The sequence below is a fragment of the Amblyomma americanum genome, chromosome 5 (assembly GCF_052857255.1).
Source record: "Amblyomma americanum isolate KBUSLIRL-KWMA chromosome 5, ASM5285725v1, whole genome shotgun sequence".
NCBI classification, from domain to species: Eukaryota; Metazoa; Arthropoda; class Arachnida; order Ixodida; family Ixodidae; genus Amblyomma; species Amblyomma americanum.
Window position 1 is genome coordinate 65,683,060 of NC_135501.1, and position 126,773 is coordinate 65,809,832.

At 44.9% G+C, this 126,773-nt stretch overlaps 2 protein-coding genes across 2 annotated transcripts; one reads left to right on the top strand and one right to left on the bottom strand.

Annotated features, from left to right (window-relative positions):
• Positions 1-9,473: 9,473 nt before the first annotated feature.
• Positions 9,474-57,320, top strand: LOC144132504 (uncharacterized). Its single transcript, XM_077664967.1, has 17 exons — positions 9,474-9,499; positions 10,634-10,663; positions 13,023-13,038; positions 15,014-15,117; positions 16,437-16,484; positions 20,136-20,183; positions 22,153-22,263; positions 25,187-25,237; positions 30,342-30,389; positions 31,006-31,053; positions 33,901-34,077; positions 37,198-37,433; positions 40,555-40,685; positions 42,901-43,009; positions 50,891-51,070; positions 54,426-54,536; positions 57,049-57,320. Exons 4-17 carry the CDS (start codon positions 15,033-15,035, stop codon positions 57,217-57,219), a joined length of 1,554 nt encoding a protein of 517 aa, XP_077521093.1. The 5' UTR covers positions 9,474-9,499; positions 10,634-10,663; positions 13,023-13,038; positions 15,014-15,032; the 3' UTR covers positions 57,220-57,320.
• Positions 57,321-65,250: 7,930 nt separating this feature from the next.
• Positions 65,251-101,628, bottom strand: LOC144133937 (putative phospholipase B-like 2). Its single transcript, XM_077666985.1, has 8 exons — positions 101,402-101,628; positions 93,159-93,405; positions 90,596-90,693; positions 74,362-74,454; positions 70,719-70,790; positions 68,913-69,065; positions 66,485-66,644; positions 65,251-65,538 (listed from the first exon to the last, which is right to left on the bottom strand). The coding sequence occupies exons 1-8, from the start codon at positions 101,626-101,628 to the stop codon at positions 65,335-65,337; spliced, it is 1,254 nt and encodes a 417-aa protein (XP_077523111.1). The 3' UTR covers positions 65,251-65,334.
• Positions 101,629-126,773: the final 25,145 nt, after the last annotated feature.

Sequence of the window (126,773 nt, forward strand, 5' to 3'; positions counted from 1 at the left end):
ACGATAAAAGTTGAAGTAGCATACAAAATCTTAGAATGACTAATACAGAAATTAAATACATTCATCGATCAAATAGCCGGACCATAATAGTACAGAACTAACCACAGCATCTATCGCTGAAATTTAGCCTGTTTGCTAATGCACTGTACTCTGCCCATTCCTGCTTTGCCCGCTAAAAGGGAGCTGGAAGTATTGTAAAATAATAAATAAAATTACCTACCGGCGTACTGGTGATAACTGCGTAAGGGACACCTATGTCCGCAGGCCATAAATTCTCCGAGGGTTCATCCAAGATTACAAGCTTCTCCTATGGCGTGCACATCAGTGGTGTCTGTTCACACATTAAATAATACCATCATCATTCTGGCTTTCCAGTCTCACAAAATTCTCAGAATCGTTTTTAACTAAAAATCTTCTTAATCGCTTTTTGCTTTTCTTTGTTTCTTTTCTGAGGTCGAGCAGCCGATCTCAACCTCAAAAGTTGAGGTTTAGGTGAAGCTGAGTGACGTCGCCTGTGTCCTCAGGAATTGTGAGGTGAGAGTGTCTCAGGAGACCTCAAGCCCAACTGATGAGGTTGAGGTTGACTGAGGTTGCAAATTTTTGTCTTAGGTTCAGGTGAGGTCGAGATTTTTGTGGTGAAATGCCTACCTCTGCGTTGGACCGCAGACCTGGGACGCAGTCTCTCCTACTTGATCTTGGCTTTGAACTCTTGCGTTGAGCAGATGGCTGGGTTTCCACATTACGGGTCATCAACTGCAGAGGAGCCACTAACACACAGCCGCATGCTGTCAAATGTCACCGATAATGGCAACCTACAAGTCCCAGTGTACCTGCCTATGACCACGCGATGCTAAATACTAGCTAGGCGACAGAGCATGGGTGCGGACACCAATCCGCCATCGGTGATTTAATGAAAAGTTATTACACATCCGTATTGGGCCATACAGGATACTTCGGCTACTGTTTGAGCCGTAATAATATGATTCCCGATGAAGCGAAGGTCTATCTGCGGAGCCACGCTCGTCCATAAGTTAAGCATGTGGTGCGTCTGAGCCCTATTACGTGAGCTAATCTTTGGATATCCAAGAGTTTATGTCGCTACTTTCCTTCTCGCTGCAAGCATAGGCTTTATGCTTGTTCAGGATAATACCGGTAACAAGTGCAATGTGTGTTATATTTCTCTGCTTGATGCCTCCGGCACGGAACCTTGTAAACTGGTGACGCGAGGCTTGTAGCCGGACGCACCTGCGTCTACAGTGTTTTGAGTTTGTCACTTGTACTTCCCACGCCTTTTTTAGAATGTTTTTGCTTAACCTTTAACTTGAGCCCTCCCGAAATCGGCGGCGATTCGGGTCTTGCATACCGCCTAGTGGTCGTGCTGCTATCGAGGTACCCAGTGGGATTCATTGTGACAGCGTCTAAACCCGATAATTAGTATTCATTTTTGAGGCCCCTTCCGTGTGGGCTACTGCGGTCCGCTCTATTTTACGACATAAAATATACAACGTGACTCACAAAACGCTAAAACGTTTGCCACATGAGGGCATAAGATCCACCAAATTCTCTCGTCTACCCGGTGTCAACTCCGCCATACCGTTGATTTGCTAACTCCTTTGTCTGCGTGGAGGAATGTGAACTGTCTTCACACAGCAGCACTAAAAGCACACGGAGTAGATTCCTCAGCTTAGAAAATGTGTTTCGTCTACCTCTGCCCTGCCAGCACGCGATCGAAGTCGCAGTTCAACCTGCAACTTTCGAAACTGGTTCTGTCGTGTGTAACGTCGCACTCCGGCTTATACCTCGACAGGGGACGCAGAACGCTGTGCGATGCACGTTGACGTCGGTGAGACGTCATCCGTGGACGAATTTTTTCACAACATCCGCATGAAGTTTCCACAGACTCTCAGTATTGTCGGGAACTCTGCCGGAATATCTTCCATATCATCTATCACTGACTGCACTGGCGAGCTGTTCGATGAACTCATCAGGATTAACTTGAAGGTAATATGACAATATGGCGGCATTCATTGTGTTCACTTTGACATTTCGTGTTTATGTTGCATTGATGAAAGTTTTCTTCATGAAGGACGAAAATCATTAACTATAGTGTACTAATTTTGCAGCACTCTTCTAAGCAGTAGTAGTGAAAGGTTATTAACTTGAAAAACGGAAGTAAAAAGCTGTTGGCAGCCGCGGCATCTGCCACGATTTTTGAAGCACATGAGCTGCGATCAGAGGAAATAAAAAGGATAAACATAGGGAGGACGGGTATAAGAAAGTACACGAAGGTAGTTGCAAGAACCAAAGAAGCTTAAATTTATTACAGACCACCTGCACTATGCCTCTTCTTTATCGAAGTGTGGATTTTGCTGGAAAAATGCGCTTAACCTTGGGACCGCCAAAATGGTCATGGGAGGGGTACTAGAGTAATATTCCGGACTGCTAAACTGACAGCGAGAAGTAAAGCAGTCGTGGATCAGAGTTTCTGAAATACCCGTCGCATGAAATGCCCGGCTCATTTCAACTTAGATGTATCTTCTTAGAAAACAAAACTGGCCTGTAGGTGACACAAATATCTAAATATCAGGGGTGGCTAATGGCTGCAGTATTCAGGCTTGTACATCTGGGTACGTGCGTTCATACTCCAGTGTAACCTTCTGAGTATAGTGAACAACTCAGCGCAATAATCTCCTTATTTTCACCGGATTCTGACGAATTCTAAGCCAGCCGTAACATACGAGCCCGCGTGCATACAGCGCGCCTGCCAGACAGAGCACTAGCTCTTCTGTAGACACAATTCCTTCGCCAGTCGAGGCTACAGCAGTACTACAGTAGTTCAGTGATTTATGTGACCATGTGATTAAATATGTTCCCCAGTAGAGGCGAAAGAAAGCAGGCAAACCATACCTCGGGAGCAGCCTGCGCCCCAGCGCAGGAATACACCAGAATACAGGCGACTGCACAGTCAAAAGGATCCGAAACTATTCAAGACAAACAAAACGCTTTGAATGCTTAGCTCGCCCTGTGTACCGATCAGGTGTTTATGTACGTTTTATTGGGAGCACTCTAAAAGACATCGTAACATTTTGTGCCCCCTGCTGACAGCACGTTTAAGAATGTATTTATTTTTGCTTTCCCTTCCTTTCCTTGCATGACATGTAAAAACGTGCGCCTACGATTTCTTCTTTGCTCCCTCTTTTCAGGGCGCCGTCGCAGGGAATCGTGCAGCCAGCCTAGAAATGCTACGTTCCGGCGAAAAGCTTCCCGAGGGGGGCGCTGCCATCGTCAACGTTCCAAGCACGTCCGTCCGGAGCTGCGGTGCTAGTACGGCGCATACGCTGCTTCGAAAGCCGGCGTTGACGCCCTGACAAAGAAAGCGGCTGAAGAACTGGCAGCTCACGGCATACAATGCAATTCTGTCCAACCTGCATGGGCAGATACTCCGATGACGGCCGCTTTCAGCGAAGTGCTCAGAGGTGCAATTTTGTTCAAGACACCAATTAATAGGGCGGCCGAACCGAAAGAAATCGCTGACGCCATCATGTTTTTGTGCTAGCCTAGATCTAGTTCCTACATCCCAGGCGCAACGCTCCTACTAAGCGAAGCATATGACATGTGACTCTTCCTTTGTGTGATTGGTGCACTGCATGTGCGGGCTGCCGTTATAAACCTTACCCCGTTTTATATATAACAATGGACACCTGTCATTGCATTGAGTATAGCCTCAGCATAAGGCCAAAGTACAGTGTTTTGTTCTGCGGCGATAATGCATCGCTCTGAAAGTTTGTCTTGTTATGACACAGCCTTCTAAAGATTTGCTGTTATCTTGAAAACTCGAATCCGAACTTGTAGGAGCGTATAAAGTAAATGTTAAATGCTTTGCTGTGACACACAACCACCTAACTCGCTACAAATACCTTACGTTTGTGGTTGCTGGTGACGATCTCGCGCTGCCAAAGATATATTTGCGTGCATTTTAACAAGCGATGAAATTCTTTCGAAGGTTCGAGCAAAACCGCGGTTTGACGATACCCGGCCATGGCGTTTTGTGTCGCCATACGGTATGGTCGACGCACATTGACAACCGTCGCGGTTTTTTAGTGATATTAGCGCTCGGCTGCTGACTCTATGATCGTTGGATCGAATCATCACCAAAGAGGCTGAATTTCTATGCAGGTACAGCTGAGAAATCACTCACGTCTTGTTAAACTTCAACGCACGTTTAAGAACGCCAGGTTGTCTGAATTAAATTCCGCCATATATCATTTGTCGCTTCACGGCGCAGACGGCCACATACCGCCAAAAACACAATGAATGTCACACAGTGGACAAAACGAGACTCCTGGCAAGCAATGACTCCAAGAGAAGTAGAAAACACTAAAACATCTAATGTACTAATATAAGGCACGAAGCGCTACAAGTACTAGTTTCTACCCGAGATTGGCGGAGTAGGGCGGCGGCTAGTAAGTTTATTGTATTTTAACGGTACGTATTCACTTTGTGTTCTGTGGTCGGTCTGAGATCCTCACCGCCAACATTTAAGACGGGAAATTTAGCCACCCTTGTAGCTCAGCGGTTATGGCGCTCGGCTATGGCACTCGGAGGCAAAATTCTACAGGCTCGTGTGCTCTGCGATGTCAGTGCACGTTAAAGAAACACTGGTTCTCTGCGTCCATCATATCCTGAGTTGCTTTGGGACGTTAAACTCCCACAAACCAGAGCAATGCAACACCGAAAACACTGATTATGTATCGTACGCTGGGAAAATGTTTCTAGTATCCTCAGGTGATCAGCATTGTTATCACCAGTAGTTTTACAATAAACATTTGTAAAAATAAAAATGTAAAAATAAAGGTACCTGCTCTTTTAGAACAACAGTGCACAGGCTCGGTGAAAACTTCCCAGACCACAATGTCTCCTTTCGAACAGTATAACTGGGCACTTAAGACGCCTCTGAGACTACCAATGCCTTCAGAAATGAGTATGAGCCTTCTCCTCACCATACAGAGACTTCAAGCTTCGTGGGGATTATAGTCACCTTCAGTACACAGCCGAAAACCAGTCAATTTGGCCTGGGAACTAATGAACAATCCTGTACTATGACAAAAGAGTGTATGAATGCGCGCATGGTGCGTATTATACCTTCAATCTGCCTCCAGCCTACACTGTTCAGTCCGTTAAACATGGTAAACAGCTAAGTTGTTCCTTCTTCTATTGATGCTCACCTCCTGGTAAGCTGGCCGTCCGAACATGAACATAAAAAGAGCTTTAAAATTAACTTATATAAAGGTCTTATTAAAAAAATATTCATGCTATTGTTTCTTTTGTTCAGCCTCAGGAAAATCTTAGACTTTAATCCGCCAAATGATCAGGCATGCTTTCTTAAAGGATATTCCACGATACATCATATTCGCACCATCAGTCAAGTGGTAGAGATATGGTCCAGAAGATATCCAACCCTTATATATAGCCTTCATTGGCTATGAGAAAGCATTCGACTCAGTGGAAACCTCAGCAATAATAGAGGCATTGCGGAATAAGGGTGTTGAAGTGCCTTATATCAAAATACTGGAAGATGTATATATGAACTTCCACAGCTATGACAGTCATCCATAAGATCAGCAATAAAATTCCAACAAGGAAGGGCGTCAGGCAAGGAGACACAATCTCGCCAATGCTGTTCATCGCCTGTTTACAGGACTGAAATGGGAACAGTAATAATCTGCGATTCGATAGTGGCATTGCCTCTCTGAGCCAGTCATGAGGTGAACTGAAAATAATGATCAATGAGTTAGACAAGCTGAGCAGAACGGTGGGTCCAAAAATTTACATGCAGAAAACCAAAGTAATGTTCAACAGTCTATCAAGTGAACAGCAATTTGCCATTGGCAGCGAGGTGGTGGAAGTGGTAAACGAATAAGTCGACTTAGGGCAGGTAGCGAAATCTCATCCAGATCTTGCGAAGGAAAAAACTAGAAGGATAATAATGGGGTGGAGCATATAAGGAAGGTTCTCTCGGATTGTGAAAGGCAGTGTACCAATATCCCTGATAACAAAGGTGTACAACAGCTGTATCTTACCGGTACTCACCTACGGGGCAGAAACGCGGAGGCTGACGAAAAGGGTTCAGCTTAAGTTAAGGACAACGCAGCGAGCCATAGAAAGAAAAATGATAGATGTAACGTTAAGACAGCGGAAGCGGCCAGAGTGGGTGAGGGAACAAACACGGGTTAATGATATCCTAGTCGAAATTAAAAGGAAGAAATGGGCTTGGGCAAAACATGTATTGCGAACGCAACATAAACACTGCTCCTTAAAGGTAGCGGAGTGGATTTCAACAAAAGGCAAGCAAGGCAGGGGGCGGCATAAAGTTAGGTAGGCAGATGAGATTAAGAAATTTGCAGGCATAAGGTGGGCGTAGCTGGCAAAAGAGAGGCCTAATTAGAGAGACATGGGAGAGGCATTTGCCCTGCAGTGGGTGTAGGCAGGCTGATGATGATGATATTTAAATGTATGCAGGAAGCGTTAGATGCATTTCGCGAAGCGGTCCAGAGTCTACTGACGCCCACGCCTAGGCACAGCGCCTAGGGTAACTGCGTTTTCGAAATTCTAGAAACTGTCATGGATATTACTTAAGGTGGGCTATGCGCCTCTGAATAGTTGAGGAGCCTGACAGTAATAGGTAAGATTTAACGATTCAATATTAGTTAACGAGCCTGCTAATTGGCACATCTCAGCAGCATTCTGGTACACATCTACACATCTGAGCTGATACACAACTCATCTGATACACAAAATCTACGTTTAAAACTTGCATAGTGTTAGGTAAAACACCCTGTATATGACCGTTACAACGGGCCTTTTTTCCTGTTGCAAGAGAACTACAGGCTGCCATACACAAGCCAGGCGAATAAGGTGGCACATATTATTCTTTACTATACCGCCTGGAAACATTTCTCACACCAATAAAAGCGAAGAACTTTCCAGCTTACGTCTTGATAACAGTGAGTAAGTGTAGCTTCAGCTCACGTGGACGGCTGCTCGTCTTTTACACGGAAGTCCAACGAGACACATGAGACACCGAGAGGTCCAAATCTGATCACAGCTGACCAAGCGCTAATTACTGCGCATCAAATTAAATTCACTATCAATTAGTTGTACCTGTATTATTCAAGGTGGCCAAATGAGCTGGCTGCGCTGCTTGATATCAACTCTAATAGTGACGAAAAAGTGATGCAGGAGAGTTTGCCCATCTATCCGTTCACTTTCCGTACAGCGACAACGCGCCTAAGGGATGGCTGAAAAAATGCTCAATGGTTAAACTACACTGAATGCCAAAACATATTCATCTTGCTCACCGCATGTCCCTCTATCTCACTGCAAAAATTTTCAGCTATAATGTATTTAAGTTCCAGAAACTGAGCACATTTTTCATGGTTTGTTGCCGCTTCCTTCGCAGAGGAAAAAAAGTAAAATCTTCAAAAACAACGACGCTTATAGTTTTTCAGACTATGATACTGCGACTCCAGCATTTCCCTTAGAAGTCTCAAATTCAACGATTTGTTCTTCGGCTATCCACGTCATGGCGCATACGTCATGGCGCACACCCGAATGTGGCTGGCAGTGAGACGAAGGCGAAGACGAAGCTGACGCGCAGCAGGGCCCGGCCATGGAGGACGAAGGTAGGCAGAGTCAGTCGGCCTTCTCTTGCACTTACTGCATTCGCTGGTGCACGACGCTGCCCATGCGAATGGGCCTAACCGCAGAATTTCGGCACAGCCAACTGTCACCGCATCAGTCCTGTTAGGTTAACGAATTCAGCGGTGCTTCGTAAGACCGTTATTTGAGTGGCGGCGAGCATGGCGATCACTCCATTTCATTCAAGTTCTTTTATGTTAGAGGAAATTGGTAGAAGCAGCGAGGTGAGAACTACATTTAACCTTCAGAAGCGGTTGTGTGCAGCACAGCGCCTTTGCTCAGCAGTGAAAGGGTCCCGTTGTTTACGTCTTCGTACTACATTCCAAGAGACGGCAAGCGCAGCAGGGGGCAGCAGAGTGTTAGGTGGGCGGATGAGATTAGGAAGTTTGCGGGGGTAAGTTGGCCGGAGCTGGCAACGGATAGGGTTAATTGGAGAGACATGGGAGAGGCCTTTGCCCTGCAGTGGGCCTAGTCGCGCTCATGGTGATGATAGCACATTCCCGCGAGGCTCAAAGTGCTGCAAGCTATATATGCCGCGATGTCCAACAATATTTTATTTTTTGTTTGTCTTTTGCTTGTTGCCGCCAACACATTGCTTCGTCATGTTCTGTTGACCACATGGCGTTGCCTATATTTCGCAGATGCGAGGAGATTGCTGACGCTTTAGTTTTCCCGCAGTAGCACGCTGTTTCTGCGATGTTTCGCGTGTCCGTGCTGTAAGATCGGTTTGTCTCTAGCATTCGAAGTCAAGTTTAAACTGCAAGCAAAGACAGCCACGGCCATTGCAATTCTAGCGAAAGCTCGAGGCGCAACCTACTATCGCTACCAAGCAGCTTCCCTGCTTCTTCTGTGGGCAGAGCTTCAGGCATAAGGCAGTTAAGCACCTCAAGGCAAGGCTATTCGTATGTATTTATAGCATAGTCCAGTGCTCCCCGAGCGAAAAGATGCTTCTCGACAGCCAGCTAAGTAGTAATAAATATGTTGCTTTAAGTAAAAAATCGGGGCCCATAGAGAGGTAGAGTGGATTGAAGCTTGCGGCCCTGTTACATGCATCCTCTTTTTAGGACCCACCCTCCATTGCAGCTGAACTGCTACAGCAGCTTTCCTGTGTGCACTCGCTCTTGCGTGAGATTCCTGGCCGCAGTGGCAGTATTTAGATGCCATGTGCAAAAAAAAAAAACGCATGTGCTGGCCTTTTAGAGGAAGTTACAGCAGTGCAATTCTCCCACCACGATTGCCTAATTAGAATGACGTACAGCTTTCGAGCCCAAGGTCGCGGGTTCAATCTCACGCGCAATCGCCGTGTTGCGATGGAAGCGAGATACGAGAGACGCCCGTGTGCAGTGCGATGTCAGGGCACGTTAAAATATCCCAGGTGGTCGATATCAATGCGGTGCCCCTGAACAATGTTTTGATGATGACGACGATAATTATTTTTTTCATCGCTAAATGGCATCTGTGGGCAAAACAGCACCATGATACGAGGTGTTTTCGTGTACTCAAGGCGGGGTGAGAAACCCACATCCTAAGCATTTCACAGCAAAGAAGCCGAGCACGAAGCCAGGGAAATGCTTATACCTATTGTATCACCGGTGGCTACCCGGCGGTACTGGCAATCAAACACCTCCTCTCCCGTATGCGATAGATTACCATAATTCTATCTAGCATGTACTGCGTCTGCATTAACTTTCACTTCGATTTAGTGGTTTAGATCATTCCGATTTGTTGTTTTAACATCGCAAATACGCCATATCCATGTTTTTTTTTTCAGAAAAAGACAACAGCTCAGACGAAAAGCAGAGTAAGTGCAGTCATTGTGACACTTTTGTAAGCTTAAAAGAACACGATTTTTGCTGCCATATTTACGCGTACATAACGCAACTATGCATATAATGCGAGGGCGGAATTGGAGACCGCAGGCAAACTGAAATGATATAGAACCATTATAACCCGATCTCTTCTTGTTCATGCCAGCTACATCCAAACGCACGGAAAAATATGCAGACTGGGCGCGAAAATAAAGAAGCAGCGGATGCGTCGATTTTATATGCGAGGCAACACTTCAAAAAATGCGCGACATACTGAGCACAGCCAAGCCTCTGACGCGTTAACGCACGCAGCAACCCATTCAGCAGTGGCCGCCGCCACCGCTGCTCCGTGTTTTTGTGCTGTCCCAGTCCTTTATGTGTTCGCCCGACTCCCCTGAAATCCTTGAGTGTCTTACCTTTCTGCACCGTTTTCCCCGTTCACAGCCAAACTCTCGTTTGAACCACGCTTTGCGGACCGAAGTCTGCCGAAAAGTTGGTTTCTCCAAGCAGCTGGCAAGCTTGTTGGAGAAGCTTGCTGCAGATGTATTGAGAGGCATTCAGGATTCGAACAACAAACTGCCTTGACCCGCCGCGGTGGCTCAGTGGTTAGGGCGCTCGGTTACTGAGGCAGAGTTCCCGGGTTGGAACCCTGCTGCGGCGGCCACATTTCGATGGAGGCGAAACGCCAGAAGCGCCCATGTTATATGCGATCTAATTTGAACTTAAAGATCCCCATTCAGGAGCCCTCCACTACGGCACCTCTTTCTCCCTTTCTTCATTCACTCCCTCCTTTACCCCTTCTCTTAAAGCGCGGTTCGGGTGCCCACCGAGACAGGTGAGACAGTTACTGAGACATTTCCTTTCTTCGAAAATCTATTTTCAATTTTTCCTTAAATTCATACCTTGGTTCCGAACATAACGTGAGGTGCGTACTGAAATAGATCAACTCCGGTGAAAATCGCGTTACATTCGTGTGAATACGGTAAGTTCGCTAAACCTACTCAGTGTTTTGGCACTGGTAGCATGCATCCACCTTTTCTGGACGAGGCAGCTCTTCTTTCGGATCTAGGTGCGTAATGAATAAAGCTGCTCAATGCGTATTGCTCTCGTTGCCTTTCCTAATGCAGAAGTTACCAGCGGGTCAAACGAGAAGCAGTGTAAGTATTCAGCTCTGCACTTTATATTCCTCTTCTCGAAGGCAGCCCAGCCAAAAGAAATGTCATGCCCCTTCTTAGAAATGTTTTATAAAAACAGCGCCTTTAACTTTTAAACATAAGTACTGCACGAAGGGAGAAGGAAAAATGTTCTCAAATTGAAACCGAATGAAGGGCAACTACCTCCAACTGAGGAGACGCTGATTCCGAAACCTCGAAAAGAGCAACAAATGCCATGAGGCGTGGCTAGTTTTTTTTTTAAAGCGACATTTATTGCCCGAGGGCATCAATGATGGGTGAAGGTGTGATGAATGATGTAGTAGAGATTAGAAAGGTTAGCTGATTTGATGAAGTCCTGTAGAGAACGATGGTACGGTCCCTGTGTCCGGTCAATGTATGAAACACCATGGAATCGCAGCGCTAGCAGACAAGGACACAGGAAGGACACCATTAGGTGCCGGATCTTCGTAGGCTTGAGAGCTGGGCAGTCCCACAGTAAGTGATGTATGTCGGCTTCAATGTCCGTGTTTACACATCGGACACCCTGGCCGAGGAAGCAAATCTCAGTACTGAGGCCACTTCCGAGTGACGGCTGGTGTGAGGGAAACCTCGTCCCGGACACTCCTATGCGCAACCTCCTCTGCACGGGTAAGACCGCGGGGGAGGGTTACCGCACACGGAGGGATGAGATCAAGTGTGCGGCGCCGGAGGAGTTCCTTTCTTGATGGCTAGTTCAAGATTCTCTGTATATGAATTTTAAGGACGTCTTATTGCCATTATGTCGGCAACAACAATCATTTCTATTCTGCCTCTATATATTAATTATTCCTCCGCAAGCGTTCTCTGCATCACTGGTTGGTTATTGTATCACTGGCTAGTGGCGGCTAGAAACGGGGCCTGCCAGGTGGTTCTGCGGTAGCTAGAGAATCACTCTCTCATCGCACAACCATCACCGCTGCTTGAATTAGAGCTTTTTTTGAGTATGAGATGGATTTGCGCAATCTTGGTTGCACGTTGGTTGTTCTGCCGCTGTGCGCTGGAAGTCTTTCATTCCGAAAAAGCGCGGTGTATGAGGTTTGACTTTAAACAGATAAGGCTCCGCAACTGTCTTTCTCTGAAAGGAAACAAAGCAAGAAACCTCATCAATACTTCAGTCATAATTTTCAAAAGCACCACGAAGGCGTGCACGTGAGGTCTCTGTTTCGCAAAAGGTGTTTTTCTACATAGCCAGCAAGAAATAGCACCTTTTTGTTGATGCAAGACACAAGACGCCACGTCAGGCCACGATCTTAGCAGAATGAAAGCTTCTATGCAAACCACGATATTATATAAATTTTAACCTCTTTCGCGCAACAGGAGACACTGATCTCCGAGCCGGCCCAGGGTCGTTTTAGTTGATTACGCGCCATACTCTTACCATTTACTTATACGTCTTAACAAAAAAAAACTACAGGCCGGGTGCGGCCTGACCTCGGTGACCATCACCGGTAGCTCACTCCCTCACCAGAACATGATTTGGCCACCCTGTTGCAGTACTTGGTCACAACCTTCTATGAACAAACCAAATGCAAGCGCAGCAGAGGGCGGCAGAAAGCTAGGCGGGCGGATGAGATTAAGGTATTTGCGGGCATAGGGTAGCTGCAGCTGGCAAAGAACAGGGTTAATTGGAGGGACATGGGAGATTCCTTAGCCCAGCAGAGGGCGTAGTCAGGCTGATGATGATGATGCATATCCAAAGCCTCATGTACTCGCTCTCACTAAATATCACAATGTCAGAAGCGTTCAATTGAGAATGTTGCCATATCTTCAACTCGTCAGAATTTTTAGAAATAATAAAAATCGGTGAAATTTTATAATAGCCGCAGCATTGTTTCGGAGGCGCAAATACATAAATGGGAAAAATGTCTCCCGATATATTGACATGAAGGACACGCGAAAAAGACGAATGCACAAAGAACAAGTACATTGAATTTACAATGTAAATACTCAATGAAATATGCCCTTATAGGTGGCTTTTCTAGGGTGAAGTTCTTTGTGTACTGGAAATACAACTTACTCCACTGTTTTTCTTTTTTGCTGGCCGGGTGTTTCTCGCATACGGACATTTGCAATTCGCGCCTCGTGTGTGTGTGTGTGTGTGTGTGTGTGTGTGCGTGTGCGTGTGTGTGTGTGTGTGTGTGTGTGTGTGTGAGAGAGAGAGAGAGAGAGAGAGAACAGCGAGAGGCTAACAGTTGCAATATAGACCTTTTGCCTTTTTCCTCTCGATGAAAGCACACTCGCCATTCCGAACTAATTTAACGAAAAATGTTAAGAAGTTAATAACAATGCATATACAATTTTGCCTTGGTTTTCTTTTTCATAGCATCATGGCTACAAGCGTAAGTGTACCTTTCAAGACTGTTCGGTACATTAAGTATGTAGATTTTTGTTTTTGTCTTACGTCAACAAACCGCCGCGATGGCTCAGTGGCTATGGAGCTCGGCCGCTGACTTGAAATACGCGGGTTCAATCCGGGCCGCGGCCGTCCCATTTCATGGAGGTGAAATGCTCGAGCCCCGCGTACCCTGCGATGTCAGTGCAAGCTAAAAAGCCCGGGCGGTCTAAATCATCCTGAGCCCTCCACAACGGCGCCCCTCGTAGCCCGAGTCAAATTGGGACGTTAAACCCCATCGAACCAAACTAATGTACATCAATAAAGCTAAGTTTTGGTTTAATTTTTGAACTTAGCAAGCGGTCAGCACTTTCATCACTCCGGAGAATTTTTATTTGCATATTAGAATTAATATTTTTACTAGCTGAGCTGAGTTGAGGTGTTGAATGCTGCAGGTGGGGTTGGTCTTGCTTATTCTACCGGCAATTTCTCCACCGTAGCGACCCTTCTATATTAACAATGTCCTAAAGCCTGTCGCATCTACCCCGCTAAGCGCACAGTCTCTTATAATAGCACACATTCCTCTCCCGCAGTCACCATCTATGCACATAATCACTCAACACAGTCCACATCACAGTCCACCCTAGAGGTCACCATCTATGTACATATTCAGTCAGAGTAGAACATAGGCCATTGCAGTGTCACAATCCATACAGACATTCACTCACAGTACAACATAGTCCACTCCAGAAGACACCATGTACGCACACAGTCAACCACTGTTGGCCATAGTCCGTTCCTGCTGTCAGCATTTTGAAACAATATCCGTGTCCTGCAGAAATGTTAAAAGTACGCGTGCAGCCTCCCTTCTGCATGTCTGGTTTCCGCTCGGGTAGACAATGTCCTGAACTGTACAGTGACGGGTTCATGTCTTCTTGAAAGAAGCGGACATCACATACCTTTCCGCGTTGTACTCTTGGCAGTACATAATATAATGTTCCATATCCCCGTACACACCACTAGTTACTCCAGACATTGAACATCTGCCTTGACGTAATGCGACCTCCGTAATAATCTATTCTTGTGCGAGCATTCTTGTGTTTCCACTTTTAAAGGAAAGAACGCGCAGTTACAGGATAAAACAAAGTGAAGAAATTTCGGTTGCGTGTTCTGCCTGCTAGCTGATGTTGTGACTGGAGTATGCGTGTTCGTCTTGATTGACGGCTGACAGAGATTAAATAGGGCCTTCACTACCATCACCATGCACCGCGGTTGCCGATGACAGCTTTCGTTGCCCCCCCCCCCCCCCCCTTCCATGCCCGTAGAAACGACTTTTTCAAGTTGACGTATGCCATTTCACCAACGCCCCTTCTTCCGCAAACTTGGTCCTACTGAACTGCTTGATTTTTTAACGCTTAATTTTCTGGTCAACAAAACCTCCTCTTTACGATGCCATCTCTCCCAGCCCTCGAGCTGGGACAAGTTTTTTTTTTCAAGTTCACGTTACCCATGCCACTACCCTTACTACTTCACACTCTCATGCGCTTCACCGGCGCCTGCTACTCCGAGCGAAGGCTCTAACTCCTGCCAATGACTAACGCATTTGCCACCGTAGTATATGCAATAACACAATGCCTTTTAACACAAAAATGTCCTACAATTACCATACAATTGCCATACGGATATCCTTCGTTGTTGCAAATTAATTATGTTTTTAATACAAATGTCATACAATCCCGCAAAAATTGTATGACATTGCTGCGAAGAAGCCTGAATGAGGTTGTTGCATCATGCATTTTTTTTTCTGTAGCGCAAACAAAGATAAGTCCTGTTGTCGAAACGTCAGCAAGCGAAATGTCAGCTAGTAACTACATGGATCTGCTGAGCTTTGTTTTTGTGGTCTTCATCCATTTGCGAGTGAAAAATGTGAATGCATCGACCGCACTGCGGGCTGAACACAGTGCACTGTCCGCGCAATGCAGCCTTCTGGAGGACCAGAAGATGCACGGGATGATCGTGGCCCTCGGCATCGGTCTGGCTGTCCTGATCGCCTTCGTCACCTTCAGCCTCTTCGCGACGCCGCCACGTGAGTGCAAGCCAGGCACAAGTAAAAAACATAAGCCAAGCAGAGATCGCCACCGGAAACAAGTCCGATTCAGCACCCATAGTTTTTGATGCAGGCGAGAAAGCGACGAAGCTAAAGGGCCCGTTCCACAGAAAATCCGGCATTGGCGTTGTGAGCAAAAAACCACGAGCATGGTTCGGACAGGTGGTATCTGGCAGCTAACATGGCCGAGCACACATTGGTCGCTGGGTTGTGTGACGTCACGTGACATGGCCGGTTTAGGTGGAGCTGCAAACTGTGGCTTCTGAAATAAGATGGGAGACTGAGGGGAATTGAACCCTTCACCACCCTTTTATTCCGAGTCATGCATGTACCCACCCTGGCACGGTCGTATCGCTAGGTTAAGTGGGGTTTTATATGGGCGTTAACCAACTAAAGCTATCACGCCATATCTTTTGCGCGGAGCTTAAGTGCCTCCTCCAATTTTTTTAACAGCCGGTTTCGTGAAAAAACAACTCATTAGGGAAAATACCTGCTTTAGGGTTATCAAAAGGGCCTTAGCATCCCCACACCACTCTTAATTCTCCCTGGTTCTAGCGCAAATTTATTCCTGGTGTTGTATTTATGGCGTTAAAAAGTGACCTAGCACGATTCAGTATGAAAGCTAATTTATCGAAAGTGCTTTTAGTACTTGTACACCGTACGACAGCATGGACAGAAAAATGCAGGAAACACTACTGGCCAATTTTTGGAATCGTAGAATGCAAATAAAACTGCGCAGAATGCATTTTATGTTCTAGCACTTTCTAAGAAATATCCTCGTAAGGTTGCGGCGCTTCCGTCCTTGTAACTGGATCTCAGTGTATAGAGATATTCCAATTCCTGTTGGGTACTAAAAAAAATACAAATAATTACGACCCGCTAGACTAAGGTATTAGCCTACAGGAACGTTACAAGCAATTTCGTTTTTTGATTGTAAAAGTGACTGAGTTGGACACCCCGTCGTATGTTTAGTCACCCCAATATTCTCCATTTTACTGCACTTACTAAACCACGGTGCCTTTACCTCATATTTACGAACCCATTCCTCCGATGAAACAGAAGAAAAGTATTTGCACTGTTCGCCCTCAATTTGTGGTGAGCTTTTTTATTCCTTTCCTCTGCAAATGTGGGCATTGCTGTGCGTCTTAACCACTACACTGCGACTAGACTAAACGCTGAACTGCTTATTGCCAGTTGCAGGCAACGCGCCAAGAAAGCTTCAATTTGTAAAATACTCTCGTGTAAATGGTTTCTATTTTGAGTGGCTCAATAACTGCCTGAATTTATTTCACTTCCAGACACGAAGCACATGCGCCACAGACCGCCGGCTTTGACAGCTTCAAGAGGTGCGTATCTCAAAACTTCGCAGCGTCACATCGAGTGCGGTATCAATGGCCAGCTAGTTCGAGGGCAATTAATAGATTTTACAACGATTGGTTCCGGTGCACAAACCATAATAATTATTTTAGGCGAAAAGTCCTCCACTCAAAATGCAATGACCTTCCAGGCAGCTTAGAGTGCCAGAATTTGTTTCTTTTCAGCGTTATAGTCATTTGGGATACAGGAAAGTCGTTGAAAGAAATCATAGTTACCGCTTTTCGTATTCATATTATCGGAAAAGTTTTGCTTCTTCGACTTAGTCTAAGACAATTTTTGTAACTATAAATACGAGTGTATTCTCGGTCGCTGGCGCATGAAGCTTGAAACCTCTAGACTGTTGAACCGTGGAGTTTACGAGGCGCCGAACACGGATATTCGCTACCTTAAAAAATTTGATGCCTGCTATTGCTAATTCAGCTAACAGGCTGAGTGTAACATTGTGCACGGCAAGTAGCACTATAAAAATCACACGCATAAGAGCATCAGTTAACCTCACTATTTTTTTCACCTTCATAGCGATACTAAAACATTTTACGCTTTTGTTAATGTTCATTTACAGGAAGATGTTTCTACAACTTGCGCTTTTTGCAGTTTTCTTGTAAGAAGCTTTATTTTTGATATGAATCAAGTTGTGAGTCAGATACGCCGGGTGCAAAAATTTAAATGTAAAAATCTATTTTTAATAAGCGGTCCCGTGGCTGGGTCTACCTTAGCACCTGCAATCTGCGCGCACGTGATTTCTTGAAACCGCGAGGTGCATGCCCTGCGAGTGCCATATCAGATCAATATGGTTAAGGAGTTTGCCCGGAATGCTATTGCAATCCGCGGGGCCTCAGTACACAAATATGTGGTTTCTACACTTAGTGTACCCACTCAGTTCGTATTTCATGCTTGGCAGGGAATATACAAATTAGTTTCTGTTCGCCGAATAAGCGATATCGACTTCTATACTACACGCTTTCTTGCTAGTTATGCCGTCATTCTTGGTTTTCCAGGGGGTAGGGGGTGATAGTCTAGTGCTCTCGCGCAGTGTCCAACGAAGCTGATCTGTTAGCACCGCCGCAAGTTCGAATCCCAGTCGCGGATACGTATTTCATTTATTTCTATTTATTTATTTCAGTCTGCACAAACCCACAAACAGCGCAACATCTGGCCCGGGGTTTACACATCGGAACAGTGCTTTCGCAATGATATGCCACTTCCGACCTCTACTCCGATGAGCAAAGAGCACGATGACGTCTTGAGTCACTTCGCTTTCTTCTTGAAAGAAGACTCATTTGTAGTTTGCATTGGTTAAACGCATTAGGCAGACCATTTGAGGCGGTCAGGCGCGTATGCAGCTCCGTAATTTGGTGGCGGCCTGAACTACCGCCCCACAGCATGCCCACCGCCCTTAAGTACGCTCTTTCCTAGGCCCCGATTAAATCACGTGACCGGGGACGGCTGTTCCACTTGAGCGCCCACTCCATGGTGCATGCGGCTTCTAAGTCATAAACCCAGCTTCTAGTTACCGTTGATCCGCAAGGGGAAGTACGATCTGCTCCTGCGCCGCATGCATGGCTGACCTCGCAGAGTTTCTTACAGAGGTTTCGCGCTCTAGCAGTGCTGAATATAATTGTGCTGCTTTTCACGGATGCTGTCTGCTATCAGGCACCATGTCCGCAGACTCTCGACTCGCGTGCCATCTCTTACAAAAAACAAGCTCCGTGCCCCACTGCGCACCATAGGAAAAATTGTAATAGGCAATGATAGATCTGTTGGGCAATGACAGTCTATTGCAATCAAAACTTCTGAGGGGTGTATGAATTTCGGAGCAGTCAAACGAGGCAACCGGCGCTACGTACTTGATGTGAATGCGGAAAAGGCGAGAATATTTTCCAAGTCTGACACTATTACTTTTCTCAACAACTCTGAAGAACGCAGCTCGGAGCAGATACTTTTCATACCGCTGCAGTCGGCCCCTAAGATTAACAACTCCGCTGTGTACCTCTTTCAGTTCAGAGCAATGAGATTTGCGTGTTCACAAACATGTTTGTTTTAAGTGTCCATCGACGAAGAAATATTGGCGCCAGCTCTGCCGCTACTATTACTGTTGCGCCCAAAGAGGTTGGTCCTACTGCGGAGTTAATCTAAAATGGCTTTAATTTTTCAAACACCACAGCACTCAATCTCTTCCTGAGAATGGTGTTTTATTTTATTTTATTTATTTTTTTATTTTACAATACTGCCGCTCTCAGCCGAGAGCCTAGCAGCAGGGCATAAAAAATGATTTTTTGTACGCGTACAAGTATACGTGTGAGTGACACAAATCACGAAGAAACAACCTAATTCATCAAAATACAAGCGACAAGGTAATAGAAGCATACAATTAAAAACAACGTAGTATATAATGACAACTGTGCACGTCATAGTCATCAGCAAAAACTAGAAAGCTTAAAGAAGCAACTGCATTTCAATTCCACTTATTGAGAGTGCTACCTAAAATAGAATCGCGAACAAACATTAGAAGGCCTTAATAATCTTTTGTGATTACCTCTAACTGTGAATCAAACCCCGATAATGAATTTGTTGTTGTTAATGATGAGCTAAGTTCAGTCCATTCTCTGATCACGCGAGGAAAAAATGAGTACCTGAATGTGTCGTTAGAGAATGAATACTCAGCGTATGCTCGTGTTGATACCGTGTTTTTCTAGCTTGCGAATATGAAATGTACTGGGTGGTATCCATTTTATACTGACGATGCAGAATTTGAAAAAGGAACTTAAGTCGAGCTTGTTTTGCTCTCGTGGATAGTGTGTTAAGGCCTGAACAGGCTAAGAGACGCGAGGGTGAGTCAGTAGGACGGTATTTGCTGTGAAAGAACCTTACGGCTTTTCTTTGTACGCCTTCAAGTTTAGCTATGTTAGTTGCTGTGTAAGGAAACCACACTGTGTTAACGTATTTTAAAATAGGTCTCACAAATGTTTTATACGCCAGAAGCTTAATATTCATTGGAGCGAGGTTTAGGCGTCCTTTTAGATAAAATAGCTTTCGTAGTGCAGTAGATGTAATATTAGTTATGTGTGTTTCCCATTTGAGGTTAGATGTAAATGTTATGCCTAAGTATTTATGTTGATCGACTTTCGAAAGAGGTATGTTATTAACGGTATAGGTGAAGTGAGATGGCTGTTTTTTTTTTCTTTTTATCGTCACTGACACTGATTTATTTACATTAATAGACATTTGCCACTTGTAGCACCACTCGGCTAGCGTGTTAAGAGAACCAGAAAGAGCAAGATGGTCGTCATGGCTGTTAATTTCTTTATATATCACACAGTAATCAGCAAAGAGTTTAATTTTGCACCATATATTATTGATTATATCATTAATAAATATAATAAATAGCAGTGGCCCAAGAACCGAGCCTTGTGGTACTCCAGATATGACAGGTACAATAGCAGATGGCGTATGATCGAACAAAACAAGCTGAGCGCGGTTTGTTAAAAAATATGTAATCCAAGCGGAAACTTATCCCTTCCCAATAACCGCTGTTGTTACCTTGTAAGACTGGCAGCCTTGCCGAATACTTTAAACGCCATTCCTATCTACAGGTACTTTATATATGTTTTTCCTTTCAGAATACACCATCAGGCCACGTCAAGCGTATGATGACAACGGGCCAGCAGGTATTGCTAATTATGATGCGTTGTGTTGTCGTTGAATGTGATATTTCCAGAACGGAAGCGCTTGAATAATCTCATGAATTATTGGGTAGAAAGCTTGACTGCCAAGTTCGACTGCGATAACAATTAGTCAACGTAGGCGGCCAACGATACAGGAAGCAGCACGCTTATGTCCTGTCTAGTCTGAGCGCACTGCAGCTATCTGCCCCGTTCAAAGCGCACTATCATGCTTAAGCCATTTAATTGTAAGCGTACAAATCTTCTGCTGACCGTAATGTGCAATCATTCAGCATTTCCACGCTCAAACACATCTTACAGAAGAGCAAAAAATGTTAAACGACCATATTAGCACAAAAAAGTTGTTAAAAGATACCTTCTTGCTGCAGGAAATGTCATCTCGGTCAGCGCTCTGCTGTTATCGCTGTTGCCTTTTGTTCTGATTGTCTCGTTTTTGACACCCTAGCGATCAGTTGTGCATTCATACCTGCAGTGACAGCGCAATGTTAAACCATCCTTCTTGTGTGCAAGAGGCACATATTCCGACTCACTGTGCCAGCACTGTTATCCACCAGGAAGAAGGGGACTTGGACATATGTTCTAAGATTAGCAAGGGGAGCTTATTAGTACAGTTCGCCGAGTGAAGTAGTTTAGGGATCATTGATATATTTCTCCGCAAATGGGAGGACCGGAAATGCACACGAAAGAGTCTGAAAAGCGAGGCGAAAGAAGAAATTGGCTTCGTATTTTGCATCCATAGCGCCAGCGTGCAGGATGTGGGATGCTACGGAAGTGTGACATGCAGTTAACATAGGATGGTGAGGTATCTAATTAGCTTAAATTTGATTAAGGAACGGAGGAAACTGGCAAAGGCACATGAAGAACTTAGGGGCAAGAGGGAAAGTAGCGACAGTAAAGATCTTGCTCGAGAGCCGTGTCCTGTGCTAATCAGCAACAATTAGCTTAATCTAGAAGCGGTGTGAAATCTTGCCAATGTAATGACGCAGTGGGCAATAGAAGCAGGATGTGTGGTAGCAAGCCATGCTGTCCAAATTTACAAATTATATGATTATAAAACGGCAAGCATGTACCGCTTGAACCCCTCAGATAAAATAGTGATGATGATGACGTTGACGATGATTATGACCATCATGCAAGGCCTATTCTTACGAAGGAGAAAACTTCAAGTTATTTTCTCAGTCTAAGCCAGATCAGGCAAGGGCACACACAGTGAATTGAAGCCGCTTGCTTTTTCTACTCAAATAGAGGGGTGATGGGGTGAGACCTTAGAAGTCTCGCTCTTCGGCACATTGACGTCGACCGTTGTTTGCCGAAAACGTATTCCAACGCCATGCCGTCAGGAATAAAGCTGTCGTAGCTAACACTGTGTCCCACACCACTGGCATATTTACATATTTTATGCCGTTGGTTGAGGCTCTCAAGTAGCATAGGTCACTACTGGGCCAAACGTTTAATAGGATGATTCCTCTAGCGTTTTAGATCATTTTTTACACTACACCTGCTGTAATTGCTCAAAACGCCGCATATATCCATTTTCGGGAGAGCGACGGTACGCAGACGCTGGAGTAACATGTGTAAAGGCGCCATGAGAAAGACGCATATGATCGATGATGTAACAGCTCGATATCAAAAGTCCTTCCATAGCAATTAAACCGGGCCTGGACGTGTGATTTCACTCCTAGCTGCAATTCGCTGTGATTGTTCGTCGTCGGATGTATTTTCTGATTGGTACGAGGGATCAAAAGATTTCTGACTGAGAATCGAGGAGAATAATCGTTTACCAAGTGGTTTCTTGCAATGAGTATTCGGTAACAATACAGAAATTTTGTTACTAAACAGCCAGTTATCAGGATAAAATAAAAGGTTCATGCTCAGATAACCACTTGCTTCGCGCAGTGTTGATGAATATTGGTGCTCAGGTATTCTAAGCCATACCTACAACCGCTGGACGTAGGCAACCCTGCAGAGGCCAGTCCTGGCAAGGCTACTGCGGCAGACGAAGATTACGATGACAAACGACAGAAGCAGGTCCAGGTCGCCGCGCAGGTGCTGAACACGAGGAAAGGTAGGCGGAAACATGGTATTTCATATGCTTGGACCCTTACACATTTGGTTGTGCATTTTTCTAAGCTATGACTGCCTATTTCTCACCAATTAAACATTTTTTAAATTATTACACGCAGTTCAACACCGCCAACCATAAGAGGTTTTATTCTCCAGTGTCTTTTTATATTCTTAATTATAATGATAGTGACCCAGGCAAAAAAGGCATTCCAGAACTCACGACGAAGTCGGTAGTGTTGATTCTGTGTTCTGGCCCGTACGGCTTCAGCACTCCTTCGTGGCCTTCGCTCCATAAATTGTATTTCTCGAGCACAATTGCACTGTTCATTTAGATTTCATATAAAGGGCAGCCCTTGATCAAACCTAAACGTAATATATACGACCAGGCGGGCTTAACCTGCCATAAACGCAGCTATCATCTTGAAAAAGAAATGTCATTCAGGTCCTAATTCATGCAATTTATGACTGAAGTTGCAACTGTTGCTTACATATTTCGCGTCTCTCTTTCTGACTGCTTCGAGGAGAGTTCATGTTTGGGTATGCAAGCATGTTTGGGAATAGACACTTTGCATGCATGGACTCGCATGTCTTGTTAAATAACCAATTCTTTTCCACCGGCACAGTATAAAGCTACGACGCGTACTTAAGATGATTAGACGCCAAGGATTCTGCTCGCTTCAGGCATAACATATTAAACCTGCAATGTACAACGTATCGTACGAAAATATGCCTACTGATATTTGCACCCACGATCCTGCACTCGTGGCACATTATCTAGAGAGTAGTCTGACGGCGACGCTGCGCTCTGGAAGGAAGCGAAAGCACAAAGACATTCGCCAGGATTAATTATCTCATTCGATCTATGATGCCAGTCGGGAATCGCTTGTTGAAATAACAGTCTCATAAAATTTTAAAATTGCACTCTATGCCAATATCATGCCCAGTCGGTTTTCACGAGATAGACACACCGCAATCATGTTTATAATTAGCGTAATTAGGCCCTCTTGCGATGGATGGTATTGCATGTGTGTGGGTTTCATGCAAACAAGTGTATTACAAAACTAAACATTTTCTTAAACCGCTAGTAGAAGCTAATTGTTCTAAAAATTATGCGAAGCACACGCGCTTTATCTAGTGGTAATTATTCGGAAAATTAAAGTATGTCTCCCAACATTTATATAAAAAGCAAGGATTAAAGGACACGCGGCCGAAAATCGGACAACACCTCAATACATCTAGATTTGTGGCTATTCGTCGAAAATCTTTGCACAAGCCTTTGTAGACAGTCACGAATCCATTTACTGACATTCTAATGTAGGTTTAGGAAAGATCCTCTCGCGTTGGAAGAGCACCTGTAAAACTGCCGCCGAGAGCGAGTGTCCGTTGAGCGCGCTTTTAACTCTGCCATTTCCTTTTCGTGAGATATAACGGATGTGTGCTAACTTTGGGACATACTACCTAGGCGCAAACCTTACGACCGCTGAAAAACCACAAGTCGCGGGTTCTTTTATTTTTCAAGTTCGTTTTGGATTCGAGTGAGAGCTTCCTCGCACGTTCGAGACATCGTCAGGGTGCGTCATCTTGGCGTAAATACGTAGTGTCGTCTCAGCTTTGCTGGAAAGCGTTGGCTATCGGAACTGCGCGTGATGTCGTTGTCGCCAGAACACATTTTGCTATTATACTTTTTGCCTGTCTCAATCCTGAAACTATTGCTTACCTATATGTTGTTGGTTGATGACTGTCATTATTCGCAAATAAGTAACTCCGCCGTCAGAATGGCATTTTCTAATTTCACTGCGTAGGCTCGACTGAACTGCTCGCACTGCCACTGCATGGATGTAACCGGATGAGGCAAAGCGCCGGCTTGATGGCAATTGTTATCGGAGACAATGAAGCACAAGTACTTCCCTGCCTCACGTAGACTTCAATCTGCAGCGGCCACTTTTCTAGGCATGGTAGTAGCGCGCCGAAAAGAAGCCACGGAAGCTCGTTTGTTTAAGACGTAATGAGGCCGGTCTCAACGTAGGTAAACTATGTATACCAGGGGCCAGGAGCTCTCCGCACGCCTGCATTTGTTGTGAGACTCGCTGGGTTACCTCTGTGTGAAGATGTAGCTGCTGCGGAACGCCTGACTTTGAGAATGGCGACGCGAGCTCAGGAATCCCCTCCGCATGCGCAGAACGGCTCAGAAAAAGAGATAAACTCAGACAGCACGGACGACACACAGTCTATGTCATGGTAGTGAGAGGGCAGGCAGACGGTTTCTTGTCACACACAAAATGAACATGGAAGGGGAAAGCCGGAGGGTGCTTGCCAACGTTTCGGCAAGAGTGCAAGGTAAGCCTCCTCCCCCCATTCCCAGAAGAAGAAAAGTCCTCTTGTCGAAACTTTGGCAAGCACCCTCGGGCTTTCCTCTCCCATTTTCGGTTTGTGTAAGGCCATGTGTCAGTCATTTCTGAGCTTGAACGTCAAATATCTTCTCCAATATTAAAGACTGAGTGGAAAAATATGTTTGCCTCGTAGACCGGCTGCGCAGAGACCTGGCAAAAAGCATTCTCTACATGAGGACAACAATATGTGCACTCAAGAAAGAAAAGGGTTTGAATATAAACTAAGTCTAAAAAGAGTAATGTAGAGAGAAGCCTGTGTATAGGAAATAGCATGTTTACTCGGTTGGCTTTTTTATTCATCAGTAATATGTGAAATGCGCTGCAGATTACTGCGAAATAGTCATTGCTTTGGGCCAGAAGTACTCAAACACCTGGTGTATCAAGTTAGGAGAGTAACGAGGGGACACAAGTGAGGGGGTTTTAGGGAGACCAGGATAAGATGTTGAGTTATTTTGAGGCTGCAAGAGATTTTGTAGCACAAAAAGGTCGACCTTTTTTTGGTATTGTAAGAATGACGGCCTTGTATTTTGGCAGCACCTAAACGGTCCAGAAAAATCACTACGCCTCCTGCTGAAGAGGAAGACGGTAAGTAACTTTGGGCCTCAGGACGAATGTAAAACACAGGCTTTCCTGCTTCGGGAATTTGGCGTTGCGGGTTTCTTTTTCTCAGACGGAGACAAAAACGTTTAAAAAATAAAGTGCCAGTTTCTAATATTGCGCCTTTTGTGCTTCGTTTGAGGTTCTACTGCTTTCTCCACCGTTCTTTTAAAATAAGCAGTCTGGACCGAGTAAAAGATAACGTACTTTTCTTTAGGCTACCGCTGAAAATTAGGCCTCTTTTTCGTACTCGCAACATATGCAATCTTGCGAAACAGCACATGTACTGGAAACTTGAAAACGGGCTCTACTTCACGGTAAATTTATCTCGCAAATAACGGAGTTCGAAGCTTCACAGTTAGCACTAGATCAACAAGAATGCATTCATTATGCTTCATTGTATATTTGCCTTCTCCATTACTACATAAAGAGGTCGCCAAACAGTAATGTGATTTGTGAGACAACAGTACGCGACAGCTACACCAGAATGTGGTGCTGTCTACGAAAGGAAAGATGAAAGGCTCAGCCCAAACTGATTTTATAAATGCGGAGCAAATGTTCTAAAAATTCAGGCAGAGCAACTAATTGACTTGTCTATTTGTGATAAAAAAAAATGTGCCCGAAGGCATAGCAGTTGATTTCATAAATGTCGTAGAAAGTACCAATGCCCATCTCGAGACCTAGAATTCAATCTGACAGTTTGTTGTTTCGAAACAAATTTATCTCACGCGGAATTCTCAGTATGAAGAAAAGAGGCTTTTGGTCATCTATCGTTCAATATCCGTAGCGCTATATACTTGATACCTTACTTATTTCTAGCACCCGCTATAAGGAGCGGCTTTTCGGTTGTCATCATCTTATCTTCCTTATATACGCCTCTCCCAGGTTGCAAATGGTTTCATAAAATCGCCTTAGATAAGACAACAGACATATTAAAACCATCGACGATAACGAAAACTAGTACATAGGACCGCGCTGGACTAACAACTTCTTTAGTGAAAGGTGGCGTGCCAAGGTAACCAAAAGTGCATGGGTGCCAGACGTCCCAAACAGCCACGTGAGCGTAACATAAAGAACACTCAACCTTCAGCCAATGTGTAGACAAAACATTATGTTCATTTCATCCCTACGTGCGCGCACCATTTTCCAGCACCTTAAATTCATTATTGTTATGCAACAGTTACCGTGCAGTGACGCAGCATGTGTCACTTATTTGGAGCCTAATATAAAAGGCTACCAGTCTTTTTTTTTCATCTAGGTTTTTTCCTTTTTCGCAGCATGAAAATCTTGCCGGAAGCCGAGACGCCCTTGTCCACAGTGATGCCGAAAGTTAATCGGACCCTTACACATTTTTAAGAGAATCATTATTTTCGCTCGCCGGTCATTCACGCATCCGGTGCTCTGACCAGTATAGACGTCGTATACGTATCATAGATTATTTTCCACCCGGGTGTTATGGGCGCCTGAAGCGAATGCGTTGCTTGGTTGCCTGGGTAAGCCCCCTTTCAAGAAAAGAGATTTAGTCCAATGGTGTCCTGTGTACTTCTCTCTTTCCGTTTTTGTTGCGGGCCACACTATGTTTGGTCTACAGCAACTAGCCTGCGCGGTTACCCTGTTATGCGACGAAAATAGCGGAGAATGTGTGACATATATACAATATAGGCAGATTGCGCAACATCATCATGCATTCCCCCGTCCGAAAAGGTATTGAATACGAAGTCATATGCTGGGCGAGACTATCCGTAGTATCGCCATAGGTCTTTACGTGCTGTGCTTAACCCAACTCCGCTTGGAGTGGCCGATATTTTACCTCTTCGGTCCCGGTGTTTTACATGAGTCAAAGCAACAATATTATTATCGAAGACTTAGTGATGAAACTTGCAAAGATCAATCTGAAATCACTACAAAAAGGACCCCTTATCAATTTGATATGGACTCCAATTTTCACACTTCTGTACAATTTGTCATGCCTGAAAACGGCAAAGGTACTTCAAGACATAAATAAAGGACGCCATGCCAAGTGCGCGTTGCGAAGTTTCCTTTATTCCCAAACCACTGGCTCGAGAGAACTAAGAAATTTATGCATTATATTATCTTTATTCTGGTTAGTTCTCTGCGCCGTGACATAATAACATTATCATAGCGCGGAATATGTAACCTCTCCCCATTTAAGGACGTCATGGCTCAGTTTTTAGCGGGTTGCGCAAGTGAAATCCGAAAGGGCGGCTTCAGGCTACCTTTGATATTTTCTAGGGCGGGGAAATATTGCCTTAGATATTTCTCTCGGGGTGACAAACCCACAGTGTAGATATGCAGTATTTCAAGAACTTGCAGAATTAGTTGTAGATGCTGGCTTAAAAAACAGAGGTCACCGCAATTAATGAAGATTCAAAGATGAAATAGTAGGAGAGGAAAAAAGTAGAAAACTTGGCTCGCTCTCATTCACTTCAAGTGTCGCGGATGAAACAGCAACATTTAGCTCTATCTCTCAACAAAAGCCGATGGTGTTTTATGCTGAACCCGCGGAAGATACGAAACTTTTTGGGGTGTCGCCAGTCCAATTTTGTCGGTATGACGGAATTAACCACTGGCTGTTCGCTGGCAAGAACTAGGGACGGTGAAGAACTGAAGGTTGAAACGGGAAACCAGGAAAACTTTAAACAAAAAATAAAATTAAGTTCTGTGCTTTTGAGACGGAAACAACTGCTTCGAGAATTTCAATGGGCGCTAATTCCTCCTCTCAAGCTACGTTAAGGTCAGGTCAAGCAAGGCGTCCCTTTTCTAGCATAAAAATATTTGTGCGCCAAGACGCGGTTTGTTAAAAAGCGTATTGCGCAGAGTTCATAACCTTGCAAGGACTAGGTGCCTGTGTTCTCATGTGAATAGACAGTCCCAGCGTTCAGTAAAAGCAGAATATCAATTGAGTTTTTGGTTATTTGTCAAGTAAATAAGCTATATAGATGTATAAAAATGTCCCAAGTCTGTACCAACGATACAAGGCTAAAAGGTTCAAGGTTCAGTACAAATCTAGTACTAGATTAAAAGTTGTAAGCACCTTTGTGTGCCGACGGATACGGCGTTGCGTGCTAAAAGAGTGGTTAATAGAAAACGCTACCCACATTGCTCGTTGAACGCTTATTGTGGCGCTGTTCAACTTCTCAAAGCGTATTGCTTGGCGCTTCAGTTTGGTCGCGGAAACTATATGAATGCAAGAAAAATGTAAACTAACTACCGCTTAGCACAGATTTCCCGCTTTCTTTGATGATTAAAATTATTTAGGTGCTCTCAGCTTTCGCATACCTAAGTGTAGTCTAAATTTTTAAATAGTAGTTATTGACATAATAAAAAATATGACACATAGCTAATATACTTTATGCTAATATAATATATGGATCTTGTCGTCATAGATGGGACTAAAATATGCAGAGTAATACATGGCTTTACACTCTCCCTCACCAAGGCGAAGATGTGATAAGACCAAAGTTTATGATAAACACTAAAGCATATTCTTCGATATTTTTATCCAAACTTTTTCCCCGTCCTTACAATATGGAGAAATTCCGGATTGCTTGAAAGTGGTGAAGGTGGTTGCCGTTGCCAAATCGGGTGACGTTCAGCCCCCTACCAGTTATAGAGCAATCTCATTAACAGGCATTCCTTGCAAACTGCTAGAACATGTTATTTTTACACATATCGGGACTTTCCTTGAAGCTTTCCTTGAAGTTCGAAACCCCTATTCATGTGAAACTCAACTGTTAACCTTCACAAACTTCTTGTTTTCAGTCCATGCTTCCTGATTTATTTTTTTCGGCTGCATGTTCATTGATTTCGAAAAGACGTTTCACTCTGTCACAGACTACTACTTCGGAAACTAAGTTTAATCTCGACCCGAATGCTTTGAAGTGGATTGAATGCTGCTTGTGTAACGGCACACAATTTGTGACCAATATCTACCATAGCTCTTATCCTTGCGATGTAGCCTGCAGTGTTCTAAAGGGATCGGTGCTAGGCCCGTTGCTCTTTCTTATCTATATTAACGATTTATCAAATAGCATATCTTCTGCTATAAAACTTTTTTCTGACACCTGTGTTATTTACCGTAAATTACAAACCCCTCAGACCACCTTTCCCATCAGTTCGATCTTAATCAAAGTTCTTCTTGGGTTGATACTCGGCTAATGAAGCTTAACACCACTAAATGCAAATTCATGAAAATTTCCCGTCATGCTTCTAGTGAGGTGTTTTGCGATTCTTTTTTTAATAATACTCCATTAGCCCAGGTTTCCTGTTACAAATACCTTGGTGTGCATATCCACAGTAACCTTTCCTTGCAAACTCATGTGGCCTACACAACAAGCAACGCTAATCCCAAGCTCGGTTACTTACAACGTAATTTTTATATGGCCCCCACTAACATGAAGCTTCTACTCTACAAACGCTAGTCAGGTTAAAAACTCGAATGTGCATTATGAGTATAGGACACCCACCTTAACACGGTAATTGTAGAAATCAAATCCATCCAAAATCGGGCTGTTCGTTCCATTCCCTTTAATGATTGAAGAGGAAGTGTAACTGAAATGACGTCAGATCTAAGTCTGCACCATCTGTCAATTCGTCACGCATTTGCGCGTATATGTCTTTTTCACGAAATTTGCCATTCTAATCCTCGTCTCCTAGATTCGCTAGTTGCCCCGCCACCATTTATCTCGCCACGCAGCGACCATCAGTTCAAGGTTGACGTGCCCACCAGTCACGCAAACCTCCATTTCATATCCTTCACCCCAACACATCTGAGTAAGGGAACCACCTTCCCACTTTATTCGCATATAATTGAGACTCCGACCTGTTTAAGAATGTGGTGATACTGCACTAATTATGTGCGTGTTATTTTTATTATTTTTATTCGCTCCTCTCTGTAATGCTTCGGTTGTGAGAGAGAACAAATTAATAATAAATATAGCCCCTTAGAGCTTCTGTTTTCCGTTTATGTCCAGCAAGAGACTCATGATATGCAGAGAGCTTGAGTAATTTTTCGCAATATTTAACTCCTCTTTCTTCAGTTCACTCAACCCTGAACCTCTGTCTGATGCAGGTGAAGGTAAACCGGAACGTCAACAGGAAAATGATGCTGGGCACGCAGGTACGCTTATACTGCATCGCTACTCCGCTTAGTTCGATACGACTCTTTAGCAGCTTACAATTGCGAAGGCACTTCCTCCGCCCTTTTGGGTGAGTGTCAGGATATTTCCTCTCCACTTTCTCGCGACTGGCCACCTTCTGCCTACCTTCGTATACCTAGTATAGTTTTATAATATAATTGGTTTTGGGGGAAAGGAAATGGCGCAGTATCTGTCTCATATATCGTTGGACACCTGAACCGCGCCGTAAGGGAAGGATAATGGAGGGAGTGAAAGAAGAAAGGAAGAAAGAGGTGCCGTGGTGAAGGGCTCCGGAATAATTTTGACCACATGGGGATCTTTAACGTGCACTGACATCACAGCACACGGGCGCCTTAGCTTTTTTTCTCCATAAAAACGCAGCCGTGGTCGGGTTCGAACCCGGGCCTTGTATAGTTTCAGTCTTTAAATTTCAGTTAGAAACGAAACTAATATCACACAGAACTAATAAAGAGCCCCTACGGATTTTTGTTCGCAGCTTTTGTACTGGTATGCTCAGAGTTTGAGGTTATGGCGATGTTCAGCTCCTCACTATCCAGTTCACTCGACCCTGAAACTATTTTTTTCTTCTTCATGCAGAGGAAAGTGAACCGAAACGACAAAAGAAATTTGATGCTGGGCACGCAGGTATATTTCTGCACATTGCTACTCGTTTAGATCGGTGAGACTCCGAAGCGACTTATAATTGCGAGGGCACTGCCTCTGCCCTTTTGGATGAGATGACGGGATATTGCCGTTAAGCTGATCAACGAAATAATAAGCTCAAAATGTTGCTATAGCTGTCGTTACAGACTGGTGAGGAGACGTGAATGAATGGCGACACTTAAAGGGTGTCGAACCAAAATAAGTAAAGATGCATACAAAAAAGAACTCCCCTATAGACAATGCGATTAAGTACATTTTGTGTGGTGTATGCGCAGAGCAGTGCCATGTGCGTTTTTCTTTAGATATGAGCAAAGGTCAAGCCAAATTATCTTGAATTTTTGACAATCAATCCGTTATTATTCGCAGCTTGTTTTGATGTGGTATTGGACATTCTATGAGGATTAACCTGGCGTGAGACATGTCAGACAACACACTAGTGGCCACGAATTATTTTATGGCATTGCCGCGGAAATTAAGTGAGTGGAAGAATTCCAATCAGGAGTGAGCATCAAAACATGTAACATTTTTTTGGGGGGTGGGAGGTGGGGGGTTAGGTCAAGATTAGCATGTAAACATTGGATTTCGTTCTTTTCAATGCGTCACTCGTGACTTAATCCAGGTTGTTCTAGAAATCTTATTTTTACAGTGTTAAGTCAAGTTCTCATTATGTAAATAATGCATAAAAACTTTTGTAAGCCCAAAAAAAATTGAACATTTAATGTATGCAGTCAGGGGGCTACAGTACTTCGCCAACTCAACCACATAAATATAAATAGCACGCTTCTTTCACAAGCGCTGATGTAAGAGCCTTGTGCTCTCGTATTCTCACTTTTGCAGTGGAAAATTAATCTGGGTAGAATGTATGGGATCTCGAAACAGTTCAACTTCTTTGTAGCATCCTAAATCCATGATCAGAAGAGAAATGGTGGACGCGGACAGGACAAAGAACGAAAGGAAAACTGCGTCTTGCCATTTCTGTCTGCTTCTGCCATTTATCTGGTAATAACAAACTTATGACTTCAGTACCAACTAGTTCAACCAAACACTTCAAAGTTAAATGTTGCGGAGGCGCATTCCTACTTCATCGGCGACGGGGCTAATCATTCCTTTGTAATCGTCGCCTTCTGGGTTGAGTTCTTCCGCCGATCTCTTGATACCCTATGTAGTCGATCGTAAAGTAGCCCTGGAGAAAGGAATAAATGAAAACATGCTCGAAACAGAGCCCATGAGTGTACTAATGCGGCTGTTTGGGCTTGTTGGTCAGTGATCATGGTTAAAGAAGGCAGCGCGAAAAGACAAGGACAAGACAAGACAGGGCCAGTCCTGTGCACTTTTTCGTTTGTCCTTGTCTTTTCGCTCTGCATTCTTTACCAATGAGTGTATTTGGCTTCTTTTGAAGCCGAGTTCTTAGGCGTCTGTTTCCGGCTTGTGCATCGTCGTCGTTATCGGCGACGTAACCGGCACAAATATAGCAAAGCGAAGAGCACGACGAAGCATGAGAATAGGGCGGTAACGAATGGAGGACGAGAAGGAAAAGGCGGATGAGGAGGCACTGATGGAAGAGGGAAAAGCGGAAACGCAAGGTGGAAAGTGCAGGAGGAGTGTACAGTGGAGCAGGTGAGATGGGTCGCGTTCAGCTTGCGCCGTCTGTTGTATAGCGACGTCCTAAACGCTTTAACATAGCCCTCATACTCAGAACATCCACCGAAACCACCTGCGCAAAAGTGTCTGTTGTTCATCAAAGAAAAATTATTGAAAATTCAAAAACCATAAACACACATTTCACAAGGGTTCAGATGCAGGTTGCGGAAAATAACGGCCGTAGTGGCTGGTAATCTAAACAGATATAAAAGTGAATGGTTTGTTGCGCGTTTGCAGTGATGGCATTGTGGACAGTAAGATATGGCACCAAGCTGATAATCGTGCACCTCCTAGCAAACAATTCGAAACAGTGTTCCGCGGGAGCTTCCGATAGTTGTCTGATTTCAATGGTATGTAAATTGTTCAGCTAGTGACAGAGGCACTGCCACGGTGGTTCTTGTTTGAGGGATGCATTTGACCAAACTTTCACTGCTTCTGTCCCGGTATAATCTTAACTTAGCTATACGCGTGCTCATCATTGAACCGATGCTGACTTGACTTAAGGGTCACCCCATCGAAAGTGCAGCGTGCTATCCTGTGGCGCCATGTCCTCGCGAGAGTCGAGGCGCAGAGTGAAATCGTGGGGTTGAGGCTAGAAATGGGGCCGCACTGCATGCTGCTTTACCGTATAGTAGTGGTACAATCACCGAAAGAACTGCAGCTGAAAATGGTGTGAAACGCCACTGAGCACCGGACGCAAGGAAATTGATAGTGGAAGGTCAAAAAACACTTTTTTTTGGTTGGAAAAGGAGGGGTGCAGAAAACACGGGTAACAAAACGGTGAGAAAGCACGCCAACCGAGAGTCAGAATTATCAACCAATGGCATCTCGGATTCCTTTTCGAGGGCGTGTTTTTTCCTCGTACCGCTAGCCACGCCCCTTTCATCACTGCCGGCTGAAGACGTGGAGGACACCATCGGGTGTGCAGACAGCACAAGCTGGATTTGTTTCCCTTGTGTTTCGCGACGGGCCGGGATCCGATATTTTGCAAAGAAACGCTTAACCGAGCACCCTACGCACTGCGCTTCTTTATGTTAAATATATTAGCTTTGTCAGGGACGTGTTTTACGGGTGAACGTTCGCGCTAATACACCTATTCATTGCAGAGTTTTTAGGAATGAACCAATTCCTTGGCAGTGACTACTGACTGTTACAAGTGCTGTGATCCCTGTCTCTGTCTGCGTACAGGGGAAGCGAAAGGTTCCGTCCTGGAACCGACGGACACGCTTCCCGAACACCCAGTCGTGTGCATCGTGAACAGCCAGGCCGTCATCGAGATCACCTACCCTCAGGACGGGCTCTGCGACGCCGTCATATTCAACAAGATCTTCTACCACAGCGGCCAGCTGTCCGTAGGAAAAACAGGTGACCCTGAAAGCACCGTGCTTTGCCCGTGACTCATGGCTAGAGAGAGTTTGGTAATCACGGCGTTATATTGCAAAGTGATTACACCGCTTCCTAACACACATATTCGGCACTCTTGGCTGACACGCGGTGCACGGCCTTTCGCTGTGGTCCTGGTCGCATCATGGCGGGCCATTATGATGCTGATGCAAGCCATCTATATGTATTACTTCCGTTACCCCTAACATGCGCTATGTCTTCCTCGTGAAGAGTTAATTTCTGGCGCGATGACGATGGAATAATAGCGTGGCAATGGTAACCTAAAACGATCCGTTCACTACGTATGAGTGTAAATCTACGAAGATAGTTTATAAGGTTTAATGTAGCGCCAGCATTAAAGGTGGGCGGGAAAACCTAACTAGAATGTTTTGTTATAATAGAAAATGCGACAAAAATGTACATTAAGACGCAATAGCATTTCTGGCCGCATTCTAGGGCTCAATACATCCTTGTGGTGCTTGCCACTAATAAAGTGTGCAGAAACACTCTGAAACGCCGCAGCGGCGGGACAACTGACACCAGAATCGCAAGCAGCAATGATACCATAAGAGAACAAATCAGGAGCGCTTTTTGGATGCCGATGTGTATCAAGGTTCCACATTGTAACGTCGCAGTACCTCGGATCTAATCACCAGAAAGCGACGGCGAAAGGTTGTAAAGGTAGCGCCTTTGCCCAAGGAGTTCTTCGGGCACTGAGTTGTCAAGCAGAAGCTCAAGGGTTGCATGGCGCACCACTGTAGGAGTGCACGTCGAACACTGAAAAGCAGTGGGTTTTTTTTTAGTGCTCCCAGTCTACTAACCCTCCATTCTTCACGCTCATACCCTGGACTGCAACCTGCCTTGCTTTCCGAGCTAATGAGCTGCCTTACGTTCGTTTCACGCGCTGTCTTCATGTTTACGAATGGATGCCACGTGGTCCCATTTTCTCAGTGGCAGGCCACTGTCGTTTCGGTCAAGGCTTGTTTACGCTTAACTTTCATACTAACCAGCATTTTATTCTGACACCAACTGACAAAATTTTCTGCGCAGATGACATCTATTCGTATCCCTATTCCCAGTTGTGCGCCAGTGCATGCCGACTTCAGAGCGACACATTCTGGTATCTAGAAGTGTTGGACACAACTTGAATCTAGCTATGATATACGGGTGTCACCTAAGCTGCTCCCTTTTTATTTTTACTCCAGCCTGCACGTTCCGCTGTGACCCACTCCATACATTATTTCTCTTTCAGTACGTGCATATTCACCACACGTTTCAAATGTGTTCCCGTTTCCGGAAACTCGGAAATACTTTAGTGGTAAAAACGAAAAATTCTCATAGCGAGCCGCAATTACTATCTTAGAGCGACAATGAGTGAAAATGTTTTGGTAATTTTTTTAATTATTAGCAAAAATATGCACTCCGCTCACGCGCAATGCATTTTTTTCTTTAGTTAGACACAGAAAAACAACACCATATCGTGTCAGTGTCTGAAGTCATGCTTTTTTTCGTCTCTTTTTGTGTGGATTTACTCTGTAACACATGATTGCGCGTTTTACTTGGCCGTGCCGAACAATATCCGCCATGCGTTATGTAGGTTAAAGAACATTTTACGATGAAGTTGACTCCTCTTCCTTTCGTTAATTCTTGTAGCAAATGTGCCGCATGTATCACAGTCCCTTCATTGCTCCAAAGAAGAGAAGAATGTTTTGACAGTCTTCAGGCCACAGAGCTGCGGCGAGAGCTCTTCCAGTGGTTCCTTATGTCATGCTGACCACGGCGGAAAAAAATGCCCTGGAACATTCGCCTTCCCGATCTGGAAGTAATGGCATTTATACGTTCACCACATCTCCTGCCGGAACACTTGCTCCCATCTCTTCAGTTACGTGAGCAGCGATGGCGCATTTTCCACACTGCCCACTCCCCAGCCACACATGACCTTTTTTTCTGCAGTAATTGAGCCAGGCAGTTAGCTCTGGGTATAACGCGACGATGCACATCCTAGAAAAAAATTCTGGATACACATAATGTTGTGGGCAGTTGGCTGTAATAGTTATCTGGACGCATCAGGAAGCGCGCGTATGATGGTGGGAAGGTTATGTGCCAAGACAAGCCAAATATAAAAGAGCAAAAAGATTCAGAACGTACATGTTTCCAGAAAACAGCTATTAAATCCGCAGGATTTCATGGCGTTAATAGCTTTAGCGTCATCTCTGTAGGTGTAATTTCGGCGACGTACACTGCGTGCCCGTCAAAGTCAAATCTCATCAGCGAGAGCACCCACGTGCACCTGCTGGCCAAAATGAACGTGGGCAGTACTACCTGCGTCCCAATATTTATGCCAGCCATATACACTGCGGAGTGCAAGCTTTAGAGCATGTTTTATTTACGGTCAAGCAATCATAATAAACAGCACGCGTACAGTGCATACCTGAGCGTACCTTAACTGCTCCATGTATAGATACATTAAAACTCCGTTAATTTGAATTTCACGGGACTGGAGAAAACACCCGAATGAACGGATTGCCTAATTTTTGGCGGGACGAAAAAAAGTCGGTAGCGCAGATCAGTATCCCTGTTGTTTCTTAAAGAAAAACCCGCAGAAATGCAGTCTGGCGAACTTTTGCTCAAGATTGTTCGTCGCGTTGCAAAGCGGCGGGTTTTGCAAGTACGTTGCGCGAGTTCACACTACTTTCGGTCATTGCGCCTGACGCCTTGAGACGTTGCGCACTGTTTGCGTACTAAATGCAAAGTTGACATATACGTTTGGCGGCACCGAACAGGGTGTCCGAATTATGCAGGTTTCTAAAAAACTGGGGTCTATTTAACACGATTGTACTGTACTCCATACCATCGTACCAGGGTATGGCGAAACATCTGGAGCTGCTCCAGGACTGAAATTATTTTTCAAAGCTGCCGGGAATTTTCCTGCAGCTATTGCCAGTGACGCATAACGTAGCTCTTTTCTATGCTGAGCAGTCATCACTCCTTATTCGCTGCCTGCAGAAAATGAACAATGCCCATTTCCAAACTTGCCTTCAAGACTCGGATAAAGAACGCCTTCAAGTAATTCTACAACGCACAGTATATGCGCCGATGCAGAGAACCACACGTACAAGGAGTTCCTGACAGCCGCTGGACGCTCCCGCCTGACTGCGTACATGGTGGCCACTGACCGGCACTTCAACCTGTACGAGTACGTGCCTGCAGCGCCCAGCCTGGACGCACTGCGTAAACAGCACCACGTGCGCGGCTTCGGCTACCTGGGGATCCGCGTGCAGAGCAGCCAGGGCGAGATGCTGCGCCAGCACACAAGGCTGCTGCGCAACCAGGTCGAGGTGAGGGCCTCTCACATCGCTATTGGACACGTTAACGAAGATGCAAGGTCGGAAGGGATTGGAGGTTTACTCCGATTCATTACACCGGAGACTTTGGACAGTTCGTACTCAGCCCCGTTAACCGACGAGCCAGTAGACATGCCGACGAAGAACAGATCGAGATAAGGATACTAATGGCTCTAAACCATTTTTACACGAAAAACTTCAGCTGGTGTTTGTTAATCAAAAGCAGCGCAAAAACACCTCCCGTGTTACCGAAAAAAAAAAAGAAACTTTCTGGCTTTGCAACAGAAACTCCTAGGCTGTTTATACATTGTTTGCCATCGCTGTTACTGCAATAACGCGCCCTGCCTTCTCACGAACTAGTCGCGATGTTTCAACAACAAAGCGGTCCTCTGAAATAGTGATTTATACAACTGGAAATGTCACTTAAGCATTTCGTTGGGGTTGTTTGCAAGTCTGGAATTTGCTTTTGGATAACGCGCGGCCTTTATTCTGTGGGATCCTTCTAGTGATTTTAACATGTGAATTTATTTAGCACTACTCTGTTGAGTGTGTGGAAATACGGGGGAAACAAAGCCTTTCGCCCCGCCCGCACTCCCACTCCGCGGATGCAGCGTTCCCGCTCGCTAACCGCGGAGGGGTTCGTGCTCGAGGGACAAAGGGAAGGGACGACACAGCGTTAACACTCATATGCTATTTATTACACTTGCAATTAATACACAGAGTGGGCCAGCTAGCTACAAAACATCAACGAGGCATTCCTCGGAAATAGAAGGCTACGTAAGAAGGACTTCCGACTTACCGGCTGGGGCAGGGGCGCGACTTCGGAGGTATCGGCGGCGAACGTTTGTATGCGCCGATAATGGCGGCCGGGTTCTCCCGTGCGCGCCGCATTCTTGAGGCAAAGCCATTCCCTAGCATTTGCCGGGGAAGGCGACCAGAGCGCGCGTTTGCTGCGCCCGCTTCGCTGCCTGGAACCAGAAGTCCAGCGGCAAGGCACAACGGATCCCCGTGCGCCTGCCGCGGAAGGTGACGAGAGCCTGCGGCTCCAACCGCTCACGACGCTGGCCGGATCCCGAAGGGGTTCTCTCCGGTTCCGCAGAATTCCGCGTAACCTACGAGGTGGCGCTCCCGTCGCCGTTCCCTTTCCCCCATGAGGGAGACTTCCCTTCTCGCCCAGCCGGGGGCTGTCCATCCCGACGGCCGACGATCAAGATGGGTGGCCGCATCGAAACGGACGGGGGAAACAGGTTCTCCACAAGTGACCACATATATATCATCTTTCTCGTACATGTATTTATGTCTACGAAGCATACATATCTGTCTTGTACAAGTGTTGCATCAGAGAAGTATTCATTTTCCCTTCAAGAGTAGATTCCGGTACTAAAATATTTAGTTCGGCCACCGAGAGCAGCTGCAACACAGGTTAATATACACGAAATCTGAATTTTTAGTGCGCAACAGAATTTCACCACCACAGCATTGCACAGCGAGAGCTGTGCTGGCGTCGTTCTGCTAGACCGTGTCGTAGTCGTTGGCGCACGTTACATCCTTCCTACCTCCCTCTCAAGCGCAATGGTAAAGCTTGTCAGGCCGGATGAGCGACCCTGCGCGACGGTACGGAACGTACGATCACGCGGTTGTTATACCTGTGGCATGCGCCGGGACACTTTTATTTTTATTCTTGAGTGATTCTTTATCCGTCCCAACATTGCATTAGCCTTTACAGCATGACTCGGCGGGCGTCTTGTACTTCACGCGTAATGCTCCTCAGACCACAAGTAATTGCAGTCGAAAGCGGCAGTAAGCCGGTAGTACGCCTTGCTCAAAATGAATATGTGGAGTGTAAGTTAAGCTCTTCCCTCCAGTCTCTAACTCTTGTATGCGTTTTTTTTTTCCTTGGCTTCTATTTAGCTCTTTTTGCAGCGTGTATACATGACTACCTGATGTTCCGGGCGTTCCAACTAAGTAGCTATGCTACTGTACGGACCGTATATTAACGCCCAGTCTGCATGATAAACAAGATATTTTTAAAAACTTGCGGTTTAGGTCATTTTCTGTAGTTTTCTTTGTCATTTGGATATGGTCTTCAAATGATTTCCATACGATATGTACGAAGCCATATGGAGTCCGAATGTATTTTTACTTGGCTGTGTGTATCGTTCATACAGTCCTTCAGACACCGTATGTTGCTTTTGGTTTCTATATGCGCTGCACGCAAATCACACGAAATTCCAAGGATCGTCATATGCAGCGTCTGACCAAGACATGGCAAAAGTGAGAAGAAATTTGCTTGGTTTACGCGGTTAAACGTCCCAGAGAGACTCAGGCTATGAGGGACGCCGTAGAAGAGCACTGCGGATAATTTCGATCGCCGGGGATTCTTTAACGTGCACTGACTTCGCGCTGTACGCGATACTCTAGAATTTCGCCTCCATCGAAATGCGACCGCCGCTGTCGGGAGGCAAATTTAGGCTCACGTGGTTTTTCCTCACTGCTGTTTCTGCGTTCCGCATTATCAACAACGATTTGAAAGTGGTCTGCTTTCAGATGATCTATATTATATCGTTTAAAAATGTGAGTTCTGTACCAAGGAAGACGGAAAGTAAATGATACTATATTAGAACCCTGACGTTACCGCAGTACGATCACAGTCCTTCTCACCAATTTAGATTCTGCTCGCAAGTTCTTCTGTAGCCATAAAGAACAGCGCTCATAGAAAGCGTAAAATGTTGCCTTAATTTCATGAAACAAGGAACTGTGTGTTTCGTTTTCGAGGCCTCCACAATGGAGACGATGGAAACAGATCACTAAATATTACCGACAATAAAATGCAAGTACGGCTACCGCACCTAGACACGAAGATTGACTCTGCTGTTCTTGGTTTGCGAGCGCTACTCGCAAGGCAAAATATGGTCACTTTGATGAGGTTTTGGCGGTGGCGTACAATTTCAACTGCATGTGGTTACTGTCCACCACTGCTAGTTGGTTGCTCAGTGAAACTGTTAACACATATACAGTGTCACTAAGCACTAGTGTATGTTGTGAGTCGCTTAGGTGATACTCTTGCTTGAAATATACATGCCATCGCTATAGGCCGTCACACGTGTTGACGCAGGACTTAAACAGCATGCTGAAGGAAATGGAAGTGCCGGACAGCGCTCTTTTCCTCGGCCTTACCTCGGAAGAGCACCTGTTCGACGATGACATTGCCACGGCGGCCTTCAAGGCTGTCATCAACACCGTTCAGTAAGGCTCTGGGAACTTGTTTTTTCTATCGCATCTGTTTCTCAACATCTTTTCGAAGAACCAAGTTCGAGCGTAATATCTACATTGCGGCGAGCTGCTTTCTGTGAAATCTGCACGACAGTGTTTCACACTATGGCCGACAATTTCTTGGTAAGTTCGTGTACAACAGAAGACAGGTCATAAGTCTTCGTAGTTAGCGTCAGAGCCATCCATTACAAAACTAGGGCAGTATGCATGTCAAAGCCGTTTTGGATGAAAACAGCAATGTCATCATAAATAGCCCAGCGGAGGCAGAAGAATTTTAGGAGTATGACGGCATATAAAAACTTCAGCCCTCCAGCATCCCTTCTATAAACAGTGCAAAATATGTACCTTTAATATCAACCTCAATAAGACCTCGTGAAATAAGCTAGCGACGTGAGGAATGATAACGCCACGCGAACATTTGAAAAACTATGGAGACGCTTTTTTCTTTCGCTGCTTCTCAAGAAAGCCCTACGCGTTCGGCAGGCCGAACAACGACAACTTGCCTCCCACCAAATCGCACTAAGTAATACAAAATCATTCCAAACTGCATGAGCGCATTATTATAAGCAACAAAAGAAACGCAATAAAAGCACCGCGAGACTTCTCCACGCCCTGTTGTGAACACAACGCGCCAACTGCACTCCACATAGGCGAAAACCACTGACGCAAACTTCATGCACATAGCTGCGGCGCCTCCGGTCACAAACAAGCACCACCAGACAGAAGGAAAATGGTCGCCCCAAAATCTAAATCAGTCAAGGCCAAACATCACCCCACCTTTTCCACCCTCTGCTGTTGCACCTTCGCCGCATCAATGGTCGCTTGTGATCTTTTCTGTATTTCTAATTGTTTGTTTCCGCTGTGTGATGCAGCGATGTATTTAAGCCGTCGATTGCGTTTCGTGCGCGTTCTTATCCCCCATAGTAGTTCTTGTATCTTGCATTTCGCTTTTTTTTGTTTGCGGTCGTCCTGTCTTCCGGGCAGAATATGAGTGGTTTTAGTATCATTTTTTTGTGAATACGATAAAGTCCTTTCTTTTTATGCGTCCCGGTTTTTTTTTTCTGGGGAGGGGGGGGGGGCTCATGATTTGCATATTTACATCAAACTTCTAGCAAAATGTGTCGTCTCAAGCACTTCATTGGTATTTTTGGCGAAATATGTTCCAGCTTCCAGGACAGTCACCAAGAAGTTTTGTGCTTAGGTTGAACCGGAAAAAGATTTTATACAAAAATGGTGAAAAAAAGAATTGCGACTTGATTTGATGAAAACTAGCTCGTGACGACGGCGGTCATAGTCATTTCCGTCATTTGTGGTTAATGCCGTTGTGCAGTTTTTTTTTTTAAGAATGAAGTAATAACTCGCAGACGTCTTAGCTCAAGGCGCATTGGAGGACGCGCAGACCTGAATGACGTCTTAGCTCAAGGAGCATTGGAAAAAAAAATACATTAATGCCTGCGCAACGGATTACTGCGTCTGTGGAATCAGTCGCCACTTCATCTGCCGCAGTAATATCCGTCCAGTGCTGTGCCAGAACTACGATGTCTTGGTTAGCGATCTCCGCTCGCAAAACGCTTTAGCTCTGTCGGCACCTTCACACTTTTCAGAGATCGCACTATTGTACACTGTTGCACGCTTTTATATGCTTCGCCACTTGCCATTCTCAAAATGTAGCGCTTCTCGAGGACGCGTCCCCTTCAACACATGACGCCTGGCGCATTGTACAATACCGTTCAATACGACTTGCAGCACGTTTAATATGTGGCTCATATTGCCATAAAAAGAAAATAGTGGCCAGTGGCGGCAAAAAGTTACACATCTCGATACCAGTGTGAGATGTAGGCACCCTGCAACATGTATGGGGACGCAGATGTTGGCCAAAAAGCTTAAATCCTACTAAGGACGCCACCCGCAAGTGGACGTCATGCTTCGGGCTTTTTGAAACGTTTTGAAACTTTACCACTTTGAGATTTTAACCATGTCGGAAATTAGGATAAACTGAGGTACGTTTTTCAATATCTTTTTTTTATATTATTGCCATCCAGATATCGTCAGTTTCTGGAACTAGCAAGACAAATTGGTTAAGATATACGCTTCGTTAACGTGAATTCTCTCTCGTTGCCGCTACATAAAGCAATAGAAATTCAACAAACGCATAGGCCCTCTGAGGAGTCCCGCAATCGTACTGCAGGGTTCACCTGCTCATCATCGAGAACCACCAGCTGAAAGCCGACGACTGCCTGAGTAGCCCCATAACCACCTGGGGTAACGCCAAGGGCATCGCGTTCGACGAAGCACAGGTGAGCACCGAACACCACAAGTGTTCCCATATCTGTACTCGTTGAAATCAACAAATATCTAGACTTGATCCCAAGAATGGCGTCGTACGATGAAAATTAGCCCTTTACTTACCAGTGTCGTAAATTCGGTACTTACTGTTTTCGCGCCGTGTCCGCATTATTACACAGAACATGGGAAAAAAACGTTTATGTCATCATGTTCTGAGTATCAAGTGTTTTCCGGTCAGAATGTTTGACGTCACCGCGACAAAGATATACGAAGGAAAAAGGGGCGGGAATGTGTGACTGCCACCCAGCCTCTAAAATTAAATTCCTGGTCTCTATTTTTTTGTCAATCTTTGCGAGAGAATAAGGAAGACATTCGTTTGGCATAAATTTGTCCGGAGTTCCTGGCGGTTCGAATTTGTTGAAGGCTTTCGATTTAGTCTTTCACACAAATTGAACTCTTTTCTAAAAAAATTAGCCGAGTACCGATAGCCACACACCCCCGGCTGCACTTAAGCTTCGCTCTTCACTTCATTTCTACGGCGATCCGTGGCCTCCTTCAGGCTAGCCGACTTCACGCCATCCATACTGCGGCCTCAACTATGGCTGCGGTGACGCGAGCTCTCCTCTTCTATACTCCCGGTTATCACAGATGTGGAGTGAGTGAGTGAGTAAGAACTTTAATTTCCACCGATGTAGGAGACCCCCTACTCCCCATCCCCGGCACGCAGGCCTGGATGTGGAGCGCGGGGTGTGACGTCATACAGAGGGCGCAGCGAGCGCCCAACGGTAGGGGCTTTAGTAACGGCTGGAGCGGTGGCCGCGCCGCGACGAGGCGAGTTGCCGGAGACTCGAGGCCCGTGGTATGACTTCACACAGAGGGCGCAGCGAGCGCGCCAGCTTTGGCGGTTGAGACGCGCGCCTGTAGGAACGGTGGCCGCGCGGCGACCGCAACAAGCCGAGCCGAGTCGCCGGAGAATCGAGGCCCGTGGTGTGATGTGACACATGGTAGAGCATCTGAACGCCAAAAGTTCGAGGTCATGCCGTACGTGCATAAAGTGAGCCACGGCATCAAAAAAGTGGCGGCCAGGCAGGGAGTGAGTGTGGTGTTTTCTGCCCCTTGCAAGCTTTCGGGTCTGTGCTCGCGCATTTCTCGAGGCAGAGAAAGGAACTACGTTTGTACAACGCAGCACGAGAACCGCTTCACGGCGTGTGTCGCTCAGGTCGTGTACAAGTTCCCCCTCACATGCGAAAGAGTATACATAGGCCAAACAGGTCGATGTATTAATGACCGGCTGCGTGAGCACCACTCCTCCCTGGGGTCCGATGACGGTGCCAACTTGCCTCGCCATTACAATGAATGTGGGTGTTATCCACTGTTCAGCAACATAATGATTCTTGGTAGAGTCAGGGGTAAGCAAGAGCGAGAAATCTTGGAGGCTTACCATATCAGTTTGTCAGGCCAAGATTGCATTAGCACAACTTCGGTGCGCTTACTCGAAAAGGAATTTGCTTTTTTAGGCCGGTCACGGTAGAGGTGTATCTTGCGTGCCCTATGCGCTGTGAGTTGTGATACGGCTGTTGCGCATGCTCTGCTGGCCTTGCTGGGACTATGTTTTTGTCTAATAAATCTCAGTTGACAGTCCAGTCGTTGTGGCGTGTACACTCCTTCTCTTGTCCCTTGTCTTTTGTGACTGTTTTTTTTCAAGTTACTATGAACCAACTGGCCCGCATTTCAACCCTTCTGTGACACAGAGGGCGCGGCGAGCGCCCAACGCCTAATGTCCCTTGATAATTTGAAAGTAGCGACACTCTCCGCGCCGCGCTTGATTCTCCTCGCGCGGCGGCTGCAAGCTCTGCGCACGACACGCTTTTTCTCCTGAGCGCCCGCCCGCCGGCCGTAGCAGGGAGTGAAGCGCGTGTTTTTGGGCCAGGCCTGCGCTCCAGGAGTGCACAAAATATTTGAAAAATTGCGAGAAACGCATTGAGAATGCCCAAAAGTAATGTTCATGAGATATTGGTTGCTTCTTACAGCTTTCTGAATGGGGAATACTGATGTAAACAAAGCTCTCAGGCGAGTTCTGTACTGCATACACTTTTTAAGTCACATGATAAGGTGTTTTACTTTGTGCACCTAATCTAGTACTGCCTCTGACTTTGTCTGTGTTTGCTTTTTAGAGCGTGAACTTTGTCACCGCGGTAAAACGTCAGAAAACGACCCAGTCTGGAGCTTTAAACTTCAAGATATCTGTCTAAGCATACTATATGTCACGTGATCAACCGTGAGTTTGGATCATTGGCTAAATATAATTACTTTGACCACTTAATGGGCCAAATTAATAAAATTTAGTAAATTGCAATTAAAGCCCAAATTTGCGCTGCAGCATCGAATCATAACCGTTGGAAAGCTTAGGGAAAATGTAATGGCACTGTGCTAATTAGCGATCTGCATTAATCTGCGTTAATTTGTTAGTTTTGTATAAAACGAAACTTAGAGGTAGGCGATCAAGTCATATACCGTTCAAAAGCTTATGATGAATGCAAATGCTCTGAATTAGTTAGCGATCCCTATTAATTAGCGCTAATAAGCTAAATGCAATCAAATCCACCCTTTAAATTACAGCATCGAGTCATATACCTTTCGAAATCTTAGGTTGAATGCAAATGAGCTGTGCTAGTTATCGACCCCAATTAATTAGTGTTACTTATTTAACTGCAGTTAAATCCAAACCTTACACTATAGATGGAAAACTTAGGGCTAGTGTAAAAGCATTATGCTAGCTAAACAAACATAAAGATAAACCTCACAACAAAAGAGCTAACACTCTAACTAGGCTTAAGACGAACTGCTTCGAAATGTTTTCCTTTGCTTGAGCACACTTGCGTGCAGTTGGTCTTATTTAGCGTGCACACGCTTACAATAAATTGGTCATGAGTGCATCTTCCGTCCGTAGGTTTGTTTCGTCAGTGTGAAAGGGGGTTTTGCAATCTAGTTTACTCACTTAAAAAAACAGTTGAGCACTTTCAATGCGATCAAGGAGCGCGGACAACCATTCATCAGCCGCGATTCATTGAACATTAATAGGCACTGGTGTCAAGGAAGTTTAAGAATATACTCGGTATACCTATAAGAGAAAGCATTCTATATCCCCATACAAAAAAGTCCTATGGGCGTCTATGGAAAAAGCTATCTCCGTCTATGGCCTTTTATGAACGTCTATAAGCACCTATAGAGGTGTTTATTGCCAGCTATTGAAAAATCTATGCCACTAAATCTAAAGCTATAGCTTTGGAGCCATACAATTGTCTTAAGCTCTCTATAGAAAAATATATTAGCCTGTATAGACAGCTATAGACAGAAATAGGAGAGGTCTATAGCTATTTGGGCCAGAATTCTATAGCCGGCCATAGGACATTTTTGTATGGGTCTCTAGGCAAGATAAACGCCTCTCGATAATGTAATATTATTCTTGACACTGAAATTTCGTTCTGGTAGGAAGTAGGGGATATAAAGCTGGTATTTTTATAGGCATCACAAAAAAATGTATCATTAAAGAAAATTAGAGCATATTCAGCAGGATGATATATTTTCGCACACGCACAAGAACGTTAATTGACAAGAAACACGTAACAGACGGGAGAATCACATAATATTCAGCATCTACGCTAGTGCAGAGATGTGCTATGCAGTATTGATGACAGCTGAGAAAAATATGCTCAAGGAAACACAACAGTGGTATATGTCATAGCTCAAATCAACATCACTTTGTACATCTATAAAGCGCTCAGTTTCATGCAACCGAAAGTTGACGGACAATGGGATCCTACGCTAAAAGGTTGTCTGTTAAAAATTGCGGATTTGCTGTTATAAAGACGACGCTGCAGGTGCAAGAACTAGCACGTTTTGAGCCCAGTCGCTATTTGCAGAGAAGATGCAATGCGCGGATGCTTTGGAGATTTGTTTCGTTCTGGCCTAGCATGCAAAATAACCTAAAAACGAAGCAGCAATCAACCCTCGAAGGAGGAAGCCTTCCAACCAACGGCGTCAGCCATTTGTTATGACGTCGAGGTTAATCCCCTAACGTGAGTATATATGGTATCAGGAATACCGCATAACCACCTTCAGGCCACTTGCTGCTGTTGTACGTGCAACAGTACGGCATAGCACTTGCACGTTGCAATAAAAGCACAGTGCTGTAACATTCGCTCGCCGAGCCTAGGAGAAAATGGCGCCAACGTAAAAGAAAAACACAACCAAAACGCCGGACCCACGCGTTTCCAAGGGCAACGGCAGGGAGACCAATCGTCGCGCAGAAAATCTGGCGGAGAGCCAGCCCTCGGGAGAGGAGCGCAAAGGGCGAGGAGGTCACGCGGCGGCGGCAAAGTTCAATGGTTGGCGGACCTCTGAAATTATCAAGGGGCTTTGCCAACGGCAGGAGCGGTGGCCACGCGGTGGCCACGAGCCTAGTTACTGGAGAATCGAGGGCCGTGGTGTGACGTCGCAGTGCGGCCACGGCTCAAAGTGCGGCGACGGCGAAGAGGCGAAAACCTGGCGTAATGTAGCTATCGCTACAAAAATTGGCTAAAGTCTACGCTTCTCGGTAATGCTACTTTTGACCGCAGCTGCTGCGGTATTTGAACCATATGCGACCGCGTAGCGAACACGCAGCGGCGAACGGAGGCAGCTGTGTGTTTCGGCATGGGCAGGGCACAGCTGTCCACCGACGCTTCACCGTGACCGACGCAGAGCCTCTCCTACGATGAACAGATGACGGCGCGCGCTACTCTAGCGCCATCTCTTGGCAGGTCGCCACCGCGGAGCCCGTCTTCTGGCTGCCGCCGTACTCTCCTCCTCCGCTTTCTTCCTCGCGCGGCCTTCTCCATCGCCGTCATTTTATTCTCCGCTCCGGTGCGCTCCACCGGTTACGCCAAGTTCCACGGAGAGGGACGCCGCTCAACCCACGAACGGGCGCTTCGCTCTAAAATAGAACAAATGCTAGGTGTCCATTATTGGCAAGGTGCCAATCCATGAAAGTTTTGCGCCCTTAACAATGTTTTATATTGGTTTTTGAATGGGGGTCCACTACCCAGCATAATGCGGAAGTATTATAATTTTCTTTGTCTTCTTCATAGTAAGGATACGACCGGGACGTCAGTTCTAACTGGTTTCTACACCACCGAAAAGCCTACTTAGGCGCCGTCGGTTTACAATAGTGTAGGCAAGTAGAGCAATAGCTGAAGTGTGTGTAGCTGGAACACGACAGGTGCATGGACAAAACATACAATTCGATCCTTCAAACATGCAAGACCCTCGGTGACACACGCACAGAGTTCACCTCCAGAATTATTATCAACTTTTGGAGAACAGACCCCGCTGAAATTAAACCGACAGCAAGCACGCGATGCGCCCTGCTCGCGGATCGAAAGGCGACGACGCTCCGAAACTGCCGCTCCGAATTTAAAACTCTCCGCAAATTGAGTCTACCAGCTTGATAGAGTAAATCAAATATGTTGGGGGCGCAAAAGAAGTTGACTTATCTGCGGCTCTCTTGTATCGTTTTTTGTTCGTGTGAAGTCTTGTTCAATACATATTTTTGTTTCTGGAAATTTTTGCCTGATCACGTAACCTGTTTCTCAATTACTAGTAATTAAAGTACGCTATTTCTCAATCTCCTAGACGCAAAGTCGCGTGAACATTTCGCAGTCTATACGTACGGCCCACAAGTAAAACTCGCTTGATCTACGTTTGCTAGTAGCTCAGGGAACACACGTTGCTGCGTACAAGAGAAGAATGTATTTTTTATATTGGAAGGTTCGGAGGGGAACACAGGGTCGTTACTTCTAATGTCTATAGCAGTAAAGACATATGTGACAAATTGGAAACACTTCTAGGGGGAAATCCCCATGCTTCTCTGAGTGCCTCAAATTCTTTCAGGCTGTCTTCGCTTTCTAACAATTTGAGGTTGGTCTAGTTGGCTGTCCGTGAGGAATTCTGAGAAATGCATCGCAATGAAGAAGAAAAAAACACACATTAGAACACCTTACCAATACCTTACAAATCTGTCCACTAACGGTACATTTCGAAAATTTCTTGTGGCCGCGGACGCTAGCGCATGCGGCCAGTAGCTCGCTGGATCGTCCTGCTGTTACCACACATTGGAAGCACCTCGCAACTGCGGGGCCGGACGAAGCGACAAGCGTACATATCGCTCCGATTCTAGCGAGATATACTGAGCAGGAATAACAAACGTCTCCTTAAACAAATGTAAACTGTAAGTCAGGAAAGAGTGAAATACATCATCCCCTTTTTGGCTCCATATAATAAGCTGTGCTCCAATTTGTGAAGATATACATCCAACGTATAGCTTACGCCATGTGTAGCTGTCAAAGAAATGAGTCCCCGGTCACTGTTTTCATTTGAAGCAGATAACAACTGCGTTAGGCCCTCGTTCATCATTCAAATAAGCACCGATTAAAATAATGGTTGCAGCGAGGACGATCACGCTGCGCCGTCTGAAATTTGGCCCGGTAGTTTTACGCTGCTTTCAAAGTTTTCGCAGCCCTCGCTTTATGCGTTCAAAATTTACCAGTTCGGAAGTAATTTATGCTGCAAGCATTCTTCTTAGCTAAAAGCATGCCTGACACTAGAATTATGGGTTCTACAGCAAAGGGAAACTTTTTGCGCGGTTCTAAAAAAGCGTGAAGTGCTTAAAGTTTTACCGTAGAAATGCATTGAGCCGGACGCTAGTAACCAACGTTGTGTATCTGTAGGAAACTTTTGCAGCGTTTACGCCGACATTCGCCTGCAGATATTCGCAGACGCGCCAGTGTTTGCTCGCGAAGAATCCGCCACAAGGTTCAAATTGGAACACCGAGCCTATTGATACTGACTGGAGGGTCACAATGCATGAGCACGTGTGTGTTTTGCCTGCGAGCTGGCTGGCATGCAAAAAGGCATTGCCCACCGAGGTTTTTGTTCCCGAGGATAATCCCCTTTTGGAAATTCTAAATACTGATATGGCTGTTACTAACGATCGGCTGCAAATCTCTAATTGCTGCAAGTCGCCTAACTATGATAGCGAAAAAGTTAAGTATTCGAAATTACTTAACATCTCACTATTAAAGACAATTCACCTGGTTTCTGGTGTAATACTATGCCGGCAATACTATGGTGGTAATATTATGCCGCTAAAGATATATTTTTACCCCAAAAAGGTTATTTTCAAAAATTACTTACAATCTTCTAGGAAACACCTGGTAGTTAATATGTGCTGAGCAATGCTCTAAAAAGCTTTATTAAGAAGGTGAACGTCACCGAGAAAGCCTTTTTTTTTAATTACGCATCCTTGTATTTCATCCCTCCTGAGCAGTGGAGGGTCCATAAAAGAAGTTCAGTACAACACTCTCCTTAACCCGCAGCGGTGGCCTAATAGTTTGAGCATCAGCCTCACATGCGGAAGGTGCGGGGTTCGATCCCCAGTGCCGCCTAGTACCCACCGGCGATACAATAAGCACAAGTTTTCCCCTGCCTGATGCTCGGCTTCTTTAGGGTGAAATGCTTGGGAAATGGGTCTTTGACCTTACCTGGTGGAATGAAAACTACCTTGTGCCATGGCGCTCTTTGGCCAAAGCTGCCCTTAAACACCATAAGAATTCATCATCGTCATAACTCTCTTAGAGAAAGCTGGGCCTGTGAAATTTTTCGCAGCCAAAAACAAAAATGAAGTTACTTTCTACCTGTGCTTAAATGTTAAGGAATCCAGCTCTCATTTCATTAAACAGCTTTCCAGGGATCCTAGAATAGAACTCGGACATCAGTTCATCGGCGCCCAGAATATAATTTCGTACTGAGAGCACCAAGGCATTTCTTCCTACGCCTTCCCCGCTGACTCGCAGGCCACAGCGTCGTGGATGACGGAGACCGGGATGCGGCCCCCTTCGACGCACACAGCGGTCGCGTTTTCCTCGTGGATACCGGCAATGCAGTTCCTTCGCACCTCCGACACCACAGTGAAGTTCAAGAACGGCACTACGAGACGTTGCTTCGTCTTCAGCCTCAGCCCGTACGACAAACTGGTGAGTGCCGCTCTGCAGGTCGCCAACGAAGCTCAAGTGAGGTCTCAATGCGCTACAGAAGTTCTGTAGACTCCCTAATTAACTACGCCACAGCGAAAAAATTCTGGGGCCGCTTAAGTAGCCTTAAAGGTGTAACGTGACAGTGTGGCTATGTTCTCCGGTGTGCTCGTATAAAGTTCTTAAATTATCGACCTGAAAAAATGCCCTTCAGTGCCCCAGGGGTAGCCCACTCGGCTCAGGATTGAAAGGGCAGCGGCTCTAGTCCCGGCTAGATCAATGTTCTTTACAACGCAATTCCTTTTCTTCCTTCAGAGTCATTACGTAGTGGTGGTGTAATGACATCACGACTCTGTAGCAGACAGATGAGGAATTGCGTAGTGAAGTCTTCACTGTTGTACTTTGAGGTTCTTGTGGAGTGTTCGAATCACGCACGCTACGCCTTGTAGACCAATGAGAAATTTCGTTGTGGTGCCGGTGTCTTCGCCGAAAGTCCACTCTAACACTATCACGTCTAAGATAGATGCGGTATCAATAATACCAAACCCGAGTGCGGAGCAGTGGGAAGGAGTGCTGTCCAGCGACCGTTAGGACGTCCAGCTTGGGCTGATCCGACGGGCTCAGCTGGCAGCAGCATCCAGCGGAGCCCTGGGCTAGGGGCAGACGGCCACTGCTAAGATGGAAGACACCATCCGATTCCGCGAATCTCACCAATCTTACAGCTCAATGAACGTTTTTCCTCATCCTCCTCATTTCTCCACATTCCCGCCAGGTGTCTCCAACTAGTAATAACATTGATGAACGGTAAAGAAAGTTGGGCGAGTTGGTATGTATTCATTATTCGCAACAGCGCAGCAAACACGGACTAACGAGCGACTAGTTAAAACAAGCGCTGACTTCAACCGAAATTTATTAGGGGAAGGGAAGAATATATGCATCTCCGAATCTTCTGCTGCGCTGTTGTCAATCATGACTAAAACTAAGCCCGTAACGCAGAAGTTTAAACCAGTACAATATAAGACCGTCTTTGCGAACAGGTGGCCTGGTAAAAGCGCTGCACATGCAAAAAAAAAAATAACTATCGACGACAACGGCGATAGACTGGATGGCGTCACTGTGTCTATCAGTAGAATGCAATTGTGAAAACGTCCTCTCTTGTGACTGTGGCTCAGACGGCATGGCGGAATGCCACAATCTCAAAGCGATCGTACGAGCCGTCATTGGCTCGTAGTATGCTAGTAAGCGGTGCCCTACACTGAAAATGCGAAGACGCTGCATTTCGTGTTAACGAGGCAGAATCAAGGCAAGCGAGAGTACGAGCACGACTCCGTTGCTCACGTCGCCGAAGCAAATTCTGAACACGAGTCCGTATAAATAGAGTGCATAAAGCATATAAAATATGTTAGCGTGCACTTCAGGGATCAAACGGTCTTTGTCGTCAGCCTGAATGAACGACTCCTCCCGAACTGAACCACATTTTCTGAAATTCTGTCTCCCGCTTCAGGAAACGCTGAAAAATACTGGCGTGAAACAATTCTAAGCGCCTCGTTTCTTTTTGTGCACACCCTCCCCCTTTTTTTTAGGATGAGTTTGGATTTGTTATCGTTACAGGCAACTTGTAGTGTCCAAGTACCGCGACAATTGTTCCACTGCGCGCCTAAGAACTGCCGTCAGCCGTTTGGTTAGCGATAGATGCACGACGAAGTTTTTTAGTATTACTTGCGCGTACGGTCGATGACATTCCTTTGCCTACGTGCTCGCTACGTTCCGCACATAGCTGTCAAACACGACGTTGTGTCACGTCTCTTTTTTTTTGTCTGGCGTCCCTCGTTTGCTGCTGTTTCATTTGCATTATGAGCCAACTAGCTCAGATCCAGATCATCCTGCAGCGCCACGTGTAGCTTGACAGAGCGGGGAAGCTCATGCTCACGGAGTAAGATAGACAGCAGCGCCGACTCTGGCGGGTGGCAGTGCATTCGGCATGCACGAGTTTGCTACATAGCCGCCCGCTTAAAGATTAATGGCTCATTCTTTAGCAAAGTTCTGGTATGTTTTGGTTTATGGTTTATGGAGGTTTAACGTCCCAAAGCGACTCGGGCTATGAGGGCCGCCGTAGTGAAGGGCTCCGGAAATTTCGACCACCTTGGGATCCTTAACGTGCGCTGACATCGCACAGTACCCGGGCCTCTAGAATTTCGCCTCCATCGAAATTCGACCGCCACGGCCGGAATCGAACCCGCGTCTTTCGGGTCAGCAGCTGAGCGCCATAACCACTGAGCCACCCCGGTGACAAAGTTTCGGTATGTGAAAATAAAAATATGATTGGGAATAAACACATTTGACGTTTATTGACAATCAAATTTCTCATTCGATTCGTTTTCAAAAACTTCGATATTCGCAAAATCCGAATAAAAAGTTACAACCCAGGAGGCGGAAAGTTTTTCATACTCCTCTCAAATCAACGTCCGTTAGCCATGTGATCACTGAATTTTAAGGGTGTGTTCTCTTTAGGCTCAGGTCAACGACTACACCACTGAATTATCTCAGTAATGAAAATGTGATGGCTTATGACACGATAGTCATGCGGTAATTTATGTCCTCCAGATTGTAGGCGTAGATCAAATGCAATATTTTTCTTTATAGAAACGACTCTCGAGTATTCCACCGCATTTAACGCTAAGCCTCACTGAACGTGTTCACCTTTAAAGACTTGATGTAGCCTGACGCATTTTGCATAATCTTATTGCTTTTCAGTGGCATCATTTGCTCAAATAACACTTCCTTGTATTACAGTATTTATGCATGCTTACCTATTAATGTCGAATAATTTCAATCTCGCTGATGGAAGCTTCTATAACAACAAGAACTCCCATTTTAATGCGTGAGAATTTTGCTTATAGGAGCTTGTTGAATGAAACTTAATCCCCACTTACGGTTTAGCCACTGCTGTATTTATAAGTTCATCGAATGTCAATAAAGCCTCGTAGAAAAGAATAACAGAGAAATGCTGCGAGTGAAAGTAAAAATGTGTGCTTGATACGATGAAATCGGAGTGCAAAGTCCAGGAGTACTTGCAGCGTCATCGTCATCAGCCCATCAGCGTCCACTGCAGGGCAATGGCTGCTCCATTAGATCTGGAATTAACTTTGCCTGCACCACCTGCGACTGCCCTGGCAGGCTGCCCAATATCTCTCCCGATTTTCTCCCGCCCCATGCCACGCGATGTGAAGAGGGTTTGTTAAGTTTAGGGCTTTGTAAAGGTCAAGCGGTTTGTGAAACTGAAGTTCCCCACATTTCGTTTTTTTTTTTGCAGAAAGCTGCTGGCGCATCACTTTTTCTTGTTCTCCTTTACGTGCAGATGTGTGGACAGCCGAGGAGGTACCACAACGTCAGTGATATGTACTTTGCCAAAGAGGAATCCATGGCTGGGGTTTACGTCTATGAGGACGTCGAAATCTTACAAAACAAGGTCAGTAGCCCTCCCGTCGCTGGTGCTAGTTGTAACGACGCTTATTGATCGCCCAGCTGGCCATTGGAATAGAGGCTGCGATCTAAAGCACAGCGCTCTAGTCAGAGTTCCGTACGCTCGCGGCAGTCTGGAGCACTTGTATACAACGCTGTTAAGCCTAGCGATATCGTTCAGAGACTAACCTTTATGAAGAGTTTTTATGTGGGATTTTCATGACGCCACGCTGCAGCAGTGCTACGTGCTGGTCCAATAAGTATCGGCGCGGGGAGAAAAGCGTTGTTTGGTCCGTTTTCTCAGTGGTTCGCCGTAATATTCATAAGTTATTGTGAGAGTTTCGCTGTAAAATTATATATATTCGGGAGTTATAACATGAATAGTTGGACGCTAACACGACAGAAGAGCCGCTAAGCGTCACTGCATATGTTTCATGGTGCCAGGAATGCAGAGAGAGAGCACGCAAACAGGTCTTTGCCGCACTGTAGTAGAACGCTTGCAGGACTATGACAGCACAGTTCTTACTTATGAGGCAGCCAACCGAAAGTCCTAAACAGGTAATCTCCCTGAACTAGATTGGCCTATCAAATACGCGCGCTCTTTCTTCAGTAGCGTCGCTAACCACGCATGACTAGCGCGTCTGCCTGTGGATCTGTATCTAATTACTATCTCTATAACTAGCCCGTATTGCCATCTGGCGCTGCAAGCTCGGCTCTTTAATTTATTTCTTTTTATTACCCAATTTAAGGTATTTACCTAACTGCGGCCTGATTACTGCTGGCGTGTATAGTTATACGGCGATCTTTATACACATAGAATGGAGTGACGGTGATACAACCATTTCTTTCGAACACTTCATTACTACTCATCTTGGACTATAACTGTCCCATGCTCTGGTATTCACTATAATCTGTCTAACGGACCGCTGATTGGCAAGAATTGAATAGAATCGGAAAAAATACTTTTTTGTTGCGGCCTTACGTAAATCCCATGTCTGACATCCACTGCTTAGCAACAAATCAGAGCACAATGCGCAGCAATTTAATGCTTCACCTGATCTTGAAACTTAAAGTGATTCTAATGCAATAAAATAAACAACGTAATTAAGTCTAGCATTCTGACTGAAAATTCTGAATCAAATTTTTCTTTGGGTTTGTGACTGCTGAAATATTCCTGGCTGAGGGTAATTTTCAGGAGCTGCGTAAATATCAGTTTGCCCGAAATATATTCCCTGAAATGTCTCGCATCCGTGGCAGCCAGCGGAAGCAAAACGCTGAAGCATATTTGGGGCGTTGACGTCTAGGCGAGCATCCCATGGACATCGCGCTACCGGTTATTAGCCTTTCTGTTTCATTGAACAGGCAGTTTCTCCATGACCAAAAACACTCACAGGACGGTAATGACTGTGTAACGTTACGAGGTTTTTAGCCGTTTATTTTTGGGAATGTATTCCCGACGCGCTGGTGTAGTGGTCCCGTGATGCACCCCTGCAATGGCTGGCGGCTGTTCGAAACAGCCACTCGTAGGCTTATGCGACCAAAGTTGACAGGTGCAACTGGTGGGTGCGCCAGCACCCGCCTTTGCGCCGACGACGCGAAACCCAGTGATGGGCGGCTAACAGCTTTCGCTGTAAAACTGCTTCATTCTGTGTACAGGCATTCTAGCTTCGTGAAGAGAGAAAAAAATTGCAGGGGAACCTAACTTCCGCTTTAAGGGTATGATGCAATAGCGTAGTGGGTTAATTTTCATAACTGCCGAATGTCATTTTCTCCTTTGATTTAATACATCTCTGAGGGTCCTCATACTCCTCCTAGCGCAGTGGTGCAGCGGTTAAGCGATGCGCCACTGCTTTGCGATGAGAGGTGCTCTCAGCAGTGGGCCTTTGCGGCCCAGGTTGACCTTCCAAAGCGACCAATCATTAACCGCCATCTGCCACGGTGGGCAGTTTGCTCACTATGCGCAGGGCATGTTGCGATGATGCCGCAAGGCTTAGTTCATACTGCTACAAGTAGCACGGGTCTCTGCTATGCAGAGCTCTTGTAAGGATTTTCAGACAATGGCAGATTGGTATCCGGAGAGTAGGCAGAGTGTACGATGGGGACAATGTAAAACGATCATTGAGTTCCATAAGAGTTTTGCCCCGTTCAGGAGCGGCCGCCGTCAGCCTGCCCCAGTCTACCAGCTTGCGCTGGTCAGCCAGGTCAGAGCTGGACAGCATGGCTTCTCACTGGACGGCAGTGGGGTTGGAGATATGGTAGACTCCCGGGTCAAGTTTGTACGCCCAGGTAATTCGGTTTACGGAAGAGCATTGTTTGGAAATGTGAGCATATGTTAAGGAGTGCTTGTGGAATAAATCCTTATAATACGAAAACACAAAACTTCTGTATGGACACGTAAGCGTAGAGAATTGAAGATACCGAGCTTGCCCCCAAAAGTATAACAGAACATTTTACAAAATTTCTAGAAGTCCAGAAACTCATTGATACGCGCCATTTTTATCGTTTTGGTTCACCTCCAGGTCTACAAGGTGAGGCGTGCCATGAACACGACCACGAAAAACATCGGCTGGGCTTTCTTCGGCCTTGAGTACGAAGGAGAAGACGCCGGTCAGTGTGGTCATCGATACGACCGCATAACGGCAGTCAAGAAAGCTCTGCGTGCTGTGCGGGCTCTTCGCACTGTCCGGTGACGTCACAGACAGGGCACCCTCATCGTAGAAGGAAGGCTTCTGTAGTGCTGGATGCAGCAGGAACAAAATGGCTGAATAAACGTCTAGCTCTGCTGCGCCCACTATTTGTAACTTGGTGCATCTGCATATGCTGACTGAGGCTGAATACATTGCCGCTGGAGCAGCTGTGCTTTTTGAGAAGCATCAACTCTGGTCCTAGTTCAACAGGCAATGCGCAACAGGATAGAACGAAAAAATTTTATTAGCTCGAAGAATTACTATGACAAACCCAACCTACAGGGTATTTGCCCCGTTTTCTTTAGTCTTACTGTAGTTGCAAAGTGTGTAATTTGAGTAAGGTAGTCCTCGCTAGATCCAGCTACGCAGGTCCGAAGACTGGGATTTTTTTTATTTCTTGTTTAATAACTATTAATCAAGCGACTTAACGGGGGACATAGATAGGACATATACACACAGCGCCGTGTTAGTGTCGTGTTTATCCAAGGCTTAGTTGCGCTAGATATTCCTTCAAGGTTTATTATGCGCTCAAATTCAGATTTGGAAAGGAACCATTTTGGTTAGATGGAGCAAAGCGGGAAATTACTCGCGAAATTGTCAAGAAAGGTTGTTTGTCCGCTGTTTATATTTGCGTAATAACCTGTATCGTATACGGTAATTCTCTCTATTTTTTGTTATTGAGCACGTGCAAAAGAATGTTAAGTGAAGCTCCATGGGATCGCTGACGCCATCCGTACAAGTTATCGAAGAGACATTTTGAGGATGAGTAGTTAGTGCAAGGTCCACGACGTTGGCGGAGTGATTCGTGACGCGTGTGGGAGTGATAACTACCTGTGTTAATACGAAGGTCAGGCACGTATTTACAAATTCTCTTACTGGCATGCAGTTGGTGGGCATTGATGGAGGATCCGACGAGCTTATTGAATAAAGATTGAAATCACCAAGAATGATAGCCGTGTTTTCGTTATTACATAGGGTGCTCACTGAGTCATGAAAGAAGAGTGCAAAAGAATTCTCGGCATTAGGCGGACGGTCGCAAATGCGAACAAGAATCGTTGGAAAACGTGTGGTGCAAAGAACGCAAATTCATTTCGAACGGGGATTGAACGAAATCGTGAGAAAACGTAATCGTGAGAAGTTCGTAATTTGTAGCCATATGCACACCACCACTGCCTAAGTCATCAGCTCTGTTTTTAAGGAAGATATCAAAGCTAAATATTGAAGGTAAGATTGCAGAGTAACTAATGGTTGAATTAAGCCACCTTTTAAGTAAACGATGTAAAAGGACCAAGAGATTAGACTGCATAGCTGATCGCGCTTAGGTTACACAAAGAATATTGTAAAATAAAGATGACAAATGGTAAGGGCTACTACAACATATTTTGCACTGGAACATGGGTGGTCGCTATTTCTTCTTTTCGACAACTAACATAGCCTCGGGGACTGATAGACACAGCAAAGCAAACTTTTTCAAGTTAGTGGTGAAAGAATGATTACTTTTCATCCGTGCAGTTACGCAGTGGGTTACGTTTATAGGGAAATCTATTTAATCCTGGTATACGACTTAAGACGAAATAAAAACAACAGAGCCAGCATGGCTACCAAATGAACAGTGACATTATTCTTACAGATAAGATGATAACAAAAGTTAGAATTGGAAAGCCGGGCCTCACTGCTGCCCTCCTTAAATCCACCATCCGCCAAGTGGTTTCAGTGCCGACCATGTTCTAAGAGCAGAAGCGCGAAAAGTTTGGGCTTGGCTGGTTCTTGACCAAACTTCGCGTTTTCTAAGAACAGCGACACACAGCACCATGCTCGCATTTCTTTAGAAGCACTTCAGGCACAGAGCACAAGGAGTATTTTTCTGTCGCCAACAGAGAATTTAGCACTCTCGTTTGATAAATACGCTAGCTGCAGTAATTACTCCCACGTGGAAAATGCGGGAAAGCACGGTGCAACGGCTACCATCTTCACACGTTACAATTTTGGCCTTACCACCCGCGCGGCTCTGGTAAAACACACTAAAATCAGCCAGAATTGTAAGCCCATAATATGGAAACGTTCATTATGAGGAAGCATGACGGCGTGTCGATCGTCGGGGGCATGTAGTTAACTGTGACTTCCGAGGCGCCTAACTCCAACATCTTCACATCATGTACGTCTCCTGCTTCAAGAAAGCGCGGCCATTTTAAACATCCTCAGCGGATAAAAAAAGAGGTACTCGGAATTCAACTCTCTAGGCCATGCGCTGCGGTGGAAACAATTATCCGCATGATTTTCCTTGCGATGCTTTGGTTTCGCACTATGCTACCCAATCTGCTATGCTGTCTGCGCCGGAGTGATCCTGCAATCACCAGACCGCTGCTCGCTGAGTGGCACTGATTACTCAGTCATTGCGGCGGCTCCTAGCCAATGCCCTCTGCTTATTGCTTTCAAGCTTCCGCCTTGAAAACTTGGTTCATAGTCCGCGAGGCAAAGAGGCCCTATGTTGGTCCTGCGTGATTTGTTCGTGTTCATATATAATGTTTTCTTGCGGCCATCAAAACATCAGACTTCAAGGCAAGCCTTCCCAGCTTCCGACATTTCAAGTGTTCTCTTCAGTATCGAGGGCTTTCTGCGGGCTTCCTCTATCACACCTTGCAGGCGTTTCTTTGTGCAAAGCGTTGCGTCATCTGACTTGAGAGTGTATTTATTCTTTTTTAAGAAGTTTCGCGTTGTGACAGTACCGAATGCACTCACAACGTTTCGGCAGCTGTGCTGCTCAAAAAGGGAGTCGTCGGGGATTTAACATGACAGCCTGCACCGAGCTTTAACTACCCAGTAAGAAAGGGTCAGGTGAATGGATATGGGAGAGGCTTTTTTCCTGTATTGGGCGTAGTTACGCTGATGATATTGATAAAGAAAGGGGGTGGCCTCTTGGTGCCCAGTTTTCGATGGTCGCAAAATATAAAACCAATCAAAGGGTCACAAAACAACAATCGTTCATATAGCATATAACATGGAGTTATACAGTGATTACAGCTGAATTATCACTGCAGGCGCAGAATGCTACACTTGAGCGAGATCACAAAATCATGCGCAGAAATTTGCCGCAGTACACGAAGCAGTCAGTTTTCACTGGAAACTGCGACAACCCGTCGACCTGAGGAAGCTGCAGGAGCAAGCCCTAAATTCTCTCTATAGGCCAACTTCGCTTCCAGAGCAGCGCGCGTAACTCCTGTGGCTCGACGCACTGTGCAGCAGAGGTGCTGACTCTCACAAACGCAGCTTGGGCGGCACAAACGACTTCTCAGCCTCCAGCCAGCTGTCCTGTAGTGATCGGCCACAAAAAAGAGAAAATTTCAGCAGGGTTGTGGATAAGCAATCACCGCAGTACTCACAATTCTACGTGCTTCCCCTGGTAACTCTAGGAATCTTCGCCGTCAGCCGAGAGCCTTTGAAAGCCTGCTCTGCGTGCTTCCTTTCGCGGCGTGACGGTTTGTTTATAATGCACCATTTTTCTGACACTGCCCCTCGTTTGTAAATCACCCCCTCCTCCCAAAAAATCGTACAAAAGAGTCCGCACATTTATTCACGCAACAACAATCCACCAATGTCAAAATACAAGCGTAGTTGCCGTCAAGCTCCAAACGTTTAAAATAACGAGGATCAGGATGCTAATTTCAGCAACATTGTTACAAAAGACTGAGTGGGACACTAAAGCTCCGCTTTAAGGGTGTGACGCAATCCCAGGGAGTCCCCATACCGTTCCTAGTGCAGTGGTGCAGCGGTTAGGCAATGGGCCATGCACTGCCAGGCGAAGGACGGTGCTGCCACCGCTGGTACTTGTGCGACTAAGTGTTGCTCTTCCCGAGAAATCTGGTCGTGAGTGTCATTAACTTAGCTGGCACCGGCCACTGTGGTTAGCATGGCAACAATTCGGTGGACAGGTCGTCAAAACGCCACAATGTCGCGTAACCTTGAGGCTCACATAGGTTGTTTCTCCGGGAACTTGTCGCTCACAAATCAGACTGCGCCGATGCCGACGGCCACACCCTAGTTTCCGAAGAACGATGCTTTAATGCGATCGCATTAAAATATTCCAACCTGCAACCTGCAAATATTCCAACGTACAATCGTTCCTTTATCTTCTCCATGGACCTGTTGTCTTTTTGGCTACCTCGGCTTTTACCTGCTGCTTTTCTCACATTCCTGGTGCCTCTCTGGAAAACAGGACGAACACTTCTGGACGGCTCACCTAGGCTCCTATCTTTACAATTTGTTTCGTATCAGCCAGCATTGGCGTTGCGCAGGGCTTTCTCTTATTGATGACGTTCTCTTCGCTGTCCGCCTGTAAGCTTACAAGGCATTAAAATCTTAATGCCATTGTGCAGCCTTCCCCAAGAGCTGCATTACAGTCAAAATGATACCTGAGTTTTGAAAGCGCACTCCAAGCTTGGTCTCCTGGTTCTCCTGCCTCTTCCATTGATTTCTCTTCCTCCTCAAGTACTGTCCACGAAGCCACTGATTCAGCCCTTTTTAGTTTTAGTGTGAAAGATCTACTCCAGGCGAACCAACTAAGAAAAAATGAAAATTCGTATTCGGGGAAAGGAAATGCCGCAGTATATGCCTCACATATCGACGTACACCTGAACCGCGCCGTATAAGGGAAGGGATAAAGGAGGGAATGAGAGAAGAAAGGAAGAAAGAGGTGCCATAGTGGAGGGCTTAATAATTTCGACCACATGGAGAACCAACTCTGAGCAAGTATCTTCTTTTGTGTGATCGGAGTAACTCGGGTAAGCTCGGGTTAGTTCGGAGCAGCGCCGCGCCAGTTGCGACCAAATGTAGGCCGATTAAGAGCGAGAAAAGCTGTTGCGTGCATATGCCAGAAGGAAGAGGCGAAGAATGAACACATGCTTCCGAACGTCTACTCGCCTTAAATACGTTAAAACCCTACCACTGTTTTAGACCGAAGCTCTACTTTACGATCAAAGCTGCAAGAGCTGAATAATTGGGGAAGTGTATACCTTCAATAAATAAATAAAATGAACATTTCGTTTATTTATGGCGGTGCGATCTGATTAGCTTCGCTGGCCAGTGCACGCGAGCACTATGCTATCGCCGTAGCCAATCACCCCTCGCGTTATACTGCACCATGCTTTCCCACTATCGACTGCACACCATCGTCCCCATCAACTTCCACCTGCGGCATGAACAGATTAGTTCAGCTAACTTTGATGTAAGCTTAACCTGAGCCCCCGCGGTGGCTCAGTGGGTATGGCGCTCGGCTGCTGACCCGAAAGACTTGGGTTCCATCCCGGTCAAGGCGGTCGAATTTCAATGGAGGTGAAATTCTGGAGGCCCGTGTGCTGTGCGATGTGAGTGCACGTTAAAAACCACAGGTGGTCGAAATTTCCGGAGTCCTTCACTACGGCGTCCCTCATAGCCTGAACAAGTTTAAAACCTGAGTCTAATATCGTTGCCAGAGATGCCGATGATTGAGCAAAGGAAACATATGAGCCAATCAGGCTACATACAGTTGATTTCGCACGTCTTCTCGGATTATATACGTTAAAACCCTGCCATTTTTAACGCGGACAGCGTTAAAGGCCCGTTCTCCAAAAAATTCTGAGTCGGTGTTCTGAGCTAAAAGTCACGGGCATGGCTGTCGCAGGCGGTGCCCAGAGAGCAATCTAGTATGCAGGTGGGACTCCAAGGTCATGTGATTTCAAGGCTTCATTACAACCTGCCCACCGGATAGTGAGAGCACTGCCCACCGTGCCAGTTATATTAACGAATGGTAGCTCGGAAGAGTAGCCTGGGCCGCTATGCCCACCGCTGGGAGCACCTGCAGTGGAGTATCGTTTAACTGCTGCACCACTGCGCCATGAAGAATACGACTGCTAGGGATCTATGAATGTAGAGAATAGCCTTCGGCATATATGGAAGTTGATCCATTATGCTATCGCGTCATACCCTTAAGGCAGAGCGGAAGTGCTCTCTCCAATTTTTTTGTCAGCTGTGTTTTTCTTTGCACCACTGTTGCCTTACTTTCCCACCTTTTTGACTTCCTGCATGCGCAGTTCACCGACGATGGATCAGTAGGAAATCTAGACGCTTTATCCTGATTTGCACTCATTTCCGTTTTAAGTCATGCGTCACACTTTTACTATGTCAACGAATTCCTTATTGCTCCCAGCTGACGCACAATTTTTATCATGAGGCCACCAGTCTTCTGTCCTAATTAGATGTTTAACCATCTTCAGTCTTAAATAGTAGTTGTGTTTCACTGAGGCGACAAACACTTTAAGTCATTAAGCGCACCAATTCCCTGCTCTATGCTCTATTCCAACAGTGCCTGCATTAAGAAACAAGTGACTTATTTTCTGTTATTTCTTTATGTCAATATTAGCTGCAGTTACGAGTGCCTCTAATTAACGCAGTTTGTCCTTCAAAATCTTTTACCTCAGAGCAGGCATTATAAGAGCATGTCTCGATTGCATAATTTACTAGCCTTGCACAACAGGCAAAATGAAAGGCAGTTTTGGAAGGCTTATGTATCAAGCGCTAAGTACACAGTTTAAATCGAAATTCAAGTTCGTTGTACTGCCGAAGGACAAAATATTGTGCATTAAAGGCGTTTCAGTATACTCCTAGCAGTGGTGTCCCTTGCGCCTGTTTCCTGGCACTTTGTTTGCAGTGCCGTGTGTAAACAGACAAAAGGCCTCTCAGTTCTGAGCAGCAGTGTCGGTGCCAGGACACTGCAAGAGAGGCAACGCAGAGGTTTGCTCTGCACTCCTGGAGTTCAAAATTGTGTCATCTCTGGTGCACTCTGTGCTGCTCAGCAGCTTTGCAGTACTACAGCTAAATTATTTCTGCGACAAGGCTGCACAACTAAAGGGGATATCGCAGAGAGGTCAACTGAAGTCCTTTACAGAACTGCCATTAGGCGCTGCTTCCCGGGTAGCTGAGAATGTAAGAAGACAATAGCGGAGAGCGTGAAGAGGAGAACGGAGGAAGAGGGCACGGCGGCATAGGCGCGCTGCCCTCGAGACTGGCCGTGTGTGAATGCTGGTTGCGCTGCGGCGACACTCGCTAAGTGAGTAGTGCGTGCCGTCGTCTGCACTCCGATGACGTCATCGGTAAGGTATGCCCCAATCGCTATAGATGGCGCCAAAGTAGCGCTTGCTGTAAACGCGCTCGCCGTTCGCCCTGTTCGAGGCTCATCGGCGACGGAACGCTGTGCGCGCAGGCGAAGTCGAAAACCAGAGCCGCCTCCTCTCGTCATTGCGTGTTCCGCCTGCGGTTTGGATACCAAAGCGGCAGTACTCAAAAATCGCATTACCGAGAAGCGTATTCATCGGCAAATTTTTTAGAAGCCAGGCATTGTTGCGTTGGCCGAAGCTGCAGAAAGTTTTCAAGGCTTCGTCAGTTACACCTTCTATTAAACATGAGATCGGTTTCGCGTAGAGCAGTTTTGGGATTTTCAATAGCTACTCTTGCGCCTCGTGGGTAGTGTTGAACATTAGGCGCCTTACATAGGTGGCCGCAGCTTTTTGCAACGATTTATTTGAACACACTGATGTGACGGTATGCCGAAAAACACCACGACATGACAGACGGGGGTTACGAGACTTCGTAGCCGGCAGGCTTGCGTAGCGCTACGCACCGCACCACTGCCTACTTCGCCGTCTTCGTCTTTAACAACATCGCGAAAATTTGTAGGAGAAGCGCTTATATTGCCGCAAACAGCCTTCCATATAATTAGCCACTTCGACCATTCACGGGCGACATACTCGCTTCCAGAGATCACAGGGACGGTAGCTTTCCTCCTACGGCCAAACTAAATCTGATAAAGCAATGGGTTGGTGGTGGTAAACAAATAACACTTCTTACAAAAAATTACAACAATGTTTGGCCATAATTTCAGCGTTAAGACAGACGAAAACGTTTAATTCCTCTGTGAAGACTTCACTGGCAAAGAGCAGATGCTTCGCTCTTCAGCGAACAGAGATGAAATAAGTGCGATCTGCCTGAAACACCTTTCTTTATTAACCGAAAAAGCGGAGCAGTAATCCAAGTCAGTTTAAAAAAGGCCGACCGGAGGAAGACGAGCATCGTATTCTCCAGATCCGTTCATGCGGCAGGAGCAGGCTCTTGCTGATCACGTCGTGCGGGCTCCCACTTGTGATGCACCGGGCCAAAGTCCCACTTGTCCGGATGACCCACGTGGCTGTCCAGCAAACCACTGGTACTCCACTGGAATGGCGGCTGAGTTATCGAAGTGGGTCCATTCACGCCGATGAACTCCAGTGATTTAAAAAGTTCGTGGTTCGTCGCCTGAGTACACAGAGAAATATAGTATCTGTATTAGCAAACCACAGAATCGGAAAACAAACGTGTTCACACAGGGGAGTGTTGCCGTCGAAGATGCTGACCATAAGAAATTACTGAACCAAGTTTGCGTAAGTGCCACGTCCTGCTGTTATTAAGCTAGTCGCCCGCTTTATCTCTGTTCCGAGAGCGTTTAGAACAAACAGGCAGGGTGCTTTTCGATCGAAGAGCAAGTGTCACAGCCAAGCTAAGGCTATTTTATCTTGGAGCGGCGGAACCCTTCGCTCTGCACAAAAGCGCAACGAATTGAAAATAGTCGTCGATGAGTAACCAATTTGTCATTCTCTTTGAAAGCACATCTTACATTTTTGCTTCTTTTTGTTCAGCCTAAATAAGAATAAGCGTCATTATTATGGGACTCTGCCTTCCTCCCGTCCAGTGATACATCGTTCCTCGATCGAATTCAGAATAACTCCGCGCACTTCCTCTTATCCAACAATAACCATAAAAGCAGGATTACAGCTATGAAAAAAAAAACTCGATCACTGGCACTTTTGCATGCTTTAAAATGCTCTTGATACCTTTTTATTTGGAACATCTACCATCATCCCCAGCTACATCATCGCACACCCACCTTATCTTTCAGCGCCCATCGATCACTTTCAAAATGTTCAATTGTCCAAAAATGAGCCAGTAACTGTGTTTTATTCTTTCATTCCACGCACATGACCTGTCTGAAACAGCCTTCCTAAAGAGGTCCTATCAATTACTCATTTTGTTCTTTTCCGTGATTCGTAGTGTGACTTATTTTTTATCAACCTGCTCTTAAACTATCTTCACATTTATGCCTGTATTTGTGCTTCGTGGTTTTTATGAATTTTATTTTTAGTTGCCACCACTCGCTTCTGTGCTGTTTTTCAAACTGAGGGTAAATAAAATGAAATGAAATTACCTTGACGTCAATGCCGCCCACGCCACGGGGATACATTTCTGGCAGTCCGTACTCCCCCGTCGGGGACAGCAGGTCGTAGCGTGCAGAGATGGCGAACAGAGGGTTGTACGGCGGTGTGCAGTTGCAGCGCGAGAGCGGGTCGTTCTTGTAGTCGTTGTAGCTGCGGGGAAGACGCACGTTAGCTTAGCCGGCTGCATGGAGAAGCTCACCGCTCCGTTTTCTACAATTCAACTAGGCCCCTGACTGATTTCGGAGGATGTGCAGCACACAAAGCATCTTGACGAGCTTTTGTAGCTATAGCTACACTACGCCACCTGTTCGACCCTTCAGCGTGGCACCACTTGAGCTCCGTGACGGCGCCGTTGGTCCCATGGTTGGCCACATGGGTTCATCACGTGGCGCGGCCGTTGGTCACGTGGTGCGGAGCAGCTGCTGCTGCTGGTGGCGCGGCGCGCAACGGTTGTTCGCATGCGTTGTGTCAAGTGGGACGAAGATGAAGAAAAAATGCCCAGCGAAACGGAGCGGTGAAAGACTGACTTTGCAATTTGACTGAGCCAGCCAGATGTAGCTATCGCTTCACTCCAGGTTTAACCAGAGCTAAACCACCGCCATTTCTGCGACAAATAGCTGCTGCCCTGGAAAGATTTTGAGACTATCTACAGCACACGAGGCATTTTAAGGTGCTTTTACTTTCCGTGTTATATGTTGCGCGATGCTGCTTAGACTAATCAAGTTTTGCGGTGGCTTGTAGAAGCGTTCATGGCAGTTACACGTTCGCCGCACCCATTAACGCTTATGTTCGCCATATGCAGATTTCAAAATGTCAGAACAGCGTTTAATGCGCTGGTATAAATAAAGATACGGGTACATAAATTTTAGGTATTCTGGAATATTAGGCCTTCGCACATGTTCGGGAAGCCCATATTAGTGCTATTTTAGAAGACAGGATGGCGGACAAAGAAGTAAACAATCGTATTTGAGTGCAGAAAAATATATGCATGGTCCACTGACGCAATCTTGCACACTACAATGACATAATAAATTGCAATTAAAATCCTTCATACCTAAGGCAGTAGTTAAGGACGGCCCAGTGGGCATTTCAAACGATAATATCCCAGAAATTAAGCAAGGATTTGTTGATCTACCGTACATAAAATCTTAAGAATATATAGTGCTCCTGCCGGGTACAGTGTAGCACCATTGATGCAAAACATTGAGCTTACCAACGGTGAAAAAAGCGTGATATAGGAGAAAAAATCGTTTTGATAGCTGCTAGATGGATCCGCAGAGTTTTTCGGTTCTCACTGACACGGATTCTTAGAACTTTGCTATCTGGAAGCTGGTGCCATATTAGCTGCTGACTTTTATCGCCAATCTTTTGCTACCGCTCTCCTTTACCAAGGTTCCCATCATAGAGATGCATAAAAACGATCATGTTCACTAGTCGGAAAGTTCTCTGTGCAAACCTTCGTTGGGTCCAACGACACCATTGTGGAATCGATTATCTAGGGCGCTGAGCTCATGAAGTGTAAAAAGCAATTTCTCTTCTTAAAGTTAATTTGTGGGTTCTTTGCCCACACGCGGTTTACATTGTTTTGTTAAATATACTGAATGCCGATATATTTTAAAAACTTACCGATGTGTTACGTGTCACTCACCCATATCGCTTCCCAAGGAAAAAAACCTTTATTATGAGCGATATGAAGAGAGATTAATTGATAAGTTCTGGTGTAGTCAGAAATAGAATAATGGACATTTTATTATTGGGAGAGTGGCTTATTTTCTGCACCAGCGCTTTAGGAAACTGAACGGCGCTATGCACTGGTGAATTGTGGTATCAACTTTTGGCGCTGCAATCCCGCCCAAGTAATGCAGCAACTGTACTCACTCTTTTTAATACTGAGATGCCGATAACTATTGAGGAGATCTAGATCTGGGGCGCTAAACCAGATTTTTGAGCCTAAGAAATTTTCCAGCAGACGAAAATGTTTTTGATGAGGTTACGCGCCCTTTGCAGTGCTTCTGTGGAAAGGCTGCTACGTGTACCTTTTGCACCTTAAATGTAGCATGGAGAGTTGCGCATAGCTTCTTTCTCAGCAGATATCCAAGAAACAGCCAGTCTCTTATTTCTTTTCTTTCACTGCCACCACAGAATAATCGTGCTGCGCTCTCGTGCTAAAAGGAAGGTTAATAAACACTGCCACAAATATCGGCTCCTTTTGTAGCCTTCTCAGCCCTTGCTCGAGCTTAACAGCAAAAGATTGTGCTTTTAATGTGATACCAATGCAGCTTCGGTGCACGGGAAGAATACGGAACGCATGTCTCTGGAGCGACGAAATGGGACCTGCGGCTCATACCGCTGATGTGCGGACTGCATGCACGGAAACCTGTCCCCACGTAGACTGCTGCGCGCCGGCATGATACGTACTTCATGTACTTCACTATGGAGTCCATGTCCGTGAGCTTGGCTTGGTCTCGCCTGAACATCCTGGCCCGTGGGCAGTTTTCGTAGCTGTAGAAGTCTCCGTACTTCTCCAGTTTCGGCGGCTGTCCAGTTGCGCGGTATATGTCGTCGAAATATCTGAAAGAAGGAAGCACCGGCACCGCCTCTTATTTGATAACTTTGAAATAAATTACTATGGCACGAAGACGTTACCGGGACTGTTTCGGGTGGTCTCTCTTGAATTATGTAAGCGTCGTCACATTACCTTTTCATCAATATGACATATGAAGGTAACATATTAGCTTTCATGCGTCCGTGGGATGCCCGGTGCAGTTGTCAGGGCAAAAAGGCAGGGCGAAAAGGCAGAATATGGCAGCTATAACGCCGTTCAACCGAGTATGACGAGCGTTCAAAAGCACTTGATTTATAATTAACTTGACTATTGCCTAAACATTGCCATATGTTGACCTCCAAGACTTATTTTGAGCCTTAGTACAATCTGACCTACCCCTAGCCACGTCGCATCCAATTCATTTGATCTCCAATGTCAAGGGTCATAGGTGGAAGCTTCAGAGACCCATCGGTTTTTTCTGGACTGGAAGTGAAGAAGTGCTTGCGCGCTAAAAACGCAGACAGCACCGCGTCCGACTCAGGGAGTGAAGAAATTGGCATTGCGAAAAGGCGGCTCTCTTTCCGATCACGGGGGTATGTTGAAAAATAATGTTTCTTGATTTTTCGCACTACAACATTAATCAATAACCGTTAACCGGCTTCATTCTCCTTAAGCCACTATGTTTGAGTTTAGTACGGGGAGCCACTCACAACGCTCTCTCGGCTAAGGTCAGTGAACCAAATCGACGCCGTGGCATACAGGTAAGCCGAACGAGTCGAGAAGCGTCGTCTTCATCAAATATATCAATATGTGGGGAATATTAATTACACAAATAAGTGCATTATTGATAACCTGATTCAAATGTCCGCCAGCGACTGCTCCAAAATTCGGAGCATTTGGTTACCACCGCTCAGATGTTTGTTTGTTTTTTTACCTGCGTTTGAGCAATGACTCCCGCAATGTCCAAGCGCATGCTGTTCTCAATTTTTCATACAAGTCAGCATTTGCCCTTCATTAAAGTAACCAATATTATTGGAGGTAGTGCGATATTGCACGTGCATTCCTCCCGGAGACAGCCAAGACCAACTCTCCTTCACTTAAAGCCATGTCTTTTAAAAAAATATATTCAGGGCTGATGACAGCGGCAGGCTGCCGTAGTGAAGAGTCGCAAGATGAGAGAGGGCCCGCACCATTCCCTCACACCGTCGCGTTTTTATTGAAAGCGGAATACATCTTGCCGCATCGCCACGCGGCCAGAAACAATGAATTAGTTCTTTGAATAATTTCTCCTAACAACACCACTACTTCAAACAAAATACTAAAGAAAGAAAATAGGGCTCGCTACTTTTAATGACGCTACTCTAAAAGCTACTCCACATTTGTTCCTGGCGACGGCCGCAGTGTAATGCCTTCAATTTTAAAGACGTGCGGAGAGCGAACTTGTCGATTAAAACATATCTGCAGCGGGAGCCTAAATCTTTAGGGATGACACAGAGTCCATAGCTCTCTCGAGTCGGCGGAAACCTAGGCAGGATTAAATTTAGCTACTTATTGCCTGCGGACTGATTTCTCTTTCTCTGCGCATAACAAAACTCGTATTACTGTTTCGTAAAAACTAAACTAGGTTCTACGTTCTTTTACTTTCTTACAAATGGTCCGCTGAAATAAAATATACTTACGCGACGTTGTAACTTGGCCAGTACGTGGCGTTGGCAAGTTCACGACTTTTATCGGCGTGCCTGGTCATGCCCCTGAAAATGTGCGCAAAACCAGAAGCAAAGTCCCGTTCATTTGTCAAGGCATTTAGAACACCACGAGCTGCCGTGTATGTTTACAGTGTAACAAACTTCGCAGGTACCTTATGTGCAGGTACCTTATCCGGTATCATTACAAGCTGTTGGCGCTTTTATGCAAATTGTCTTCCGATCCGGTGACGTCACTTCCTTCCAGGGAATGGCAATTATCGGCTCTGATGACGTCACATCCCTCCAGTCAATGGGCGAACTTTATCACCAATGATACATTTGTTCCCGATTAGGATTTTAATGAAATCGCATTAAAAAACATCATGTTGCAAGTTGTTCAGCTGGCGAGACAAGTAAAAAGATAACACTTCGGTTCCAGCCGCCGACTGAGAAGCGCCACTTCTAGTGAATGAATAGATTTGAAGCCCTCGTTAACCACAACTGTTGTAACCCTTTCCTGCCTGTTAACAAACTAACTGGGAAGCTATAATTTCTTTGTGCAGTTAACGGGCATTTTTGCGGCTGAAGAAAAGACACGCACGTACCAGCGTATGTAGCCGTAAGGGTTATTTTGATCAAAAAGCCACCACAAACAATGCGAGTTACAATTAGCTGCGGGAAACAGATTTGGTGTGAAAAATCTGACGCTCTTTTTTTTTTCACTGGTCAGAAAGAAGTAAACGTCCATTCCATGCAGGGCCTTGTCATTCAATGGTTTCGCGAACAAGAAATTGCGAAAAAATAAACTGCGCAGTTAGAACGAGAAAACGCGCACATGTTTGTCTCCCGTTCACGTCGTGAAGCTAAGCTCCAACCGGACTACGTAGCCACACTCCTTGAATGGCGCCCGGCAAGTCTGGTTAAGCTAACCCTGACTGCCGGGCTAGCTGCTGACAGAAAGAAGAGTAAGAGTGCATACTGATCTCGCGCAACAAAGGAGGGTGCAGGCAAGAAGAAACAGAAAGCACGAGGAGGGGTGATCACTTCTATTTGAAGTCAACGTCCTTAAACAAAGCCATGCCAGGCCTTTTTTTGGGAGGAGGGGGGTCTCGAACTTGCTCGACTCGTTTATTTTCTGCCACCTCAGAACCATGCGGGCTGAGTCGGAACACGAATATTTGCGCCTCAAAGTTCGAAATAAACGTGTCGTGCATATAAAAATTGTACGTCTAGGAAGGAAAGGCATAGTGTGCCTCAAGCATTCGCGAGTGTATTATATGGAATTTATTATACTTCTATGAGCATGATCCTGCGGGTTGAACGAGTTAAAAAGTTAAACGACTGACAAAGAACGCAACGACTCACTCGCGCCGTATACAACGAAATATCAAGGGGGCTAAGAATAACAAAACACGGCTGTGATTAAAGCAGCCTCAGTTGTAGAAGCCGAAGAGGCTGCCGTGGCGCTAGCCATCACGGTTGCATCCACGCGCACCATCACAAATGGTTTTAAGCGGGCCATTACGAATTTGTGTATAGGCGCGGTTGGCAAGACGGCAGCTCGCATCTTGCGGGGTTTCATCCCACAACACTTAATAAAACTGGTATGAGCCCCAGCGTTTTCATGGCATCCGCAGATCGTATAGCCCGAGGAGGTCTGACAAACCGGAAGATCACCCCCTCAGACTCGGACCCCAGGGGTTAAGCACTGACCACGTACCATAACATAACTATCTACTACAAGGATAGAATACGCATTTATCCGCCTCCGGACCTTACCCAAGCACAAGCCACGATGATAAGAAAGATCCACAGTCGATTCATTCTCAGACCCCATAGGTCATCATTTATTATGAATGGGGGTATAACCGCTGATGCCTAAAATGCCAGCAATTGGCAACCCAACACCACATATTACAGGGATGTGAGGTCAAGCCTTCACCTCGTATGCTCCTGCCAGCTCCCTCCGAAGAGAGCTGGAATCAACTGTCGCTGAAGCAGGAGAAGACAATACTGGAAGCGCTTGTAAACTTTGCATTGGAGATCACCCCTGTATGGAGGTCGCACTGAGGTACAGTCGCCCACAATCTACAAATCCTTGGCAATGAAGTTGTTTCTGTCTCACGCTCACGTGGCTTTCCTGTACGAGCATACCAGAATAATGTGACCTAAGATGGCAAACATTAGACTCCGTTGACATTTCGCCGGCTCCCGGGTGCTCCCAGTTGTGCAACTTGTGACCGGTAAGCAGTTAAGGCAAGTCGGAGCGTACCTTAACGTGTTGCTTCCAACGCAATCTTATATTTTTTATAGCTATTCAGTTAACATACCGAAGCCTCACTTCAGGCTATAGCAATAGTGCAGAAGGAGAACCGAAGCCTGCGAAAGCCTCAATGACAATGAGCAGTATTGTTTTGGATTAGGACTTCAGCGTTCATACAACGACGCTCCGTGAAAGGGAAGCACAAAACGGTGCACTGTTCTGACAGCCAGAAGCGAAAGCTCCAAAGGCCATGAGTGGTATGACAACCCGCCTGCGGAACGATGCGAGTGAATCTATCGCACACCTCGTCTTAGCGGCTGATATCACGGAGAAGCATCGCATTTCAAAGAACACCGAGGTCAATAGCGCTGGTGCCTTCTACAGGAATAAATGTGGTGCTAAACTATGAAGGCTAGTCGCCTGTTAGTTTCTTTCTTATGTCTTGCTCAACAGTTTCTCAAAGTTTTTTCTAAATCGATTTGTGAAATCTGGTATTTTTTTCGTGACTGTTTCGATTTTTTGGCCTCTTTTGTGTTGTTGGTGTCCTACCGCCATACCGCAGGGCAAAATATTCTTGGTTTTACATTTTACTCTCAGTCTAGAGAAGTGATCGCCACCTACACCACGAAAGAATGGAAACTATAAAAATCGCGTTTTCTATAAAACAAAATTTAAGCAGTTATGCCCTGTAAGATGCGTATTAATGCAATGAACGTACATTCAACTTTCTAACATTTTGTTCAGCCTGCAGGCTTTGCATGCGGGCTGCAGGCTTTGCATATAAAAAAGCCAAGCAAACATTTTTGGAAAAAATGTTCGTGACATACAGAATTAAAAGTTTTGTGCACATGGTCAAAAAATTATAACAAACATGCATTCAAATTTTTTGCTGCCTTTATAAAAGTAAAAAAAAGTTTCATAAATATTTAGGAACCTGCTCTGAGATCCAAAGCGAAATGATTATAGATGGAGGTGAAAAGGGCGCGTCATGTTTGGCAAAAAGGAAGCGTGAAACCTTTTTATGCAGTAATGCTAGTTTGTCAGCATAAGATAGCTTTTGTAGATTTGGCATGGCAGAGCTGTGCTCTGCAAACGGTCCAATCAGAATCCATGCGTTGGTAATCCGTGCAAGAGGTAAAATCTTCCACGGAAGGAGAAACGCTTGATTTGTTGGAGCCAATGTTACACCACATTCGTACCGAGGCTGCGTTTTTTTTTTGCTACAAGCGACGCTGTTAACATAATCTTTTTTGACACAAATGCAATTTTTTGTATGAATAATACTTATTAATATATCACTGCACCGAGAATCACGCTCGTTTGTTGTGCAAGAGAGGGCCTTTGCTTCAAAGAGTTTAGGGAACGGGCACTCACGTCATTTGCTCGTATAACCAAAATGTGCCGTCTGGCAGTGGTGACCCAGGAGTAAACAACTTGTAGTCCACGACCATCATTTGAGTATTTGCGCTGAAAAAAAGGAGATATCAGGGCACAATAAACTATTAATATTACTAAAAGATCGCGTACACACACTGATAAATATGTATTTGTTGAAGAAAAACTTGCAAGAATGCACTGGCTCAGGTGTCAAAAGTCTTCTCAGTATGACACATGCGAGTGTACTGAAGCTGTGAAGTTAGGGAATTCTGGAAACTTAGTAGGGCAACGTGCAGTTCCCCAGTCACAAATATGTTGCCCATGGTAATAATTAGAGAATATGCGAAGGCGGTGGAAAGTTCAGCTTTTCATTGATGTTCATGACGCTAAATTTCTTTGCCAGCGCTATAAGTAGCACAGTTGGCACGGCTGAGAACAAAAAATATGTTTCCAGGGCAATTCGTTTTCGCATTATCAAGAACCCCCTTCAAGGTACTGTATAACGCTTTCGTAAAACTATTAGCTTGCGCTCTTTCAAATAAATGCCGCTCATATTGTACGCTGTCTGAATCCGATATCTACATTCAAATAGTGCGAGGAAGAATAAGTAAATTCGCATCACACGTAACAATGGTGGCGCTGGTGAGCACTCTAAAAGTTAGGTTATTGGCAAGATAAATACCCCGGAAAGCAGACTGAACAGCCGTCGTTATATCTCAATTGGTAGAACACCGTACGTGAAATTCGGAGTTCGTCGGTTGGTATCCCACCGGCTGCACCTGGTTGTTTTTTTATTACGGCTTTTGATAAATTTCTTTTTAGCCATAAAATGATTAAATTATGAAGTTCTCATTTATCAGTACCACAAAAAAGAAAGGAAACCTTCTCCTGCGTTTTCTTTCGTTTGGGTGATCATTGACTTTTATCATTTGTTTGTCATAAAGAGCCTCTTATTTCACTTCCCCTGTCCACCCTTTATATTAAGCAGTTTTTGTCCGATATGCGGCCAAAAAAATAGGTGTTAGTACCTGCGAACAACACTTCTGTCGAATATTCTTAATTCTGTGCGATGGCTTTTGTCCTTCGAAACGGTGAACCGAGCAGCGTATATTAGACGCCTTTTCAAGCTGTCCCCGTGGCAGCTAATATCTGTAGGCCTGTTTTCTTTTTTGAAGAAATAATAAATTTAGATGTAAAATAACTAAATAGAAATTGACACTGCTTACGCCATGCTGCGCAATGCGGGAAAACGCAGCAAAACCAGTACTCCTGTGACCGCCGACATTTCACTCTTCATTCATAGCACGCCTCGAAGCGTGAGCACTGTCGTTGTGTCGAGGTTACAAAATTCGCGTCTGGGTACAGGTCATAAGTGATCATAAAAAAATCAAAGGCGCGACAGCAGCCTTGTAGTTGCTGGACTGCTGGGCCGTACCGTGAATGAAGGGATTGAGGAATGTGGAATGTGGCAGAAATTTAGCTTTATTCACAATCCCCGTACTAGTTATCTATGAACTCTGCGATTTACGGAAGAAGCGCAAAAGTCAGATGTATGACACTACATGTGAAGAGTAAAAGAAACAGCAGCCGTTATTATCACCCTCCTACGAACAAGAAGTCTTCAGACACCCTTCAAACGAATAAGGCAACTCATTGCAGGAGAAAGAAAACTGAACTATTGCTATCATTTTTAATTTGGTACAGAGCCCGATATGAAATCGCAAACGACTAGTGATATGCCGCATCAGGACATTCAACATCAAGCCATTTCAGTGTTCTGAAGAGTAGACCGCTACACCGTTCAGCCTCATTCCACTGCGAATAGTAACAACTTCCTATTTTAGGCTAATGAGCACCACGGAGGCCTTCCTGAAATACTGGTAGGGTTACCATAGTAAACACGTGCCTTTGTTTCCCGCTCAGCACTCGGCCATTTATGTGACAAGAAGAAGAGGCCACTGCTCAGGCACCTCATTCAGCTTCGACATTTTGTAAAATCGCTTTTTACTTTAACAGTGCAACAAACGTCTTACTCTTCAACATCAGCCTAACTAAATCCAATCAGGACAGAACCCTCTACCATATCCCTTCAATTCACCCTGCACTTGGAAAGCAGCGGCTATTTTATCCCTGCTAACTTGTCGATATAATCTGACCACCAAATATTCTACCCGGCACCTGCGAGGCTTGCCTTGTTTTTTGACCATCGATAACCCTGGCTTCGTATTACATGCCCTGCCAAAGCCTATATTTTCGTGATGCCCAGTAGGACACCCTTAACTCGCGTTTGTTCCCTGAACAACTTTGCTCTTTTCCTGTCTCTTACCTCTATACTTTCGACACATCCCTGCGTTGTTCCCAGTATACGTCGAACCCTTTGCTTTGGCCCCTCCGTTTCTGCCCCATAAGTGAGAATAGGTAAGATACAGCTGTTATATACTTTTCTCTTGAGGGATATTGGTAGACTGCAATTCATGGTCTGAGAGTGTCAGCAAAATGTCCTACACCGCATTCCAATTCTACTAGTTCCTTCACTCTCGTGGTTAAGTTCTGCGGTCACTATCTGCCCTAAGCAGATCTAAGCCCACACAATTTGCAGTGCTTCCCTGCATATCGTAAACTGCTGTTCCCCTCCGAGACTGTTGAGCACCGCTTGATTGTCTGCATATTGATTTTTAGACCCATCTTTCTGCTTTGCCCGTCTAAGTTATTGGTCACGCTTTGCAGTTTGTCCCCTGTGTTGCTTAGCAAGGCAATGTCAGTGAACCTTAGATCACTAACGAATCCTAAATTTCTTTCAGCCCAATTCTCCTCAATGCATATCTCTTAATATCTCCTGTAAACACGCATTATAATACTAATTATTACACGCGTTATAGTATAATACACAGAGATTTTATCACTCCTCTTATGAAGAAGACGGAGAAATATGTATTTTCCGACTCCGGCCCGATTAGCCGTTTCAAGTCGGAGAGTCAGAACCCATATCTCGCAACATGTGGACGACATGAGTAACGAGCAGTGGCCACAGTACAGTAAGCACGTCCGTGGTTACTGTGCACCTGCTATAGATATTACCCAGTGTTTTTACATACGCCTCTTCTATGCCTTGGCACCATAATACATGCATGACTGCTGAGGATTCTAGTGAGTCAAATGATTTCTCGTGATCTATGAAGGCTATACACTATAGAGGTTAGTTATAATCTGCACATTTGTCTCTCACGTGAATGGCAGAGGAAATATTGTATATTGTTAAATAGCGGTTACCAAATCTAGCAAAGTTCATTGGTTGAATGAGTCTCCCGTTTTTATGATTCTATTACCGATTACCTTATTATACACCTTGCAGGCAAATGAGATTAATGATGCTCTTGGATTTTTATGGCTCAAGGGCATCTATGGCCAATGAGCGCCAAGCACAAGGTATGTTTAACTTCTCAAGGTGGGGTCAAAGACCCATTTCTCAAGCATTTCACCCTAAACAAGCCGAACAGTAGATCAGGGGCAAGCTTGTACCCATAGTATCACCGGTGAGTACCCGGCGGCACTGGGGATCGAACCCCGCAAGTCCCGCATGCGAGGCGAATGCTCAACCAGTTGCCCACCACTGCGGTCGGCAAAGGAAATTAATTCCAATGGCGTGCAATTTTTCAAGTGCCTGACCTCATCTTTTAATGTATGAGAGCCTAAGCGTTCTTTCAATGTTCCGATGCACTCCAGGTAACGAAGCATTGCGTATAGAGTGTGGCTAGCTTTCCTTATTGTTACTTTGCCTTACTGTTATACTGCTACAATCACCGCAACACTCACCTGCCAGTGGATTCTCTGGACATGAAACCCACCCACTCGTCGCCCGTCGCGGCGAGGCGGCTGGCGATCCCTGCTCTCTCCCATCCTTGCTTGCCAACGTCGGGTTGAATCAGCGTCCACAGATTTTCATTGTCGTTCACGAGCTCAGTCTCCGTAATGGCCTGGACAACGTTAGCGCGGTATACTCAGAGAGAGAAGACAAGACATACAAGTATGTGTCGTGCATGTGAAAAATGGTGTCACTCCTGGGGAAGATCCTGCTGAATGCTTGGCCTCAACTGTTGTGAAGACAAAGTACTTTTTATTTATTTATTTTCTTTTACTAATACCTATCGTTGGCCCAAGTTCAATGCCCTATCTGGACCGCGTTCACATAAGGTTCAACCGGAGAGAAGAAAATAAATACTACAAAGGGAGCTTTTTCACTAGTTTACAAAGAAACACAGGAATCGCGCATTACAATATTGTGAATAACGATTTTGAAACTATCTTGCCAAGAGTGACAGAAATATTTCCAGAGACGTTTGATCTCTAATGTCAGAAAGTAGCGCATTCATATTTTGCATTACATGAGGAGAAAAAAATAATAATTTGTATGTGCGAACATGAATTTGCATGCGGTTAAACCTGCCGCATGTTTCGTCCTTATGACACGAGTATTCGGCTCAATCCGATTGCTAGTCTTATCAAGTCTTTTGGACAAATAGTGCCAGGTAATCCGCTGTAGTGGCTCAGTGATTATGACACTTGGCCCACCATCATCATCATCATCATCATCATCATCATCAGCGAGACTAAACCCACTGCAGGCAAAGGCCTCTCCCATGTCTCTCCAATTAACCCTGTCCTTTGCCAGCTGCGCCCACCATATGCATGTAAACTTCCTAATCTCATCCGCCCACCTAACCTTCTGCCGCCCCCCGCTACGCTTGCCTTCTCTTGGAATCCATTCCGTTACCCTTAAGGACCAGTGGTTATCTTGCCTTCGCAGTACATGTCCTGCCCAAGCCCATTTCTTCCTCTTGATTTCGAGTAGGATGTCATTGACACTTGTTTGTTCCCTCACCCATTCTGCCCGCTTCCGGTCTCTCAACGTTACGCTTGTCATTTTCCTTTCCTTGGCTCACTGTGCTGTCCTTAACTTGAGCTGAACCCTTTTCGTTAGCCTCCACGTTTCTGCCCCGTAGGTGAGTACAGGTAAGATACAGCTGTCGTGCACTTTTCTCTTAAGAGATAATGGTAGCCTACTATTCATCATCTGAGAGAAGCTGCAATATGCGCTCCACCCCATTCTTATCCTTCTAGTTCTTTTCCTCTCATGATCCGGATCAGCTGCCACTACCTGCCCTAAGTAGACCTTAACCACTTCCAGCACCTCGTCGCCAATTGTGAACTGCTGTTCCCTTGCTAGACTGTTGAACATCACTTTGGTGTCCTGCCTGTTAATTTTTAGACCCACCGTACTGCTTTGTCTTTCTAACTCATTGATCATGATTTGCAGTTCATCTCCTGAGGGATTCTGCAAGGCAATGTCATCAGCGAATCGCAGATTATTTACGCATTCTCCATTAGATCGTATCCCAACTGTTCCCAATTCGGGCTTCGGAATACCTCCTGAAACAGGCGGCGAATAGCATTGGCGAGATCGTGTCTCCTCTCCTGACGCCCTTCCTTGTTGGAATTTTATTGCTGACTTTATGGAGGAGTGTGGTAGCTGTACAGCTCCTATATATAACTTCCAGTATTCCGACATATGGCTTTTCTACAGCCTGATTTCGCAATGTCTGTATGACTGCTAAGCTTTCCACTGAGTCAGATGCTTTCTCATAATCAATGAAGGCTATATATAGGGGTTGGTTATATTCTGCCCATTTCTCTATCATCTGATTGATAGTGTGAATATAATGTATTGTAGAATATTCTTTACGAAAGCCTGCTTGATCATTTGGTTGATTAAAGTGTAAGGTTGCCCTGACTCTATTAGCGATTACCTTAGTAAATACCTTGTAGGGAACGGACAGTAAGCTGATCGGTCAGTAATTTTTCAAGTCCTTGGCGTCTCCTTTCTTATGAACTAGGATAATATTAGCGCTCTTCCAAGCTTCTGCTACTGTCGAGGTCATTATGCATTGCATATACAGGATGGCTAGTTTTTCTAGCAGAATCTCCCCTCCTACTTTCAACAGATCTGCTCTTACCTGATCCTCCCCAGCTGCTTTTCGCCTTTTCATTGCTCCTAAGGCTTTCTTTATCTCCTCTTTAGATACTGGAGGGATGACGCATTGCTGTGCGCTACTGTCGCTATCATTCACGTTCTGATTACATTGTATATTGTATAGATTTGTGTAGAACTCTGCGGCTACTTTAACTGTCTTATCCATATTGCTAATGTCATTGCCCTCCTTGTATCTTAACGCATACATCTGGTTTTTACCTATGCCTAGTTTCCTCTTTACCACTTTTAGGCTATCACCGTTCTGTAGAGCATGCTCGATTCTCTCCATATTAAACTTCCTCATGTCGGCTACCTTGCGCTTATTTATTAACTTCGATAGCTCTGCTAGTTATATTCTGTGTGTAGGGTTAGACGTCCTCATGCTTTGACGTTTCTTAATCAGAATTTTCGCCTCCTGAGCTGGCTTTCCGGCATCCTGTAGAACCGTCCTACGGCCTACTTCTACTGCGCACTCCGTAATGCTTGCTGTCAGATTATCGTTCATTGTATCAACATCAAGATCGCCTCCTCAGTTAAAGCTGAATATCTGTTCTGCAGCGATATCCTGAATTCCTTTATTTTCCCTCTTACGGTTAGCTCGTTAATGGACTTCCTCTTCACTAGCTTGTTCCTTTCTCTCTTCAAGTCTAAGCTAATGCGAGACCTTACCATTCTGTGGTCGCTACAACGCACCTTTCCGAGGGCCTCCACATCATGCACGATACCAGGGTGAGCGCAGAGTATGAAGTCAATTTCATTTTTAGTCTCACCATTGGGCTCATCCAGGTCCACTTCCTGTTCTCTGATTTGCTGAAGAAGATATTCATGATCTGTAAATTATTTCTATCTGCGAACTCTACTAGTATCTCTCCCCTGCTATTCCTAGAACCTATCCCATAGTCGCCTACCGCCTGGCCGCGCATTGAAGTCGCCCATAAATACAGTGTACTGTGTTTTTACTTTGCTCATTGCCGATTCCACGTCTTCATAGAAGCTTTAAACGGTTTGTTCATCATGACTAGATGTAGACGCGTAAGCCTGCACCACCTTCAGCTTGTACCTCGTACTAAGCCTAATTACGATAGCTGCCACCCTTTCGTTAATACTATCGAGTTCCTCAACGTTGCCAGCTATATCCTGATTAATCCGCGATAGCACAGTATGTGCCCGTCCTTTGTTACTGTATACGCCTCGCCTGTCCTCTCAACTTCACTTAGCTCCCGACATCCCATTTAATTCCCGCTAATTCCTCGAACAGCATTGCTAGGCTGGCCTCAATAGATAAGGCTCTAGCGTTAAACGTTGCCAAGTTCAGATGGCTGCTGAACCGTAAAACGCGGGTTCGATCCTGGCGCGTTGGCCGCATTTCGATGGAGGCAAAATCCTTGAGCTCAGTGTACACTGCGCGTTGTCAGTGCACGACAAAGAACCCCAGTTGGCCGAAATCATCCGACCTCTCAACTACGGCGCCCCTCCACAGCCTGAGTCGCTTTTAGACGTTAAAGACCATAAACTCACATATAGTGCGAGATGAAGCTCTTACATTCTTCTATGAGAGGCTCTCAGACAGACTTCTATGCACTTAAAATTTAAATTCTAGAGAAAAGAAACGTATTTTATACGGTAAAAATAACTGCCCTCCCCACTGTTGCAGCAGCGCGGCCAAATTCCACCTTCACAGCATGGCTTTCTATACTGAAAAGCGCAGCAACCTGGGTTTGCCGCAGTCTCGTATTGATTTCTAACGAACCTTTTTTGAATAGGTGGTTTGCTTATGCAAAACTGCTTTCTCCAGCACCGGACCCAGTTTTTTCATTGTCGCCTTTAAACATTTTTGTACCTCATACTTCCTCAAAGCTGTTTATGGATAACGCGGTAGTGCCTTAATATACATCCAAGGTATAGCTCACGAGGCCAGCAGACGTGAGGTAGTAGCTGTCCCACGATGTAATCATTCCTGGGTATGAAGACATGGTAATTGTGTGACCTGGAATGACGTCCTCTGGAATAAGGTTGTCGGCAACAGAGAGAATAGATTATTAAATCAGCATGTGCACCAAACATTTCAAATCTTTACAAATCACAGCGCATCACTGCCTAAGGGGCCTAGCCAACTAGCACGATTTAATACGCCAGGTCCGCTACCGTGCCAACAGTCAGATACGCATAAAAAAAATTCGCGTCGTAAGCATTCACAGTTTCCTTCCTACTGCTCGCGAGCCTAGCGACAAAGGTTCTATCGGCAAGGCACACCATACCTTCGCCTGCAGGCTGACAAATCAGGAATTTTCAGTAATAAAAATCAAGCACAGCAGCAAACTTCTAAACAGCCTTAATTGAGAAATTGCACTTGTTCTTGCTCACGTGTTGAGAAGTGGCATTTAGCCAAAACTAGTAATACCTCCTGACTTCAACAGAAATTAGTGATAGGGCTAAACCTCTGCCTTTCCTTGATTAACAAAAAATGCACTGTGATTTTGAACTGACCAAGAACAAAACAGTCACTGTCGGCAGCCCACCCACACACACAGCCTGCGCCAGGTGCGACCACCCTATTGCCGCAAATTTCCTGACCGCACCTGCACACCTGCTTTCCGCCCGTCCTATGTTCCGTGTTTCTTCCCGTGGAACCAAATCTGCCAAGCTGACTGAGAATGATGATCTACATCAGTGTTACATGCCCTATCCATGACCAATTTCAATTGTAGATTTCATCCAGGATATCATTCACAAGATTTATGACACACAAAGGCCTCTCGTAAGGAAGTTACTGGGAGATGACATTGTCCTCCCTTAGACTTAAACCCGCCAGTCACTGCGATGATGATAAATACTTGTGATGATCATCAAGAGTAAGTAATGATTCATTGCTAGCTCCGAATTGGCTAAAAAAACAATTTATGATTCAAAAAGAAATATTCTAAGTGTGTGTTTCCTAACATGATAAAAACCGACTCTCCGGTTCCTGTTCTCTTGTGTGAAAACGGCAGCGCCCTCGACATCGAACAATATGAACAGTTTAGCAGGCATTTTACAGAGGTTTTCACTGACGAGTTGCCCCTTAATTATCTGCTGCTGCCTTCCGGGATATGCATTCAGTTTCCACGAGGCGTGGCTCGCGCAACTGACCGCCTCTGCCCCAACACTGGCCTAGAACTGGATAGAATCAACGCCAAGCTTTCGGAATTAACCTCCCACCACTCTGCTTCTTCGCCTCTCATTCTCCAGCAGTCACTCGATTTTGGATGCGTTCCGGAAGGTCAGAAAGCTACTTATGTGATCCAGGTGTTTAAGTCTGGAAAGAAGTTTCTCTCTAACAATTGCAGGCCAATCTCGCTGGCCTCAGTATGCTGCACGGCGCATGAACGCATTATCTACATAGATATTATGAGCCATATTGACCTGAATAATTTGCTCGATGACAACCAGAATGGCTTGAAACAACGCTAACTACTAAAGCTCGAAGGTAGGAGACCTCTGACCCCACATAGGCAAACCAGCCCATTAACCTGCCAAAGGAATTAGTTCAAGAGTTTGAAACTATATTCAAACCAGGGCTTGGCCTCCCGAAAGGTTTTGTTCACCGTTTCAAAACGCGATCCACAGCGCAGCCAGTTGCATCACAATTTAGGCGCCTTCCGCTCTCACTGCGACCATTGGCCTCGGAAGAACTCCGCCGGCTGCAAAATATGGGCGTGATAGAGCGCGTGGAGGCATCGAAATGGGTGTCTCCCATTGTGGTGGCTAGAAATAAAGAGGGAGGTATTCGTCTGTGTGTAGACCTCAGACAGGCAAACAAAGCCATCGTTGCAGACAGCTTTCCCATTCCTCTTACAGAAGAGCTGTTGCATAGCCTAGTGGGGGCCACACATTTTTCTAGGCTAGACCTCGCATCTGCTTATCACCAGGTTTTGCTTCACCCTGAGAGCCGGGACATGACTTTCTTCGCAAAATATGGGTAATAAGTGATGTGCAGTTCGGATTTCAAAAAAAGGCAAATCTACCGAAGACGCGCTTCTCAGTATCAAACATGATATTATATATAACTTTGAACACAGGCTTTACACGCTGGGATTGTTTGTCGATCTACGGAAAGCTTTTGGCTCAGTGGGTCACGATGTGCTACTAATTAAACTAAAAAGATACGGTGTCCGTGGTGTCATTAAACTGATAGAAAGTTACTAAAGCAATGGGCCTCAGTATGTAAGCGTCCACCAAGAAACGACTGCAAAAGTAGTAATTAAACAAGGTGTTCCTCAAGGTTCTATTCTTGGACCGTTATTATTCCTAGTCTGAATTAACGATCTTTGTAGCATCCATAATTCTCCTAAATTAATAATGTATGCAGATGACACGAATATTTTCTTCACTGCACGCCCCCATACGGAGCTTCAGGAGATTGTTAACAAATATATGGTGTCACTTTCTGGCTGGTTACATGCCAGCAGATTGCAGTTGAATACCAATAAACCTAAATATATCATATTCGCTCCAATTAATAATCCAATGAACAATGATATTCAAATTACCTTTTGGGACACTCAGTTAAAACAAGAGGCGAAGCAAAAAATTCTGGGAGTATGGTTTAAAGAAAACTTATCTTGGAACACCCACATTGATAACCTTGCTCTGGAGCTGAGTAGATCGCTGGGCTGCCTGTATAGAATAAGTTCACTTATACCTTTGGGGCTTAAAATTTCTCTTTACTATACTCTCTGTTATTCCACACTTTCCTACTATATTTTGGTTTGGGGTACAACCTCTAGTAAAAATTACCTTCGAATACTAAAATTCCAGAAGCGCGTACTTCGGTTACTTGAAAGGTGTGCAGGGCACCCATAATATTTGTCAACAGATCCACTCTTTGTAAAGTATTCTCTGCTAAGAACTGATGAAGTTTATTGTTTCAAGTTATTGCAGTATGTACAAAAACATAAACTTCACATAAGTAGCAGTCCCACTGAAACACACACGTTCGCCCTTCGGAGGCAAGAGCGGAGAAAGCCTCGAACGCGCACGAATTATGGCAAGCACCATTTAAATTACGAAATTCCGATGCTTCTAAACAAACTGCCAGATGATGCCGACCTAAACAAATTAATAAATAGAAAACGGTAAAAACAATGATAATCGAGAAAGAAATTCGTTACCGGTGACTTCTCCCTTTAAATCATGTGTAGCGTCTGTAAAAGAGTGCTTTTTCAATATGTATTTTGAATATCGCCTTTCTTTTTTCTCCTTTTTATATGCTCATGTGTTCGACACGATGACTGAGCTTTGCGTTTGTGTTCATATTTGTTTTCCTCTTTTCCTCTTGTGACATCTAGGGAAAACAATCTTGTATATATTTGCGTGTAGTGATGTGTACTGCATCCCGCATGGCACAGAACTGTGTGGAGTGCAACAACAAATGTGTGTGTGCAAATGCTGTCTGTTTTTTCTGTAATGCTATCGAAACTGTATGCGGAGGGAGGGCCTCGTCATGCTAGCAGCCTTTAGCTTTCCCTTCGCTTTTTCCTCGTATTGGAAAGAATTCAATAAAGAATCACAATCACAATCACAAATTCTAGCTTCTTTACCAGACTATACTGGCACCCAGGCGTAGGAGCAAACAAAGGTTTTGCTCAAAGGCATTACTGGTTATTCGGGACAGGAGCTTCTAGTTTCCTTGTCGGCCACCATGTGGAGCACGGCTTTGAAAATAAAACAATGGCGCGATAACATCATCGGTGACGTACAAAAACTACCCAGTGGGTGCAGAACAGATCATGTCTGGAATTCGTAGTAATGTTTCTAGGCACGTTTTCCTGAGTTTTTCTGTACCTGATCGTTGTCTTTCAAGCTAGTGAGCGAAGAATTTTCCTTACCTGGGTTTTTCTGCTCAGACGTGCGATGCCAGGGGAATATGTACCTCTTCTGAATGCGCAGCATTGCCCGGTACAGGAACCAAGTGTTGTGAGTAAAGAACAGGTCTTGGAAGTCGCCGACAATCTTAACGAGTGCAGAGCAAGCCACGATTTGGTTGAACGAATAAAGGTCTTTCTTCCTCCCCAGGACTCCCTCCAAGACCTCAATGTCTCCGAGCATGTTAAGGTAACTGGAGAAAAGTGACGAGGAAAAGAAATTTGCGCGAAAGCTTGGTGGGCGGTAATTACGCAGAGACTTTGTTTTCCCACAGCCATTGTTTTCCTAATAAACAGCACTCTGTTACAACTACTTCGAAGAAGCACAAGAAGCAGGAAAAATTTTCTTTTCATGTGGGTGCAGGCATTCACGTGTCTGACGATACGTAATAAGGGCGTAGCTACCGCAGTCCTTCCCTTTACCCTTCCAGAAAAGAAGTATTAAATGTGCGCATTTCACACAGCTCCGACCAACGGAGTCGCGAATCTCTTCTCGAACCTGATTATCACAGCCATCCAGAGTTCTAGTTCGCCCTTGAACCTACGGTCGTGTGGTATGCAGCCCACTGCCGACGCTACTGGTAGTTTTACCGCATCCTTAATGTCGGACGACAGTAAATGGCGAAATTTTTCATTTTATGTCAACACCTGGAACAGACGGCATGTTGCATCGGAGCAATGTTGGGTCACAGGAGCGAAGGTTCGGGCTGGTTGGTGCTGCATAGCTAACGGGAAAGCGTGAGGAACAAGGGACAAACACAAATCAAGAGACACACATGAGCGCTGGCTACCAAGCTGAAATTATTTTCGACGTAAAACATACAATATTGGCCACAGGAAGAGTGGAAAACGAGGTCCTGCTGCGCGGTCGCCGGAAAACAGTGCAGTCAGGTCAGAGATTATATATATGTTACAAAAAATGATGCACAAATCCAGGTAAGGGCGATAAAAACTGAGTGTGTAAAGTAAAGGAACAGTAGAATAACACGTAAAACGGTAAAAATGCGGCCAAAAGACGCGGGTGAAGGCGATAGCACCGTAGAAGATACAGGAGAGAATAAGAAGAGGTGGTTGGAAGCTTTTAGAAGCAAGAGACCAGTCATTTAATCAACCATGAACCCGAAAGTGCAAAAAACACTGAATTGGTAGTGGCACCTATAAATACCAGCTCGTTTCTAGACAGAGTTAAAGTGTGCCCATGCACTGATCACTGGCATGGTGAATTTCTGTTTCATCTATGATATCCCGAGATAACTTACCTTGTCCTCTGCCATTAATGACGCAACAATTAGAATCAGGGGTAAAATTTTTGTTTTTGCGTTTCGTTCAATGCTTGGCGAGATTTCCGGAATTTGCTACGTCGCTAACGTCATTTTCATAATCTTTAAGACTGGTGTTAATGCGCACGCCTGTGTCACAGATGTACAGTACAATCGCGACTTGGCATCCGTCATCTCGGCAATTAATGAAAGAAGTGAAAAACTAAGAATTTAACTTCTGATTTTATTCGTTGCATCATTATTGCCAAAGTAAAAGAGAAGTTATCCGGGGAGATCATAGAAGCACTAAGATCCCACCATGCCGATGATCAAGGCATAAGCACACCGTCTCTCTGTTTGTTATAATCCCCGGACAAATTTCTGTGGCTCCGCAACCAAGGCTAGGCAGGAAGGGAAGCGAGAAAGCATTTGGTCCCCGTGAATTGAGAAGTGGGCTACATCATCCCTAGCGAACCCGCACCGTCCCTTCAATTTTTCCCTTTCACCACTCCGTATCTCCAGCACGAACGATTAACCGCGCGGCACAGGGCCTAAGCTTCGTCTCCTTTTGTTTCCTGCCTAGCTTTGACTGCAGAGCCACATAAAGTTGTCCGGAAGTTAAGGAAGCAGCCGCAAAATTGCACGTGCCACGGCACATGCACAGGGGTTTTCACGTGCCGATTAATGGTTGACTTTACAACTGACATATTGCTTTCAGAGGCTGTCAACGTCCCTCCTTTGTAATTCTCGCCTATGTCTTCCATAGTTTTGTCGCTTTTCCAGGCCTCTTTTGGCCACGTGTTTAACGTTTTACTTGTTATTCTTCTCTTCCGGTCACTAGGCCGTCCGTTTCCCTAGCCCTTTGGAGCACTTGCGGGGCCTTTTCTGTCACCGTTATATAGCAGTCGTTAAAGCTCCGATTTCCGGCGATCGTTCTGTAGCACCTTGTTTTCCGCCTCTTCCTGTTGGCGACTTTCACGTTTTGCAAAGAAATAAATTTTCAGTTGGTAGTCAGCACTAATGCGCGTCGCTTTATTTTGTTTCTTTATTGTTCCCCGCGCTGTTGTCCTAGACACTTGGAAGGGTTTTGTGCGCTTGGCTTTCAACATCAGCACTCCATTCTCCTTCTCTACCGCCCCCGTCAGTTTTTATTAACCTAACGATTCAGACTTTTTCGTCAGACATCGCGAAAAAGAGAGGACTCCTCAATCCTCCCTCCCCCCTTGGAGGGTTCGGCTGGAGTTGGCTAAAACGGCGGACTATCACTGTGTCCGTATCTTCCTTTGTCTCTTCACATCAGTCCCTGAGCATGGCTTATTATTTTATGAAATGCATATTGCGTGAAAAAAACTGTGACAGAGCAGCGGCATTTTTTCGTCAGTATCGCTCCTCATGTCCCGCTCCTGTCAAGGTGCCGACCTCTCTGAAATGGTTACGAACTTGCCCAACTACCTGCTTGGGCCACTAATGTCTGAGCCCAGCTGGTTTTTAAGGCTACGAAATCTTGGATGCCCGATGACAGTTCAGGTAGCAAGGAGGTCGAAGTGCAAAAAATTGGTAGAAATTGGCGCTGTGGAAGCAACATTATTTCTGTGGATTTGCTTTAAGGCACCAGCCTTCAAGCATAATTTCATGAAAAGAGCAAATCTCGCAGAACTTCCGCCTCTGAGATAAGCGAAACATGCGCAGCTCTCCGCAGCTTCTACGCTTGGGATAAAACCAGCTTCTACTTGGGATAAAACCACGGATGGTGCTGTCTAACAGGGATACTCGACTGAAAAGATTGGTTTATGGTTTACGGGGTTTAACGTCCCAGAGCGAATCAGGCTATGAGAGACACGGTATTAGAGGGCTTCGGGTGATTTTGACCACTGGGTTCTTTTTTTACCGTGCACTGACATCGCACAGTAAAGGGCATCTAGCATTTTGCCTTTATCGGAATGCGACTGCCGTGACCAGGTAGAACCCTCACCTTTCGATTCAGAAGCCTTCAAAAGAAAAGAGGGATATAGAAATTCATTGCGAGGATGTCTCCAATTCAGTTTCATTTCGAGTTCGGGCTTATCTTTTATTCTTCATATGGCAGTGGTACGCATTGAACCGTACTAATTTCGTTTTGGCGGCAAGACTTTCGCGCTCATCAAAGCTGCACAAACAAAATACGACATGCAAGAAAACCAAACATGCTTAACAGTCAAAGTACAAGTGCGACAAAAGTGCTACCAAGAACTGAAGCTTATTTAGACAAAATAAAGCGCGAAGCAAACCTTATCAGGCATACGTTATTACTAGCGCCAACAAGATTCCTACACGGCAGTATAAAAGCAATAACAATATCGCAGTCATAGAACGCACACGCAGGCATATATTCTAGCAAATACATAAGAGAAACGTCTTGGATTTTGCGCGCCTAAACTTCTGGAAATTTACGAGCGAAATTCACGAGCTTTTTATAAATACGAAACACGGAGATTAGCTCTTAAGTACGAAGCGGTTTGTGCTTATTATTCTGCGTGTAGTTTTATTTTCCTCCGTGGGCTCCCCACTCACCGAACCACCCGTTACGCTAATGAACCCCTCAGTACTGATTGGATCTTTGGCGAGCAGGTACTCAGCTGTTCCCTTATATATTGCCCTGCACAGTGTACACGCGCGGCCAGAAACATGCTAAGCTCGAGTAACCAAGCCTATCAGGAATAGTACGCTGTAAGCAGCGGCGACCAACTCTAAATGCCGACTATAGGCACGGCGACACAGCCCCCTTGAATATTTTTTTTGGGGTGGGGGGAGGGGGGGGGGAACCGGCTACAACGGTCGCATTTCGATGGAAGAGAAATTCTAGGGGCCCGTGTGCTGTGGGATGTCAGTGAACGTTAATGAACCTCAGGTGGTCGAAATTTCCAGAACACTTCACTGCGGCGTCCCTAAAAGCCTAAGTTGCTTTGGGACGTAAAAACTCCACAAAAGAAATGTCCACATGCGCACTCTGATCTTTACTGCAACTGAGTAATTTAAGTGGAAATAAAGTGCACTGAACTCACACTGCTCGTGTGGAGCCGTTTAACTCCCGTGAAAAGTCCAGGGTGTGGTTCTCGAAGGCATCACTCACACCCACCAGCTGCTTGTGTTGAAGATGGGCCTGCGATAAGCAACGGGTCACAAGTACATTCCCTTTGTTTAAAAGCTTTGGTTATAAAGCAATAAGTCCTTTATTCTCGCCCCTAACGTATAAATCTACTATCAATTCTAACCGTTATTTAGTTAGTCAAACAGATTTTCTCAAACGCGTGCTTATAGTAACATCTAGAATCATCTGGCTCTCTTGTGGAGATCATACTTATAGCTTACTTCCAGTATGTCCAACATTCTTGGATAAAAATTTTGAAAATTTGAAAACTGTAATGTACTGCTATGGAAATATTTAAGATAACGTTCCATTCTTTTAATATTTAGCAAAATTTTTCTTTTGTAGTGTTTACATCGCTCGCATTCAGCAGTTAAGGCTTCCATAAGAATGTATTGGGGACCGCTTTTCACGATACCAAAAGCGTTAGTAGCAAAAAATGCAAGCCTGCCGGCGGGAGATTGCTGCTATATTGATTGTTACAGTGAAATCTTAAAATATATAAAAAAAATTCCTTCATGAAATATTTCTCTTTTTCAAAAATGCTTTTGTTCAGAGCTGTTGAATAAGCTTATGATAACTCCAATGGAAGACCAGAAGCGGTCTGCCGGCTCCGCGACGAAGCGCTTGAATCTGCGTTTGGAAGACTTGTGCTCCGGCTGGAAGCAGCCGGGGATGCTCAAAGCACTCTCTGGTGCGCGTCGTCTGCTGTGAAACGGCATACTTCCGCTTCAATACGCCGATTTCGGCGGAGCAGTCAGGACGACTCCACGGAGCTATCTTGGCTCAGCAACTGCTCCAAATCTTCCATTGCACGAAATGAAACCCGATCCGGATCAGCCACTGGAACATGTCTGCTCCAAAAAGAGCACGAAAAGTTGATCGGGAAGTGCTACGAATCTGCGATTGGGATTGAGCAGAAGAGTAAGAATACGCACGGGGTCCACAACACCGAGCCAAATGAAATAAATAACGAATAAGATATTGAAGTTTTCCTAACACGGTATGCACCTTGCTATTTTTTTTTATACAGCGAAGCTCCAGGTGTCGTGGCGTTTTGTGAGTTCGTTAATTTAGCTTCAGAAGTGTGGCATCATGGCGAGTTGGTGCATTACGTTTGAAACAAGCACGGAATCAGCGCTCGTTTACTCTGATTTTGTCCATCAAAATCAGCTTCTAGTTCTGCATCTGTAGCCACAAGCAAAAGTGAGCAGGTTCGTTAAAATAAAATATCAATTTCTTTAAATGCTTGACTGGAGCCTGAGTGCCTGGAACGCCGGCGTGTATTCATTTACAGTATTTGCATTGCTTGCTGTAGGTTGAAGCTGATGTGCTGAAGCCGTGTTTTGGCTATGAAGACACTACACTGGGGGGCTTCGAAGTTTCTGCCATAAGTGGTTCGTTAGCTTGTACTGACATCGCACAGGGCGCTTGTGTGCTTCAATTGCCCGCAAGTATATCCAGTCGGGGCGTCTGCAAATAGGGCCCGCCGCCCAGATCTCCACGATACCTGTTGGTGCCGCAGGTAATTACAACAGCCATTAAGTGCAGTACCACGCCCACAAGAAAAATTTTCATTTTCTCGACTGCAATATGTACCGAGCCGACCTGCCGCATTCTATTATAGATGTGTGGATATCGGGAGCTATACAGTCGCGAATAAAAAAAGTAAGCACTAGTGACATGACACAGGAGCGCCAGATAGCAAAGCTTGGAGCTGTGGTTACGAACACGCTGATAACAAAAGCGCCAGGCGTGTTACCGCCAGCCGCGGGGTGCGATTTTCGCTGCTGCGGTGACGTCATTGTGGTTAGCTTTCATACTCTCGACTGTACATAGCACCCACTTTCTTCACGTACCTTCGTTCAACTAGAGCCGGCATGTTGAACTCAGCATTTCTGAGTTCGATGTAACTTGCAAAAAAAAAGTGCGCAAGCAACTGACGTCAAGCAAGAAAACCCTTTGCGGAAGGAATGCAATGAGGTTGCCGAGCGTCTGCGATCATCCAGGTGTCGACAATATTGTGTGGCTGCTGACACCGTCCGAAGGCCGTGAAGCCTGCGAACTGACGCTGGTAATTGTTCAGCTGTATTTTGTAAAACACTTTAAGGTACCGTCTTTGCCGCTTTTGTATTTAGGGTTTGCAAAATAACCACTTCTGTGGTTTCCTCTGCAGCGCGCTTCAATTACTGCGCATTTAACACCAAAAGCTCAGTTATCGAATTCAACTCGAAGGCAGCGCTTACTTGGTGGATATCATAAAAGCTCATTCGTATTACAGCTTATTACATTACTGCAGCTTAATACATTATTATTAAGCTTCTGTCTAGCCTACTTTCTTTTGGTTACACGTTAGTGAAAGTCTTTCCGCCGCGCATTCAGATAAACTTCTTCGCTGGGCTGAATACAAATGTTCCCATTGTTTATACCCGACTGATCACTCTATTGCAAGTTTCCAGTAAAGCTTTCGGTAGTCATACCAGGTGCCAAAAGGAGTCCTCGTGCTTAAAGCGGTGCTGTTTCAGCTGTGAGTATATGAGGTGCTTGTCCATGAACTCCTCCAGCCTACGGCAGTAATCGGTCTGGTTGTCACAGTAGAATGCGAACAGGTTCGTCCATTGGTACTCCATCAGCTGCCTCGTGAGATTAGCCTCCAAGGCACCTGCAGCGTAAGCCTGCACCTCGTCCTCCACTTGCTCATTAGACTCGATCTGGAGGTACGCCCATCTGCACGAAGATGAAAGTGATGCATCTGAACATAGAGTCGTGCCTTTCACAAGAACGACATAAGACGGACCATGAGATGAGCACTCTTTCTACAACACTGGTCGAGTAATGGCCCCACATTCAGGTCCTGTCGTTTTATGCGTTGTCTGCGCCTTATAATTACGGCCCCTTATTTTCTCGGGTTCTCTTTTTCGGAACCCAGCAGGTAAAAACGGAGCGCTACTCCTTCCGTTCAAATTCGGGTAAAAATCAGGTGATTAAAAAAATCCTTAATGCAGTTTTTCCCACTTTGTTTCTTCCGCGAAAATAATTGAATATCATCGCTCGTTTTTGCGCGACATATGAAATCCTGCGATTTTTTTTGCTAATTATTTTCGTAAATCCTTTTTATATTTATCGCATCAACAAAATATTTATACCTGTTACTTCTTTTTATGTCATGCCTTATGCGCTGTATTTTTCTCTTGGATTGATTGAGAGTTGCATATATAATTTTTTTCCTGTTTCCTTCCCGTGCATTCCAATTTGCATTGTATACGCGACACAAGATCATTAAACTGTTACATACTGTTTTGTTTGTTATTTTTCTCTGTTATCCATTTAATTTTGCTGTATTTTGATCCTGATTTTGCTCCCCCTTTATGTAATGCGTTCGGGAATTTAAGGAAGAAAATTATTGAGATTTAATGAAATAAATCCAGATAATTTTCTTCTCATTTCATGCAGTCACTTCGCTTTCTAACATTTCCATCTCAATGAGAAGCACTTCTGTTTGTGATGCAGAAATGTCCACCTTCTAAACTGCGAAACCGTTCTTTCAACATCGCAATGGTGACCAATTTAAGCGCGCAACAACATTAGAGCAGGACATCGTGATCATGTGTAGATTAAAGCAAATGATACTCCCGGTCTGCATCTGCGCTCCGGATTCTGGCTTCTCAAATATGTTGTCCCTATTCAACCCCCGAATAAAAAGCGTTAAAGAAGGACAGAAATTGTCTGCACTAAACCAAAAAGAAAAAAAATGGCATACGTATACAACAGCAGCGACTCAATAAAGTTGCTTTAGCTTTGTACTTCGGCAAAAATACTCTCCCTTTAGAGCCCATTTTCGAGTAGAAATCAAGTTTATCCCACATTTTTTTATAAAATCTGCTCGACCTGCAAGGATCGGTGAAAAACCGGGTTTAGCAGGAAACGAAGGGCCCTGCAGCAGAAGCAGCTGAACCATTCCTATTTTCAATCCGAATGGTAACCCGCAGAAAAAGAAATTCCCAAAGTAAGTGCTATGCACTAACGCCTTATCACGTGATACTCTTATGGCGTCGAGCTTACCAGAAGCTTGGAAAACGCTAACATTATCTTAATTCATAAGAAAGGAGTCGACATGGACATTACAAATTACAAACCGATCAGCTTAATGTCCGTTGCCTACAAGGTGTTTACTAAGTAAAGTAATCTCAAATAGAATCAGGACAGCTTTATAAATTCTACCGACCAGTTGATTGGACCGGCTTTCGTAAGGATACTCGACAATAGACCATATGCACACTATCAGTCATCTGATAGGAAAACGGTCAGAATATAACCAACACCTATATATAGCCTTCATTGATTACGAGAAATCATTTGACTCAGTGGAAACCTAAGCACTGATGCAGGAATTACGGGATAAGGGTGCAGAAGAGCCTTACATCAATATACTGGAAGATATCTATAACGACTGCATAGCCACCGTAGTCCTCCATAAACACAGCAATAAAATTGAAATAAGGAAGAATGTCAGGCAGAGAGACACGATCAGGCCAATGCTATTGACCGGCTGTTTACACGAGGTATTCCGAAGCCTTAATTGGGCACGGTTGGGGATAAGATTCGATAGAAAATACCTAACTAAGCTGCGATTCACTGATGACATTGCCTTGCTAAAGATTAAGGAGATGAACTGCAAAGCATGATCAATCAGTTAGGCAGAGCAGAAGTATTGGTCTGAAAACGATCATGCAGGAAACCAAAGGAATGTTCCACAGTCTATCAGGGGAACAGCAGTTCAGAATTGGTAGCGAGGTGCTGGAAGTGGTGAGGGAAGACGTCTACTTAGAGAAGGTAGAGGCCGCTGGTAAAGGAGTACGGCAGGTAGTGACAGCTGATCCGGATCATGAGAGGGAAACAACCAGAAGGGTAAGAATGGGGTGGAGCGCATATGACAGGTTCTCTTAGGTCACGAATGGCAGTCTACCAATATCCCTCAAGAGCAAAGTACACAGATGCTGCATCTTACCGGGACAAACCTATGGGGCAGAAGTGTGGAGGCCAACAAAAATGGTTCAGCTTAAGTTAAGGACAAAGCAGCGAGCAAAGGAAAGAAAAATCGTAGGTGCGACGTTAAAAAACCAGAAGTTGTCAGAGTGGTGGAAGGAAGAAACATCGATTAATGAGACCCTGGTCGAAATCAAACGGAAGAAATGAGCTTGGGCAGTGTGAGAAAACCGCTGGTCCTTAAGGGTAACGGAGTGGATTCCAACTAAAGAGAAGCGCAGCATGGGGCGGCAGAAAGTTAGGTGGGCGGATGAGATTAGTAAGTTTGCAGGCATAGGGTGGCAGCAGCCGGCAACGGAGAGCGATAATTGGAGAGACATGGGAAAGGTCTAGGCCTGCAGTGGGCGTAGTCAGACTGATGATGATGATGAGTTCAATGCAGCGTAATGCCCTGGCTTTCAGTATGTGAACACAGTGTTTGTTTACACTGTTAACCCTATTGAAGGGTTGTTACAGGACCGGTAAGAAAACAGAAAACCGATAATGCCAGAAATTATGATAAGGCCTAGTCCGCAACAGCTATAACTTTACAGCTCTCTACGCGGACAATAGAAATTATAGCACAACTTATGCGTTGTTCCACGGTAAAAAAAAAAAAAAACGTGTCATAATCACACGTAATAGAGGACGTGAGTAAAGACTTCTTATTGGTAACCTGTCGCGTTACGTTTTATAAATCGTCTTCATTTACATCCGCTTGTTCTGCAGCGCTTCTCTCACCCTGCGATGATGCCCGATGATTGAATAGATACAAATGCTTGCCCACGTCGCAGGAGCTATGGACATGAAAGTAACACATGCGACGTTAATAGACCGGATGAGACCAAAGTCGTCTAGTGAACAGGGTGAGTAAGTGACCTGCCAGCTGAAATCAAGAAGAAACGGACATGGACAGAGCATGAATTGCAAAAGGCCGATGGTCACAGTTAGCGGAGTTGATTGCAAGAGACGGAACGTATAGCTGGGTGCGTCGTGTCAGTTGGGTGCATGAACTTCGGAAGCTAGCGGAGATAATGTGGCCTCAGCTGGAACAGGATTGGACTAATTGAATGTTATTGAGAAAGGCCTATATAATGCCTGCACAGGACGTGTTTAGGCTGATGATTATTATAATTCCGTAGAAAAAGGAAGAATTAATGTCTGCACACTAGGCTAAGGAGGCGGCAGAAGGTGTCGCCAAAGCCCGCGAATAAAGGATGGAGGTTACGGCGCGTTAAGGCAGCGAGATACGCTGAGTGCACTACCAAGCCCCAACAAGACAAGCTGCACGGGGCCGACTATTTAAACACCAAAAGCGCGGGAAAGAAAGAGCGAACACAGTCCAGGTAAGAAACTCGGCTGACGGCGGGGACAGCCGAAGCCGCAAAAGCAGGCGCGGAGACCACGTACTCTGCCTGGCTCGGAGAACGCAAGCAGACGAATTTGGGGCCACGTTCAGTAGCGCCAAAGAACCTGGCGGCTACCGTGTGCAGTGCTTGTCATGCCTACACCCACTCTCGATCAGGACACAGACTGCAAAGTTTTTAGCGCCCATACAGCCAGAAGAAAGTTTATTTGCTGCAATGACAGCTTAAAATTTCTGCTGAAAAAAATTACAATTTTGCTGCTGGTTTTAGTTACAACGGGCCGGTTTTTTTTCACTCATTTTTTATGTAAAATTTCAAACCACCATTTGGCAGAATAATGCAGTGGCACGCTGCATCGATTTGCAGTATAATAAGGAAAGTCGGGTATAGCATTCATAAAAGAAGCGCAGTTCTTCCATTGATTTTTACCATGACGACTATATTGTTTCTAAAACCTTACTCAAATTTTCGAATGCCACAAAAACAAAACTGGTAACAAAAATACCATTTCGAATATGTCGAACAAACACTACACCATTAAGCATACGAGATCATATTCTGCATAAGTTTTGATAAAAATGCTAACAGAAATGTCTTATTATGAAAAGTGTAAACATTGAACTCTTCGAGCATGCCAATACGACGGCGCTAGTGAAGATATGAAAAAAAAAATTTTAGTGAGGCCGAAAAAAAACATGCGCCGTAGTATAAAGAACATCGGGTTAACTTCGACCCGTTGGGGTGTCCGAACGTAGAGTGGCAAGTAAAAGTCTACTACGGGCTCTTTGTCAGAATATTTGCTGTCGATATTCGTCATTCACTAATCCCGATCAGAATCGATGAAGAATAATGACGTTTATTGTCACAAGGACATCTAAGGACGAAGAGCGTCGGAGACTGACGTTGGATGATCTAACAATTAGAGATTTATAACAAGCGGTGAGCAGTGCAGAAGCAAGTGTAAATACCTGCGAAGTTGAACAGATACCTACGTGAGCTGTCATTTCATTTTCCGGGCAGTTACCGTACACAGGAACAAATTACTTTCGCTAGGAGGGTAGGTAGACCTTACCAACTGTATTAAATTGTGCCTATCTTCCACATTCCTAAAGAATGTTGATTAAACTTCTGGGATTTTTGTTTTCATGCCATCAATGCTTTTTCTCGAGTTTCTGCTTTTCTAGAACTTCTGCGGACATAAACTGACGTAACGCTTTTTCCGCTCTTGTTGCCCGCTTTTTCTACTTGCATAGTTATTATTTTCATGGTACATCTTTATTTTTATCTTTTTTTGACCCTACGTTAAGTGACATTTTGTTAGTTCATAGTTTTTCTTAGCTGACAAAATTTCATTAATATCTTGCTTCTTTTCCAACTTGCAAGCATTTATCACAGCGGCTTTGCGACGCTCTGCCATCTGAAACGAAGTACAGGTCTTGTCAAGTCCTTTTTAGACTGTCTGCTTGCCCCCCCCCCCCCCCCCCTTAACGTCAAACCTGTCTAGTGCACGTTAGATGCTGCAAAAATATCTGAATTTAACCTTGGGGCAGACAAGCCATTGACAGAGCTTGAAAAAATATTTTTTTACAATTTTTTTTCTTCTTTTCTGCTCGCTCTGATAGTCTCCTCACGCTTCCATGTACGTTTCGCACGGTTCGGTAATACTTTTAAGCTCGCTCACGTCATTTGGTCTCTCTCCTGCTCTTAACCTAAAATAAGCCGCGACCTATCGTTTCTGGACGAGAATCCTCTTACTAGAAAGGCAAACCAATGCTTTTCGCCCTGAGTGGTTCACGTACTGTTGTGAAGCGAACACGTAAGCTTCGAGGGATCCTCGAAAACATGCGAAAAGAAGCAGCAGCAGCAGCGCATGTATGTCACTGAACGACACATGTGAGTGAAAAATTGATCGCGCATCGCTCAACAAATAACGCGCTGTGCTGCCGATTATAGCCTGGTCGTTCGATAACTATGCGGCAAGTAAGATCGCGGACAGGCCTTGTGATTGGCTATGATATGGGCGCGGCGATTTCTACTACATTCATGATTTGCTTCCTGTGGGTTGTAAGCGGAAACGAATCATTGGATAGCCTGCCACGGCTGCAGCTGTCGCCAGGGTATACGCGCATAATTTTTAAAAAGACGCATCTTCTGGCTGAACGTTATTCCTGCGGAAAATCCTGCCTTGCCTGCCGGCGCCTCATGTACTGCGTGCATTATGGCACACCAGGAAACTTTTTTCCTTAATGAGCCAAATGAGAGGTGATGATGCATGCATGTGGTACTACCAGTATTTCTGAGCACATCTAAAACCATGTTAACCTTTCCACTGCGCAGAAAACATGGAAAACTACGTGCTTGCATCGCGCTCCAAAAATTGACGGCGTGCATGTACACGCGTGTCTTCGTGGGCGCGTACCAAAAAAGAAATAAGTAAACATTTTGCCACTACAAAACACCCCGAAGCCTGCACAAAGTCGTCGATTCGACGGCCAAGGTGAGGATTAATTCGCTTCACCAGCCGCGTACCCAGCACAAACAGCATGAATGCCTTTTGAGAGCTTGCGCTTCTGAACTTGCTGAGTAAAGAGGCTCCACGCAGCCTGAGTCCACAGAATGCAAGGCGAAAGAGTCATGGCTCACGTTTTGCGACCGACCTATCTCTCCGTCGTATGATTTGCGCTGTTTTAAGAGACGCTTCGCATTATGGGAAATAGGCACCGTGTGCATCCAACTCCGGAGCAACGCGCGCGCCTCTAGCGGCGGCGCGGGCGTTCATTGTAGGATAGCGACGGCAACTTGGTCTGCGCGGCAGTTAATTGAACAAGATCTTGCATTTAGCTTTCGAGTTTGTTTCACCCACCTATGTGGCCTTAAAAAGTTGATCTTAAGTGCTGCGTTGTGACTGCCGCAGCACTAATCGGAACTGGCCGAGAACAAAGTCTTGGTGGTTTGCGGGAGCAGGAACGGCGAAAACGTTGGTTTTAACTAGTTCGTAGTCAGAATTAAGCTCTTGTTGTATTATTTCTGCGTATTTACATCACACATGCGTTCCGTGCTGTCTTAAAAGAACTCTAACAGGCTGCCGATTGTTATCATTGTTAGCCGAGGGTGGTACTCTAATAAAATAAATCAGAATAATACCATCTTGTCTCTCTTGCCGCGTATCGTTTGTCGCAGGCATTAGGTAGACGACGCCGCTACTTCACTCCCATCTTCAGTCACTAGTTTCCTCACGCCGTGGACGTAGCCGAATTCAAATAACGCACCTCCTTTAGTTAAGTTTCCACCTCGAAAGAAACTTTTCAGGCCACTGACTGGCCAAAACGTTGCTCCGTCTACAAACATAGAGTTCTTGTGGACGGCGGTGGCGGTCCGGGTATCGTCTGCGCCGTCGCCTGCAACGGAGCGCGGTTGGCTTTCGATCGATTATAATGCTGTTCGAGAACTACTTTTCATAGTAGGCCTTCCTAATCTGCAACGGTAGAGCACGTGGCAGTATGTCAGGCTCTACGAGAAGCTGCTGCGCTGCGGTGATAGAGCGTCTCTTAGTGCGCCCGTCTTCACAACACAGATTTATCGTAACGTACTAAAAAGGTAGCTTTGAAATCACGTTGCATGCTTTGTCACTGTCTTCTTCATAGCACACAAACCGTTAACGTATGGCGCTGCCCCGGTGGTTTATCTGCGAGGCGAGAAAAATATTTCAGAAAGTTGTGCTTCCGTGCACAGCTATGGCTTGCGCTCTGCCCGGCACCCCCCGCCGGGGTGACTCCCACCAGCACGTAGTACGGTGTTTTACGTATACATTGGCTTCTAAACGGCGCTTTGAGATTCTCACAATCTGTTCTAGAGTGCACTCGGCTTTTCTTCACGAAGGGGCTGACACCATATGCAGGCTGTGAAATTATAAAATTGCTTTGAAAACTTTTTTACATGTATTCGTATGGGGCGCACGCAAAGCTGGCCACTGGTGGCGCTGAACACAGTGCCGACGGTGGAGGCGCCTGGCAGGCGCACGGTGCCTATCGTCGCCGCGCTTTTGCCTCGTATTATAGCGACAATTCCTTATCGAACCGGCGAAATAGCATTCCACAAAAAAAGCTCATGAATACGTCACCCGTCACCGCTAGGCGAATATCCTAGTGGCGGCGCTACATGTACCTGACAGTTACGCAAATTTGTGGCTGATAAAAACGCCGTTAGCTTGACTTAGTATTCCCCTTAAGTGTCCCTTTAAACTCAACTTACAGGCGACGCTGAGAGAACGTAGATTCGTTTTCGAGCATTCACTACGTGCGTATTTAGACCGAGAACAAATCCTATCTCACCCGCTGTCTTGGATGTCGTCCTGGAAGCTGGCCCAGGCAACAGGAATCTGCGGAGAGTCAGCCGAGAAATCTGCCTCGTCAGGTTCACCCGTTTCGATCGTCAGCTTTTGAGTGTCAGGGTCCAACGCCGCCCAGGCCTTGCGGGCAGCTTCCACTTGCGGCGAAGCAGCCAGCAAGCCCATCCAGAAGAGCGCGCTGACCACCGTATACCAGGAACCTTTGTCCATCGCAGGACTGCACCAAATGTGAGAAATGAAGTGACGGCACATTGGGATAAAAATAGGTCATGAAACTCAACGTTTCATGGAAGTCCTGTTTGTTCTTGTTGCATTAAAGACCAGAACAGCGCATATCTTAAGACTGCCGACACTTCGTAGTAGTGAGTTTGCTGGCCTGAGACAAGTCAATAGGTCTGAGGAAAAGGGAGAAAATACTTTCCGTACATCTGAAGGCAGCAACACACCGCACCGCTTCGAGATGCGATTCCTTCTGTGCTAAGTTCGCATAGTGTGGTGTGCTTTTATACCGTGTAAAATGTAATCTGCAAGTGACGGCTACTCATGCCACTCGGTAATGCCAGGACCACCTCTGAAATTGCAAAGCTGCTAGTGATACATTAAGGTGCCATCTTCACTGACAGATTTTTAAAACGAGCATATCCAGGCGGTGTGGTAAAGAAGAAAAATTCTACCGGAAACGGCCACATCTCACTTCGAATAACTGTGGGAGGTGAGGAAGCAGCTAGTTGAAGAGCTACTTTCCAGAATGCAGCGTGACTCTGTCGCGTTGTTTTCACTTAGCATCCGGGTTTAACTTCCCCAGGCTGCACGTGAGCGATGAGGAACGCCGTAGGTGAGCGCACGGGATAAATTACGGCCACCAGCAGTTTTTGTTTTTAGCGCGCACTGACAGCGCTCAGGACACGATTTCATTATACAGTCCGAATTGGAAGCCGGCCGCCGGGGCCGAGATTAGTTCCCTCGACTTTGAGGTCATTATCCGAGCGCCACGGACACTGAGTCACAGCGGTGGGTTCCTGACATCGCGAGGCGTTTAGCACCCTGCAGTTACGCGGACGGTGCCTAAAAGAAATTTCTAATTCCCCAAGAGTGACATGCGATGCCCGGCTCTACAGGTTATTAACAGCAAGCTCAAGTTTTATTTTACAATGCATCCGTATTCTGGCTGATTGGATGAACTCGAGTGTCGTGTTTCGAGTGCTCCCTCTTCGCCTCCTGCAAGCAGTCTGCGACAGCTGCAACGACCATATTCGAATAAGACAGCCCTATGTGGTTTGTATACAAAAGCTATATTTGGTCGCCAGTTCTTGCTGTCTCTGGGCACGTGTAGAGTATGGCCAGTTGTTCAGAAAGCGCGGAGTAATTGCAACACAACGTTAGAGCTAACGAGGGCGAGATCCGCACTAAGTATTGCGTAATACTGCACGAAAGCGATGGAAAATGCGATGTAGTTTAGGTACGAAGTAGACTACGAAGGCTTACTACATTAATGAGATTATTAAAATCTTCCTTGTGGCTATTTTTCATAGATGACTTAGCGGAGAGTTCCCGAATGATTTCGATTAGCCGAGAATCCTTCAGCCTCACGTGGAGATCAGTACATAAGCGGCTCATCTCTTTGGCTCAGTCATACTGTGGATGCTTCGACCGAAAATTAGGCATGCGACTTCGTGCCCAGAGCGGGACACTGTAGTCAGTGCCCCAACCCAACGGGAAGGTGCATACATACAAGAGTTAACAAAAGCTAGAACCCGCTCCGGGGCGGACACACACACACACACACACACACACACACACACACACGCACACGCACACGCACACGCACACGCACACACACACACACACACACACACACACACACACACACACACACACACACACACACATAATAAAACAGCTACTCTATCTCTTTCCTTCTTCCCCTTATCTACCTTTCGAGAGGAGGAAGTAAGCACGATACTTCAAACAGGAATTAATGTAAAGACTGCTTACAAAGCGTTTTGGATCTTTTTAGACGCATATGCAGTTCGTTATTCCATTGGTTCCGTGTTGTATTGTTTTTTTTCTTCTGCAGTCAGGTGCAGCGACATAAAGCATAATGTCTATCATTGGTGTATTATTAGTGTGGTGCCTATGACTGTTTTTTTTTTTGGCTGGCCCAATTCGCAGAAAGAGCAGCGTACTCCTCAAAGAATAACTTCTGTCTGTCTCCGCGTCCCATAATTCCATTTATCTCCTACCATGCTGCCTGCACATATTTACACCATGAACCAAGGCAGCAGAATTCAATCAGCTGGTGACTAGTTAGCACTGGTCACAGCTTTTAACAAAATTCTTAGTTAAAATAATATTTGGGATGTAGCAGTCAACTATAAAAAAAGACAGTGTTGGGTTTTACAAAAAAACTCCAGAAAATTTTTACTCCTGGACCTCACCTAACGATATGCGTTAACGAATATCTCGGTGTGAGCTTAAAAGGCAGCTTAAGCGAGAATACGCACAATCCTCATCGTTGTTCTGTTGTCCCAAATAAAGACAATTTATCGCACCATAAACTCAGATACACGTGTCCACTATAGAAAATAAATTATGAAGCTTTCATACGCCTAGGAAAGAATATATGCTCACTTTATTTTCCATGCATGATTTTCATTCGCTTAAATTAAAGGCTTTGTTGAAAACGCGAAGCTGCATTTTAATTCTATCACATACGTCCTTAGATCCTGTTGAAAACATTCTTCCAAATCTCGAATTTGTTGTTTTATGTATCGCCTCAGTTATATGAACTTACGAAGTTTTCTTCCCACGAAAACATAGAAAGTACGGTAAACATACAGAATACACAGTATTCAACAAGTGATAGCATGCCTGGCAGCCGAATGCATAACGAAAGACTGCGTGCTAATAGAACAAAACTTACAAATCAAGGTGGCGAAGATAAACGCACTTGTCTTGCTAGTTCCGATATTGTTTTATTTATTTATTTATTTATTTATTTATTTATTTATTTATTTATTTATTTATTTATTTATTTATTTATTTATTTATTTATTTATTTATTTATTTATTTATTTATTTATTTATTTATTTATTACGGATAACTCAAGAACCCTAGGGTGAGCGGCAAAGCCAAGAGGGGCGAGTGTGAATGGCAGTCGAATATGTACATCCAGATTGGCTAACGTCATTACCCGGCAGACTAGTTGATGAGCATAGTAGAAGAGCATGTAGTGATGAGCATTTTGGGAAGCGGTTCTGCTCAGCCCGGTGCAGCTTATCGACTAGCTGTCAGCTACCGCAGTTTCTTGATTTAAAAATCAATTAAGGTCACCACACCACGGTCGACTAGCTCCCTGTCCTTGTCTTTTGGCTGCCGCTTCTGACATGTGCGGCCGAGGTCGGTCAAATCATTCAGGCTTAGAAAGACGGGACACAGCTGCGCCAGCAAAAGAAAAACAGAGTTGCTGTCAAAAACAAGGGAGTAGTGTATTTGAGCACTCAATTTTCAATTTATCAACGATTGGCTCGTTTTCACAAAGATTTCGCTTTGACACCTGTTGGTGTCTTTTAAATATATGTGCTCAATGTTTTGATGTCTTTCTAACAACTTTTTAAGTGAACACCTGTTTTCCTATGATCCTTGCGTTGTACGCACGTTGCTCTTGTTGCTGAGCACTTTGTTTTTATTAATTTAAGCGCGCTCGCCACAGCACCCTTGGATTTTACTGGTCTTAAACCTACCGTTTTGCACCTGGGGCCTACAAAAGGCAAAGAAACTCACTGCATTGTTACTAAGGAGCGACTTATCTGGTAGAATCAAAACTTAGCCGTAGCTTCCTAGTTACGTAGCTGCTCAGGTTTTTAGTGTTTTCTTCTGTCATGTTAGTGAAAAACGACCGAAATAAAAAAAAACTGCCCTGTCGTGCGGCACGATCGATGGATGTCATTCACTGTGTTACAAAATTTGCATGTGAAGTCGTGGTAACAGATACGGTTCGCTTTATGAGAGCTGACTATTAATTGAATGAAATGACGAAAACGAGTAAGAAGTAACAAACGTTCGCATTTGCAAAGACGCTTTGAGGCTTAAATATAAGTTGGGGCCAATTGCTTTTACTACAGAGCCACTCAATATTTATGCGCTTTGTTGAAAAAAAAACGACTAATGAGAACTGCAAAACCAACGTCCTCTAGTAATGTTGCAAAAATAAAACGCACCACACATATCACACCGTAGGAAGTGGGGTACTGAAAATGGCGCTAGAAGGCGACTCAAAAACCAAGAAAATCGTGCAGATAAAACGCTGTATAATACGTGAAGAATTAAACGCGCAGAACATCTATAACAAGGATAAACCTGCGTTTGAAGAAATCATTATGTCACATATCAAATAGCGAAAACGAATGACGCTTAAATTGTTCAGGTAAAAATATTTCGCTATCCTGGAAAACGATGCTAGAAAACCGCTTGTAATTTTTTTTTGCAATTCTTGAAAACAATACATTGTCTTTGATCGGTTCACCTGAAAACAGAGATGGCTTGTGGATGCAAATTATTTCCAACCGCACAACTGACGTCACCAATACAGGTGCAAACAGTGCGTTTCAAATTATTCTATTTTCCAATGCGGTCATACAACGCAGCGAAGTAAACAAAGTGCCGCCACTAGTTACGACTTACGACAGGCTTCAGCACCGTTTACACTGATATGTTTGTACTAGAATTATCGTTTAAAAAGAGAAAAAATAGAACTGTTACTTCTCTATGGCCATCGGATGTAGTTGTAATAATTCGGACAAACATGGCAGTGAAAAGGTTCCCAGTTTTTAAGGCTCGACCCGCTCAGGATGTGGTGTGCATGTAGGCGATGTAGCCATTATAATGAAACAACCATTCTTGTCAAGAAATAATGAGGGACACCAAAATTTAAAAGTATCTGGTGCACTTTTCAATGCAAATTTGTACTTGTGAGCGATATGTAAGGCGACCGAATGCACGAGTTGATCATCACCTTCAGTTACATGACTTCGTTCATGGAAAAGGTAACTCTCACACTAAGGTCTTCTTAATAGGCGATTTCACTTTAGCAGGAATCGACTAGACCTATTTACCAGTGCGAGCGACAAAAATAAATTACTGTGGATATACTGTTTGCTTTTTCGCTATCCTAAGCCGTTTCCGTACAAGGCGTAGCCTTGGTGTCTGGTTGCCTCTGTCCGAAAGTTAGAGCGGAAAGCAGAGTTTCGGACCATATATTGTTTCTCGCACTTTTTCTAACTAGCACAACAGCACTGATAGTGATGAGAGAATCTCAACATCGCTATTGAAGACAACATAGAGCATGATATAGGCATTATAAGTTATCTGGAAATAATGCTCAATAGTTTTCTTCTTCATCTTCCCGCAGTGTAAACAGCCTATGTTACAAGTAAATACAGCAATAACACAGAGCGAGAAACAATTTGTACTTACAAGAAAAAAAGAAAAAAGGACAACGTAGAGCATTACACGCAATATGACTGATCTGAAATAGAGATTTCAGTGAACGCGCAGCAGCAATGGAAAGCACTCTAAAACACGCCAGCATGTGGACCAACTAAAACTGGGAAATAAAATCGCGCGGGATGCGTTCTTCTCAACTATCTTATCCAATTTTACCACTCTTGATCCGGGAAAATCCTGACAATATTTATCAAACCCTGAAGCCCGGGTGTCACAAAATAAAACAGGTAGTGCAGTTGTGGCAGGCGCCGTCATTACGGGAAATTATTGAATATTATTTTCATTGCGTCCTTATGCGCGACACTGTCAAGGAAGCTATCACGAGTGAGTCACTGAGGCCGGATAATATGACTACAGAACCTGGCATTTTTGTTTTTGAGTGTTGATTCCAAAAGTACCTGGGACCAGACAACATCTGAAATATTTATCAAACAAAACGCGCAGCAATTGTCCCCGTTCTTGAAAAAAAAAATTACGGTTTCCAGTGAGGCAGGTGCACTCTTCCCCTGTTGGTTATATGCAAAAAGATTCCGGTTCACAGGAGCGGCCGCGGACAGTCTGTAGACATGTAAAGGCTTGCTTCAGTAATGAGAGCATGCTGCAAGCTGGGGTAGCGCATAATCAACAAATTAAACACAGAAATTTAGGAGTACATTGTATTACATAGAGCAGACAAAACGGCTTCAGAAAAGCACTGCCATCGGTTGCGCAGCTACTGGAGGTAAATGATTTCGCTAAAGTGTCCGATTCTCGGCTTTAGGCAGATGCCATATTGTTTGATTTTTAGACAAGCATTTGATGGTGTCCTACATTCCAAATTTAGAGACAAACGCATGCTCTTGGCATTAAAGTTAATGCATAGCCTCTTAATCTGCGTACCTTCCAAGCTTACAGGTCGCAGGTGAAAGTAGCAATGAACAATGCGAAATAACAACAGCTACACGTTTTTTACAGGGTACTAGAGGGGTCTGTCTTGGGACCGATTTTTTTTCCTGTCATATAGCAATAATACTCATACCTCTATTGAACTGGGAGTAACTAAGTGCATGGCTCTTCACTGACGACTGCGTGATGTGCAGTCTTGGTCAAAACTATACAGCCTAATAGATCTGCTTCTGAGCCCTGCAGTGCGGCTCTTATTGCATACTTAGGGACTCTAATGTCACGAAGGTGGGAAGAACTTAAGTACTCAACCCTCCAAAGCTAAGGAGTGTCAAGTGTGCTAAAGAGCTTCGCTAGACGGCTTGGAAGCAAACCGCTTGGGCTGTATATTTTTGACAAAGACTGTACACTATTGCTCGTACGCGGAGACGAACTAAAAACAGATTCCTCATTAAATAACACTGCTAGATGGTGTGATCATGGGAAATGAAAATTAATATCTACAAAGATTATTGCATTAAAATTGCACCTTTTCATTAGACTTGTTTATCAGGTTCTAACCTAATGCGGGTGGATATAGTGAGATATTTACTGTCACATTTGTAAATAAAGTACGATAGGACATTCATATAAATAAAACGTTTGCAAAAGCGTGGACTATGGAGCCTTCTCCGCGATAAAGCAATTCCACACACTGCTCTAAGCGTGGCAAAATTTTTCGCCAAGCACCGCATTACTGTACTTCACCATCCACCATACTCGCCTGACCTCTCCCCATGCGATTTTTCCTCTTTTCTAGTGGGAAGAGAGCCCTAAAAGGCCGCTGGATAGGGAGCGTGGAGGCCATTCGAGACGCCACGACAAAGGAGCTGACAGTCCGGTCAAAAGTGGCGTTTTCCAACTGTTTCCAAGACCTCAAGAAACGTTGGAAGCTGTGTATAGACTGCAAGGGAGACTATTTCGAAGGGGTGCTGCACAAATGATTTCAATGTTAAACGCATTTTTTTTAACGGTCCCCGTCTCGGAACTTTACGGACAAAGGTTGTATGATATACCTATCATCGCCTGTGAAAGGGCGCTGAACCATGTTTGGGCATTTGCAGTAAACAAGACTTGAACGCTGACCTGCCCGTAATGAGGATTTTTGCAGAATATTCAAGCCGCATGCCCTGAAAGGCGGTCAAAAAGTAAGACAAAGCCCCTTCGTTGCTTTCTGCTCTGGCGGTGGTTAGGTATTCAGTTGATTTAAACTGCATCTAGGCAGCCAGCCAGTTCGCCTTCGAGCATGGGCATGACTCTTTAGCTCAACCTTCAGGTGAATATAGACGCGCAAGCCTCTCTCCGCATATCGGAATTCAAAACGCACCGGGTGCTTTCTGCAGTCACCTGCACATAGCGCGAAATTCAAAAAGCTTCATTAGTTTCAGTGCTCATGTAGCGAGCACGAACCTCCTCCGCAAATCAAGCGTACGAAAGAAAACGGAAAAAAAGCTAATTACAGACCTCGCGCGGAGCACCTGCTGTGATAACAGACCGCACGCGAAGCGTCTGCAGTACGAGTCTTATTTTCCGAGTCGCGCGTGGCCAGGGTCATTGCCTTACGTGCACGTGCTTTCACCTTCCTGACCTTCGGAAAGCAATCCGCCTGACTCATGTGCCCTTGTCGAGCCGCAGTTTGGTTTATGGTTTGGTTTATGAAGGTTTAACGTCCCATAGCGACTCACGCTATGAGAGGCGCCGTAGTGAAGGGCTCCGGATATTTCGACCACCTGGGGTTCTTTAACGTGCACTGACATTGCACAGTACATGGTCCTCTAGAATTTCGCCTCCATTGTAATTCGACCGCCGCGGCCGGGGTCGAACCCGCGTCTTTCGGGCAGCAGCCGAGCACCATAACCACTGAGCCACCGCGGCGGCTGTCGAGTCGCAGTGTTAAACAGATTAGAGAGCAGCACTTCAGGGTGCATGGAAATCACAGCAGTGATGTAGTCCACAAGTCATTTTAACGGGTGCTGGTAGCCTAACATAGGGGTCAACTTGGCTTCATAATGTTTCAGCTCCTGTTGAATCAGCCAGACCTAAATTTTGCACATGTTTGTAAGGCTTCATAGACACTACCATGCGTTAGGTGAGCCTAAAGCCCCCTTATGCTACCAGGAAATACAGTTTTCTTTATTTTGTAAAGGAACGTTTCTGAGGCGGGTATTAAACCAATAGTAATGGAAGTTTATTCGTGTGTTCGCCAGGGAACCGGCTTTCTTCTGAACCTAAAGAAAATTGACATATTTTGCACTTTTGAAGTGTGAATTTTTTTCTTGCCGGCTGTCGAATTTTTGCGGTTCCTAGCAAGACAGATCTATTATCAAAAACGTTTTTTTTTAAATGAAGATATTTCTTTTTCAGTGCATGTTATAGGCATGTAGCAAAATCTGAAAAAAAAATCGCGATGGACCGCCTGATGACTGGAACCATGCCGGATGACTGGAAAGTGGGAAAGGTCGTTCCAGTCTACAAAACAGGTAACAGAAACTCTCCATTAAATTATCGACCTATCTCACTAACGAGCGTGCCATGCAAAATCATGGAACATGTCATCTACTCTCAAATTATTTCTTTCTCAGACTGTAACGGCTTTTTTCATCCCTCGCAGCACGGATTCCGCAAAGGTTTCTCTTGTGAAACCCAGTTAACTCTTTTTGTTCATGACTTGCATACTAACATGGACACTAATGTGCAAACTGACACAAACTATCTGGATTTCGCGAAAGCCTTTGATAAAGTATCTCACCAGCGCTTGCTACTAAAACTTCAACTGCTAAACCTGGACCCTAACGTTATAATATGGATACAGGAATTTTTATCTAATCGTACGCAAATGGTCTTGGTCCACAACAATTTATCTAGCCCCCTCCCAGTAACTTCCGGCGTGCCCCAAGGATCTGTCCTTGGTCCTCTGTTGTTTTTAATATACATTAATGATTTACCTAGGCGTATTTCTTCTAATATACGCATGTTCGCAGATGACTGCGTCATTTACCGCACTATCAATAACACATCTGACCAATCTGCTCTCCAGAACGATCTAAACAGTGTTTCAGAATGGTGCAATAATTCACTAATGACGCTAAATGCCAACAAATGTAAATGCATGTCCTTCTCCCGCCGGCGCAGTAGTCCCTTTTCCTTCCCTTACACAATTCTTAACACCCCTAGAACTGGTGCAGTCTTACAAATACCTAGGAGTAACCCTATTTCATGATTCGTCTTGGAGCACACACGTCACTAACATTATCTCGCAGCTAACAAAACCTTAAGCTTTCTGAAACGCAATCTTAGAAACGCTCCAGCACATGTAAAATTACTAGCTTATAAATCACTTGTTAGACCAGAACTTGAATACGCGTCGCCCATCTGGAACCCGCACCAAGCATATCTCGCCAACGCATTAGAATCAGTTCAAAATCGCGCTGTTAGATTCATTCATGCATCGTACTCGTATAACATCAGCGTTTCATCTCTAAAAACAGAATCAGGTTTATCAACGCTTTTATGTCGACGTCGCATTTCCAGCCTTTCACTGTACCACAAGCTCTTTTTCTCATCCCTTAATCAAGCGCCATACATCACAGCAGCAGCACGCATATCTTATCGAACCAGCCATCCACTTCAAGTTGCGCGCCCACACGCTCGGACTACTACCTTTACTGCCTCATTTTTCTTCCGAACCGCCACCGACTGGAACGGCCTTCCCCACGAAATCGTTGCTACTACCTGCCCATCTTCGTTTTTGCAACTTTTGTACGACCATTTTTGTCAATAATTATTTATCATGTGTTTTACTGTATGTATAAAACCCACCCCTTATGTAATGCCCCTCGGGGGACATTTAAGGTAATAAACTGAACTGAACTGAACTAATGATTGAGGAGAAAATTTCTCGCAAAGCACAAAATTTGTCTTTAGCAAAATTTTAGTCTTAAGACTTGTCCCACGGCCCCAATCCTAAAAAAAATCCTGTTTCGTTGTGGTCACTGTGTTTTCCTTCAAACTGCATTATGAAGCATCTTTTCGCAGATCCTTCATCATTTTGTTCTTTTCGGCAAAGACCTAAAGGGAAATTTTACCCGACTGTTCTCCATATTGTTCTGCGCCGCATGAAACAACACAACCGGTGTACAGTACAGATTTAGGCAGCCCATAAATTTATTTCGTACACTGGTAGAAACACGAGACATCGCTGTCTTCACGATGTACGTGGAGCTGAAAAGCAAAAAGCTACTCGGAGTTTTGGTAAATTGCAAAAGTAATGTGCACGGGAACCAAAACAAAATGTGATAACGCCACAAACTGGACAGTTTCAGGAGTACCAGATATTGAAGCGTTCAGGAAGATACTTTTTCTGTCGTTGTTATATCATATTTATCAAAACAAAAACAACTTAATTATTTTTGGTTTGGAGCAAAACCCAGCAAAGTAAAAGACGCACTAAACCTACCGAGAAACACCCCGAACGACAAGCTACTACAGCTGGGAGTCCACAACACCTTCGAGGAGTTGGCGGCGGCCCAGCTGAACGCACAGCTAGAAAGACTAGAACTTACAGAAACAGGCAGGCAACTCCTGAGAAGACTTGGCCACAGAGTGGAAACCACAGCAGATCCGGACGAGAACATTCCGGACGAAATCCGGCAAACCCTCAGAATCTGCCCACTGCCGCGCAACATGGACCCCAACCTACACGCGGCCAGAAGACAAGCAAGAGCAGAATACGTGGAGAGACACCTAGCCACGCAGGAAAACACGGTGTACACGGACGCAGGACTATATCCGAGGGATAGACGCAACAACATCACGAGAGTGGCGGTGGCGGTCGTAGACCACACGGGCGACACGATCAGCTGCGCATCCGCGAGAGGACGTACGGTGGCAGAAGGGGAGGAGACCGATGTGGCGCTTGCAGCGGTCGAAGGCTACCGCAGAAACAAGCCACAGATTATAATAACGGACTCCAAAACGGCCTGCAGACGATATCAGCAAGGAAGGATCTGCAGGGAGGCCCTACGCATCCTCCTCGGCGCGAGAGCCTCGGGATTCAAACCGAAGCAAAAGGTCTTCTGGGTACCGGCACACACCGGAGTCGAGGGCAACTCGAGGGCTGACAGCCAGGTTCGCGAGATCACGCACCGAGCCTTGCTGACGGAGGACCTCGAGAACCCCTCGATGGTGGTCCCGACGTACGCAGACATCCTCAATCACTACAGAGGCTGCAGGTTCAAGTATCCCCCGCCCCACAAACTCCTCACACAGCAAGAAGCGGTCAGCTGGAGGAGGCTGCAGACTGGCACCTTCTTTAACTTACACGTCCTAAGCAAAATGTTCCCCACCCAGTACAGCGACAGCTGCCCCTGGTGCGGGGACGTCCCGACTCTTTACCACGTCACATGGGAGTGTAAACACAATTACACCTTCCACAAACAGACTAACCCGAGTGCGGAGCAATGGGAGGGCCTGCTCACCAGCAGCGAGCTCACCGCCCAAAGGGCATTGGTGCAGCACGCGTGCGAGGTGGCCAGGACCAGTGGAGCCCTGGAATGAGGGACCACCCTTGCTAAGGAGCCCCCGACGGCGGCGGCGGCTGCGGCTGCGGCAAACGCCAAGACGCAGCTGCAAGGAGACTCTCCGGAACTGACCCAACGAATTCAATAAAGTTTTTCATTCATTCTATGATGTGCGGCCGAAGAACACGTTCTTCAGGAACACGTTCTTCAGGAACACGTTCTTCAGGAATTCAACTCTTTTTATGAGCGAAATGAAAACTATTTCTTGGTGGATTTTTGCCTAGCATCCCCCTTAACCCTAGGGTATCCACTGCCTCATTAGAAGGGTCAACGTCTGAAGGTAAATAATCGAGGCGTTGTTCATAACATGGCATGCTCTGATTTCGTTGCTTCTTGCGTCGGCGGTATAATGTATTTCTTTCAAAAAATTATTGTGCAGAACTCACCAACGAACTGAGATCAATGTTCTGGCAGAAAACCAGAAAAAAACACTCATCAGCTAGACGTTGATTACAGCAGGGCAGACTCAGGTCCTTCCACTTCACCTGCACCCAGCAGACAACTTTATACGCTCATGTAGCGCGCAAGAACCCCTTTAAAATCAGGAGCACAGAAGCAAACGAAGAAAAAAACTATTGCAACTGCAAACCGCACGCGGACTCACCACCACTTTTATTTGCCCCGTCGCGCATGGACAGGGTCATCGCCTTACGTAGCCGTCCCTTGCCCTTACTGACACGCGCAAAACAATCCGCCGGACGCATGCTGTTCACAGCCAGGTTAAATGCTAGACAGACTAGCAGTAGCTCTCACAGGTTCACGAAACGTGCACCAGCGAAGTAGTCTATAAGTATTCTAAGGGTGGATGGTATCTTCAAATTTCAGCTCCTGTTCAAGCAAACTGATCAAAATTTTTCAGGTGGCTGGTGTGGCTTCCCGCGCACAAAATTAAATACAAGACGCTTAATTAAGCTTGCTTATGCTATCGAAAAATTCCTTTATTTTCTATTATGTTAAGGGACGTTTTGGACAAGTGTTTTCAAGCTATAGCAACGGGATTTTCTTCACTCGTTTTTAAGGCTTCATTGCCTGTGATTCCGATGTGGCTTGGCACCCAGCAAAATTTTGTCTTGTCCCTGCGTTGTGGCTCTTCTTATGTTATGGATGATGTCAACGATTAGTGGTGTAACTGTATTTCTACGGTCAAGTGAGTTGTGTTGTATTGTGATGGGTTTAATGGCGTATAAGCAACAAGGGCTATCATGCGCCAAGCTCAAGGTATCAGGAATTGGTTTATGCAGATTTTTACCGATAAAATTTTATGGCTACGTTGAAAGCTTGAAAATGTATTTCCTTCTACACAGTATTCAGGGCAAAAACAATATTTATAAATGGCTAACATTAAAAGTTGTAAAGGAGGTCGGGTAGCCTAATAACCCGTCCCTGGATGGGCAAGGACTGGAGGCCCCTAGCCAACCAAATAAAACAACCTCAACCTTTTCTCCGGAATGAGAAAGTGGTTGAGGTGTACTAAAATACAGGCTAGAAGGTAAAAAATCTTAGAGTCTCTTGAGAAATCCAGTTTCTTAGAGAAAGCTAAAAACACATGATATATCCATAATTGCATCACCGAAAAGCAGTGCAGGATGAAAAGGAATGCATTCGGTATAAAATTTAGTAAAGTACTTTTTTCTTAGTTTTTCTAGTTTCGCACAAGACAATAAAACATGGTTAATCGTAACTTTGTCTCCGCATTCTTCGCAAACAGGTTATCTTGTTTTGTGAGTAGGAAATTGTGCGTGAGGTGCGTGTGTCCTATACGAAGACGGCAGATTATCACTTCCTTAAAACTTTCCTGATGGGTGAGGACTTCCATTCACTTATAACTGGTTTCACAATGTGTATTTTGTTTTTCACTTCGCTGCTCCGCGCGTACTGCCATTTCTGTCTTATGTTATGATGTATTAAGTTAATGCAATATTTTAACGGAATATTTACTTTCTCTATTTGCTTGTCACGTGCTTGAGCAGCGCATAAGTCTGCTCTCTCATTGCCTTTAATTCCGATATGACTTGGTACCCAACAGAGTTTTATGTTTTGTCCTTTAACTGTGGCTATTACTATGTTGTGTATGATATCACCAAGTATAGGAGTGACAGCACTTCTGGAGTGGAGAGCTGCAAGTAGACTTAACGAGTCGGTGTAAATGATACTGTTTTTGAGGTTCTCCTTTACTGTTTGTTCAATGGCTACATAGACGGCGTAACATTCCTTAGTGAAGATTGATGCACCCTGTGGAAGCCTTACTATTTCACTGCAGTTCCCTTGTACCACTGCACATCCGACGTAAACATCTGTTTTGAGCCATCTGTATAAAAAGCTGTGCAAGTACTGTATTTTCCTTGTGTGCAAAAAATTCTTGTAAGATATGCTGTTGTGGACTTTGTGTTTTGCTGAAATATGTAAGAGTGGGGTCACGGATTTCCGGGAATTTGTACCATGGTGGCAGTGGATCTCGTCTTCCAGCAATGCCAGGCAATTTGTGTAGTACGCTGAGATTTAGACACATCTCTTCAAAACGCAAGAGCAGTGGCCTGGTACTGTGCGGCTTGTTGCTAAACAGTATTCTGGGTGGGCACTTTGTGACTATTTCGTGACAAATGTGTTTAGGCAGTGAACGGATTTTAAGGATGTAGGAAAACGTGAGCATCGTTCTTCTGCCTGTAAGCGATGGTTCGTTCGTTTCTACATACAGACTGCTTATAGGTGACGTCCTGTATGCACCAGTGGAAAGACGCAAGCCTAAATTATGGATCGGATCCAGCCGTTTAATATACGATGGTCTCCCTGAGCCATAAAGTATACATCCATAATCTAAGGTAGAGCGTATTACAGAGCGATAAATTTGTAGAAGGCATGCCTATCGGAACCCCAGTGTTTTCGGGAAAGTACTTTGAGTATGCTGAGAGATTGAGAGGCTTTCCTCTTTTTTAACGCATTAATGTGAGGCAGGAAAGTAAGCTTTCTATCAAATGTTATACCTAGAAATTTATGTTCATTTTTTACGGCTAACTCTATTTCTTTAAGTTTAAGGGTGGGATCTGTATGTATGCCTCGTTTTAATGAGAACAGCATTGCCACTGATTTCTGTGGGGAAAACCGGAAACCATATTTATCTGCACATGCTGCCAGTTTATTTCTTCTCAATTGTATTTGTCTTTCACATGTTGATACATTGGAGGATGTACAAGCTATTTGAAGGTCGTTACATAGACTGAGTACATAACGGACCTTGGGATTGTTTTCCTAAGTTCATTTTTACAACGAAGAGGGTAGCGCTTAAAATACACCCTTGAGGTACTCCATTTCCTTAAATAAAATTCCTCGAAAGGGTTGAGCCTAGGCGGACATTAAATAAACGGTTAAATAAAGTCTTTAAGGGAGTTCAGCATTCTGCCACGGATGCCGAGCTCGGCTAAGTCCTGAACGATACCGAACCTCCAGGTTGTATCGTATGCGTTTTCTAAATCGAAAAATACGGCAAGGCAGTGTTTTTTTGTGGATAAGAGCTTCTCTGACAGTATTTTGGAGGTGGACTAGGTGATCTGTTGTGGAGCATCCCTTTGTAAAACCACATAGATGGATATCAAAAAGTTCACAAGATTGCAGGACAAAAGTTAATCTTATATTCAGGACACTTTCAAAGGATTTGGCGAGGCAACTGGTAAGGGCTATGGGTCTGTAACTGCTAGGAGAGGTTGGGGGTTTATTCGGTTTAAGAAACGGTACAATAATTGCTTTTTTCCAGGCTTCAGGTATTTTCCCTGATATCCAAACTGCGTTAGGGAATCTTAAAAGTGCTTCTGTGGCAAGCTCAGAAAGATGGGCAAGCATTTCATAATGTATTTGGTCGGATCCCGGGGCAGTTTTTTTTTTCCGCCAGACAGTACATTGTTTATTTCTTGGAGAGGAATTAAATTGTTGTATTGTTCTTTTCCACCCTCACATATTGGAAGTCCTTGTTTTTCGGTTATATTTTTGTGTTTTATAAGACTGGATATATTGCGATGAACTGGACACTTCGGCGAAGTGTTCATCCAAGGTGTCTGCCTGTTCCTTTATGCTTATTTCTGTGCCAGCTGTAGTCAAAATAGAAAATGTGTACTATCAGAATTTGCCGTTTATTTTCGAACCTGCTCCCCCATTTCTCTAGATGTTATTTGACTGGTTATTGATGAAACATAACTCTGTAGTCGTGTAAAAGTCCACGACTGTTCCAGTGAACTAGAAATGCCATGATTACAAACTTGATAGAGATAAGGCTTAGATCCAAGGTTGGTGGGTGTTTGGACCAGTTATTGGGCTTTTATCCCTTTTTCTCGCTCAATAGAGTTTTGCCGTGTCCATCGTATCCTCCGATACGCTGGACGAACGTGTTGAACGCATGGTTGTCTTCGTTTTGGGCCTCTCCGTATGGGGAGGGCCCTGGAGGCCGGCTGACCTGGAGGTCCGCGCGGCCAGTTTTGTGGATGGTGGCGCAGAACTAGCTGCGGCCACCAGGGGCACGGATGGCCCTGCTGCAGGCTCATTGTGTCTGACCTGTGCAGGTGCCGAAGGCCGCTGTGATGCTGTGCCCTGCTGCACCACATCAGAGTAGGTTGGGTTTTGTCCCAACGAGAGTCGTTTCCGCGCTTCTCTGAATGATATATTTTCTTTTACTGTTAGTGTTACCATTTCCTTTTCTTTTTTCCAGGCTGCGCATGACCGTGAGTAAGCCGGATGACTGGCCTGACAGTTTACGCAAAGGTGGGGTTCATAATTGCAGTTTTCAGCGGAATGGTCGTGGGAAGCACATTCGGCGCAGGTCTGTTTGCTCCGACAGATCTGCGAACCGTGGCCGTACCTCTGAAATTTGTAGCATCGGCGTGGATTGGGTGTGTATGGTCTGAGCTTTAGCTTTCTATAACCTACTTCCACTGAATCGGGAAGTATACTAGATGCAAAGGTGAGGACAATGTGTTTGGTTGGTGTTTCCGTGTTGTCGCGTCTTATTTTGATCCTATAGACATTGCTAACATTTTGGTCTTTCAATCCTTCCAGTAGTTCAGTCTCGGTTAGGTATTTCAGGTCATCATCGGAAATTACTCCACGAACAGTGTTGAGTGATCTATGTGGGCTGATTTTTAGAGGAAGTTATCCGAATGCTGTAACATCTGAGAGTTTCTCGTATTGATGCTTGTACAGAATTTCCAGAAGCAGGTCTCCACTAGCTAACTTTTTGATTTTGTAACATTGCTCTATGGCGTCAGTTAGGGTTCTTGAAACAAGAAAGGGTGACAGAAGTCGAGCGGTTTTTTCAGGGTCTTCGCTATGTACTACATGGTAGAGCCATCAAATATCTTTGTAGTTCAGTCGCAGTGCTAGTCACCCGCTGTGAAACCCAACTAGGGGGCAGGGCAGGAGCTTGCAAGCAAGTCCTGCCCACGCCAGCTATACACCTCAACTATAACCAGATCTGACGAAACCCAGGGTAGTTCGCCACACAAGATTAACCCTTGCCGCCCATGAAGAAAGGAAAAAAACCGGGAAACGAGGAGGAGACGGGACAGTAGGCAGAAAGAAGATAGGAAAGTAAAAGATGGAGAGGACAGGAAAAGGCGACTGTCGATTTCCCCCTCTCGGGTCAGGCCAGAGGTGCCGTCTACAGGAAGCTGGGACCAAAGTGGTGTGTTGCCCCCGCCGAGGGGCCTTTAAGGTCCAAACGCTCGGCATCGGCTCAACAACCAGGATCCCCTTTTCCCAGGACACGGCGATGCCACGCACGGATAGGCGTGGGTGCTAGGGTCAGTGGTGATGCACCGTTCACCATCATCTCCTTGGAGGGATGTCCCTGCGTATGCTCGGGAACCCGTGGTGTCGCCCCTAACCAACGCCTGCAAGCTACAGACGCCCCCCTGCGGAGACGATGACACTTGGTCTAAGGCACACAGCAAAATACAAATGTGGTGGACACCACGAAACGCTGTCTTGAGATCTGGTGGCGGACGCAACAGCAAGGATAATATGGAACTGGAACCCCCAGACCCATTTCTTTCTTTACTTCTGATTTCCTTCCAGTTATTTATTGGCCCGGTTCAGTATGCTGTGATCCCCCAGTGCAAAGGATAATGGCCACAACAGCATCATCGGCGATGCCTTTTCGCGTTTTTGCTGATGTTGTAAAGTTTCTTTTTCAAAAACCCCTTTTCTCTGGAGGCCGACGGCGGTTCACGATAGCTTTCAAGCAAAAAAAAGCTGTAGAAATACGCGTAAGCGCATGGCAACCTAGTGGCACAGTGCAGATTTGGAGTATCAGAAAAAAGTATTTTGTACTAATCACCTCGATGTGAAACAACCAGAAGAAAACGTCATTTCATCGACGGACAGCTGCGTGTCCCGAACCGGAAGCCGAGGTTGTGGGTTCTTCCGGGAGCTGTGACTTCACAGTGCACCCGTATGAAAGCTGTTGAAATAGCGCATGCCTCACAAGGGCGCAGTTCAAGGGCTGGCCATCATGGGTGCAGCTATTTATGAAGCTAAAGGGCTTTGATTTATAATGACTTACTTTCATCTGCCAGAAACTGCACAAAGAGATGGTGCTCAAGTCTTACGAAAATGCAGTATCAGCAGTGAGCTGGATAGCAGAGAGGACGATGCTCCATGGGACTTGGGCAGCGAGAAGCACTTGTCATCAGACTCGAGGTCTGGTGACTCGGATTACTTCGAGTAATACTTGCGTACTTTGTGCCCTTATGCCATGAGCAGAATTAAAATGCAAATGAAGAGTGTCATCACTAAGCAACCAGCAGAGTCTCATTTGTTTCAAGGTAAGGGTGTCTTTCAGTGCTTTCGCCATGCAATGATTTTTTTTTACTGTTCGTAAGTTGGGGTCGACCTATATTCTAGTTTTTATGGTAATATGTGAGCAAAAACAGGTGCAGTATGTTACAAAGCTTGTTGTATGAAAACATAATGTCATATTCTGTGCAAAATACACGGTTCACTGTGTTCCCCTTAGCATGGTGTTCTGGTTTTCAGCTCTTACCCTGCTCTTGTAGTAATTCACGAGCGCAAAGAGTAATACCGTATTTACTCCGATAATGAACCTACTCGCATAGTGTACCTAACCAGTACTTTTATCAATGAGAAGTAAATTTTTTTAACCCCACATCAAATCTAAGCTTCTCTTCTATAAAACCCTTGTTCGTTCACAACTGTAGTATCGATCGTCAATTTGTGACCCAGGTATTAAAGTCTTGATTAACAAGATCGAAATGATTCAAAACAACACAGCTCGCTTCATCTTCTCTATCATAGCACATCCAGCAAATCTACAATGAAATCTAACCTTAACCTATCACTGGCACCACTAGCATGGCTATCTTTGTTTCATAAGGTCTTTTATTACGATATCCTGCTTGATGAATTGCTGATTCCACCTCCATATGTTTCATCACGTTTAGACCACATTCACAAAGTTGGCACATTTATATGCAATGCTAAAAAATTTTTCGATTCATTCCTGCCCTTCGCAAGATAATATGGAATGCATCTTCCTCGCTTCGTGACGGTGGTTCAAAGGTGAAGCTTCGGTACGATTATGCTTTCATTGATGGTGTCAGGTACACATGGGATGAAGCCTCGAGTGGCTTGAAACGGGACCCCCATCACGATGTGTCCGAATCTTCTGAGCTTCCTTCGTTATCACGTCACGAAGCCACAGAATATATTGAAAATAGAGCAGCGCGTAACAAAACAGGACACAAAGGAGAGACACGGAACGACACGAGCGCTAACTATCAACTGTTTATTTCTTGCTGTCGCTACGTATAAATACATGAGCCACAACTCGAAACGAAAAACAAAAAAGATTGATGAGTCAGCCTTTCGCTGGTTTCCATCGTTCTAGATAGGAGAGCTCTTTAGCTGACAATGCCACTGATTCGCTGATGCCACTGAAGAAGAGCCAGATCATAACCCGCCACAATGATAAGATTGTTCGAGAGATTATTGAGGCTCGTAGTATTTTGCGTGCAGGTAACAAGTGTGTAAGCGTGGCATCAGTGGCATTGTCAGCGAAAGAGCTCTCCTATCTAGAACGATGGAAACCAGCGAAAGGCTGACTCATCAATCTTTTTTGTTTTTCGTTTCGAGTTGTGGCTCATGTATTTATACGTAGCGACAGCAAGAAATAAACAGTTGATAGTTAGCGCTCGTGTCGTTCCGTGTCTCTCCTTTGTGTCCTGTTTTGTTACGCGCTGCTCTATTTTCATGGATCACCAACTCGCCCAACAAGCAACACTTCTGGAATATATTGAGCTTCCTTCGTTACCACGTCACGAGGCTGGCGAATCTACTGCACTTGATTCGTCACCCCATTGACAGTTACCTAGCTCTCCATCCAGTCTCGTTGTCTTAAATCTTAACGCTAGAAGCATCTCAAACAAACTCCCCGATCTTCTCGCGCTTGTATCCTCCCATGACCCTCACATTATTGGCATCACTGAAACCTGGCTACACCCTGACATATATGACTCGGAATTTGCCCCACCTGGTTACCTTGCTATCCGTGCCGACAGACATGAGGGCAAAGGCGGTGGTGTAGCTTTACTTCTTCGTTCATATCTTAGGTTTTCTATACTACCCGCTCCTTGCAACACTGAGTCAATTTGGTGCAAGATTTATTTAGAAAAAAAGACTGTTATTGGCGTTTTTTACCGACCCCCCGGAACTTCTGTTGATGTTTTGCACTCTGTTGGCCAGTTCATGCATAGTCTTTCAGTACCAAACATCATCTTCATGGGTGATTTTAACGTGCCTGGTATTCACTGGCCATCGATGTCTTATTTTGGCCGTGATGCTTCTTTAGCAAAAGAATTGATAGATCTTTTGCTCTCTCTTGGACTCACTCAAATAGTTTCGTTTCCTAGCAGACTAAATTCATTGCTTGACCTAATCTTCCTAAGCCACAACCTAATAGAGACCGGATTTCAGTGCACGGTTGTCGATGGTATTTCCGACCATGAAGCAGTTCTCCTTACTCTATCCCGCTTTAATAGTAACCCACAGTGCACGTTCACGTCATTTCTGGATTTCCATCACGCTGACGACCACTCCATAATCGACAAACTGGCCGAGTGCTTCGACTCCTTTTGCGCGCTCAGCCGTGACGGCGATGTTAATGACCTTGTTGAATATTTTGAAAAGATTGTTAGTCTGTGCATTAAGTTGTTTGTTCCCGTCAGAACGAAGAAAAGAAATCCTACTCTCCCTTGGATTAATCGAGATGTTTTGCAGATGTCACGTCATGTGTCTCGGCTGAGGCGCATGACACGTAACAGTAACCCTGATTCCATTGCTCGATTTCAAGCTGCGAAAAATGAACTTCGTAATAAAATGCACTCTGCTAAAGATTTCTATTTCCGCGTTCAGCTTCAAGGGCTGCTTAGCAATAACCCTCGTAAATTTTGGCGATCTGTCCTACCCTCAGGCACTTCATCTACCTCATTCGTTATTAATGGAGAAATTGTCTCTGACCCCGCTGAAATATCTGATGCATTTAATGCTTACTTTCATTCTGTCTTTGCACGTGATAACAACATCATTCCATCTTTCAGTCTTCCTAATCATGTCCGTTCTATCTCTGATATCACGGTTAGCACTCAGGGCGTTTTAAATCTTATCTTGCACCTTGACTCAAAAAAATGCGCTGGACCGGACAGTATCCCAAACACCTTCCTTGCACGTTATTCTCTTTGGTCGTGTCGATATCTCCCAATTATTTTTCAACAATCTCTTTCTTCTGGCATTGTCCCTTCCTCATGGAAACTCGCCAATGTACTCCCGCTCTATAAATCCGGCAACAAACAACTTCTTTCTAACTATAGGCCGATCTCTTTAACTGCACATTCATGTAAGATCCTAGGGCACATTATTTATAAACACATCATGGAATTTCTTGAAGCAACTAAACTTCTGTCAAGGGCTCAACACGGGTTTCCCAAGGGATTTAGTACAGTGACTCAGTTAACAGAATTTGCGCATGACATTTTTCTCAGCATAGATGCCGGTAACCAAATCGATGCCATATTCATCGATTTCTCAAAAGCTTTTGACACGGTTCTTCACTCTAAACTGTTATGCAAACTAAAAGTCATTCTCAATAACTCTCAACTCGTTAACTGGATTGCCGATTTCCTCTCGCACCGCTCCCAGTCTGTTCGCTTCAATTCCGTCGATTCTTCGAAAGCTGACGTAACCTCAGGTGTTCCCCAAGGCTCTGTCCTTGGCCCTTTGTTGTTTTTACTTTATATTAATGATTTGCCTGACAGTATAACCTCAAAGATCCGTCTATACGCCGATGATTGTGTATTGTACCACACTATTAACTCTGTCAGTGATCACTTCCTTCTGAATGAGTCTTTTGGTATATTCTGTGATTGGTGCAATACGTGGCAGATGAAAATCAACTTCAGCAAAACAGTTGTCATGTCTTTCACCAACCGCCTATGCCCTTCTAATTACAATTATTCATGCCCTTCTAATTACGATTATTCATCCCTGCAAAGGATACATGAATATAAATATATTGGCGTTGTTTTTTCACACAATATGTCATGGTCAAAACACATCGATCATATCACAGCTAAAGCTCTTAAAAAGGTAGGTTACTTGAGGCGCACAGTACGGGATGCTAGTAAAGAGACGAAATTGGTCATGTATAAAACTCTAATTCGCCCTATTCTTGAATACGCTTCCAATGTTTGGAATCCATATAAGCAATGTGAAATTGATCAAATAGAATCTGTACAACGTAAAGCTGTAAGATTTATTTTTCGCCGCTACGACTTTCATTTTTCACCCTCATCTGCGATATCTTCCTTAAACTTAAGTCCGCTCGCATCCCGCCGGAAAACTGAGTCCTTAAAACTTCTTCACTCAATAGTGCATTCTGCTAATTGCCTCTCAGAGAGTAAGCATATCACGTTTTCAAAACCATCTCTAACCAGGAGCCATCACGATCTTAATATCCAACCCTTTTTTGCCCGTACTAACGCTTTCAAATACAGTTTTTTTCCGCGTACCGTGGAGAGTTGGAACTCTTTAAATGGAAATATACGTGCCTTTTCTGTGTCTGATTTTGCGTCCGAAATTGAGACGTAGCGCATTATATGATGTTTTATGCAGCGTTTGTTTCACATTTTGCCATGTACCGCTTTATGCGCGCAACTGTACCGCATGATATATGAAACCACTCCTACTATAACCCCTGGAATGGGGCTGCAGTATTTTCAAATAATAAATAAATAAATAAATAAATAAATAAATAAATAATAAATCAGTATACCGGAATCGCCTTCCCTCCTCTGTTGCAATGATCACCCAGCCCTCATTATTTCAGTCGGCCAAACGCAATATATAGTTACTAGCAAGTTTTGTTACTGTAAACGGATCACGTTCTTGTTTATTTCATTTTTAGTTTTGAAATTTGAAATTTGAAATTTATTCCACAACAAAAAGATGATGCGAGGAGGACAGGAGAAAAGCTGTGTGAACAGCTTGAAAAGCCCTGACCCCCCAACACACGGGGTAGGACAGAAGCGTGCAGCAAGAGAACACAGTCGGATATGGCAACATCGTTGAAAACGTTAGTATAAAACAGGCAAGAAGAACTAGAAAATCATATCACAGCATTATACAAACAATAAACGCAGTTCTTTTGGTGATATATCTGATATGTCAATGTTAGCATCCTTTATCATGTGATTCAGCAGTGTAGGCAATTTAAATTTTATCATTTGATTTCCATAATTGGTTCTGCATTTTGGAACATACCACATCTCAGGATGGCGCACATTATAAGCAGAAATGTTTTTCTCTAGCCTTGCTAGGCTAGTAATGGCATCATTATTTTTTTATTAAACTGAGTTTATATAAGCGGCACAGTCTGTGATCGTTCATCGATGGAACTTGTATTATGTGGTGCTTCTTGAATAGGCCTGCTGTGTGAAAGCGATATGGAACTTTACAGGCGAGGCGTAAAGCCCTTTTCTGCAAGACGGTAAGTTTGCTAATGTTTCCAGCTGTTGTTGTTGCCCATACAGAAAACGCGTAATTTAATAAAGAGGAAAATAAAGAGTTATATATGAGCATGTTAACAGGTGTGGGAAAATTGTAGCAGTAACGGCGCATAACGCCAGCTGTCCTAGATAGCTTACCAACGATATAGTTTACGTGATCATCCCATGTCATGTTTTCTGAGAAATACATGCCCAATGATTTAAAGCTCGTTACCACTTCAATTTCAGTGTTATTTAAAAAAATAGAAGGTCGCTTGACATGTGTCTGTCGGGGGTGAAATAAAATAGCCTTCGTTTTATTAATGTTTAGCTTTAGGCAGTTAATTTGAGCCCAGGCATTAATCTCGGACAACGTTGTATTCGCTCGGATACCTAGATCAACACACGATTTGCCTGAAAAGAATAAACTTGTGTCGTCAGCATAGATTATATAATGTGCCGTTTCATCGACGCGAACTATCTCGTTAATATAAAGAATGAAAAGAAATGGTCCCAGGATGCTTCCCTGTGGGACACCTGTTTTGATTGACTTTGATGTGGAGTGTTTTCCTTCAATGACGACAAACTGAGTACGGTATTGTAAGTAAGACGCAATTAATTGATGCGAAATGCCTCTTATACCATAGTGATCGAGTCTTTGAAGGAGAATTTCATGATTAATGAGGTCAAAGGCTTTGGAGAAGTCCAGAAACAGCCCAAGTACCATATTTTTAGATTCAAAGTTTTCGAGAATGAACTCCTTTTGGGCCAGCAGTGCGAGTTCCGTAGATTTGTTCCTGCGGAAGCCAAACTGAGCAGATGTTATTAAGTTGTAGCGTTCAGTGAAAGAGGTCAAGCGTTTCAGAATTATTTTCTCTAAACCTTTGGAGAATACAGGTAAAACGGATATGGGGCGGTAGTTTGACATGTCATTTCTATTTCCCTTCTTAAACACAACTGTCACTTTTGCTCGCTGCATTTTTTGAGGAAAGCATCCTGTGGACAAACACATATTAAAAATGTGGGTAAGACAAGGTGCTAATACATCAATGGCAAATTTTACAGGCTTCACTTGAATATCGTCCGCATCAGCAGCTCTACTATTGCTTAGGGTTAAAAATGTCGCTACAAGCTCACTATTAGCGACTGGGTCTAGAAATATAGTTGGATTACTTCGCTCCTTCATATATCTTAAATCAGGGTTTCTACTGGTTGCACCACCGATTGATAAAAAGAAGTCATTAAATGCGTCAGCTAACTTAGTGCCTTGAAGTTCTATCCCATCTTTTACGATTGTGGTTACCGCTTCTG

Coding starts and splice junctions, on each gene's coding strand:
- LOC144132504 (XM_077664967.1), top strand. CDS start 15,033: ATGCACGGGATGATCGTGGCCCTCGGCATCGGTCTGGCTGTCCTGATC. Junction 15,118..16,436: donor CCTCTTCGCGACGCCGCCAC/GTGAGTGCAAGC, acceptor TTTCACTTCCAG/ACACGAAGCACATGCGCCAC. Junction 22,264..25,186: donor GGTGCTGAACACGAGGAAAG/GTAGGCGGAAAC, acceptor GTATTTTGGCAG/CACCTAAACGGTCCAGAAAA.
- LOC144133937 (XM_077666985.1), bottom strand. CDS start 101,628: ATGGACAAAGGTTCCTGGTATACGGTGGTCAGCGCGCTCTTCTGGATG. Junction 66,645..68,912: donor TCCATAGTGAAGTACATGAA/GTACGTATCATG, acceptor TCTTCCCCGCAG/CTACAACGACTACAAGAACG. Junction 65,539..66,484: donor TGGGCGGCATTGACGTCAAG/GTAATTTCATTT, acceptor CTGTGTACTCAG/GCGACGAACCACGAACTTTT.